We start from the raw sequence: 144,179 nt of genomic DNA, 5'->3' as shown, positions 1-144,179 counted from the left end.
GATAATATGTTTCCTTTTATTGCCCTAACTGGAATTCAGAGGCTGATCTAGGCCAGGCTCCCACTTCTTGTTCGTTTGAAATAATTTTCCAGGAACGGAGTGTTAGTTAAAAGCCTCTTGTAGTTGCCAAGTCTGCAGAAGAGTCACTGGAAATCCACATGCTTCTTTCTAGGCAGTGTAGACTGTTTAATTTACTCATTTTTTCTTTGGTAGAACTCTGAAGAGGATGTCTTGAAGCCTTTATACAGCAGAAACAGCAGGCACAAGAATAGTGATGCATTTGGTAAGGCAGCCTACGCTGACTGACAGCATTCCCCATCTTGGCACAGAATGGTTAAACCAGGCCCTTCCCCACCACGCTGGTATATTTGGGTGAAGAGGTGGTATTTTTAAAATCACAGCACATCTCAATGATGATGTTCTAAGTATGCCTTCACACCATCATACGCAGCAAAATCTAGAGATGTTTTTCACTGTTTTCACTGTTGTCTGTGGGGTACCACAGAGTACATGAAATTAAGTGTGAACAAAATGAACTGAGAGTCAAGCTTGCTTGGACTAGCAAGTGGGATGCAATAGCCTTCCTCCTGTGCAGTTTAGAAGCTTCTGTCTGTCTAAGATTGCTCTTTTGATGCTCTTATAAAGGATGAATCGAAAGGATCTCTCCAGCTGAAATGTGCAAGGTGAGAGAGAGAGGCCTGGGAACAGGGAGGCAGCAAAGCTACACAGTTTAATTTTTGAGAGTCTGGATTTAATTTGGGGCTGTGTTTTCTCTCTGCTGGGAAAGGCAAATTCAGTGTGAAGTATTTGCATCATCTACTTCATGCATCTGAACCAGGACACAGAGGAATAAAGCTGGGAGCCTACGTTGCCTGTAGAGCCACTGTTAAGAAGTAGGACTGTCTGCAAGGGACAGGGATGTTTAGTCTACCAAAGAAAGGTACCTCAGGTAGGAAGTGTAGAAATCCCATGTCTGCACGCTGTAGGAAACTTTGTCCTATCAACCCAATTATTGTGCACGTAGGTATGAATGTGGGATGCAGAAATACCACCCGCAACTGTGGGCAGAGCACAGCCAACAGTTGTATGAAAACCAAGAGAATATTAACACCACTGTGAGTGCAGGTGGTGTGTGTTTGTGGGAGATTTCTCTTGTTCTGAGTGGAATGTCCTAAAAGCTTTCTGAAAATTTTCAGAAAAAAAGTGATCTCTAGTTACCAGTTCCCAGTAATTCATGCCGTAAACAAAGGGGAGGAGAGACAACCAAATAGTAAAATCTGTTTATTTACAGTGTTATGTATTACAGGAAAATCAGTTTAAAAAGTCAATGCTTCTTTTTCTTCAGAGTTGCAGCATTTTGAAGATGTTAAGACAGATCTGAAGAATTTAAACCATACCTGCTTTGATTCTAGCCTGCCTACCTGGTCTGGATCTGAAAGGTGAGACCATCTTGTATTTTTGTTTCTTTTTTTTTTTTTTTTTTTTCCAAGCCCTTTGAGCTTCAAGTAAGGCATTCATTTATTTTTTAATGAGGTTTCAACAAAACACAATCAATATCTGTGGGTTTGGTTGCCATAGTAAACTTTAACACTTAGCATGCTGACATGGTCTGTGCTGGTAGTCAAACGCATGCTTTGCCATCAAAAAGTTAGGGACTCCACTCAGCCTAAAATCCATGCTTGGACACACAACCGTTTTGTTGTCTGCCTCAGCCAAATGGTTCAACTGGTTGCCTTGCATACTATCTTGTTGCTTCTTCTGATTCCCTCTACATTTATCCCTTCTGGAGGTGTTTCTTGGATCGAGCTGACATCTGCAGAGCTTTGAAGCTCTCCCTTGACTTGGGGCTACGTACAACACCCTCGGTCAAACCCAGTAATTTCTTACAGCTTGTGAGTTTTACTGTATTGACCAGAAAGATCTGCAATATCTCTGGAAGGGCTAGTGAGAACTAGTATATACACCGAGTCTGGGCTTTGTGTCTATTTTTTTGGTTGCTGCCTTCCCTCCTTATCAAATGTTAGATAAAGCGAAACGCTGACCTTCGCAGTGGTCAGCTGAACGAAGAGAGAGCAAATGTGACTGCAGCAGCTAGATGTATGTCTGTGGTGGCGTAAAAGTGTTTGGGTATTGCAGTAATTTTGGTTATCCAGTTCACAATGATGTAGTTTAATGGCCAGGTAGCTCAAGCGTACTGCCCATGCTGCAGCATAGTAAGGGCTTCAGTATTCTGCTGGTGACAAAGGGTTTTGTTCATGCCGTTATGGAGTAGGAACTACAACTGGCTTGAGATGGGTCATCCAATGGGACTTTCAAGCACAAATTCAAATTGCACTCTGACCTGTGCCACTTTTCTCTGTGCCACTTCCTCCTCTTGCTTTTGCAGTCTAGAAACTTCTCTTCTTACCCCTGTATCCATCCTGTACCTTTTCCTCTCTCCCTCTTCTCACTCTCTTTGCAGCTTCTCAGGGTGTTCCTAGCAAGGCTGGCTACCCTGCCTCTTGTCCCAGGACAAATCTCCCTGCCTTTGTGCCTACTGTCTCCAAGAGCCCCTGATGAAAGATCAGCTTGGGAGGTGGAGAAGGATTAGAGGAGCTGGATCTGGGACAGCTTTCTCTCCTCAGGGGTCCCCTGCTGCTGCTTGACCTCTGCTGGCTGTGTGCATGCGGTTCTTCTTCCTCCGTGGGACCCTGCAGGGCAAGGGGAGGGAAAGGACACGGTCCCTTTACAGGGCTGTGTTGGTCTCTCAGGCTTGCTGTGGGTTGGGGTGACTCCAAAGGTGGTTTCATTGAGAGAATACAAGACTGGAAGAGTCCAAAACTACTTCATGATGAAAAAGGCTGTGTTTGCTTTTAGCAGAGACTTTGAAATGGTCTAAGTGAGAAAAGGGAATGGAGTAGATTCCCAAAGCTAACCATGGGGATTCTTAATTTCTGCTTGTAAGTGGGAAGCAAAAGCTAACTGAAGCTGCAGAGATAATGACCGACTTTTGCGTGAGACGCACCATTACAACTACAGGCAGGAAATACCTCTTTGCTTTCCCTGTAGAAGACTGTGCCCCAGTCCCAGTCTCTCCTGTCAGACAGCAGTCTGAATAAGGCCCACCTAGTGCAGAAATCCCTCTATGATGTACTTGGCTTGTTGTGATGTTCACTTTTAAGACTTTCATCATCTTCCTATCTATTAATATTTGGCATGCCAGTTTCCTTCAGATTAACAGTGTTTGTATAGGGTTAACTTTTTGCACATTTACACTCAAAGGATTTATGTTCATTAAGTCGCTGAGCTCCTGTTTCTTCCAAAATCCATTTAGTTACATCTCTTTTAATTTAGGACATCCAAAGAAACTTGCTTTGCTCTGACTGGAGCTCAAAACTCCACATCACTGTGCGATGTCATGTATTCTAAATTTCATATCAGACAGCCTCCAGGTGCCACCTGTCCCAGCCCCCTGACGCAGCAAACTGCTGCCAACCTTTGTGGTGTTTGAGCCAGTTTGCCCACACATAAAGCAAGCAAGCATGGTACCTGTTTGTCTACAAACCCTGGGATTGTGCACCTGGTCTCTGCCTTCTGCTACATGCTTCCTCAGAGCTCCTGCAGGAACAGAGACCTCACTGGTGTCTATGGGAGGGAACATGCTTGGGGAGAATGGCCAGGAAGTGGCAGAGAGGGGTATGGTAATGGAAACAGTATTGTTCTCATCTCTCTTCTTCTGACCTTAACCACAGTTTAGCTGAATGTGCTGGATGCACTGCGAAGACTTGCCTCGAGACATCTCACGTGCATAGAAAGCACTCAGGGTGTTAAGTCTGAAGAGAGTCCTAACCTTTTGAAGGCTTTGAAGGATTTATCCATCAACCATTTTATAAGGCGTTTTTGTGTCAGCATTACTAATCAGAAAGATTTTCTTTTTCGTGTGAGAATGATGTTGGCCTTATTGTTCTGGTGGTGATCTTTGACAGGACAAATAAATCTACTCGTTTTGTTAAAACTTAAATAGCAGTACATTAAGAAGTGTCTGGTACAAAGAACTGATAAATGTAACCAAATAGGTTTTCAGCTAAAGCCTGTACTTCAGTCTTATTCTTTTTAGAAAAAAAAATCATGGGAAATACTATACTTATTGTGCTTTCTTATTCAGGAATCCATTGGCAGCAGTGAAGTAGTCCTTATGGAAACCATTCTTTACTTCTGTTGTGACAGGGGTCTCCTTCACAGCTGTTCTTGAAGGTGCTTTCCGGTATGTCTACAAAAGCAAAATGAAAAGTAACTACTTGGATTTAATTAGTGTTCCCCAAATGCTATTTACGGTTAACTGTAAAATGGTGATGTCTGGTGTTTGTTGATGCAGGTATATATTTGGTTTAGACTTTGTTCAGGGATTTGTATTATTTTTGCTGCTGTGGATGATATTGCCTCCCTAGTATTACTGTAATACTTCTTTGTGTCTAAAGGGGTCCTTTTCACTAGAAGCTGTATGTATGCAGGCAGGCTAGGGCATTCCTTGCTAAAAAAAAAAAAAAAAAAAAAAAAAAAAAAAAAGTTGAATGATGCAAAAACAGAACTGCTTGTTTTTTGCTCTTCCAGGAAGGGAGGAAAACTCAAAGTTGCTAAGCAGAGCAAGTTCAGACCTCCTAGGTCCTGCATGCAGTACCTGACAGGCTACATAAGTGCAGAATTGGGCCCTGGCACAAGAATGCACTTCAGTGCAGTATAGAAGAGCTCAGCTGCAGTGTCACTACTGACTGTATTTTGGAGACACTACTGCATCTATTAGTCTTACTTGACATGTCTATGTGAACACAAACATATTTAGGTACTGAGGTTTGTTGTATATGTTTTGTATGTGGTCTGTGTCAAGACCACTATGCAAAAAGCTTGCTTTCCCTCACCACCCACCATTTTGGATCACCAATCCTTTTGGATAGACTCCTTACCTTAATGTAAAAGTTTACAAAGAGAATGACCAGTGTGGCCATGTAGGAAGACTGGAACATGAGGCAGCCAAATGGAAATCCACATGGCTTCACAGCTGCACTGAGTGTATGCACAATAGTGAGCAGAAACTGGATCTGGAGAAGACAGATCATGCATAAATATTTACTGAGAAAAAAGGGTTGGTACTAGCTAAATCAAATATAACAATGCTACCTAGTTCTGCCCTTTTGAAATTTTGAGTATCCTTGAACACTCTCCCTTTCTGAACCATGTGAATGGAATGAACACTAGTATGTGAATGTGAATGAACACTAGTTTATGACAGCTGAGGGTCTGTTTACTGATTAAACCAGCCCCACTGGCTCTGATGCTCCTGTAATGAATTATAAAGGACAACACATAAAGAAACTCATGTTTCTCCTCTATTGAGTATGTTCAAAATTCTTACGCTCTTGCTAATAGATTTTCATCTCTGATTTATCCCAAGCTTTTTTTAATATGTTGGTGTCCTGGTGTTTGACAGTTTGTTTGACGCATCTCCTAAAAGCCTGTGGTCATTCTGGAACAGAGAAGTGACTTGCAATCTGTTACTACCTCTGCATCACTAGATAGTCTCAAAGAGCAGCATGGCAGCTGCCTTGGTTTCCAACTTGTTTAAACCCCAGAGCTACTTTCCTGAAGGCGGCAGCAAAACCCAATAACAGCAGTAAATAATCAATTAAGCTGGAACACTCTTACTACCTTGGAAAAGAAAAAGAAACAGAAAAATTAAACCTAGACAGTGAAAAGCTAATTTTTGGTAGTTTATCCCAGTGCAGGTGCAAACAGAAATGCCAGGACACTTGCATACATTTATCCAGCGCAAGCACTGGACTTACTAAATGCTGGTGGCCACTGACAGAAGTGATAAAGATTCAGTGTGTAATACAACTTGAATTAAATCTACTTCCTCTATACAAAATCAGACATACAAAAGATTATTTTTTTCTGCTCAGTCCCCCACATTGAAAGCTCTTCCTTCAATGAACAATGAAGTGAATGCATTGTGAGGGTAAGGTTAAAAAGGTGCTCCTGTGACATCTTAAAAAAAACAAACAAAAAACAACACACAAAGGGGTGGGATATTCCTATAAATAAGAGGTTCTAGGCAAATTGTTGGCAAAATGAAAGCTGTTTTAACAGGGGTTGTTACACCTTCTAGGCTGTGTCATGCCAGGTACAGTGTTGCCTCTGTTATTGGGCAGAAACCTGAGAAACTCTGAAGACTCGAGGCAATGGCTTTTCAAGTTTGAACAGAAAAATAGAAATCCCAGGAGTGAGGAGAAGTGTAGTAGGAGGGCACTAGCACTGACAGAGCTAAGATGGGGACAAATTAAGCAAAAAAATGGGGTGGAGAAAGAGGGTTGACAGTATTTTGGACTGCAATACCAGCCAATTCTGCTGTATCTGTCTCTTGCTCACCAGCTGAGGGTGCCCTCAGTCCAGCAAGCTCGGGTGCACTTACATGTAAACAGGGCAGCCTGTTCTAGCTGCAGGGGTGATCCCAGCTCAGATAAGAGGCATTACCTAAAAAACAATTCTGCAGAGGCATTTTTAAGCTCACTGCAAACTCCCAAATGAGATGCACAGGTTGTAAGATTAAAAAAGTGAAGAGAACGCTTTTTTTTTTTTTTCATATCAAGCCTTGCATTTTGTTGATAGCATTTGGCATGACTCTGTTCTTTGTATATGGAAGCTGCTGGAACAGACTTTTAGAAGTCTGCTCTGTCTTGTTGTCTAAGAGCTGTTTATATCATCTTGTGTTTCATAGTTGTACCACAGTTACACTTCTTGTTTGAAGTGACTTATTGATTTTCTTCACTGAACGAGTTTTTCAAACTGTACAGCCATTTAAGTGTGCAGTGTATCTTTTTAACGTTTTACATGGTCGATAGCTTTCACAGCTTTTTAATCAGTAGTCCATTTACCATGATTAAGCAGCATCCATTTTCTACACAGGAGATCAAAACTAATGGAGTTTTACGGACTGCAGAGTTTCTACTGCATTGTAGAAAATAGTTGCAAGCATTATTTCAGTTATTAAATTTTACTGGGCTGTACTAGTGAATTACTGTGCATGATAGCTTTGTTGTAACTGGATTCTAACTGGCTTAATTCTACAAATGACTGTTTGTCTATCGTTTGTTTTGCCCTCTCTGACGTTTCTGAAGGACTTCTGTCCGTTAAAAATGGGAGTAATGTAGATACGTACCAATTGTGCCTGAGTGAGGTATTTCTTCCACCACAAATACTTGCGCATAGAAGGGATGACTGACAGTCCATAATAAGAATACATGAGCACGTGGATAAAGCTATTCAAAGTGGGTCCAAAGAAACCTATGAACATTCAACACAGAAAACATTTTATATCACCAACTGCTAAAAAATTAGAAGATATTGCTGCTAGCAGTGCCTCCTGAATACATTAAGTTTTCACTCTGTGCTGTGGATTACTGCTGCTGCACCCTAGGTGGCACCTGGTCTCCTCTGATGTAGTAGTAAGAGCTTTAGTCAGCCTCTGAATGAAACTTGCTTCATGTGACTTTATTTGAGCATTGCTCTCGCCTTCTTCAGGGGCTCTTCTGCTAGATGCTGATTCACAGAATGATTTCCAGAATGTTGTCGCACCTTGCCGCTCTCATTAGCTGCACTTAGTAAATACTGGATTGAGAGTGAAAGAATTGCCCTCTGTACCTTACAGAGTACTGAGAAGCACCAGCACTAGTCTATCTGATGTATGACCATGTGTTTGATAGCAGTGCTTGACAACAATGAGATGGTCTCACGACTGGTTTTGATTTTTCCGCTGATTTATTACTGAATAATTATTGATTAATTACTGGACTACTGTTTTTCCACGCTGTTAATCATAGTAGCAAAAAATGAGTGCAAAGTGTGGGAATTATTTTCAGACACACAGGTTTGTGTGCTTTCTATTAACTTTGCTCCATTGAGTTTATCCCTCTACAGAAACAGCTTGTAGCTACTGTGAAATCCTTGATCTCTGCTTCTACCTAGAACAGTAATTTACTTGGACTTTGTGCTGGCCAAAACAAGTACGAACAAATGGCAATCCTGCTTTCTGATACCGAAAAATCCCTGCAACAAATTGCCTTACAAAATATTTCTGGGGACCGGGGTGATTCCATTTAACAGCTTAAAGTTAGGAAAACCAATTTTCTTCTCAACTCCGATAACAAAGCTGCGGAAAGCCTCCAGTTGTATGAAGCCCTGGAAAAGTATGTGTTATGAGATACATGAAATAGTTCTCTGCTCTTTCTTGGTATGCAGATACCAAGTGAGCAGCCTGTGGCACTTCCCCACCTCAGTGGGGAAGATGATGGCTATTTCAATAGCTTCTTAGACCCAAGACACTTAGAGATTACTGTTGTGAAACACGGCACCCAAAGTGTGATGAGCCAAGGAAGTCTGATGCTTCTACTACTTCAGTGTGAAAAATAAGATAGTACCCATTAGTTTTGGCTGTCCTGTTCAGAATTCAAGAAATAGTTTTGCTTTTTGCCACGTTTGCTTGAAGGAATGTTGATTTAGTTTGGCCTGCTGTGGGCCCTTAGGTTGATTCTATCACAAGCATAAATTTATGTAAGTTTTAAAGATTAAAGTAACTTTGTAACATAGATAACTTAAAATGTTGTTTGCTATGTAAAGATACGAACTAGTAATTGTTAAAAACAATCCCTGATGTGGGAGAAAACCCTTTTTGTTTACAACAGTTTACAACAGCTGTCTAATGGCACAGCAATCTCATTGGAAAAACAAAACAAAACCAAAATAAAACAATCCCAAAACGAAACTACTTGTATTTTAATTCATGGTTGTGTAAGTGGAGTATCTTGCCAAAGCAGAATATAACAGATTGATGCATATAGGCGTGAAATTTCCTGCTCCAGCAGGGGGATTGGATTAGATGATCTTTCAAGGTCCCTTTCACTCCCTAACATTCTGTGATTCTGTGTGAGATCTGTAAAAATGCTGTTCTGATTGACTTCACTAGGGTCATGATTTCATTCTACCTCTGCTTTTGACGTAGATTTTATATATGATCACTCTTCTGTACCAACCAGGAGCGTTACCCTGTCTAAAAGTGGTTTGAAGAAATGTAAATATAAGAGGTTGTGGCAGCTAAGTGGAAAATCCAGGGCCTAGTGCTCAGGACTTTTTTTCTGCCCTGTACTTCTAACTATGCTTTTAATTTCACTGAGATCTGCAACTGTGCTGCAATTCTGAAAGAGGCTGTGAACCTTAATGGTGCTGTGCTACAGCAGCACAGTGAAGCACTTGCTTTGCATGGTGGTGCAATTCCCCCCAAGCAGCAGGTGATTCACACCCCAGGTGATGAAGTGAACAGAGACTTACTTTGCCCGCAGGGTATCCAGTTCAGGACACACCACCAGATATTAAACATGGTGGCATGGTGATAAACATGGAGGAAGGTGATCTGGCTACTTTTCTTCCTCAGTACGAAGAAGATAGTGTCCATGAATTCAATTACTTTGGAAAAATAATACCACCACAGCACCTTGGCTACCTGTGTGAGCAAGAACAAAGCAGCAGGAGATCAATACCTGTCCATAACAGGGCTTAACTATCGTTACACTTCATTAGTCTTTAAGCACACAATTCCCCCAAAGGCATCAGTGTCCCACTGAAGGAGGAATACAAGCTCTGGCTTCAATTTTATTTCCTCTTTGAAGAGGCAGTGTATAGAAAATTCATCATGTTTTAAAATGGGATTGTCTAAATATATAATTAAATACAGTTTAAGAAAATATAAACTTGAGGATAGGTCTTCTAATTGTTCTGCTTTTTTGAATCAGGGATACAGTTTATTTTAAAGATGATATCATTTGTAGCTTCTTAACGCTGAATAGGTTACACAGGCAGCTTCTTTTTTTAAATAATCCAAGTTTGACACTCAGCTCACTGGAATGTAACTCCTCTAAGGCTGAAATGGTTTATCAGAGCTCAGGATATATCCCAGGGCAGTTAAAAACAGTTATTTAAAATGGAGGAGGGGGGGGAACCTTTTGTTGATGGGAAAAAGCACTTAACTGACCTCTTCTTTGCTAAAACACAGACAGAATTTGAAGGTTGGGGAAAATTGTGTGTTATCCAGTCTTTCAGCCCTTGAGCTCTATTGTTATCTGGAAAACAAGCCTGAAAGGGGGAACGATAAAGGGTTACTACATGGAATTGCTGTGATGCAATAAGGGTTGAAACTAGAGATGAGCCAAGGCAGCAGAATGGCTCTGAAGTTTTCCAACGTTTAGAGTTGAGCTCAAATATATTTCCAGCTAGAGCCCAACATTGCAGGTAATGGATTTTTCTCCTGAGTTCTTAATGGATCCATATTGTCTGTTTTAATAGTCAGGCACCACTCTTTTGACCACAGACCTTGAAATACGTCTTTTAAAAATGCTCCCTGTCACGCTTTCAATGATCAGAATGCCTCTGTACTAAATAAAAAGCCTAACTCTGCTTGTTTGCTACCAGCTATCAGGCCACTCTGATAACACCCTCATGCTAAAGCTGTCCCTGATGGCATCAGTGCACCCGCAGTGCATGTGGAAGTGCTGCACCGCAGCACAGGGAAGGAAGGCTGGCTGTAGGTGCTGGGGCTGAGCTGCTGCTGTGTCTCACCCGGATGTCGGCCGCCCCTGCACTGTGGAGGTTCTGGCACTGCAAGTTGTAGCCTCCTTCCCATGTGGCAAGGATGAGCTGGAACAGAAAACACAGCAATTACATTCATAAACAAAGTAGTTCTCCTTTAGCTGTGTCGTGGTTTAACCCGGCCAGCAGCTAAACACCACGCAGCCGTTTGCTCACCCTCCCCCTCCCTCTCTGGGACGGGGGAGAGAAATGGAAAGTGAAGCCCGTGAGTTGAGATAAAGACAGTTTAATAAGACAGGAAAATAATAATAATAATAATAATAATAATAATACAATGGTGATAATAGTACTACTACTAATAATATGTACAAACAAGTGATGCACAATGCAATTGCTCACCACCCGCTGACCGATGCCCAGCCTAACCCCGAGCAGTCCGGCCCCCTCCCCCCGGCTAGCCACCCCTATATATTGTTTAGCATGACATCAGATGGTATGGAATACCCCTTTGGCTAGTTTGGGTCACCTGTTCTGGGTCTGTCCCCTCCCAGCTCTTACTGCACCCCCAGCCTGCCTGTTGGCAGGACAGAGCGAAAGGCTGAGATGTCCTTGGCTTGGTATAAGCACTGCTCTGCAACAATTAAAACATCGGGGTGTTATCAGCACTCTTCTCATCCTAAGCCAAAGCACAGCATTACACCAGCTACTAGGAAGAAAATTCTGTTCTAACTGAAACCAGGACAAGCTGTTCTGATTTTTTTTTAAATAGCATGAGAACATTGTAGGTTCCCATTAGTTCCATGAACTGATGCTCTTAGACCAGACAACTTGCTAATATCTTCCCCTTTGCAATGGAAAAGGTTTCACATTCTATTGGAAATACACACTGACACGGTGCACCTTTTACATTCCTTTTGCTTTAGAGCCTTCAAGGCATCCACAAATATTTCTTGTTACTTAGTGCAGTGATCCTGCAGCAGAATGAACAGAGCTTCACAGCTCTACTAGTGCAAAACCCTTCCTATCCTTGAGAAAAATCCTCGGTACCAAACAAGCAAAAAAAAAACAAATGTAAATCTAAAGTAGTGCAAGAGGAGAAATATTTCTTTATGCCACATATAGATCACTTTATCCTTTATTTGTAAATGCAGGAAGAAAGAGAAGAGAGCGTGCGTGGTGCTGAGTGGAGAAAATGACAGACACAAAAGTAATTTCTGAGACTTTGTCCATGTCATACTGGGAAGCAGACAAAGCAATGAAATGTCAGTCTACCATGCTGTGATGAAGCAGAAGGTATCTGGAAAGCCATATGGGGGGCTTTTGATGTGGAATGTTTTTATAGTAATGATTACCTAAAGCAACTGGCAGCTCTTTCGGGCAGCATAGTATTTTGCCAATCAACAACACTATGAAGTAGAGTTGAGAGATTTTAAAAGTGACTTCCTTACTTGAATATGTGAAAAGTACTTCTGTGGCCAAGTGGCAGTTCATGTTCTGGGGTCTGCAGAGGGTGCAGCAAGGTATGGTGGGAGAAGTACACTGCAGAGTTACACTGTAAGCAGCATTGCAAGATGCTGTGAGGCATGTGTTGTTTTTGACTCTGGCACTACATTCAGGGGAAGGTGTGTATTGGTGTCTGTACAGACCTTCCCCTCCACTTGAGACTGAAAAAGTCTCCTGTGCTTAACAAAGTGTGACAGACTATATAAAGCAAAGTAGATTTATTCTCAGTGATCATATTGAATTAATTCCTAGAGTAAATACATATTAAGAGCAATAATTTCTTTGGATCTACAGAATTAGCAAATAAGTCAGAATGTATATTATAAATTCAAATTAAAATAACAAAAACCAAACAAACAAAACCAAAGACCTAGAAAGCCAAAGTTCTCTATTACTTTTTCTCTGAATCACATACAATTGTCCCTGTATTTCCAACATATTTAGTGTCTGTCTGCAGCCAAAATAATCAGTGGAGTATCTTTTAGATTGTGTGTGTATATATATATAGAGAGAGATGAAGAGACAATACGTAGGTGTTTTAGATGGCTGCTATCGGAGAACTGAAACAAAACCACTCCTCTGGAGCAGACCCTGTTTCAGTGCATTCATCTACAGAGTGTGTCAGAGGTCACAAAATCAAACAGGATGGGACTGCGGTCCGAAAACAGCGAAAATCCAACAGCAAAACCTGTCTGGAGGTCCCCAAGCAAATGCTCAGTGCAGCTGAGATCACAAAGTGTTTAGCCAAGCGTGTGCTGTGCTTGCAAGCATGCAGGGCTGGAGTTTGCGGACTCCTCTCCCTGCTTAACCTGCAGAGATGCTGAGGAGAAGGGGGTTAAAGCTCCTAGGTATGGCACTTTGTTTCCCTCCCATCTTTCAAAAATCAGCTGAGTGGGAAAGGGTACTTTCCAGTCCCAAATGCATGGGCTTTTTCTGTCCTCTGGGTAGAAGGAGGTGTACAGATCTGTGCCTGTGCTGCAGCTGGCAATATGCAGCAGCTTTAGGAGCAATGTTCAGGGAGATGTTACTGCACAGTTGTTTTTACAGATGGCTCCTCTTGGTGCCTTTCCTGTGTGCTCTCCTGCATTGGATATTCCCTCCAATCAGAAGTGACTAAGAGATCCCTGAGAGACTGCGACTTTTGGAATAGGCAGGTACAGCATTGTTGATGGGCTGTTATTGAAGATTTGCTCTCAACTCTGCCTTGTTGCTTGAGAAATGCTGAAGAAAATGGAGTTGTCATCTTGGCCTTGGCTAGGAGCCAAGCAGCAAGGTCAAGCAGCGTGGGGGTATCAGAAGCTCATTTGGAGTCAGCATTCTGAACTCCATCTGGGAGCTTTGGTAAGATATGGCCTCAAACACAAGCATTAACAGCTCTGCCAGAAACCTCTGTGGACAGTTCTGCAGAGGAAGTAAATGATATTACCTCTTGCTGTTTTGTTATCTGACAGCAACTATGATAGCCTCGCAGCTTTATTGGTGGGAAATGGTAGTAGTGGTACCATCTCTAGCCCTTGTGATTGTAGGGAGTTGAAGCTGTGCCCTCTAAAAATTCAAAATCCTGAAAACAAATAAAGGAGAAAAGATGACTGCCTTTCCCTTCTTGTAAAAAGCAACGTCATGGACTAGAAAGGAACTCTTCCCCTGCTTTTACTGAGGAACTGTAAATTATTATCATAAATGGAGTCTACTGCTTTGTTAAAGTAAGAACGTCCGCAATTTGTTGTGTTCTTATCTGACACAATCTTTTGTAATCTACATTTATGATATAATGTGCCTATATCTTTTATCTTAGGCTTTTAAACAATTCTACCTTGTGAGAGGTATGTAAGTTTAAACAGTACTTTCGATATCTCAGTTTCACTTGGTTCATTCTAATGCATTCTGTAACTGTAAATTTATACCTTTATTATGTTTAAATTGGTAGAATTTGTTCATTTTTCCTTTTCATGCATCTTTGGAAGTCTGTTATTGTGTAGGTTTTTGTTGTTGTTTTTTTCAGGTGGAAACTTTCATTGTGGAAACTTTTTTTTTTTCCCTTTTTTCAATCTTTTTTTTTTGGCATTCCTTAGTAGCTAATTCATTTTCCTCCCATGAAAATATCAAATCTCACAAAACCCTCTGGTATGGTAGCTGAAACATTAAATTACAAAAATTTAATAGAAAAAAAAAAAAGCCATTTGAAATCTTTTGATTTGTCTGCTTTACAAATTTTCTGACTTGTATATGATTACAATAGACTGCTTTTTCAAAAATCTTTTTTTTGTTGTTGTTACAGGTTTGGAAACTTTCCTGCTGGTGCTATATTGAACTGGCTTGCTCACAAGACTGTTTCAAGAATTCCATTCATAGCTCTCAAAAATGAGATGAGAACTCTTAAAGGCTCAGAAACTTAAACAATATATATAATTTCATTTCAGTATCATAGATTTTTAACTTGGCATTTCAAAAATCTGTAATTCATCACACCATGCAAACAGGGAGAAAAATCTGGGGTAAGAATATCACAACCTAGCTGCATTTTTTTTTTTCTTTAATTTGTTCTTCTGTTTGTTCTTCCATGGCCCTATATAAATGCCAGATTTGCAGATCATATCATGTGCCTATTCCCCAGTCATTTCACTTGGCAGAAAAATTCCCTCTGATTTGTATCTGTGTTTCAACAGCCAGCAGCTTAGTGTGAAAATCTATTTTGAGTGTCTTAACCTTGTTCTTTCATGTTGGCTTTTCTGACATGTCAGCTTTCCATAGTAGGTGACTTGTATGCTGTTCATCTCCTTTAGGGAAAACAGGAGAATCCACTTTGAGTTTTGACTACTCTGCTTTGTAAGATACTTTTTAAGATTTCTGGCTAACTCTGTAATAAAAAGTTGGTGGTGAAACTTGGAAGGCAGAGAATGCTTTTTGGCATCTTGGTGATCCCAGAACATGACTTTCATGTTGGCTATCTGTGATGTGGAATGAAAGCAGGTTACCTAATGGTATCAAATGAGCCAGCTGCATATCTGGAACAGAAACTGGTAACCTGACACAAGACATCCAGTTACTAGTGCTCTATTTCTATGATACCAAACTCATACATTACTTTTAGTGGTTCAGTTATGTTCCCTTCCACATGCTGAGCACTCTCATGATGCTACAGAACTTGTGCTATGTTTTATCATGCAGTGATTGTGTAAGTGCAGGATACAATAAAGAGATGAGAGATCCTCTTTCTCCCCCTTAAAAATACAAATTATCTTCCTAGAAAACATTCCTTTGGATGTTTTGCATTCTTGGCAACCTGGCTAATATTAACACATGCATTGTTTGATGCTATTTGGAAAAACGGATCAAAGAATCATAGAATCATAGAATATCCCGAGTTGGAAGGGACCCATAAGGATCATCAAGTCCAACTCTTGGCACCGCGCAGGTCTACCCAAAAGTTTAGACCATGTGACTAAGTGCACAGTCCAATCGCTTTCTAAATTCAGACAGGCTTGGTGCAGTAACTACGTCCCTGGGGAGCCTGTTCCAGTGTGCAACCACCCTCTCGGTGAAGAACCTCTTTCTGATGTCCAGCCTAAACTTCCCCTGCCTCTGCTTAAAACCATTCCCGCAGGTCCTATCACTGGTGTTTACAGAGAATAGGTCACCTGCCTCTCCACTCCCCCTCATAAGGAAGTTGTAGACCGCGATGAGGTCCCCCCTCAGCCTCCTCTTCTCCAGGCTGAACAGGCCCAGTGCCCTCAGCCGCTCCTCATATGTCTTCCCTTCTAGTCCCTTCACCATCTTCGTCGCCCTCCTCTGGACACTCTCCAACAGTTTCATGTCCTTTTTGTACTGTGGTGCCCAGAACTGCACACAGTACTCGAAGTGAGGCTGGACCAGCACAGAGTAGAGAGGGACAATCACCTCCCTTGATGGACTAGCAATGCCGTGCTTGATGCACCCCAGCATACGGATCATGTAAAGAAGAAAATGCTTCCCTGTGAAAAAATTCTGCTAAGTAGCAACATCCTATTCCCTAGCAGACGTTTCGTATTTTGCTGTTGCTCTAGTGTTCTCAATAGATTGCAATCAAATTAAATTAATATTAATTAAATTAATAAATTAATTAAATTAATAAATTATAATTAAATTAATAAATGCTTCTTTACAGAACTAAGAGAGGCTCGAGATTAACTCCCCTGTCCTTATGGGGGACTTCAACTTGCCGGACGTTAACTGGGAGTGCACACCAGCTGACACGAGCAAGTCCAGGAGGTTCATGAAGCACCTAGATGATAACTTCTTGGTGCAGGTGCTAACGGAGCCAACTAGGAAAGGTGCCCCTCCTAGACCTGTTGCTAGAAAACAGAGAGGGTCTGGTGGGAAGATTGTGGTGATTGGTGGCCGCCTCGGTCAGAGCGACCATGAAGTGGTTGAGTTCAAATTTATGGTGACAGAAGGAAAAGTGCCACCAAAACCTCATCCTAGATATGGGAAAGCGGACTTCAGGCTGCTCAGGGAACTAGTCAGCAAGGTCCCCTGGGAACTGCTCTTGAAGGCCTCGATGTCCACCAGTGCTGGTCACTCTTTAAGCGATGCCTCCTAGAAGCACAAGATAAGGCAAATTCCAAAATATCGCAAGTCAGGCAGGCGGGGCAGGGAGGCCGGCGTGGCTAACCAGGAATGTTCTAATGGAGATAGGCGGAAACAGAGAGTGTTTCGCTACTGGAAGGAGGGCCAGGCGTCATGGAAAGAATACAGGGATGCTGTTCGTGTTTGTAGGGAGAAAGTTCGAGTGGCCAAAGCACAGCTAGAGTTGAAGCTGGCTGTGTCTGTGAGAGAAAATAAAAAGGGTTTTTTTAGATATGTAAATGGAAAAAGGAGAACTAAAGAAAACATAGGGCCGCTCCTTGATAGGGAAGGTCTCCTCACAGACGATGACGTAGGCAAAGCAGAGACGCTTAACGCCTTCTTTGCCTCCTGTCTGCAATGCCGATGATGGGCTTCGGGACCCAGGGTGCCCTGAGCTGGAGGACCGGGATGGTGGGGATGACAAACTCCCAACTGACCCTGAACGTGTGCGGGATTTGCTACTCCACCTGGATCCCTACAAGTCCATGGGTCCGGATGGGATTCATCCCGGGTGCTGAAAGAGCTGGCGGATGTCATCGCGGAACCTCTATCAATTATTTTCAACGATCCTGGGAATTTGGAGAGGTCCCGGTAGACTGGAAGCTGGCAAATGTTGTGCCGATTTTCAAGAAGGGTCAGAAAGAAGACCCTAGCAATTACAGGCCTGTCAGTCTCACGTCAGTGCCTGGTAAAATCATGGAGAAGTTGGTTCTCGGACTTATTGAGGCGCACCTGGGGGACAAAGCAGTCATTGGTCCCAGCCAGCATGGGTTTGTGAAGGGTAGGTCCTGCCTAACTAACCTGATTTCCTTTTATGATAAGATCACCCGTATGGTGGACCAAGGGAAACCAGCTGATGTGATTTTTTTGGACTTCGGCAAGGCTTTTGACACGGTTTCCCATAGGATCCTACTGGACAAAATGTCCACCATACAGCTAAATAAAAACATCATACGATGGGTGAGCAATTGGCTAACGGGCAGGGCCCAAAGGGTTATGGTAAATGGGGCTGTGTCAGGCTGGCGGGCGGTCACCAGTGGGGTCCCTCAAGGCTCCATTTTAGGGCCGGTACTTTTCAATATTTTTATAAACGATCTGGATGTAGGAATAGAGGGTATTTTGAGCAAGTTTGCTGATGACACCCAAACTTGGAGGAGTTGTGGACTCAAATGAGGGTGTAAAGGCTTGCAGAGGGATCTGGACAGGTTGGAGAGCTGGGCGATCACCAACCGCATGAAGTTCAATAAGAGCAAGTGCCGGGTCCTGCACCTGGGACGGGGAAACCCTGGCTGCACGTACAGACTGGGCGATGAGACGCTGGAGAGCAGCCTAGAAGAGAGGGATCTGGGAGTCGTGATAGACAGCAAGTTGAATATGAGCCAGCAGTGTGCCCTGGCAGCCAGGAGGGCCAACCGTGTCCTGGGGTGCATCAAGCACGGCATCGCTAGTAGGTCAAGGGAGGTGATTGTCCCGCTCTACTCTGCGCTGGTGCGGCCTCACTTCGAGTACTGTGTGCAGTTCTGGGCACCACAGTATAAAAAGGACATGAAACTGTTGGAGAGTGTCCAGAGGAGGGCTACGAAGATGGTGAAAGGCCTTGAGGGGAAGACGTACGAGGAACGGCTGAGGTCACTGGGCCTGTTCAGCCTGGAGAAGAGGAGGCTGAGGGGGGACCTCATCACAGTCTACAACTTCCTCGCAAGGGGGTGTCAAGAGGCAGGAGACCTTTTCTCCATTAACACCAGTGACAGGACCCGCGGGAACGGGGTTAAGCTGAGGCAGGGGAAATTTAGGCTGGACGTCAGGAGGGGGTTCTTCACAGAGAGGGTGGTTGCACACTGGAACAGGCTCCCCAGGGAAGTGGTCACTGCACCGAGCCTGTCTGAATTTAAGAAAAGATTGGACTGTGAACTTAGGCACATGGTCTGAACTTTTGGGTAGACCTGTGCGGTGTCAAGAGTTGGACTTGATGATCCTTAAGGGTCCCTTCCAACTCAGAATATTCTATGATTCTATGATTCTATGATTGTTACACCAATGAATGACCTTTCCTTATCAAGTATAAAGAGAATGAAGATTCACAATGGTTGCTTCACTACAGCAGTCTAATGCATTTTTTTATTATTTTTACTTTTTTTTTTTTTTTCTTTTCTTTTCTTCTTAATGGGGAATCACATCATCCAGGAATGAGAGCTGGCTCCTCTATGAAATTCCAGGGCCAGCAAGTTCCAGAAGATGGTGCCAAAGCATCTCACCTTGCTCAGCAGCAAGCTAAGCACCAAGAGCCTGAACTTAGGGGCCTGTGTCCTGCTCATTTCAGGCTTTCAGCCTCAGAACCTCACAGCTGCAACCTGTTCCTGCTGTTGTCCTCTAGGCCAGGTAGGCCAGAAAGGAAAGCAGTGTGTTTTTCTGAATGGACATTTACATTTCTACTGAGTGCAATTTCTTTGTGGTCTTTGAGTTGTGGAAAAAGCACTGCGCATGTTGGGTTCTTTCACAGAGAAAATGCCTAGAACAACACGTTGCCCCTGGTCCCAGGCCACGAGAAAGATAGAGGATGAGGCACCAGCACCTCAGAGATGAGTAAGCCTTGTAAAACATTCAGAATATTTTGAGAGTATCCAGAAAGAGGGTTGGTGTTTGCAGACCTCCAGAAAGATCCCCTTTGATTTCTGGTTCATGACTGTAATCTGTAGCTTGATCTGCCTTGATTTTTCCATATCAGAGCTATCCCAAATAGGCACCTGAAACACCTCAATATCAGCGAAACAGTTCAGAAGGGGAAGATAAAACAAATACTTTGAATTACTCTCAAAAGTTCAGAGCAAGAGGATGAGCACTGGTGACAAATTGGAGCAGGTTAGCATTATTACTTATATGGTATTTTATTGTGTTTTTGCTTGCACGCCAGCTCTCAGACCAATGGAGGTCTTGCTAAACTAACTCAGGAGACAAATGTAATGGAAAGAAAGGTCTAACTTGCAGTGCCATGAATCACATATTTTCCTTGACTGTAGGACATTCTTGTTAGCCCTTGTAAATGGCATCTCCTCCCTAGTTTTTTCTACTTCGGCAAAAACAGTCCTAGAAGCAGTAAACTGCAGGTCAGATCCCAAGGAAGAGGAGTCAGAGCAAAGGCTCAGGTCAGTGACTCAGAAAGGCAGTAGGAATTATATTGGTTTTTTTTGCCATTTTTTGAATTTTTTTTTCTTTGTGAATTCACCTCAGAAAATTATTAGTGTCTAGATAGAGAGGCACCTCTCTTTTTAGATCCTGGTCTCACCTTACTTTCCTTTTTCAGGTTTTAAAGAGAGAATTGAGCTCCCTGACTGTAGCACGGCTCAGTTCCAAACATTTGCAAATCTGATTTGTTATCCCCAAGTGACAGAGGATGAAGGCATGCTGCAATGCTACTGGGGGCAATCGCACTTTTATACAATAAGCAAATAGTAGACGATACTATTAATCATTCTTGGTTTATCATTAACTCAATTGTAAAATCATTTATGAACAGTATTAATTGCAGAATATCTGTCTATGTAGGTTGCCCATTTTTAGACAAGCCTCCAAGAACTGTGGTATAATCCCAGATCTTGGATGGATAGCTGAGATGCAGAATAGCCCGTGTTTCCAGATAACTGCTGTTGCATCCTGAAGATCTCAAACTGTAGTCTGGCAACACTATAAACCCTACTGGGAAGCATCTTGAACTAGACTGTTCAGTTTAGGACTGAGGTATTCAAGGAGCCTGGTTGCAATCCTGCCCCTTGGTCAATGCCTCTGTTTTCCCAAATGTAGTGTTAGCTCACGACGTCATCCTGCCAAACAAGAAATGCATGCTGAGTGGGAAATAAGCCCACAAGATTTTTCACAATTATTTTTTTTTTGCTGACTCTCTTTAAGATGCAGCTGAGATTTTTCATAGAGACAGAAACATAAAGGGCCTGCTTTGGGCTATTCCTTGGAAAGGCTCTCTACTGGTCTAGTTAGAGGTCCAATAATTAAAAGTGTAATGGCCCAGAGAAAAGATTGGCTAACACTGTAATACAATGACGGGGTAAGATATCCTGACCTGCAGTGTGTACAGCTGGACTCCATGCAGGGGTTACCTGGGAATGTAACTCTAGCCAGAGTGAGTTCTTACTCAAATAAACTTTTACTTTTGTCCTTACATTTCACTGCTTTGCACTACATTCTCAGTGACCTTTTGCTGTTCAGTTTTTCTATTTCTCACTCCTCTCTTTCTTCAAATGATTGAAAAGTCTACCTGATTTCTTTGGTTTTCTCACTATGTTCCTTTCTTCTTACTCCCCAAGTTTGAGGTTGTACTGCTGTCCTAATTAAAGAAATACTTCAAAGGAAATCTTTGAAGCCACCAGTCCTTATGGGTCCAGAATCATTCCTTGCTTCTCTGGTAAATTTACTTAACTTCTAAACAACCATTTACTACATTTTTTTTTAATACAAAAACAAACAAACAAAACCACAACAACTACAAAAAAACAACAAAAAAACAACAAACAAAAAACAAAACAAAACAAAACAAAAAACAAAACCAAACAAACAAAAACAAACAAACAAACAAACAAAAACAACTCATGTTGAAGTTAATCTATAGATTTTGCTAGCAAAATTCCAGGACAGTGCAAAACTACGATTTTTTGTTTCACTTGCACTTTTAAAACCTTACTTGGACCTGCTGCTACTCAAGCTCTACTTGCTCTATCTTTTGCACTGTTAGGAATTAAATCTTTCTCATTTCAGCCATTATAATAAAATAGAATCAAACAGAATTTAAGTGTTCCTTCTATTTTTGTTTTGTTTCAGTTTCCCACTGTTATCGTAAATTCTGGCATCATATTGACCTTTCTAGTCATTTGTGAGATGTCATCTCAGTTATATCATATAGAGAGATAAAAACGGTGCCTTGTGGCTCTGATTGTACAAGTATTGTGCTTTTGCCCTTCCTTGCTCTATCAGAGGATACAGAGAAGGCAATCCTGGCACTCTTAGGAATCCTCACATCATGTTGGCACCTATGGATCTACTTCCATGTCATTACTGTACTTGAGAATCTTCAGACTTACTGTGGGTTTAAATTTTAGCTCCTAGAAACAGGAAAAGTGGAGGTAAACTTGATGTTTTTTGTTTGTTTGTTTGTTTTTGCACACTGTGCAAAGTATAAGAATTATCTTCTGACTTCAGTAAACAGCTTAATGCACTGGGCTTGCAATACCTGTACAGTTCTGCTCTTTCTCTTTGGCACCCAGCAGGAACCTCCGACTTTTGCTCTGGATTGATGGGTCACTCATGCAAGTCCTGCTTCCCCACATGGATATGGTTTCTTGTTTACAGTTCTCAAGTCATATGGATTTGTAATAATTCTGTGAAGCTAGCTGGGGATACAAACACTTGAGATACCATGCCACCTGTATACTAATGTATGCTAATGTATGCTAACACACATCTCTAGATCTCCTTTTTAATATGACTGTTGGTGCCGTTGTCCTGTTTTTCTTAGTGTCTGATCAACACAAGGACTTGGATGAGAGCTTGATGACTAGCTAAAATTTAATTTAAATAGGGCAGAGGTGATACTTACTGCTGGGGAAAGCAACTTAAGACCCTGGTAGAGATTATGTCTTTTCCTGTTAATGACAAAGAGTAGTATCACATGAGTAATTCCTTAATTCAGAGATCAGCATTGGTCTGCTTTGTTTCAAAGTTTAATTAAGTATGAAAGTTATGAGGATCTCATCCTGTGGTAAACTTCAATACCTTATCTGGGCCTCTGGTGCCTCACATTGGGTCTCTGGAGTGTGGTCTGAGAGTTGACTTGCTCATGAATTCATTTTAAAATATGCAAATACTTGATTGCTTTTCACATTAAGCTGGTTTTCTGTGCATAGCTGGCACTTTCACAATATTAAGCAGAGATTTGTGTAGAAGAAAAGCATATTTCTTTTCAGTGAAATTGAAAGAAGTTTTGATTTTTATTAAACAAAATGGTAGTGGTTGTTTTATGCACGGTTTTTGGCAATGTTTGTGGAAACTCTTGGATCTGTTTGACCTGAGTCTATTAACACTTAATGGTACAGAAGAGTACACATCCAATAACAAATGTCTGATGCAGCTTTCTCTTATAGTGACAAGATGGGAGGGAATTTGACCTTCTGACCCTCCTGCAGTGCACCTGCAGCCTGCCTAATTTAAGCACAGGAAATGTGTCTAAGTTTCAGGTACTTGGAAAAAGCTGCATTCCAAAAACAAGTGTTCCACTTCTCCATTACAATTAACAGGAAAAGGTAAGTGTCTTTGGTGGCTTCAGAAAAATCTGTTTGCCTAGCACAGGTTTCTAGATTAAGGTCTAATAAACTGTTCTTCAAGGAGGCCTTCAAAATGATTTGAAGAGGCCTTCAAAATTCTTGACACACGAGTTTTGAGATTCTGCTTTTTAGGGATCATAGGGATATCTGACCTTATGTTAATGGCATATCTTAAGTGCTTGAGAGATTGGTTGGACTCAAAGCTAATGGAGCTACAGTTTCATGTCCATGGAGCAATGCACAGAGCTCTGGCTCAAAAGGGAAGTCTGCCTTTGGAGGCATAAAAATCTAGCAATTTTGTTATGAGTCCTTGCTATAACCTTTGCCTTTTTGCCTTGAGGTTGCATGACTTGATTGTAGGGGACAGCTAAACTAGATCAGGCACAATGAGGAGGTAAGAATTGCAGTATAAGTTTCCCTATTGGTTGGTTTATCATGTTTCTTATTGAAGCTATCATATGGGACAGTCTGCATTTGGAGATGCACCTCTGACACAGAATAGGTCTTTTTCTCATGAATGTCTAAGAAGCACCCACTCCATTCTGGAGCTCTCTCAAGATGTGGCAACTTGTAAACAAGACCAAGAAGAGACAAGTAGAACAATGCCAATAACTGTTCTTTGTAGTTAATTTCTATAATAGGGCTTATTATTTCATGTTTATCTCTGTTACAGAGACCATAGCGTTGGAGGTGCAGTGGGACGATGAAGGAATAAGGCCATTGTTATAGATCTCTCTAATTAGGAATTAATCTTGAATCATACTCCTTGGAGAGATCAGCTGTGTTTACATAAGAAACCACTGTGTTTACATAAACCACTACGGAGAATGCTCTAAATATAGGTAACTCTTGCCTTAAAGAGCTTACCTTCTATTAAAGACAGAGGGAGCAGGGGTGAGAGACAGGCTTCAGGAATAAGACAATGTTGAGTCAGTGTAACCTTATTCACTGCTGAAGAAGATTTCTGCCTTCATCATTGCCTTTTTCCCTTCAGCAGGGATGTGCAAGCTCCTCAGGTAGGTCTGCAAGTCTCAACACCCACTCTGCTCCTTCACAGGAAAAATTGTGAATAGGAACCACACGAATCGGCTGTGAAAAAGTACAGAACCACTATTATGGAAGAGCGACTTGTGCAATGTACAACCAGCCTGGCTGACAGTCCACAGCTGTGCCATCTGCAATAAACCAGCTGTGATGTCCGATGGGTTCCTGACAAATGCAGAATGGGGAGCATGGAGGCGCTGCCAGCCATGCCTGGCTGTGGTCTTGGAGGTGTAAGCCAGCAGCCTCCAGCTACAGAGTCAAGGCCTGGAGGGACTTAGGGAGGACTCATGCAACTCCACGATTGTCAAAGTTAGCCTTGGGAAAGAAAGGGCAGTGAGGCAGCTGAATGGGAGCTGGCTCAACACAGTTCCTACAAAGGTATGAAGGTGGCAAAAAAACCTCAATTCATATTCTTGCTAAAATTCTGTTTGCTTGTTCATTTGCTTGTGGCAGGCCAAATCAAACTGCAAGGGAAAGGGAGTGGTATTTTTGTTTTCTATACAATTAATCGTTTCCATTGAGTCTTACTACCAAAGACAGCTATCCATATACCTTCAAGCAGAATGGAGATTTAAACATTGAAGTGCTGATTTAAATTCTGGAGGAAAATCAGTACAGCACCATAAAACCTTCCAGCAATTGTGCTTGTTTCTCCTTTGCTCTGAACCTCATCCTGCACTCTGAGACACCCAATGCAATTGTGGAAGCCAGCTGGGGCTTTGACCAGGAAAAAGCACTGTGTAGCACAATTGGTCCTTTGCACAAACTGCTGTTTGGCCTTCTGACCTGGCCACTCACCTGGTTGTTAGCTCAAATTAATTTAAAACTTGAAATCTTCAGAGTCCTGTTTGGCTTCTGGACAAAGCAAAGTTTCTTGTCCGGTTGATGGAACAGTCAGTCCTTGTTATTTTCATAGAAACTGCTGCTGTGGTTGAGAGCCCAGGAAGCAAGAAATGCTGTGAGAGGGCTGTGCAAGCAGAGCAGCAATGTCAGCAGTTGGAGATGCTACAGTTTTGGCAGAGGGGAGAAAATGATACTGGAATAATGGCAGGGCCTCGTTGGGAATTAGGATTATTCCACAAAAGCCTCCCTTGCAACGAAGAGCTGAATAAACCAGTATCTGAAATCAGTCAGGCAAATGTTGAAAGTTGGGAATGGAGCTGAAATGCAGTAATAAATGCATCCTCTCCATTACAGGAGAGGAGAATGAGTTGTGCTTGTGTTCCCTGCCTCAGCACACCAGGTCTTTGCCCTGTTATCAGTCAAGGCCTGTAGGTGTTGGGTGCTGGAGGCATGAGTCTCACCCTCAGAAGTCTTAAACTGACTCTCAGGCCAGCTCTGTTCGTACAGGAAGGTGAAAACACGTATCTTTGCAGAGGAATGCTGCTCAAATCCTTTGCTACTATAGAACTTGTCAGATGCATTCAAACCTCCCTTCTGGTTATGAATGGAACCTGATTTTATGTAAGCATGTTTCTTCCTGATAAGCACTCAGAAAATAATCTGTGAGACCATATTCAGCCTGCAAGTCCCCAAAGGACTTGCTCTTGGCTGAAGTGGCAGGTTTTTATCATGCCCGCTACTTAATGTTTCTACTCTCTGACTATATGATGGAAGCTTTGTACTCAGGAGAGCACAAAAAATAACATTGAATTGCCAACACCATAAATAAATCTGTACTTACTCTCATATGTGAATCTGTTCACATTTAAATATGGGCATTTGTACAAAGAACAATTACTTCACAGGCAGTCATACAAATAAAAGCCATTCTTGGGAATTTTTACACATGCTGAATAACGAGGTGTAGGCATATTTGAACTCAGCAACTGCTGCAGATTCATCTTCAAGCTTGTAAACACTGTCATAGTAGCAGCCAGCTGTCTTCAGGGGTGAACTGTAGCTCAGGAAGGACAGCTGAAACATGCTGAGACCAATGCAGGGAAGGTACTCTACAAGTCATTGCCCAAGTGCAAAGTGCTTTTAGGGACTGTTCTTGATGTTAAATTTACTTAAATTTACCGTTCATGTCAACTTTCCTAGCAAAACCATCTAAGGTATTTCTGCTAAAAAATGTACGTTGCTCACCTTTCTCAGCTGTGCTGTATTGAAGAACACTTACCTCTATGAGCATGTACATGGAGAGCAGTGTAATCCCAAGGTTATATACAATGAGGTGAGCCCTGAGGGAGAACGGAGGCCTGTTCTTCATGAACTTGTTGCCTAGCCATATGCACAGTAAGTATGCACAAGTAAGGAAAAATGTAGGAAGGTAAGAATCCAAAAGTAGCCATCCTCTAACCCTGGAATCTGAAAAGAAATGCATGCAGCAAGCAATTAAGAATGTTATAGTAAAGTACTGCTAAAATAAGGCAGGTTGTACAATTAAAAACATATGCAAAACATATGCAAAGGAAATCTGCTGTGCTCTGCTTTCATTAAGAGCTATTCATTGCTATCACCTCCCAAAAGTGGCATACTAATTCACAGAATGTGTGGTGAAAACTGCATAAAATTCCCTAATAATTTAAAGTCACTTACATCTCCTCATTTTCACAGGAAAGTGAAAATGAAAAGAGGAAAAAAAACCTGTATATATTTTCATTAATGTTTTAACTTAATTAAGCCTTATCTTGACTTGCTCAAGGAACAGACAACTTGAAGACAGTATTATACTATTTTGATTCTGCATTTGTTACGTATGTATGAAGGCTAGAAAACATTTATAAAAGGAGAGGATTTTTCAAAAACATTAAATATGAAAAACAAATAGCAAATGTTTACTTTGATGGTTATCGAAGATATTTGCTAACATACGGGCTTGCTTTCTCATAGTTTTTGTTCCATTTGTTTGATCCTGAAATGCAATATTAAGGTCAAATCCTGCTTGCCTTATTCACATAAGTAATCTCATTGGCGGTAATCAGATAGTTCAGTGTATATAAGCAAATCCTAATCCTGCATGCCAATCTGGAAGCACCATTTCATTGTCCTATGAGCAACTCTATGTCACGAGCAAATGTTTTTTTTCCCCTCCTTTTTTTATTTTTCCAAGATAGAGGAAGATTTAGAGTTAATTTTTTACAACAACAATCTTTGGACATTTATCAAAGAGAAAGGCAAGTGGCAACATGGCTAGTTTTTCAAAAAGACAAATCTGTCAAGAGTTATGGAGTATATGAAGAAATAAGTCAATGAGAAGCTATTGTGTAGGTTGCAGTAGTTCTTTCTGCTCTCAGAAACTGTTTTAAATTATTTAGATTTTTTTTTTTTTGAAGACTCTTTTAAAGAATTATGCTAAAAACTGTAACAGAAGAGAATATGTTCACACTGGATGAAAAAACATTTTACTACTTTTTCAACCTGTGGTGGAAAGGACTGGGCAATGGATATTGCACACATCAAATGTGCCTTAGTGTTTAAAAAACTGTTGCTTGTGACAATTTTGCTTTATCATATTCTTTCCAACTATTCTTTCCACAGAAATATGTAGAGAGATATAAGTAAAGTGAGATTTTAAGTGAGTTAGAATAATCTGCTAATGGAACTTTCTTTCTCACTAGCATTTCCCTCCACTTCCCACCTTGCTTCCATTGCAGTAGCTGTAACACATATCATGGATTTGGGCTCCACGTGGGAAGTAAGCTCTTTTGCAGGAAAGACTTTCAATAAGACCTGAGTTACTGTGGAAGTCCAGTGCTCTCCTGGCTTTGACTCTCCCTTCTGGACTCCTAAGAACCAGCTCCTCTCTCCAAAAGATGACAGGCATAGGATTAAAAGAGTTGTGAAAGCATGATTACCTACTGCAAAGCACAGCCCTTCCTTCAGGGCAGCTTTGCTTTGGTGTGCATTACCAAGCCAGAGTGCCTGTTTTCTGTCTTGATATCTCAGTGCCCAATTAAGATCACTTCAGTGTTAGACTAAATGCTTCCAACAACCCTCTCAAAGGTCACGAGACATTTGGGAAGCTGTGGAATGGGTGTTTTTGAGGTGATTCTGTTCCTATATGGGCTATAAACAGGACACGTGAGTCAGGACAGGTAAAGCTTGTGTGCACAAACGTTGATCTAGCATATGTTTTAGGAGCATAAGGTTTTAATTTATTTAATTGGTATTCTAAATGAAAGCAATTGTTTCAGCAAGACTGCTCTCTAAAAAGGATCCCCCCATCCAAGGACTGCAATATTTAATGCATAAAGGTTATTTGCACAAAGGCCAACTGGCATCAGATAACTAAATGGTATATTTGCTCAAAGAGGAAAAATAATTGGAAGAGATAAGAATACAAAATAAACTAAACAGCATTAAATGCTGCCCTAGTATGCCCTCAGAAAGCTTTGTCACTCGTGCTGTGAGTGGCCACAAGCATGTGGCCTGTTATACACAAAAGCAGAACTCCTTGTGCTCGTTCAGGTCAGCATATCAAATACTTTTAAGATCTGTACAATTTAATTTTCAAGTGTCTAGAGAAATTTTAAAACTTATTCCCGTACTGATTATTTTCCAACCTGACCTTGGTACCTTGAAGGGTAGGACAGTTATTAGCAGAAAATGGTTTATCAAAAGCAGCCAGAGGATCCTGACTGTTCTGTTTCCATGTTCACTTTTCCTTGAATGCCAAGAAGAGGGAGGTTTTTATGTGTTGGGAAAGCAGATGAAGGGGAGTGTATTTTTGAAAAAACAGGTTATCAGAAGAAGAAAAGAGACCGACAGTTACTCTGTGTTAGGTTACTCTGTGTTCTTGTAATATAAAGGTACAGTGTTAATGTAAGAAAGCATTATTTTTACTCTGCTGAACCCTCACAGCATCTAAATTTGAGACCAGGGCAGTGAATAAAGTCAGAGTGTGAAAGTACTGGACAACAACCACAGAAAGAAGCAGGCGCACCCAAGCTCTGGTTGCTCTGTGAATAAGCTCATTCACAGTCACTGGCCACGATGTGCTAGACCCCTGGGGTGAAATCTTGGCACCTTTGAAATGAGTGGCAAGCTTCACAGGCTCTTTAAATGTATCAGGCTTTTATCAGTGAGGTTTAGAAACATTTTGATTCAGGTTGCTGTATAGCTTTGGCTGATTGGTGTCTGAGAAAATTCAAATGTTGTATGAGTAGATTCATACCTTTTCAGATGCTGAGGGTAGGTGGCTTTGTACCAATGCTTTATTACTGTTTATATTCAATTGACTACAGAAGGAGTGATTATTACTTTAACATAACTTTGTTAAAATATATCTATTCTCAATCACTTCTGCTTCTTTGGCAGATTAAAAAAAAAAAAGCAACTCATTAACTAGATTTAGCTCCTGTAATTCAGTATTCCTTAATTTTGCATAATCATATAATATCCTGACTTGGATGGGACTCACAAGGATCATCAAGTCCAACTCCTGGGTCCACACATGACCACTCAAAAATCAAACCATAAGTCTGAGAGCATTGTCCAAGTGCTTCTTAAACTCCAGCAGGCCTGGTGTTGTCATCATTGTTCGGGGAGCCTGTCCCAGGGCCCAATCATCCTCTCCATGAAGAACCTTCTCCTAACATCCAGCCTGACCCTCCATTGACATAGCTTCATGCCCTAACACCAAACAATACTCTGTAGAACATGAAGGCCCTGTAAAAATGTTCTTTTTCAGAACAATATAGCTATTTCACTCTTTCTCATTTTGTCCTGAACCTAGATAAACTCCAATCCAGAACAATATGTACCAACATCACTTTGTAAGACCGCTTCTTATTAAGAGATGCAATCAATGGGCATGTATGTGGCTTCTGTTCCCTGAACCAAGGGACTTGGTCTGTTAGGTCAAAAGCAAATTTTAGGTAAATTCATTTACAAAGTCTATCTGGCAGCAGAGAACAAAGACACAAAATAGGCCTTTATCTAAATCAAATTAATATATTTGATAGCACACCCCTTTTTCTAGTACAGTAGTACTGCAGGTTGTGTAAACTACTAATGTGAGCAGAGAGAACCTCCAAGAATTAGTGCCTGGCTTTCTGTCTCCTGCTGTGGCCTCAGCCACACCAGGTAATAATAACTACAACCAGTATAATAGCAACACTATTTCAAGGGTTGCTACCTCAAATACAAACCACAAATGTAGGATTGATTTTGAAAGAATGCAGCATTGGTATCTCTCTTTTTAAGCCACCTTGCTGCTGAATTAAGTGGGTGTTGTGGATGAAAGTTGGGGGAGAGAAAGAATAGGAATGTTTTTTTGGTTTTATACAATTGGGGAAGCTCTCAAAAATTCATTAGATTATCATTTGTGGTGTCATTCTATCCAATTTAAAACTGTTTGCAGTCTACCATGAATTATTTATGTATACAAATATACTGGAGAGAGCTTTGCTACTTGTGAAATCACTATACCACCAATTACAAAGAAAAAAGCGTGGTGAAGAGGCATGGACAAATGCTATCTTCAGCACTAGTGTCTGGAGAGGCATGGTAATGTACTTGGCAAGTATTATAAATAATACTTAACTAAAGTGCTTTCTAAAAGTCCACAGGGATCTGTGTGAGATTCTGCATTGGATTAATTACAGCTGGTCCTTTCAAACAATGTGGTCAGGACCAAGGAGGAAGGAGGAATGAAAGAGAACATCATGTTGATTTAAAAATAAAATAGTAGTACTTATACACTTGTCATCATAGTTGTTTGTTAATAAAATGAATTACTGTAGAAACCATTAATTAGACGAACCTACTCTGTCTGTTTTAATCGCTTCTGCTGCAGTTCCCAAGCTATTCACTGTCTTTTCACTAGAAAACTTTCTTTCAAGCCTCACATCTACTGCAGAAATGATAGTAGATATTTTGTACTCAGCCAGACAGCTAAGAAAAATGAAAATTTCTTGGTTTTAAGAATGCTACTTATACTTTTCCTTGTCATCCTAATGAAGCATGAACTGTTTGTGGGACCAAGAGGATATTACTGCAACAAAATGAGAATACATAACCATATTTCCACAGACAGCAATATTGGCATTAAACACAGAGCAAAGTTTGCAGGGCTATTCCTGAAGTTGGACATGCTGAATAATGTTTAAACACAGGCTTACCAGCAACAAGATGGCCACACAAGGTGCTTCCCTGAGGACTGGGTCTACTCTCTAAGCTCCTCTCTTACTTTTTACTTCAGTTGCTTGGCCCTATCCCACCTTGCCATAGCCCTTCTCTTTTTTATGCAGTCCTACCTCATTTTTTTTTTGCCGCTGGCTCTAACTATTTGCACAACTATTAGGCCCCTTTCAGGCCTAACAGATCATGAAGCACGTCCAAGCTCTGCTAAACCAGCACTATAACAATTCAAGTTATTCTCATCCAAACTGTTTCAGAAAGCAAGAATAGGCAGTAGAAGGGTGTATGTGTTCTCTCATACTGTCTACCGGTTTACTGAAATTTTGGATGTCATCCTGCAGGGCGCTGAGAGCGCTTTCTTGCTATTGTGCTAAGTGTGCTTCTGAATTAGGCTATTTGCTACATAGCAGGACCAAACAAGGACTAGATTATTAATGAGCATCAATCCCCAAACAGAACTTCCAAACTTCCGCTTTCAGAAAAATCAAAGATTTTTTTTTTAAATTTCTCTAAGGACATAAAGTTGAAATCCTATGATATTTTAAGAATCAAAGGGCTCTATAACACAGAGATTTTTGTATATATTTTTTTTAAATCACCTTCATTTCTTCTTTCACCTTCAGTATAACTTGTGACTAGTTTTAATTTGTATTATAGATAATATGTCAAACAGTCAAAACAAAAAGCATTGTTTTTCTAAAAGCCTGGTGCTTTGACAAATTCCCTACGATAACGGTGTGTTCCTGCAAATATCACAATTCTGCCTAGTTCACAGTTTTCAATGAGAAATTATTCATAAACAAAATTTTGACTGCTTCTAATTACCAGAATATTTTTGAGTGGTAATCAGGATAGTCACTGTTTCCTAAAAGGGCTATAGGTGGAGCAACTTACCTCGAGGTCCAAACATATAGTCCACAAACTCATTTACTTCCTGGTCAAAAGCTTTCAGATGCTCCTAAAAAAAAAAAAAAAAAGAAAAAAAAAAACATATAACAACAATATTATCTCATAGCTCACATAGAAAATACAATAATAAGAATAGAGTAATGTGGCAAAGAGCATGTTGTGATGCTTAAGTATTTCCAGGGTATGACACATCAGGTCTTCTAAAAAAAAAAAAAAAAAACTCTAAAAGAGGCCTCACTACTGGAAACAGTGCCAAAACTCTAGAACTCTTTAGAAAGTGAACCAGGTCTGAAATGAAGTTTTATTAATGAAGTAAAAGCCATACAACAGTGTGGAAGTAGACAGTGAAGTAAACTGCACCGCAAATCCATCTGTGATGAATGTCATTTTCTCTCTGGTAAAGATATTTTTGTGTTTGTTTTTTTTTGTTCTGCTTCCTCAAATAAAATCACTTTTTGTAGAGAGGATCTGGCAATTGCTTTGGTAAGTTTCACAAAGCTGCATGGCTATCACCAGGCTAATAACTGCACATGAGCTGAATATATTGACACTTTGCTCTTAAAGAGGGAAACCTTTGGGGCGAGCCAGCTAAGATTTCACTAAATGAGGCACTGAGTTCTAAAGACAAGTCAGCAGGAGATTTCAGGCCTCCAGTAATGACGTTCAGGCCATGCAGGGAGGCAGGAAAAGGAGGAATTTTACAGAGACTTTGTGTTTTGAGGTCTAAGCCAATAAAGCTGCTAAGCTGGCAGGCTCAGTGCTTTTGTGACAATTGGTGACTGAGTTGGGAGCTAAGCCTTGACCGGCGCAGGCCTTCCCTCAGTCAGATGTGGTGGCCTCTCCAAAATAACCTCCTCTTAGACTCTGGTTCTGGGCAGCTGCTTCCTGCACGCTGGTGCATGAACAGCTCTTTGCCCCAAGTCTGGCTTCAGCCAGGTTCTTCCTCTGTGCTTTCCAACAATTCCTTCCTGTGCTTGATAAATCAATTTCAGCACTTAGCAAATGCAGCCAAACTGAGGAGAAAGACAGAGACAAAGAGCATCTCCATGTGGCAAGAGCTGCCAAGGGCTGTGTGCACCTTCAAATGCCAGATTGTCTTAATGACATCTTGGGCTGCAGCTTCCATTAGCAGATTTGCCTTTTGAAGAGCAACATTTGCACCCTGACAAGTACAGGGGCTGGGTTGTGGTGTGGGCAGGGAAAAGCTGCTGGCCCTCCCAAGCCCCATGTGTTTCTTCCCCTCTGAAGTTTTGGTCCTCAGGATGCTCAAAGTGAACAGCTTTTATGTGAATATATAGGTACAGCTGAGACCTCCTAGGGAGCAAGAGGTTTTGCAGTAACTGAGGCTGCAAAACTGCTTCTCCTAAATGCTGCTGTGTTCACATTATCGTAGAAAAATGCACCACCATCACCACCAAAAAAAAAAAAAAAAATTCTTTTATTCTTCTTAAAAAAAAAAAAAGAAGCAAACACTCAAAAAGTATAACAACAACAGAAAGGAATCAACAAACACCAGAAAGGAATTGCTCTGAAAACGGAGAGAAGGAAAGTGATTATTCATGATACTTCATACTTCACAGCACTGAAGAAACTGAACCAGACTTTAGCAAGTTGTCCTGCCTGCTGGCTCTGGGAAAGGGTGTTTTCTTGGCTGCAGACAACCCCCTTGGCAGCCAAAGGATGCCTTCAGTTGTAGGATGCCACATTGCTTCCAGGATGTGCAAAATATCTGCTTCCATTTCTACACCTTCAGCTATGCAGCTCATCAGCTAACATTTCATGGTGTAGGTATTGCCATTTGGGCAATGCCATTTTTTACTGTTCCTCTGTGACTTGCCCACTTCCTGCATTAATATGAAACTGAGGTACTCATGTATTTGGTGTTTTTTTTTTGTTTGTTTGTTTGTTTGTTTGTTTGTTTTGTGTGTGTGTGTGCATTTAGACTTAGGAGACTGCTTTGTAAAAAATACTTTAATGGAATCAAATGTCTTGTAGTAACGAGCATTCAAAGCTACTTGCTTTCATGGTTACTTTATATAAGCACATCTTACATCATGTCAGGAATAAAGTAAGAAACCATGTGTATTCCTTTTATATTTAAATTCTGTAGACAAATCTACTCTAGGCTGCATTTAAATGGAAATTCTAGGATGACTTCTACCAGTTAGATGGAGGAATAGAAATTGTTGAATAATCACTAAGAAGGAAGAGCAGAATGAAGATTAAAAAAAAAAAAAAAAAAAAAAAGCTTGTACCAGCTCCCAACTCTGCTCCACTCTACCTTAATTAGCAATTGACTGATTCAGTGTCTGGTTTGCTTTTCATAGGTCATCTGAGAGTAGAAATTTTTGTAAGAGGCACAGCAAAATAAATAAATATACTTTAAAATGACCCAACATTTGCCTCCCCTTTAACTCTTCTGCAACTTATTTTAGCTTACATGAAGAAAAAAAAAAAAAGTTTGGCTGTCTTACAGATTTACAGTGTTGTTAAAGATGATATATTTGTTTATATACTAAATGCTAGTAGTAATATTTTGGAAAAAAATATTCTTAGTTTTAAAAAGTTAGGTTGCTTTGAATGACTGCTCTGTCACCTTTCTTTGGTGCTTATTAAGAAAGCTCTATGGAGCTTTCTCTATGTCTTCAAAAGACTAGACTGTATTTCTGGACTTTAGAACATGTCCTTAATAGTTCCTGCCTCTGGACAGGTTAGATGAAAATGTCTTGCTCAACATGGTCAGTTGTATTTGTAAAGAAAAGCAAATAAAACCAGTCTGAACAAAAATACATGCTCTGAGAACTCAATGCTCTCTGGAAAATCACTGTAATAGCCTTTATCAATGAAAGTATTTCAGCTACAAGGCTAAAGATTAATGTGTGTTTCTTGATTTTCCAATTTTCCTTCTGTTGTACAGGACATTGCTCTTGTCATTGGGAATGCTAGCAGTTTGGCAGGACTAGGACAAATTAGTGGAAGATCTATTTACCTACACCTACAAAAACACATATTAGGTTATTCAAACAGATCAAAGCACCCAAGAGGAAAGATGGGGAGGGAGAATAAAGCCAGTGATGATAAAGCAACATAGAGATTTCTTATGAGTTTCAGTATTTTTAGAACAGAAATGGGAATAAGTGACTAACTTGTTTGATCTTTTGGGAGACACTGAAGAGGAATGACCACCAACAGGACAGGAAACCCACCTAAAGTGGATCTCTTGGCTGCTGTCACAAACCCTTTAGAATGAGAATTTGCTCCCAGGTATGGGGTCTCTGTAACCATGAGAAGTCTACGGACTGGTATTCTAAAATTAAAGGCTCCTTGAAATTCAGAGACAGCGATACTGGAGTTTCTGAGATGGGGTGAGGAACTTACACTCAAAACATTCTTTGTGTGCATAAAGTACTATTACAGAGAATAACTTTGACTGAAATACAAATAAAAGGTAATTCTTAAGTATATGCATTGTGAGGCTTTTTGTTTGATTATGTGGATTTTAAATCATTTTCTGAAATAAAGGTCCTACAGATGAGTAAACTGCATTTAATCTTTCTTACACTGTCTGGAAATCTTTTGCATGCAAATGCTTGGAATATCAGTTAGTATCTCAAAAATCCAAGACAATTTGTTGCTTGTTCTTACACAGCTATGCAGAAACTAATGCACTCTACATGCAAAGAGATCTCATTTCAGGCTTCAAACAAAAAACAGAAGTAGGTGTCAGCTTCTTCTTGCCCATACAGCTTCTGGAAGTAAATGTGATATTTGAAACAACCATGACAGAAAACATATATATTAAGTGTATGGTGATTTCTTTCTTATTATTTAGATGACATCTTTTCTTTGATTCCCTCAAGACTTCTGCTCCATAGTCAGCTACTGAGCACTAATGGAATTAATCAGAATTTATCAGCTTGTTTAAAGAAAACAATTTTAGATGTCTGCCCATATTTGAATGGCCAAGTATTAAACAAGTAGTGGAAAACTGTACTGTTGACTCCAGAATGGCTGCAATATGGGCTGAAATGAAGCAAAGAAAAGGCTAAAATAAGTCTCAGGACTGTGGTGTAACTACTCACAAAATGAATTATCTTTCTTATTGCTTGGAAGATTTAAAATTAATCTGGAACAAAGATGTGCAATGCAGGACAATTCTTCTTCAAAAGATTGTTTCAGACCACCTTTTAGGTTTTTGTCTTCATCTTTTAGGATTTCTGTGTTGTATCTGTAGGGGAAAGCTAGAGACAGATGAAGCTGAAGGCAGAAAGATGAGTCAGAGGCTGCTATAGGCTATGTCACTAGAACAAGGGGGAAGTTAAATGAAATTTGGTGACAAGACATCCAGAAGCTGACTGTTGCTATAAGCAATTTATAATTAGCATATGGAACTGACTGCTAGATAATTTCACTGAAAGTAAGAACAAGCTGGAGTGAGCTCAAGAGGCAGCAGGGTGGGGGAGGACTGCCACTTATCCCAATGGATAGACAGGAAGGGAGGCAGGGAGGGAAGGAACAAAATAGCTAGAAAGGAACCTATCTTAGATCTTCTTTAGCACTTCAGATGAATTGTTTAAAGAAGCAGAAACTGGACTCTTTATTTGATATGGTAATTTTGTAGCTCCATGTTCTGGGACATTCAGTCAACACTGATGACAGACTAAGATTAAGGGCTAGCTAGCATCACAGAAACTTAATCAGCCCAGAAATACTGCCATAGCTCCTAGGAGAAGCACAGTCCTCTGACTGTGATAAACTGTGCTGGCTGAAGGACTATTTTGTCAATGCAAGATGCATCCATGCAGGGTGTGTTTGCTAGTGCAGCAATCCTGCTGTTTGATTCCTTCCTAACAATTGGCTTTGCAAAGCCAGCAGAATTTTGTAACTGTATTGTCCTAAGAAGGAATGTACTTCAGTGCAACAGCAGTGACCCAAGACAAGCAGTACTGCAGGAAGGAAAGTTCTGCTGGTGATCCAGGTCCAGAGTGGTGCCCGTGTAATACATGAGCAATGTTTGGTAACACTCCAGTTTTGCAGAAGATAATAAAAAATGATTAATAGAGAGAACTATTGGTGACTTCATCTAAAGATATAGTTATTTTAGAGCTACAAGAAAAGAGAGATCTGTGTCTTTGTTACAGAAATGCAAGTTGTGTAATGCATTTTAATTTAATGCAAAAATTTATTTGAAAAATACAGTACGGTAGAGAAAAACAAACAAACAAAAGAAGGCTGTTCCAGCTTAGAACAGAAAATAAAAAACAGTCTTCAAATATTTCTTTTTTCTTTCTACCACCTTTCTTCTAAAAGCTTTTACAATAAATTGTTATTGCTCCAGGAAATAAAGATGCTATTTTTTTCTGGACATTAAATTATTTAAAGAATTTCAAGAGCATCCTAAAAGTTACAACAAATAATAACACCGCTTGAGAATATAAAGTATTTCTAAAGGATTTCTGTAGGGTACACATTTTATTTGAAAGCAGTTTATCTGAATTTCAGTATCCTTCAACCAGATTATATTTTATTCCTATTATTTTCTCACACTTCACATTATATGCTCCATTCTACTGGTAAAGCTTGCATGCTTACATGCAAATGCCTGGGCATTTTCCAGTCACTATTAACTAAGTTCAGCACTTTTTGTGAGAAAGAGGGTAGTATCTTTGCATCTGAGGGTTATTTTTTGCAAGTATTTGGAAATGGTTGAATGCATGTTAGCATCCTGCATGAACCTGGTAGCTTTCAGACATACCGGTTATCTGAGAGTAAGTTAGTAGGGGAGCTGAGTCATCAAATAGGCTGGCTTCTACTTTTTTTCTGGAGGAGATGGAGAACAGCTGTTTGAAAAGTGATTACAGCCAAAAGTACTGAGCACCTTCTCCTGGCTACTTTAGACACCACAGAAAAAGCTGAGCTGATGGTGGTGTTCCTGAGGTTATAAAGCTAACAGGAATGTGAGCCTCACACATTTTTGCTTTGGTAGCTGCTTGGGTTATGCTGCCTGCAATAAAGTGCTGTGCGTTCAGTGGCTTCCTCAATAAGCAGATCAGTTAATGGTTTGTTATGTGAAAAATGAATGTAATAATGCAAAGATTGGTAAGTGTGGAAAGACACAGCTGAATGTGTGATTGATTATAGGTACAGAGCTGTACAGTTTTGTCTAATTGTAGACAGAGGCTTTTATTTTCAGCACTTACTGCAATTGGGCTGTCCAGATGGCTAGATTTAGAATTATAGATTATTATTTTTTCTGAAACATTTTACTTATTTTCTTCTCTCTTCTCACAACTTTCAAGTGAGGGCACTTGTGTCTAACAGTTCTCTTATTTTATTGCACCTTGATGGCATTTACCACTTGGTTTAGCAGTGCCTTCAGGAAAGGAGTAGGCTAACAGCATCACCAAAGCAAAACATTTGGCTTGCCAAAGTTTCCAGGAGCATGCTAAAAGATGCAACTTACACAGCAAAATGGATTTCTTCATTACCACCTTGACTCTTAGTTCTGCATTTTTCTACTTGAACTCATCTTGCAAAGGAGGGTTAAATCTTCAAAAGAGTCTTGAGTGTAGTCTGTTCACTGATTACCTTTATTGTAAACTGTCTTCATTATGAGTGGGCTTGTGAGAAGAAAAAAAAAACAAAGCTTAAAATGAAAAGGAATCTCTCCATAAGACCAATAAAGAGGATTCAGAAAGTATGTTCCTTGCTCCAGTCTGGATTGAGGGCTGCAGTATTTGTGCCTGTTGGTGTCTGTGAATAAGGATGTGGTTTTGTATTGCAAAATTACATCCCCAGCATGCCTGTGCTCCATAGCAAACAGCAAGGAGTGGAGTTAGAGATCCAGAGAACCCCTCCTAGCCTTCTTTTCTTTTTTCCAGCTGTTCTTGGGGGTATTGCAGATTCTAAAGCATCTTGGACAGTGCCTATAATGGCACTGTGTCAGCAGGTGGTTTTGTGGCTTGAAGGTGGAGAAACTTCCACATCCACCTCTGTGGAGCATGTGTTTGGGTGGCATACATAAAAGACTAAGGACACAGCCCTTCTAACAAGCTCTTGCTTAGACATCTTACAGGGAATTACTCCCAGAGAGCATTAACAGAAAGTGGCCTACTAATGGCAGAGCTTTGCCATGCTGCTCACGAGGCACTTGCACTGAGCATGCTTTGCTCATTGTCCCCCCAAAACACATGCCATGTGAGGGGCTCCTGCCAGGCGCTGAGGGCAATGGTTAATCACAGAGAGGAGTGTTGCCATCCAAATCATATTACTTGGTCCTCCCTTTCTTCACGTGAACAAAAATCTGTGCCTAGTAAGGCTGTAGTTGGTAGCGATATACCTTCATCACTGCATTTGAAAAATATGGTGTTGCCTAACAAGAATAGATGGGGGTGTTAGGTGAGGAAGGGGTCTTGATAAATGGGGAAGGCAGCATGCTTCCCCATCTCCCTTGTTTGTCTGTGCATAGTGTCCAGTAGCAGGAAGTAAAACACCTCTTGGGCTTGGCTTTTCCTGCAGGCAGCAGGTTGTGCTGGAGCAAAAAGGGACAGCCATCTGCTTAAGGAGGTTTCTGTGCTTCAGACAAGACTTGAGCTTTCAGCTCAGGCTAGGAGATCTACCCAAGCAGGTAAATTATGCTGGGTATTTAATGCAGCACATCTGTGCTCCATCATGTTTGAAATGCAATGGGGGGGGGAGGAATAATTTACTTTTGGGCTTTCCCAACATTCACCTTCCTTAAAAAAATAAAAATTGTCACACAAAATGAAGATCAAATGCTAAATGTTTGTGTGCTTTCATTCTCGCTTCCTAATGAACAAAAGGTACTCTGCTTTATTTCTGCCAGGACTCGGATCTTCCAAAAGGTTTAATACCTTTTTTTTTTAAAGTAAAACAAGTAACACTTGCTTAGCACTGAGTTTTAGCACTTGTACTGTAAGTCTTCACAAACCGTCATAGTTCTTTTGTCTTTCTGGAAATGCTAAATTCTATCTGCAATGAAGTAGAATAATAAGTTCTACCTTGTACCGCTAGAATTATAATAATACAGGAAGAAAAACCAAGACCAGCGTGTACCACTTTAATGGGGTTATATTTGCAGAGTTGTGCCGCGTTGTACTTCACATAAAGTTCCTGAAACCAGATTCCCTGGCTTTGGGGTTGCCATCGGAAGTAGTCAGTTTATGAGCCCCTTGAGTCTGTGTGAAAGGCCTTTACAGCCAGGAGGCTCTAGAAAAGAAGGCTGTTTTCTCTGAGGAGTCTGAACTGTTTCCAGATAAGGAGCATCTGGAGAAATGGCACTAATTCTTAGGCTCATTCCACTTCGGGATTTTTATTTTTGTTTTAACAAGAAGTCTCTTTTCAGCAGGGTTTTGCAGTCCTGCTCAGTGCCACAGCTGCTCAGCCTACATCTGGGAGTACGGACACAGGTGGAGAAACATTTGCTTTATGGCTTCTGCCAGGACTCGGATCACCATCGTTGCCAACGGTGAGTAAGCCCTAAGAGGCAGAACAACTTATCATGAAAATACTGTAAGCAAGTAATAAGCTATTTCAGACATCAGTCTTTGCTTCTAGACTATTCAACCTGCTAGCTGTCATAAACAATACTGTATTAATTTATCACACATACTAAGGTAAGCCTGGCTTATTGACTGTATTAGCCATGCCACTGTCAGATTGTAATGTCATTGTGAGACAATTTTTAAAATAAAAATAATCATCTGTTTAGTTACTGTAAGCAATATTTATTGCTTAAAAATATTATTTTAAGGAAAAGGAACTTAGAATTTTTTTTCACCACACTTTCTTGGGTTAGCATGAAAGTGTTTTAAGAACCAATTAATAATTACTTGGTTTCCCAACATCAATTTGTAATTTCATTATTTGAAACCTATCATGCACTTTTCACTGTTATATCTTTTAAAATGCTGAGTGGTTGTATTCTCTCCAGCATGGGAAATCCCCTTTCTAGAATCACTGCTTGCAGGATATCCCTTCTACAACTTTCAAACTTTTTTTTTTCTCAATTCATTATAATCATGTTTAGTGATGATTAAAATACAGCAATCACAGTGCTCAAAATAGAGCATATCTTGTTTTAAAAGAAGAATGGAAAGAAAAGGTAACCGCTGTGGCCCAATTTGCTATATGTCAGTCATATACACTCCCCAAAACCACATCTGTATAATCCATCCACTTGCTTGTTATCAGAGTTTCAAAATGAAACTGTCACCAGAGCAGATTAGTACAATCCTTTTAAAAGTAATCCCACACAATTCTACCTACCACACAGGGGAACATCAGCTTAACTTGTAATTAAAGAAGATTTCTCTAGGGAGACCTTAGATGTGGCCTGTCAGTTCCTCAAAAAATGGCAGCAATTATTGACCTCATTTTTCCTTTGCTCTAACAATCAGATTTAAAAATGACAGCATGACCTGAGGTGGAGCATGATTCCTGACAGTGGTAAGGCTGTATGACTGTGAGGGAATAAACTAAAAGGAAATGAGTCAAAAATGAAAGCATAAAATAAATTCCACCTCCCCATTTATGCCGGAGTGAATAAGTCTCTTTCTTAGGCAAAGCACCAGCACTTTGGAACTGGTCCTGGCTTGAATAAGAGAAAGTTTCCCTTGGAGCAGGAAGGTCCTTAAGTTACAAGTAAAGAGCCACAAAGTGTTTTTTTACAGAGAGAATAATTCTATTACAGTTGCTTCCTTATTATTCTCTTTAGCTCTTGTTGACTATACAAGGGACTGAAGACAGATCAGTATCAGAATTCACATTATGTCAGCAATGTGAAAGCCTGCACAGTCCAGTGTATCTGCTTCCAAACAGCTGGACTTAATAAATGATGCCTAACCAAGCTACTCAATGAAGAGGTAGCAGATCACTTTGTGTTTTATAAGAGCAATCTAGATGGTTACACTTTAAGAAGCACAGGAAAATAATTTTAATTCTACCAGAGCAAGGAGGGCTTTGGATTAACCAGGTTGATTTTCTTTTTTAAGAACAGAGTATTTGTATGCATTTGCACCCAAAGCTTTGCACACATACACAGCTTCTGCTCCACATATGCCACATACATTATTATCAAGATTTAGCAGTGAAAAGCCAGCACCCCAAATTTAGAGCCATACGATGAATAAACACAGTGGGGATAGGTAGTAAGTGGAATGGTATGGAAAAATTATAGTAAAAAGCTTACAAGGCAGCTCATTTTTTGGGGGGGCATGCCATATCATGACAACTTTGTCCTCCTCACTAACTTCAGATTTTGTCACTGAGAAGATTATTTTGTACATTAGTATAATGCATGCAGGGCTTTTATTTTTTTGTACTTGGCATGTGTTTGGACCCTTCTCTGTAGAAAGCAAAAGTGACAACACATCCTTGCTAGCACTCTGAATATCTTTTTCACAGTTTTCCATTGTAATAAACTGTAAGATTGAGGATGAATAGCAGATCCTAAGCCTGTCTGCAGGATCTCATGGCTAGCTGGACAAGAAACCTTCTTTTAAAAATAAAAAAAAAAAAAAAAAAGCCAAAGCTTCAGTTTTCCCACAGTTCTGGCAGAACAGTGAGACAAAGGGTACTCTATGCCTGAAAAGTAGGTTTCTTGGTTGCTGTCCCAGATGTCTGCAATGTAACCCTGTGTCCCCATGACAGGGATTAATGTGCAAGGGACTGTGTGCCCCTTCTGTTGCAGGCAGGGAGGATCAAAAAAGGATTTTCTAAAATGTGTTCCCTGAGCAGGGTTCTCCCGTACTGGAGGGTTTTGCCTGGCTTCCTTCAGCAGCTCATTCCAGTGCTGCAGGGTATCTGTGTAGCAGAGGTGTGTGGGGGGGAAACACATCAGGAATACTTGAAATACCCTGTGGTTTGAAATTCTCATTCCTCAGTACAAGCTTAAAAGACAGCCTGTGGGGTTCTCTTTTTAAAATTGAAATGAAAAAAAAAATATATTTTTTTATATACCTTACCTTCCTTGACAGACAATTTTCATTAGCCCTTTAGAAAACCATGTCAGAAACTCAACTGGTAAAATGCTAACTATTAATTAATTGCTTAATTAAGACTTTTTTTTTTCCTGCAATACTAATTCCCTTTATAGGCACGCTTTTGGTATGGACAGCAGCAGAAGACTGAATACAGCCTGTGAAGCACATAACAAAAATGAAAGTCTGAGAGCTGCTGGAAAAACTAACAGCTATATGCATATATGTAAGTAATACCTGTTTCAACCTAAATCAGCAAGGAATTCACCTTGTTAAGATATAGAGGGTAAAACATACTTCTAATATATGTAATGCTAAAGATACTGTACATAAGAAAATGAATGAAAGGAAACACATTTTGTTTACAACATTTAATTCTGTACAGTATATACAGTCAATGTATTATGAATTTCTGGAGTTCACAACTATTTTTTCATGCTATTTGAGTAATTTAAAGCTTTTATTGCTACTGAATGTGTACAGAATACTATTTTAAGTATATAAACTTCTAGGAGCAAATAGACAATTATAGCATAGGATGCCTCAGACTTCTTGGCAGTGCTGGCTGTACAACTGCTATAACTGTTCAAGTGCAGCCAGTTAATTAAAACTGTCCAAATAGGATCTCTTTGGTAATTGGGCTCATCCTTAGTTAAATAAATTAAGCAAAACTCATGTGTGCAACCACACAGGACAGACCTGCAGCAAAGGGGCTGAGGGTAGTAGTCTTGTCTACTGGCACAGCTGGAATTGGATCAGATGTTCATATACTTGGTTGGCCTTTGTAGTAATTACTCCAGCTACAATGGATCTAAGTTCCTAAAGTTACATATTCTAGAGGTTAAAGTTAGGCTTTCAAACTTTTTACTGCCACAGTAAAACTAGAATTATATTTTTAAAAATACCTGTAAATCAAGATTATCACTGACCTCTGTATTGTAACCCACAAAAAACACATCTACAGTAATGCGTGTACACTTGCTTTATTTCTCAAACCCCTTAATAGCTTTATTGTGAGGATTAAATTAGACACAGAGATGAAATCTACTCAGTTTTATTTCCTTTGTGGAAAACTGTATGTATCAGCATACAGTCAGACTGGGCTAGCTTCTCAAAGGCAAAATGCATCAAAATTATTGAATTATACATTGTATTCACTCACATTTTCTTGCCATATAGGAGCAAACCTGAGAGAAGCAGGAGACCAAAGAGGAGGATGGCACACTGCCTAACTATGACCCATCAGTTTGGGGGTAAAATCTGTGCTGGCCACTGAGAGCCACCAAGACTGTCAGAGCTCCACGTGGGTGTATTGGTCCACTTGGCTGACTCACCAGGCCCACTGCCAGGAGTGCAGCCTTCATACTTTAATTTCTCTTCAAAACTTGTAATGAGGGAATCTGGCAGAATAGCTTAGTGCTGCAGGGCAACTTGTAGCAGTGTCTTTAGCTACAGGTGCTTTAATTGGTTGCCTTGGAGAAATGGCAGAGCTGTACCAGCTGTAAGAAGTCATCCAGTTTTCTTCCTTACTCAGAACGTGGTTATAAGAAGGGTAAGGTACTGAAATATGCTGGAGTGTGGGAGGCTACGAATAAAAGAGATTTGTTCTGTATGGGGATAAAAATGCCACAATGTGCTCTTTCCATTATTCTCAGAGGCTGGTAAGACAGGCCTTGTTTTAGCCTGTTTTAACCACATCGTTAGCAGTAACAACACTCAACTCACAAATTTGTTCTTACTTTGGTGAAGGAAATCTGATTTAGTTTATCTGCCCACTAGAGAAATGGGTAGTTGTTGTTCAGCAGTCATTTGCTAAGCCTTGAGGAGTTGCTGCCCATTAGCACAGACCCTCTCCTGAATGATTTATAGGGATGTAAGTGGAAGAAGGGGAAGGGAAAGAGTGGAGGAGGAGGTGTTTGTACTGTGATGCCATGGATTAGAGTCCAGATCCAAGCTTCTACAGTTTCAGCCTTAATCTTCCAACATGCACAAAGCCTTTCAATTTCACTTCTAGGTCATTACCCAAGTATGAAACCATCTAAATACTGCGTAAGGAATCCAGGTACATAACTGAGTACTGGAAACTTTACAGTTAGTTGTAAGTATAACTCATTCTGGAAGAGAAACCTGAGCTTTTAGGTCAAAGTGTCTGCTTATAAAACTAAAATCTGTACATTAAACTTAAAATCATACAGATTTTAAGCTTATGAGTTTAACAAACATCTTCTAATTTTGATCTTCTAATTGTTCCTTGTAACTTTGGTCCCTTAACTGTTAAGTATAGATGAGGTTCAGTGCTGCCCTGTTTTGGCAGGTAGCTGTCCAGAGGAAAAAGGAGTTGCTGGTCAGCTCAAAGTGAGACCTGATATACATCACAGGCACCAATCAAGTCTCTGGTACTAGTTTCCAGAAAATTAATATCCTCAGGAGCTCAACTTTCCAACATGTGAAGTAGATGCTCCAAAGGAGGAGACGCATCGCTCCTTATTTTGCATTAAATGTGGGTTGATGGGAATAACTTTTTGAAGAAATTACATGTTCTAAGAAGTAAATGTAATAAATGTATTCACTTTAGGTGACAAGTTAAAAGTAGCATTGATGTTATCTAGAGCTGTTGCAGATGATTTAAGTATCACTACACATATCACTACATCTATCCTTAAAGACGGAGAAAATGGGAAGTTGCCTACCCTAGAAGAAAAGGAGGTGGGGTATGGGAATGCAAACTAAACAAAGAAAAATAAGATAATGATGATAAATATAATTAAATATCACAGTATCAAAGGGTTACAGGAAAAAAAAAGGAAACAGAAGACATGCATTTTGCCTAGAAACAGACTAGCAAGAAACATACACCTCTGAAGTGTGTGGAATTTGTATGTGCAATGGGGTAGTAAATGTGCAATAACAGCATTAAGTAAGCAAGTAAAAAGGAATGGAAGTATTCCTAGTGTTTAAGATAATCCATCTGCCTGAAACAACGTATTTTAGCAAGATATAAAGAAATAAGCAAAGAAATTATGTCTGAAGGTTTCCTTCAGTACTTTTCCAGCTAGGTCTAAGCACTGTCATCTGAGGCTCTAACAGAATTTAACACTTCTTCCATCCTGGCTATATACATTTCTCCTTCATAATTAAGATTCAGTTATCTGTTACAATAACCTGAAGCTATGAACAACTGGATGTTGACCACAATATACCAAACTGGCTTATCAAGACAAATACAAGATAATTACAGGTAATTAATTCTCAAGCCTCTTCTAATTCCGGATTGATAAATGAATTACTCATGTGTGTTTAATGACATCACTTTGCTTTTTGGAACACAGAGGGTCATGTTGCAGTGAGTACCTTGTTATTTAGCTCAGTATTAATTTGCATGACCTCATTACTTCCACAATGTTGTCCTCTTCATCTCTTCATTTAAATAACCATCTTATTGCATTCAGTGAGAACTGCTGAGAATCATGTGTGCATCAATGTCTATCAATGCCATTTGTATCTGCAGGAGGACTTGTGAGTAGTGAGGGATCAGGACATCATAAAAGAAACTAGTACGAGCCCCATATTTGCTGAAGACTAGGAGAATGGTATGGGTTTCTTTTTTTTCTTTTTTTTTTTTTTTTCTTCTCAAGATATTCCAATTACTGAGTGTTCAGGACTTGAGTATTTTGGAGTGTGTGCCAAGTTTCAGCAAAGCTTAAAGTTTAATGAGCCAACATAATGAAATACTAACCTTCCTTTCAACTCATGAAAACACACCTGGAGGCAAAAATGGTATAGTGCTGTGTTGTTTCTTCCTTTCATACTTGTCTTACTGAAGTTGTTCTCTGGCTTGGGCTTCAGCTTCGCACTTTACAAGGAAAACATTTTCAGATTTGAACTCTGCCATCTCTCAAGGGTGTCACAGAAGGAGATGACTTCCTCTCACCCACAATAAGTGAAAAGGCTAATATTTTAAACCTTGTTCTTAGAGAAAAATATGATTAAGTTATTATTTTTAGAGCTCGGATACATTGTAATACTACCATGGATCACAGATTATGCTTGATGAAAAATAATCTATTTCATGAAAAAGAAGTTTATATGCAGTTTTATTATATCCTGAGGAGAAATTTCAATGATATCTGATTTGAAATAATGTGCTGGTAGTTCAGTAAATGCAAAGGGGAAAAAACTTGGTGCTTTACCCACAAAATAACTCTAATTTAGTGCTTTATCTTTCAAGGTTTCTTTTGCTGATACTATTAAAATGCAGGCTTACAAGATCTCCAGCAGTAAGGAAGAAATAGCTGCGTTAAATCCGAGAAGTCCTCTATTGCTTTTCAATGAAATGGAGAGCTACTGATGTTTTTTCAGAGCAATAAAACTAAATACTACCTTTTCTATCTATTATTATTATTATTATTATATTATATATTATATATATATATGTATAAAATACAAGTTGCCTATTTTTAAGCCAAGCTTCAAATGTGTTTTATCACAAGCTGTGTCTCAGCTTTCAAGAGGAGCATGAACATCCCATGATGCTTTTGACATGTGCCAGAAAAACAACAACAAAAAAATCTTAGGATATATAAGAACTAGCCTACTGCCAGAAAAGAGAGGTTCAGAAATTTCTGAGAGTAACATAAAACTAGGAAAGTGATATGCTTTGTCTTGTGTGGTTTTTAGCATAGACAGATTCATGATTCTTGATCATTAAGCTTCTGGATAGAGACACTTACTCCAGAATTTGGAGCTTACTGTTTGGAAGAGTGAAGATAACTGCTGAAATCAACATACCTGCACACTGACAGGTTAGAAGGCATCTTTCATATCTGCTTTCTAAAGCAGAAGGTAGCAAGAAGAAAGGAACTTATAGACACTTTGCCAATCTGAAGTGGTTTTGGATAGGGTTTGTTTCTTATGTCTTTTTCATCCAAATACTTGAAATTATGAAATTATGTTTGTTTTTTTGTTGTTGTTTTTGTTGTTTTTTTTTTTGTCTTGCTTCATGCATAGCTTCCTGTCAGTAGTAAGAGAGACATCTCAGAAAGAGCATAGGCCAAGTCTTACTATGTTCCAGTGGGATCCAGTACACACAACCTAGTTAAGACAGGCTGCTGCATTTTAAGACACAATGTCGTCTCCTATGTACAGCAGGGTGACTCTGGGATGCTACCCCAGGAGGCCCCACAATCCTAATGGCTGAGGGGAAAGATGCAGATGTTCCTACAAACATTGTACAAGGATGTTTTTTTTCAGACTAAAGAAAATTTTGCATTTGGAAAGAAATTTTGAGCAGACAGACAGTAATGCAAATTGATTAAACTATTTTGTCCATAAGGAGCTGTGAATAATAAATAAGCCTGTAGATAAGAAAATGGACTTCATGGCTTTCTCCTCAAAATTGTATGGACTATTGACAAACACTGAAAAAAAAAATTAAACCATGTATGTACTGAAACAGTGTTCTGCCGCAAATACCACCTTTTGGAAAAGGTGAAGAGCTCACATTACCTCATGTGACCTTTTAAACTACAATAGAAGTAACTTGGGTTGCTCTAGCCAGCAGAGGTGTGGATGGTATTATTCAGAGCTGCCTTACTAAAAGATGTGCCAATTCTTGAACATGGAAATCACCCTTCACAACTTTGCCAACCATTTATTCCCTGCCAATTTGAAAGCACATTGCTTTCTGGATTGGTTTCATCCGTGCTCAGAGTGAAATGCAAGAAACAAAGTATTTTTTACTTCATGCTGGCTGTGAAAATGCATGTGTAATATAGGGAAACGAAGAAACAGCATCTGATGAGTGTTTTCTGAAGTGTTACATAAGAACAAAAAACAATTAAAGAGGAAAATATCTTCTTGTTCTGTTAATCGGTCCTTACTTATGTTTTTCCTCCCTTTCTCCCTTAAATCCTACAGGGTAATAACTTGGATAACTTGGATTTCAAATGCTAATTCATGATTTTTACTTTAATCATAATTAAGATTGGGTGAGGAGAGGAAGGGAAATGACGGTTGGTTTTTCAGTTTAATAAAGAAGCCAAGAAGACTGTGGAAGTCCTTCCCCCACTATCCCCTCAAAAAAGTTCTAAATTTACCTCTTTTAAAGCCTTAAATCACTTTAATGAACTCCAAGAAGAACTTTTTAAAGGGTACAGAACCCCAAAACAGAGGACAGTCTGCTGACATGGGACAAAAAGGCGCACACGCTATCTCCCTTACTGCATTATCTCTAATCGTAGTTATCCTAGAGTTTAACCCGCATATAATGAGAATGTTAAATCCTAAACTTTTAAACCACGTACACCACGGAAACATCTAGACTGCTGCATCTCTCAAAACAAAATAAAAATGCTAATGACTGTGCTGCATGGTAAGGCCCTAACAATACCATGTGTCTGTAACTGCTTGAGTTATTGGCTCAGGGGAGATAAAAGCAACTGGGGACTTCTCTTCATGTCTATAGGTTTCTCTTACCATTAGATTGGTAAGAGAACATTGACAAGAGCACATTGACTTCACTAGCTGCAAAGTGTCATGAATGATAACTAGGGACTGGCATGTTGCAGGGAGCCTTTAAAAAACTGAGAAAAGAATGGTTTTGTTGAGCTTCCTTTTGCTTGGTATTAGGCTATTTCCTTGAAGCTTGGCCACCCTACTTCCAGCTTCCATTTCTTGCTGTGGTTGGCTTTCAAATAATGACAGAATATGAAGAACTTCTTTCATGTCCTTACCCGTCCTCCTGAGGGAAGGGGGGAGGGAGGAGGAGGCATGTAAAAGTCTCCCAGCAGTGATGAAAACAATTTTAATTTGTCGTCCCTTAATTACACATCTTCATGTAGCCATTTCTGCTGTGTGGGGTTTTATCTCCTTCAGTTTACCACATCTGACCTTGACCATTTTATTATGGTCAGTGTGGACTGAGGAAGACAAATTGCAATGAAGTTTAGAAGTCATTAGCTGGATGAACTTAACATTAAGAAAAAACACAGTTGTTAGATTGACATCTAATCAGAGTACCTTCAGTATTGATGCCAATATAATGCAAGAATTAAAGTGATCCCTCCTACTCTCCAAGATCTGCGCGTAACTAGCCCCCCAAAATGAGAATTTTTTTGCTTTTTGTTACTTAAGTAGATAAGAAGCCCCATAGAAGACAAAAATATTCACTTAATTTCACATTGAACTCTACCTGTCAGCTGTGCAGCAGTCCAATGGGTAAGGATGCAATCCTAGGTCCATGTATTTATCGCATGATGAGACATGGCATGTGGGCTACATGCAGATAATAGATTTATAAGCTCAGCTGTTGCCAGGCTCTTATAAATTGGCAAATTAATTTATATGTTTGAAGTCTGAAGTGTGTCATTTATAATGCAGCAGAATTGCAGGCCACTGTCTCACCAGGTGTTTCTTCTCCGCTGTAGCAAGGGAATGGTTCTTGTGCCCTTCCACAACTCTGTCACAAGGCAGACTCATCCCAAAAGCTTTCTGGCTCTGAACAACCAGTGGTACACTTCGTTTCAAACTCCTAATTTCCCTCCTTTCTTTAATTACAAGTCAATCTGCACTTGGGACATATTACCTTATCACTAAATATGTACTTCAACTCAAATTGTATGAGATTTATTTCTAAATGTCTTGGTGTCTAAATCAGTCTTACAGGCAGTGATTATATAGCATGGAATGAAAACATCAGGCAAAATTCCCACCTGATGTGGCTTACACTTGAAGCTGGCATAAACCACATAATAAACCAGGCCAACATATTGACATTATTCTTGAGTTTATTACTACCTAAAGAATTTACTACTGCTTTTTTTTTTTTTTCTTTTTTTCCCTATTTTTGAGTCAGAGGTTCATTTTTAAAGTGTTTGGATCTGATTAACTATTTTCTTTAATAAAATTGAGAGAAGCTATTGAACTAAATGAATGTAAAATGAAGTACCTGATGAACAGGTATCTGTTTCTTTTCACAGATCAGAGTACTTGTAATGAAGATTCAACAACCAGAATTAAAAAAAAATAAATAAATCAGAGGATATTCCTTAAGAAGAAAGGAAACAACACCAAGGGTAATATGCAAGTTTTTGTAAGTGGGTATCTGTTAGCTTTGCCAATTAAACATTGGACTCAAGCTTAAGGACCTAGAGGACTTCTTAATTAATCCCTTGTCACTTCATCATGTGCTAAAGACTTCAGCACATCCCATTCAGTTTCTGTGCAAGTACTTGTGTCCATTTGTCTGTTCTATATGTAGTTTCTGAACATAGTTTCTCCAGCTTCATTAATTCTGTTCACCTAGCACAACCCTGGCTTGCTGCCTTGGTTCTTGATGTCGGGGGTACTGAAGTCTGTTACCTTTTCACTCTGATGGAGCTGAAGAGATCATGTTGGCAGTGGATGGTGTAGGTCCCATGTCAGCCATGAATTTGTGGTGGATTGATCACTATTTACAGAAATTTTTCTCCTCCAGTTTCTGTTTTCCTGTTGGAGTTCAGGGACTCCAGAAGAAAGGGCTGGAACATTGTCTTTGCTTTTCAGAAAAGCAACTCTTTCAACTTTTTCAACTCTTTCAACTCTTTTTCAGAAGGTGCTCAGGGCATTTAACAAATACCAGTGGACAATAAGGCAGGGCTTTCATTTGGCTACTGCCAACAAGAGAGTTGCTTCTGTCTAGGGACCTTTTCTGTATATCCTATAATGACCGTATGCCCTTATCAGGCATCATACCCTGACATGGTGGTCATGGCACTTGGAAGAGTTAGGTATCTTTCTTCATTGATTTCAAATTACATTGGTTATCTGTGTTCCTTAGGGAATTAAAAAATAAAATAAAATAAAATAAAATAAAATAAAATAAAATAAAATAAAATAAAATAAAATAAAATAAAATAAAATAAAATAAAATAAAATAAAATAAAATAAATCTAGCTTCTGCCTGTATAACTTCTCTGCAACTGGATTATTGTAGAGGTTCAAGATACTTGAACCTATTAAATACAGCTTCGTACAGTCCTCGTGTTTATGCTTACCTTAGTGTTACCTAGCCTCTTCGTAAGCATTAGTTGGCATGCACTGTGCAAGGTTATGTACTCTCTTACTCTGTAAAAATGGGATTTGACCCCATGGAAAATATACTGACAAATCAAAACTTATAATCGGTTTAAAGTTCAAGGGTGCAGCCAAATCCTGAGCCAGTGTAATTTGACCTAGATCCACTCAAGTAAGTAGAGCTGTAATGAACCACATAAACAGAAATGTCCCACTGTGGTTATCTTCATACTGTGAGAATGATATGGAAACACTCAAAGCCTCATGAAGACTGTGGTTTGCTGCGTTCTAGAAATAATAGTGATTTAACACCCACGATGGTGATAAACTCTCTTCTTTGAATTGAAGTAACATACACCTGATCACTCCTATGCCACTATAGAAGGGAATGCTAAAATACTGTTCCTATTACTTGTCCTAAAATCTAAGTTCATCATTCATTTACTCCTGGTACCATCAATAGCGTCCTTCCCTCTTCCCTCCAGTCAGCTCTAGGTCAATTTAAGGATCTATGTGTTGCAACTTCTAACCCTGCATTAGTATCATTACAGCAGTTTTCAGAAAAACTTCAGGTTTCATCTTAGGTAGCTAATTCTCCAAGGACATTCTTTCAAACGTTTAGAACCAAAGCAACCTCCAGCTTCTACACCTCTTAGAGGATTTCCCCAAACTGGCCATTCTCTCCCCAGGATGCCTCTATTTATGAGTAACAAGGCATAAGAAATCTAAGCAACTTTTCAACTCTCACAGATTGCTGGAGATACAGAAGAGCAAAAACTTGCTACAAGAAAACCCTGTGCAGCTCTGAATAGCCATTTCTGGATATTGCAACCAGCTGTTCCAAGAATAATTCCAAGGTTAATGAAACAGCTCTAAGATCCAGAAATAACAGATTAAGGAAAAGTCTCCACTATCGCTTTTATTAGCAGAAATACAAAGTTGTCAATGCATACATTACCAATATTATTATTTTTTTTTGATTTGCACCTATGTGACTGATCTCATATCTGTCCTATAAGGAGTCCAAGTGAAATATTTTAACTGTTATTCTAACTTTCTTTCAAGTTGACTCTGCAGTTCTGAGCACCTGATTGTTATCTGTAACAGTTATTGATAAATAATGCAAGTTACCTTCTGGTTTCTTTGTAGCTGCCATCACTGTATCATAAGAAAGACATTACCAATTTAGGCTTCATGCAGTAATAGTAACTTGGTCATATAATTCGGTTTTATGTCTTACCCAGTTCTATAAGAAATAGCTGTTCATTTATGCAGTGGAAAGTCATTCTGGAGCTACAAGGCAGCATCAACTAGGGCACCACTCCTGGTCTTTTTTGAGAGGGTCTTTTCCCATCTATCATCCTATGCCTGAATTTATTGCAGACACACTGGATAGCAGAAATAGATTCAGACTTACAGCAACTGACTGTAGGGAGACTCCCGTTAATTCGTGTAAAGGCTATCTGAACATTATTCATGTCTCAGTCACTTGATTTCAAAATGATTTTTATGCATGAAAGGCAAAAATTACAGCATATGTTGCAAAGACATTTGGAAAAAGTGTTTTTGCTGTTAAAGAAGAATTAGGTACCATTCTTAATCATGTCACAACTTCTGATACAACAAGCTTGGAAGATACTGCATTCAGCCCCATCTTAGCTCAGATTTCAAGGCACAAATATTGGCATGATCCTCTCCTCCTTTATAAGGCCAGCGTTACACTTAATACATTACTGTTCATAAACAGGATGAGATCCTTTGGGGAAGTCACCATGACTGCAAAGACACAATATGCGTTGGGGAAATGGTCCTCCTTGATAAACAGATGATGGCATTGTTCCACTGTAACTCTCTTAAATGCTAAACTGGAGTCTAAAACTCTATTGTTCATTCATTACAGGAAAAAAAAAAAAAAAAGGAAAGCGTTCCAGTATGGTTTTTACGCTTAACACAAGAAGAGCTTCTCTTAACACACCAATAATCTGTTTGTGTAACGTGCTTGGAGCAGAGCAAAATGCACCTGCGAGGAGCAAGGGATCGGGCTGCATCTTGTGGGAGCCGCCTCCCGCCCGCTGCCGAGTGCCAACGGGGGAACCGCACCACGGCATCCGCGCACCCCGCTTCGTCCCTGGCTCCTCTCAGTCCCTGGCTCCGCTCCCCCGGCCTCCCGCTCCCCGCCGGGCCCCCTCCATTCATCCCTCCCTCGCCCTGCCGCCGCCAGGGGCTCGCCATTTTGGGGGCCGCCCGGTCAGGGGGCCGCCATGTTGGGGGCCACCGGGGCGGGGGTCCGCCATAACGGGGTGCCGCGCACTCACCATGGCGCTGTCCAGGGTAGCGGCCCGGCTCTGCCAGCCTGGCCGCCGCCGCGCCCCGCTTTAAGGTACCGCCTCCGGCTCCGCCGTGCCCGCCTCCCAGCCCGGGGCCCTGGGCCTGCCCCGGGGAAGGAGGGAGCGGGAGGGCAATGGCAGCCGCTGAGGGCGAAGGGGACGGAGGCGGCAGGGAGCCCTTAGCCAGCTGCGGGTTTTGTTCCGAGTGCAAACAAAGCATTACATCTCCTATAAAAAACATTTATTCAGGCTATCGAAGCTTACTGAAAATGTCCTTCTTCTTTCCTCCTGTTTTTAATAAAGCAGACTTTAGTGTGTGAAATAAAAACAATCTTTCTTAAAATATTGGCATTCTCCATTTTGCTTTTAAAGTGAAAATTTGTCAAATATTACGTGCTAAAAGTGTCGAAGCTGTCCCAGTCCTGCCCTCTCAGTTCTGGCTGCTCAGGGTTTCCTCGACCTGAGCTCAGAGAACAGACTGTCCCCATGCTGGTGGCACAAGCAGTGGAAATGAGCCAAGGAGACCAGCATGGCGCAGAACAGGTAAAGCCTTGAGCCGGCAGTGTGCCCAGGTGGCCAAGAAGGCCAACGGCATCCTGGCTTGTATCAGGAATAGTGTGGCCAGCAGGACCAGGGAGGTGATTGCCCCCCTGTGCTCTGGTGAGGCTGCACCTTGAGCACTGTGTGCAGTTTTGGGCCCCTCAGTACAGGAAGGATGTCAAGACCCTGGAGTATGTCCAGAGAAGGGCAACGAAGCTGGTGAGGGGCCTGGAATGCAAGTCCTGTGAGGAGCAGCTGAGGGAACTGGGGTCATTCAGTCTGGAGAAGAGGAGGCTCAGGGGAGACCTTATTGCTCTCTACAGCTACCTGAAAGGAAGGTGCAGGGAGCTGGTGGTTGGCCTCTTCTCACAGGTAACTAGTGATAGGACTAGAGGGAACGGCCTCAAGTTGCACCAGGGGAGGTTCAGATTGGAAATGAGGAGACATTTCTTCTCAGAAAGAGCAGTCAGGCATTGGGACAGGATGCCAGGGAAGTGGTAGAGTCACCATCCCTCAGGGTGTTTCAGGAAAGGTTGGACATGGTGCTTAGGGACATGATGTTGTAAACCTCAGGTCTTTCCTGGTGGGTTCCTTGTTCACGTACTACTTTACATCTTTTACATCCAGACACAGAGATGCTCCAAACGTGTTGACAAAGTCTGCCATCCCAGTGCTGCTTGACTGCCTAGCAATGATGTGCCAGAAGCCTCACGTGAAAGCATGTCCTCAAATAACTTTTAGCCCATTTTTTGCAGACACAAGTTTGTTTGCTTGCACTTCCAAATTCCGTTGTGTTAGTCTGTACTGAACTGCTATAATTCCTGAGGGTGATCTGCTGGCCTTTCCTCTCATTAATGTTCTTGATCAGTTAATTCATTTGATTCTTTTGTTGTTACTACAGAACATCTTGGAATATTGAAAAGAAGTGCTTTTTGATATCCATTCCGTCCCCCAGAGAAGTTGCTACCTAAGCAGAAAGTTGTCCTCTTTGAAATTAGTATTTAGGTGCTGTTGAGCAATGAGCAGTTCAGAAGGTGACTGGCAAAGAACCATGGTAATGACTCAATAAATTTGAATATTTCTTTATTGACCAAACAGGCTGGATTCAGTGTGTCAAGCCAAATCCAGCCCTAAGGATGGTAATACAAAACATTTTTTCTTTATTCCCACTTTTCTTTGTCTAAAACAGAAAGGAAATGGGTGTTCAGGTTTGGTAAAGATGATCCATTCCTAATTTCTTGAGCTTCTTGTAACTGAAACATCATAATATCAATATAGTTTATTTCTATAGTAGCAACTTGCTTTGTTTGTTTGTTTGTTTCAAATCACAACAATTATTTCTCCAATGAAATCACAAATAGGGAGCAAACAGGATTTTGATGGCATTTAGAAGAATGTGTAATAGTACTATGGATATTTTAAAACCTATTTAATGTGCTGAATTTTGAGGCTTAAGGGTTGTGTCAGGATTTTGAATCATCTGTTTAGTATGGAAGGTGATGCTGCACATGTTGTTGGATCCCAGGCACTGAGCAAAGCAGACTTCTGCCAGGCATGTTAGCTTTGAGTGGTTGCTGAACATCATGTTCTGCTGAGAGGAGAGGCAGGAAAATAAGTCAACATGTGGAGAACCAGACTTGCTTAGTTCAGCCTGACATTCCTCAGAAACAGGGAGAATAAGTAGAAACAATTTAAGCAGCACTTCACTCTGGGACAATGCACGCAACTGATGGTGAAATACCACAGGGCATTAGCTTGAGTCCTGCTGGTGCATGGATTGCTGCAGATTTGACCTTATCACAAGCTACCTAAGAATGGTTAAGGTGGGAAGGGGCCTTTGAAGATCATCTGGTCCAACTCCTCTGCTCAAGCAGAGTCACCTAGAGCCAGTTACTCAGGGCTGTGTCCAGACAGGCTTTGAATTTGTCTGGGAAAGAAAAGTGAACTCAGACATGTCTCCCATTGCTAATCACTGCTCTTGCTCACAGTCTCCTCCAAAACTTGGAATTTAAACTTATGACTTGCCTGTTTCACAAAATTGTCTTCTCAGTAGTATCTGTACAATTCACTGGCTAAACGTCTTCTTTTCCTGAGAAGCTAACTGGAATGAAAGAGGTTCACTTCCTTATATTGTCAGTTTGTCATTGTTGTTCTTTTTTTTTATTATTTATTTTTAAATATTTTATTCTTTTTTTTTTTTTCTTTTCTGATTTTATTAACATGGGGCAATGGTTACATACCTAAAGATCTCAATTCTGCTACCGATGTTATGGGGAGTTACAAGGTTAATGTGATAGACTTTTGTTAACTCTCAGTGAATGCTTAATATCTGTTGGTAATAAAGCTGCATTGAATCAAATTTGAGTAATCACTCCTCTAAAGCTAACATTTTGTAATTTCTTTGTATAATGTCATTTTCTCTGCTTTTAATTTTGAAACTATAGCTGTTGTAGTATGACTAAGTATAAAACGAAACGTTGTCTTAAATTTCCAGCTGTGGGCATGTAAAATAAAAAAACTAAGCCACAGTAAACTTGTGACTGCAGAAAATATTAATTTGAGCGATTGTGTAGCAGTGCTGATTTTATAATATTATGTTTTAGCACCCCCTTTCGGCACAAAGGGATACTTGCAGGTATTTACTCAAACGCTTTGCTAAAGCTAAAGAAATGCAATAGCAACACATCCAGGAAAAGTCCTTGGCTGCACTCATAGTTTACATACTTTACATAGCTTAGTTTGGCATTTTATAAATTTCTGTAAATAGAATATTCTCGTCCCTCTTATCATATTCATATTAATTGTCCATTTTGATCATTTAAATCAGCCAAGAACTTGACGAAGATTGATGGACCTGACCCAAAACTGAGGCTAAATAGAAAAGACCATATTTAGATGCTCTGTCTATTGTCTACGTGTCTCCTGTGAGGAGTCTGATGGTGGTAACATGCTCTGAGTTGTGACTGGAACTGAATTATTTCTCCTGCACATGCTAGCATTAGCATTATGGTAGTGTATAGAGGTCCCAGTTTGGGATTGTGGTCTTGCTATGTTGAGACCTACTCCAGAAGGCAGGTCCTTCCTCAAAGAGCTTACAACATAAAGCATCACATTATCAAGGATAACCACCACCAGGGAAAGGAGTGGATGCAATCTCTTCTCTGTACTCCTTCCCTGGGAGATAGTAATGCATTAATTCCAAAAGAGAGGCAGCGGGGGGAAGGTCATCAAGTGTAGTCTGGAGAGAAGAAAGGGCTACATTTTGCACCTTCTGCATGAACTATCATTACTTGGCCAGCTTCTTGGGTATTAGCAGTTGGCAGTCAAGCTTGTTTTGGTGACAGTACTTGGCATGGTTGCCAGTTACTTTCAAAGATATTGTATGTGCCAAGACAAGGATTAAAAAATTAGGACATGGCTGAACAAAAACTGCTGGATTACTTTAATTTGCTCTTCTCGTGCACACTCATTTTAATAAGTCTTATTTACATTAATAGCCTTTGGCAAGACTTCCACTTCATCAATGCACTGTGTACGATAATAAACAAAAAGGAGGCCATGGATGATGCAAGGGTGTTAAAAACGAGAAAAGAGAATCTTGTTAAAGTGGTTAAAATTCTTTGGGAGGACTAGAACACACTGCTTATATAACACAATTTCCATGTGATTATGGGTAGATCGTTTAAATATTTTTTCTACAGCTAGTCAAAGATTTTATTCTTTCTTCTGCTGTTGCCTTAGGGTAATTGAATGTAGATTTGTCACAATGCTGAGCTCTGACAGCAGCTACTAACATAAATGAAAGTTCTGCTGTGCTACACAGTTATGAATCTGTGCTACAAATACATTAAATACAAGAGAAACATTACATTTTCCACATGTACCAGCTGGAAAGGAAACCAAAAAGGGCAGGTCCAAAAGCAGTTGATACTTTGAACACCTGTTTCAGCCTCAGTCCTCTCCCTGGCTCATGGAGGATTAAAACATCCCTTCTCATTTTGCTACACAAACATGACCACCAGTTAACTGACTGCTGTGAAACAACTGGTTAGTCTAGATGCATCAGCTCTCACACCCTTTAAATAAGGCTTGTACCTTCAGAATCTGGATTACTCTTCACTGCTACTGGTCTTTAGCTCTCTTATTTGCAACATTGCATGTCCGTGCTGCTCTGTGAAATTGCATCAAATACTCCTGCTTTGGCCTGCCGCATGGTCTGGTGTACTAATTAGCAGAAGCACTCTAAGAGGTCTGCTCATCGGTCTTGTGCTGCAGTCCCTTTGCTGCGTGATGACCTTGACCAACCTTTTTTTTCTAACCCACAAAACATACATCAATGCATAGATGGTCATGTGCACTGACAGAAAAGATATAAGAAGTTTGATCAGTGTTGAGCATCATAGGAAAAAGTATTGAATGTACAATATTGATAGTGCGCAGTGACCAAATGTTGCAAGGTGATGGATAAAAGATGGCAATGACTTTAATAAGTCACAAAGCTCATTGTCAATATTTTTTTTTCCATCCTCTTCAGGGAACAGATGAGACACGTTCAATTCTGCAACTCCATGTTGCAAATACACATGTAAGAAACTAGGTAGATCAAGCTTAGATTTGCATAAACAACCTTATTTCTCAAACTTCAGAAATTAGAAACTTTAGTGATTAGAAAAAATCATCACTTTCTTTTAATATACTTTCTTGTATTTGATTCCACAGACTTCTGAAACAAACAAATATCCATATTGTAGCTCACTTATCCCAAACGCATCATCATCGGTATTGATACAAACTTCTGGCACATTAATATATGAACTGATACAGAATCATAGAATCATTTAGGTTGGAAAAGAGCTCTGAAATCATCTAGTCCAACCTTTAACCTAGTACAGACAAGTCCACCATTAAATCATGTTACTACGCTCCACATCTACACATTTCTTTAAGACCTCCAGGGATGGTGACTCAACCACTTCACTGGGCAGCCCATTCCAGTTTCGCACAACCCTTTCAGTAAAGTAATTTCTCCTAATATCCAACCTAAACTTCCCCTTGCACAACTTGAGGCCATCTCCCCTCATCTTATCATTTGCTGCTTGAGATAAGAGCCCGAGCCTCACCTTGCTACAACCTCCTTTAAGGTAATTGTACAGTGTGACAAGGTCTCCCTTGAGCCTTCTTTTCTCAAAGCTAAACAACCTCATCTCCTTGTAAGATGTAGCAGGGAAGATGCATGCTTATTTAATTTAATTTTGTTCTGAAGAAAAGTCTAAGATAAAGTATATATAATGTTTCCATTTTAATTATTATTTAGATGGAATCTGCATATATGTTTCATTTTACACAATGTGTTCCACATGATCCACATGAAAGGTTTTATTTATTAGGAAACACGGGATAACAAAGACTATATTCACCAAATGGTTAGAGGAGGAAGTGTTTCTCCTATTATCTCACAACTTGGTTAAAGTGTAACATCCACAGTGTTACCCCTTGACTGTGCCTGTGAGGATGTGAACTTGAACTTAACTGCTTCAACAATTATGCTACACGGTCTTTTTTATGTGCTTGTTGATGGCAATTTCAGTACTGCATTCATACTGGTCTCCAGCAATCCCAGGCCACTGAGACCAGAGGGGAAGTGTGGAACATGGAAGACTTGCTGTCAGTAAAGGAGGACCATCTTAGGGAGCACTTCAACAAATTGGATATACGTAGGTCCGTGGGGCCTGATAGGTTGTACCTATGAGTGCTGAGAGAGCTGGATGATGTCATTGTGAGGTAATTCTTAGTTGCCTTTGAAATGGACTGGGAGTGGTTCCGGCAGACTGGGAGAGAGCATATGTCACTCCTATCTTCAGGAAGGAAGACCTAGAGAAATACAGGCCAGGCAGTCTTATCTCAAACCTTGGGAAGGCAATGGAGAAAATCTTTGTGGAAGTGTCTCCACATACACGAAGGACAAGATGATCGTGAGTAGTTAGCATGGATTTAAGAACAGAGAATCATGCCTAATTGACCTGATAGCCTTCTACAATGAGGTGGTTAGCCCAGTTGAGTAGAGGAGAGTGGTATCCTGGGCTGCATTAGGTAGAACATTGCTGGTAGGTCAGAGGAGGTAATGAGGTAATCCTGCTCAGCTAACCCTGTGGTTAGGACATCTGTGTACTGCGTGAGAAATCTTGTTGAAATTAAGCAGAAGGTGAAATGCTTCAGCTTCAATCATGATATTCTGAAAATTTTTGGATTGTATGTTTGCCTCAGATTTAAGCCAGTTATGATTCATGAAGCTTATTTATTCTATTTACTTCATTTGCTTTGTGGGATAAAAAAAGGTTTTAAGTACGTCACTTTTTTTTTTTTTTTTTTTTTTTTTTTTACTAAAAATGTAACAGCTGCTAGATTGGACATTTCTCTCCTTTTGGTGGTTACTGTTCAACCTGGGAAGTCTTGTGGTTGAGAAGCTTTTCATGTCAAGTTTTTCCTTTCTATTTCTATAAGAGAATTAAATTTCTTGTAGTATAATTTGAGAGCACTTTAATTAACAGAAGATAGGTGATTTAGAACAGTTAGTATGAGCAACCAAAATATGGTATCTGGATTTTGAGCTAGTTCTTTTAAACTATCTAAGAGCATTTACCATTTCAAGATGCCTTAAATTCAAGCCTGAAGACCCATCAAATTTAAATTTAACATTCTGAAGAAACGCACACTTAAACAAATAAAATTAAGGATTTCCAAACTGAACATACGTTGATTAAAAGACCCTCTTCCTGTGCAGTGTAATATGAGAAATGTAGTTGCTTCCTGTTTTCATTTTTATTGTGTAATATACTGCTTTGGATGGTATCACTGTTATATGTATTTATCACTCCAAAATGACTTCATTCCAAAATAGTTTTCCAAGATAATTTTTTCTTCAGTAATGGTTGCTGATGTGTTTCGGGGATGCAAATTAATTAACTACTATTACTAAACCGGTTTGGAACTGTAGGATAATGTATATGAATTTTTTTAATAGACCCCAGATATGACAGCTACTTTACAGGAATGTGGCAGTTCCATACCCAGAGAACGTACTCTCTGTGAAAACTAAAAAAAAAATAGAGAAACACAGCACTGTAGCTAGGAGGGAACTTACTTATTTCTCAAAAGCTAATATAGTATCTGTTATTGCTCTGCTGTTTGTTTGCAATACAGAAGAAACCTTGCATCAGTATGCATGTAACAACTGCTTAGGTTAGTATTAGAGTGACATTTAAAGATGTGGAGGCATTAACAAAGTACAAAGTTATTGAGAAATATCAGAGAAGATGCTTAAAGTGGAATTAAACTTGCAAGACATGATGAGTGAGTTAGGCAGAGTATTCAACAGGGCTTGGAATGATAGGAGAATAGTCTAAAACAAGAAGATGGAACTCTGGTCTGATTTGGTGAAGTGACAGCAAATTTCAGAATGTGAATGGAAGATTGCAAGTGCAGGTAATTTTAGGTTACAGGTTTCCTGAAAGGAGGAGGTACATGACATACTCAACGAGCAGGAAAAGAAAGAACTTTAGCTTCACTTAGAAGGGGAGATTTTAAAATCAACCATGTAAGAAACACAAAGGATAAGTGGATTAGCCTTCGACATCTCCCTGCAATGGTGGCATCTTCATGGGCAGTCACAGCTCTGCTCTTGTGGATTTAAGCACACGTTTTCAGTAGTTTTAGGAACATCAGCCGGTGTCTCCCATGCTACAAGGGAAAAGTCACAACCTTTTCTTTTCCAGTGCTAAAGGTGAAAGTGCTAAAGTCTGCATCAGTGGGGCTGTATCGGTGAGGAGCGTAGCCTTTATCTCATGGTTCCTGGCAGTTATGATTTCCTCGGATTTCCCTTGCGAGAGCAGGGCAGCTGCAGTGTTATCACCACCGTGTCACCACAGGTCCCGTGGAATTTGCACCACCGCTGTAACGCGCGCATCAAACAGCGGGAAGCCAGCACAGCGATGATAAAGTGAAGAAAAACGACGGGCTCCCTCAGCGCAGAGGAAGAACTCCTCGGAGCTACTGAGGCGGCTGACCCTCCTCAGGCGGCCATTACAGGCGCTGGCGCAGCGACACCATCCCGCGGCGGGGACAGGCGGCGCGGCGCGGGGCGCGCTGGGACTTGTAGTCCGCGCCGCGCAGAGGCCTGCGCGTTCCTGCGGGAGCCGAACTCGGACTCCCGGTGAGCCCCGCGCGCCCCTCAGGGCCCGCCCCGCCTCGGCTCCGCGGAGCGGCGGGGGGCGACGCTGCCGCCGCCAGCTCGCTTGGGCCCCCCCCCGGCTCCGCCAGACCTGGGAGCTGCCCTCCGCGCGGGGGGCGAGCGGGCAGCATGTGGCAGAGCATCGGGCTGACCCTGCTGGTGATCGTGGCCACCCTGGCCTGCGTGCTGCTCTTCATGCTGTGCGGTGAGTGGCCGCGGGGCGCCTTGCCCGGCGGTGTGGGGCGGGGGGAGGAAGACCCCTCCCGGACCTGTGCTGAGTGAGGGGGCCGGGGTGTCGGGCTAGGGGGTCAAAAAGCCAGCCCCAACATGCGAGGTAAGCACCACCGAGCCCAGCTGTGGTGCAGACCTGTGAGATGTGAATCCACCCGGCGTTCGCTGCTCGAGGGGTTTATTTTTTTGAAAACCAAGGGGGGTGACCTGAAGGCTCAGCTGGCATCTAATACTTTTTCAAAAAGTTGTGCTCAAAACTGCATTGCGAAAAGAGGTAGTAATATCAAGGGGCTCGACAGTGAAATGGCAGGTGAAATCCAGTATTAACATCTATGGAATTACACCCCTAAGAACTGAGAGGTATATGCATACGTAAATCATGTGGAGAAGCTTAAGGGGTTCAAACTGAACTGTTACTATCCTGAACAGAGGATTAAATCAAGGCACTCAAATTTTCTAAAATACATTTAATTCATTGTAGAAACGACATAGACAAATCAAATGTTAAGACATTTAATATAAAATAGAAAATGCCACTATATTGCTACAAGGATCTATCACGTGCCTGTATCTCAGTGTATTTCCATTACCTTATTTATAGAGAAAAAGATCTCCCAGCTTATTTTTTTTTTTAAAGCATAGAACGGTGAGAGCTATGCAGTGATTTCTGCATAAAGAGATTCTAACTAGGTTAGAGCTGTCTAGCCTGGAAAACGGTTGAATGGTGGAAGGTGATATTTTATAAAACTGAGTAGAGTGAAAAAGGTGAACAGGGAATGGTTGTTCCATTTCCTTGTTACAGAGGAATTGGAGTATATAAAGGGAAATGATCAGGCTTTTTTAAAAAAAAAAAAAAAAAAAAAAGAGGAAGTATTCTTTTACACAAAGGGGAAAATGGTAAGCTCATGGAAGAATATTTTGGATTCTAAAACTTATCTTTCTTCTATGAACTTTAAATGGTCCATCAATGTATTTAAGCCCTAGTACTAATGTTAAAAGGTAAGGGAACATCTGAAATACAGATTATTGGGGGTAGGTGAGGCACCTTGTAAGCTTTCCCTGCTCGTTTGCTCTTTTCTCCTGTATCCCTTCTTGTCCATTGTCACAGACTGAATAGTGACACAAGTGAGTATCTGTTCTGAGATGGGTTTCTTGTCTTCAGTGGATATTGTCTGGCCATCTTCTGTCTTTTGGAGGTGCAGTGTATTTACTAGGCTTTCCATGCTGTCAGAGTACACGTGAGAGATCATTAATGCTGAAGGCTAAGAATAACTTTACACCATACTGTTCAAAATCAGAAACATTTTCTCTAGGTGTTTCTGCTTTTGTCTCTGTATGACAAATGGTGTGAAGTGCTGAGGGATCTCTTTAACTTTGCCTGGTAACTTCTCTTTAGTACTTCCTTGCTTAAAAATAGCAAAAGTAGTTAATAACTTTATTTTTAAATGGCTTATAAATACTTATCAGTTTGGACTTCTGTATTCTACACTAAGATTTAATGAACACTGTGCTTCATCTGTCCTCTGTATCTTGTTTTTAACAGTATCAGAGCTTATAAATTGATTGCTAAAATGTGCCTAGAAAAAAGGTAGTAAATGCAGGAAGCTGCTGTTTATATAGGGTGCAGGTGTAACTGTTACCCTGACAGAAATGGCTGCTAGGTAAAGTTTGGTATGATTTATATAGCATTGGTAATGGTATTTTCCCAGTTCTACACAGCATTTACTAATCAGTTAGTACGAGGATACTTCTAGTTCTTGTGCCAAGACTAGCAACTATTTCAGGAAAAGTGGTATCAAGACCACTATTAGGAGAAATGAGTATAAACTACCTCCAATCAAATTATTTGTGCCTGTGGTAGGCAGCATCTTATCAACTTTTGTACTGAGGGGGTCTCTATTTGTAAATAGAGAGCCTGTCAGTCTCCCAAGGAGATGAGTGCTGTATGTATACCAGGATACAAGTAAATGCTAGCCAATGAGGCACACAAGTTAATGGACAAACTTGAGACAAGGATGACGGGATATAAGCTTGAGTAAGCTTAAGCTGATAAGAATATTTTATAGCCATCTGATGAGAGGTATTTAACAGCCTCAGAAGAAGACTGCCAGGGTCAAAAGACTGATGAGCTGTTACTTGCATTTTGAGTGGCTTGTAAAAGGACTCATGGTGTGAATGCTTGCAGAGAACAATCTACTAAAATATCCAGGAGATGTCCTAGGATTGCCTGAATTTATGTTGCTCATCACAGATGTGATGGGCTAAGCGCTATGAAAGCCTCCTATAAGGTTAAATTTCCTTCCAGTTATTTTTTTTTCTGAAGTGAAAAGATAAAATTCAATGCACAAACTGTCAGAAGTTATTAGGACCAGTTCGTCAGCAATGTGAAAAGCAAATTATTATACCTGAATTTTGCATTTATGTCTATACAAATACACCGAGTTAGTGACCTGAGTTCTTTTTCTGTTTAATGCTTCCGTGGGAATATCGCCATGGGGGTCGACAAGCCCCATGGTTGGTGATGTGATAACATGGGATTCCTGACGATGAAGCCGTGAGGAATGTAAACAAGCTAGAAAGAACAAAGAAAAGTGAGTCACGAAACCCTTGCTGTCTCACACAGCCTGTTCTCCAACCGTTAAGACATGGAAGTGGCTAAATGTTTGCTGTTACGGGGCAAAGTTGTTAACTAATGAGTAGCTAGTGGGAAAGTACTGCTTGTAGAGTTAATGGTATAAGAAGGAAGCCTGTCCTCAATAAAAGTTACTGAAGTTATTGATCCCTAAAGAAACGCTGGTGTCTGTGTGGTCATTACGCCACACTTCTGGATGCTTGCAATTGCCGTTTCCAATCCTAATCTGGAATTGTTAGGAAGCACTGAAGGCTTGCAGCTAGTGAAATCTATTTGTAAAACTGAGCACATCTGACATAAAAACCATTGAGAGACTACAAACATGTCTAGTTTTCAATTGCTCTTCTAAAAGTGGATCTAAGGTAACTTCCTTCCACTTTATAGCCATCTTTCCAGAGTTCCTTTCTCTGCTTTCTCTCGTGATCTCATTGCTTTTGTGTGTTCCTTGTTGCTGGTAGGAATTTATGCACAGTGAAGGAGATAGATTGAGTTGAGACCTCATTTATAACACCTGAGTTTTTTAGTATTTATAAAACAAATATTTCTAAAAGGTATAAAAGGCAAGTAAACAGTGCTGGGTGCGCGGGGAGTCTATGCTCTACCAACACGCACACGCAAACATCAAACATTCTAAACATATAGAACATGGCTTTACATACTAAACTCGAGTATGCCTATACATACGTACAATCAGGAAAGATAACAAACAGTCCTTTAACTTCCGTGACTTAATAAACTCGAGTACACCTAAACATATCAGAAAAGGTAACAAATCAGAAAGAAATCAGAAAAGGTAACAAACAATCCTTTAAGTTTCTCAATTTTCCATTCATTTTCTTGATTACAAACAAGTCTCCATTTTCCATTCCTTTTGAACAATATGTCTCGCTTTAAGTTGTCAAGCAACTCGGTCTTCAGGCCTTATGTATCCCGTTCTTCCCAGATCGAAGTAAAGCATATCCATCTCCTTTTCAAGGCCAATGAGGCCTGGGTCAAAAGGCACGTTCAGGTCAACAGGGGGCGAAACAGCAAAGGCCTTCGATGGCTGTGGCAGCAGAGGGGCCCATGGCGTAGCAGTCGGATCAGTAAAGGAGCCCACAGCTCCCTCACTGTCTGGCAAACCACACGTTTCTGACTGTGGTCCCACACGGCTCTTTAAGGCCTCAGAGATTGCTCGCCAGGTGCCGAGGTTAGTCCCACTGCAACCTTGTCGTTTTTAGTTGCAGAGTCCCGCACCGTGACCCCACTTTGGTCCCATATTTCAGGATCATAAACCGTTCGATAGTTAATAAGGAGAATAAGCTGTAAGGTTACCAGGACAGTCTTTGTTCCTAAGGACCTATGATTCCCCATAATGTGCAGCTGCTTACCAGCAAGGGGCAGCTGTGTGCGAGGCTCCGCTTCTCTCAGCTCCAGCTTCTCTCCAGCTCCAGTGCGCCTATTTCCAGCAACTTTCTGTACGAGCTTCTCTGAGCAGTTTGCTGAGTTTGGCCCAACTTCATGAGGCAATCAGTGTGTCTGTTCCCGTCTTTGTCTCTGTTCCGCTAGCCTGTTCCTCTTCACTCTTTTTTCCTGTTTCTTTATTGATCATAACTTCATCACATCGCATTGCCTTCCTTTTTTATCTTGAGGGCAGGCTCCCCTCTTATACCCTTCTCCCCACAGCAGTTCTTTTCAAAACAACTTTTCATTGGCAAAACAACTTTGAATATAACAGCAACAGCAAATACCCAGAAACTTCCACGCCTTAACGGCTGGAGAACAAGAAACCCGAGAATTCACGAAGTCTCCTGAATCACCCTTCTTTGTTCCCTCTAAACTCTTCTATATCCCTGATGGCCTCATCCTTAAGAGTCTAATGTTATCTCAACCAGGGGGCTTTCCAACCCCCATGGCCACACTCCCAAATCTCCCCCTTCTTTATCAACCATTTTCTCGACACGAATTACCACTCCATATGTAACATAGGTAAGCAATACATGAGTTCAACTTGGCTGGTGTTCTATTCTCTGTGTATTTGTTTTATTTTGTTTTATTTTCCCAATGTACTAATGCACATAGTCCGATGAAGGTGCACAAGTGCCTTCAGGGGAACAGATAGGCTTGTTATTCTCATTCAGCTGGTGAGGCTGATGAGATGGGGTTTGAGACATAAACTTATAACAAAAGTCATGTAACTTTGATTGCTGAACCAAGTGTGTGTGGTTTGCTTCACAAGTCTGAATTCATTTGCAAATGGGAAAACATTTGAGCCTTAAATTCTGCCTGAATAACTCTTCTATAATGCTTTGTTTAAACAGTTTTGTAACTATCGTAAATGACATAATCTTGTGACATACTTCAAAAGATGAGGAAAGCCATGCCTGAGTAGGCTAGCAATAAAGAGAAAATACTTTTTCATTTGAAACTGAAATTTACAACTGTTAAAAATGGAAGACTGGAAAAGAGCAAGCTTCCTTGCATCAGTCAGCAAGTGATGTGGTGCGAAATAAGGAGCAGGCTTAGGGAGCGGCACAGACCCAAGCAGCGTGTCACTGACAGCAGACATCAGGAGACAGCAAAGGTGTTCTCTGGGGTAGTGTATTACATACCTCTTCAAAAGGCACAGCATTAAAGTGATTTGCCTGTGGTAGAACCTTGTTCTCCCAAATCTCAGTTTAGCCTCTAGAGCTGTGTGTCTCCCCCACCTCTCCCCCCCCCCCCCATCTGTAGCTGTTAAGATTTTCTCTGGTGGGCACTTCAGTGTTTGAATACAAGCAAGTAACTCTTGCACTGTTACCGCATCATCTTCCTTCCTTTCTTGGACCAATGTGTGTTTTGCATAAGAAAATTCAGGTTATTTTACACCAGCATTCCACATTATCCCTCTTTTGGCTTTTTATGCTTATCTTTGTGATTCAAATGGAAGAGGAAAATATGTTCCAGTAAATAAAATCCTCCCCCTCTTTATGTTTACACGCTAACATAAGGTGAATGAAAGTTATGGACCTGAGACTTGTGCCCATGAGCAAGTGAGGGTGAGTAATATAGGATCAGATTGCTTTGCTTCTTTCCCCTTTACAAAGAACTAGGAGTCAGTATGGGAGGTAACAGAAAAGGTAGCTTTATTGAAACTTGGTCAAATTAAAGTTGTCATGACAGCTTTATTGCAAAGATGATACATGCTTTTGAGTCAGTAAATGAGCCTTGAGTCACGGTCCCGTCTTTGCAAACACGTTGCCTCACGATTTGTAGGAGGGGTGACATACTGATGGCACGATGCCAAGCGTGGCTTAAATGTCTCTGGCTGGCACGTAGCTGTGGCGTTTTAAGTGGCTCCCAGCTTACAATTCTGTGGAGGTTGGAAGCTGCTACTTGGCCTAAATGCAGAATAATGGTTGCAGCAGACTTTCCAGGCTCTCTGGATTTGGGTATCTGCTTTACAGAGAGCTGGAGCCCCTGCTGTGTGTTGCAGTGGTGTATGTACTTGCCCTAGCTCACTTCTTGGAGAGCAGCTTCTTTCACCGGTTAGGGTAAAATATTACATGTTGGTGTGGCATGTCATCCCTGCTAGTTGGCTGAAGATGTATTGTGCCAGGGCTGTTTTACTGTCACAGATTCAACTAAGCTGAGAACGACTCAAAAAGTCAAATCAAATGGCTAAAGAAGACAAGACTGATTCCAATCAAATATCTTGTGTGTGGAGGTGAACCAGTAGGACTTCTTTCAGTGGCCTGAACAGACTGGAAACTTCTTAGATGCAAACTGGTGGTGCCTGCTACCTGCCTGGCATCAGCTCTATAGCAGAATAGTGGCAAAGCTGAGATGCATAATAGGAGAGTGGCCTTTCTGTCCATTCTAGTTTAAGAAATAAAAAAATACACTAAATGCACTCTGTAGTTGACATTTAAAAAGTGTGGGGTTACAATTTTGCAGTGTTCTTAAGAGGCTGAAAAATTGATAAAAGATACTTTCAAATGAGATGGCAATGCAACTTGGTACTTTGAATCTGCCTCCAGGCTTCGTCTTTTTTTTTGTTTGTTTTGTTTTTGTTGTTGTTTAATGGTGTATTTACTCAATACCATTGCTGGAGAGAGTCTCTTTTGCCCTGAGCAACTTGCTTCAATTCTTTACTAGTCTGGTTATTTCTGAGAAGTTTTATTGGAGTGTTTGGTAACTGCGAGGCGACAGGGAGTCTCAGCTGAAGAGGCATCTTTAACTGGATTCAGATGAGCGGGTGTGTTTGGGGGATGCTGTAAAAAAAACAACTTTCCATCCAAGTTGGCACTGTGATGAGAACAAGTATAAGAAAGGAATCCTTCTACCTTGATTACCTTATACCATGGAGTCTGTGGTATAGTTCGGCAGATCTGGGGAGTCTTTCATGTGGAGCCAGCAGGGATGCATGTGGGGAGGGACGTGCCTGCAGGGGAGCACTGTACCAGGAGGAAAATCAGAGAAGAAGACCAGGAGGCAGCAATGGATGGTGATGTGGCAGAGACAGGGTGAACCTGAACTTATTTTTACAACTCTTGAGCCTGGTTGTCCCTCCCACTATCAGTGGGTAAGCCTCTTGTAATTCTGTTTTCAGTGTACTGCATCCTGGCTCGCATCTGCCTGGTCCTGCTGGTCAGGTTGGTTGTAATGGCCTTCAGTGTTTGCTTTTGTCCAGGTTGTAATTCTGTGTAAGTGGCCAGTTTGCACTGATAAGGGAAGAATATGAAGCTCTTTACCCAGCCAAAGTTAAATACCTCACTTACTGGCCTGTTTGTTTATATCAAATATACCCCGGTGCTTCTGTCAAGTGTCCTACAACTTTATTTGGGGGGAGGCCCTGAATATTTTGGCTTTTTCTTCCTTGGGGTGTTCTCTGGAAGTAGCGTATGTATCTGACATGAATTCACTTGAAGGCATTTTAGGGAGGACCTTTTGAAAAAGGCAAGTTGTGGCTGAGAGCTTCATGCACCCCCCAATCTCCTTAAGTGAATGTGATAAAACACTCTGCATGCTTTTCATGCACTTCTCGGTTCAGTCTCACAAATTTCATCTCTCAGCAAACTGTGGAGTTGAAGACACTTATAACAGTTTGTAATATTCTGCTCAGGTCTCACTTTCACCTTTCCTGTATGCATTGGGAACGCTTTTTCTTTCCCATGCAGACTGGAAGTGAGCGTGCCTTTGGAGATTTGATTACTTTTTTTAATGAGTTTTAGAGCTGTGAGAAAAATGGATCGATTTATGGTCTTCGAAGTTGACAAAACATTGTAGATCCCAAAGACCTTAAATACCACTCAATGGGAACAATTTTCAAAAGTAGAGGTAATTTTTACCTCTAGCTATGCAAAAACACAATAAACGAGCCATTTTCATTTTTCTTTTCTAGATACAGGGGTTTTAAAGTATTTGTGAATAAATTGAATCTGATGTCACGCAAATCATTTAAAGTTTCAGATGTTAATGGAAGAGGAAATACTTGGAGTAGGCCTTGGGAATTAAGTTGGATCTTAAAAGGTTGTCATGCCTTCCTCTAGCTGACCCTGGTAGCAGAGAAGTTCTAGGAATTAGAAGTCTACAGGATGAGAAGAGTATTCTAGGGCAGAGGGGAAGGGTGGGGTCTTGCTTTGTCCTAAGTGATGGCTTTCACCTTGTCCTGACTCCAGTGACAAAAGAGGGAGAAAAATAAAGGTGCTGTGGTTACACAAGTGCCACCTGTTAGTGTTTCACCTTGCTTTATATACCCATTGCCCAGCCTCAGAAATCCATTTCTGCTGACAGCTCTGTTGCTGGGGGGACAGCTTTCCCTAGTTGTGCAAAATAGGGCTGCTAATATTTGCAGGTGTCAGCAGTACAGGCTTGAATGGCAAAACCTTCAGATTGAGAAAAGGACTGTTAATTTATAGCTCTGACTGAGATAAATGGTTTTGATATTGCAGCTTGTATTATAGCATATGCCTTTGGATCACAGCTCCAATTTTATCCTGCTTATCTGTGAAATACGCAGCTAAGTGACACTTTTAAGCTATAGATAATGAAACTTGACTGGCCAGCTAAAGGGAATGGGATAACTAGTTCTCAGCTTGGTACAGCTCCAGCCTTTCTTTATCAAAGTGCTTAGATAAATGAGAATTTTATAAAGAATGTTCTGGGTTAGGTTTAGATAAAAATACATCTGCTTTTGTAAGTGTTGTCTATCTGTTCTGGAAATGCTGACTTAAGAGCAAGGAGGTGGTGGATCTTAAATATTTTTAGAGATTCTAGAAATGTGACTCTCTCAGCTGTAAAACTCACTTGTGTGGTTTTGAGACCAAGAACATTCCTGCATTGGGGTGGAACTAAATGTTATACAAATTTACCTGATAATTTTACTTTAATGGGACTTTGGTGTGGTGAGAAAACACTGAATTTGGAGGATGTTGCCTTTTAGTGAATTATGATAAGGAAGTTATGTATTTAATGTAAAACATGGCATTAATTTAAAAATCTCCAAGTGTGTCTAATGTAATGCAGCTTTTAGAAGGTGGTTTGTCCTGAGTGTGATGTGTTTGCTGAGGGAGCATAGGAACCCCACTGCTACCTTTTTACAGTGCCTATGTATTGAATTCTGTGGCCTTGCTTTAGGTGTAACCACAGAAGTTCCTTTTCTTCTGCCAGCTAAGGTCCATGCCTTTGCACAGGTGTAATCGCCTGCTTATTGTTTGCTGTGGCACTGCAATTAAGAATATGTTCAGGTTCTTGCCTGGAGCTTAGAATATTTGCTTCTGGATGAGGGCAAACTTGATCAAGCTGAATAGTTGCCTACAGGACTGTGAAAAGGGGTGGGTGGGTGTGCAGGGGGAGGGAGGGATGCTGGGGTTAAGAGTAATCAAGGTGGCACTTGATTATTTTTTTTCTCCCTTTTCTGCTGTGCTTTGCCTGAGAGCTGCCTATCGATCGATGTGTGTGAATTAACTAAGTGGTACCTTTTTTCTTTGTCTCCTGCAGGCTGGTATGTGGTCTGGCAATTGTTTTTGTCTAAGTTCAAATTCCTGAGAGAATTGATAGGTGATACAGGGTCCCAGCAGGGGGACAACGAGCCTGCAGAGACAGAAGCTGAACAAGAGACTCCACCCTCACCACAGAGAAGTAGACAGAAATCTGCTCGACAACGAAGGGCACCTGCAGAAGAAACAACTTAAAATACTACATTGAACTTCTGGCTAATGGTTAAGCACCTCTGCACTGTGTTGTTCAATGGCTTGACCTTACTGAAAAACTGACCCAAGAGGTAATATTAATACTTGTGGACCTTTGCTTCGGAACTGTCAATACTTGCTACTTCAGTAAAGGTTCAGGGAGGGCTTCGGCAGCAAGTCATAGAGTACTGTAAGAAACGAGGGGTGGAGAGCATTTTTCTCCATCAGAAAAATGCTGAGCTGCTGTAGCTCCTGTCCCTGTGCACAGATGAAAAACAGGTCCAGGACCATAGGCTTAGCCTTTGCATTTGTCTGAACATAATAAATGTTTCAGAGTTGACATGGTTTCTAAATTATTTTTTTTTCTTTACAGCACTGCAACTACATGTAGTGAAATTGAGTTTTATTTCTTTAGCTATATATGAATATATATTTTTTTCAACCTTGAGAATGCATGTGAACTTGAAAAACAGTTGGAAGAATATCCTGCTTTAGAAAGTATTCTAAAGTGAAACTTTGTTATTTTCTTATCTCTATGTAAGTATAAATGAATTATGAAAAACCAACATTAGATGAACATGGGAAGTTTTAATTGTTTCCTTAAAATAAGGCAGAAACTGAATCTGGTCATAAGATTTGTTTTCTTGCTTTTGGCATAAGAATGGTTACAGGTAGAACAATCATGATAGATTTCTGTATGTTCTTCCTGAACCTCTTACTCCAAGTCCAATTTATGTTAGAGAGGGGAAGATGCCTAGGTTATGTACCTACGGTTTAGTAATCTGAAGTGTCATCTTTGGCTCTTGAATACTAAGTACTTTTCTAGCTCACCTTGAACACTCTTACATCAGGTATTTGGTACCAGACCTAACTTTTTCTCTGGAACCAGTGAAGGCATTCTGACCAGTTTGGTAGACATCACTCTAACACTTTGATAGTGTTACAGCAATGAATTTAATGAATTTGGTACCTCATGTTTGGTGGGAAACTTGCTGATCTTTACCAGTAATGAGCTCCTGGTTTTTGAGAATGAGTTATGCAGCTATTCTGACACTGCAGTTCTGAATTAAGAGCTCCAGTTCTGTTTATCTAGCCAATCTGAAGATTGATGCGTGAGATCTTTGGGAAAAAGAGGACCATGCATGTTCCACCTCCGTGTGCATGGCAGGGGGAGCAATCAAAAGTCTATTTCATGAACAGCCTCAGTTTTCTCTCAGAACCTAGATACGCGGTATTGTTTGGATCACTGTTCATTGTATTAAGACAAACAAAAACAATAACAACAAAAACTGTTAAACAGGACTACAAAATTGATCTTGTACTTGCAGCTGTTAATGAAGTTTAAACCTGTAACTTCCAAACTTGTGGTTTTGGTTCACTTATGCAGCTAAAAGCAGCAATGTTTAGGTTTTTCATTAAGTAGACCTACTTCTGGGAAAAGAGCACTTCTTTGGTGCCTTTGTTTTAATTTGTCATCTGTGAATACTGTTTAAAAGTTACTGAGAGTATTCACCTTATAAATGACTTGGATGCTTGAGCATTAAGATATGTAAGAGCCTGGACCTTCCTTTGGAACCTGAAAGTCATTGTTTTAGTTACTAGCATGTATGTATAAGCATGCTTTGTATCACAGGGCTGCACTTCAAAGCATGACTAGACAGTGCGCATATCGTTGAAACACATGCACAAATATAGTAAGTCTCCTTCCTCTATCCTGACTGCTGACCAGGAATTCCTAATAATATTTTCTTCGCTAGTAAAATTTCCGTTTACTCAAACTGAGCAAAAGCAATCAGGTTCTTTTCCTTGCTGCTTTCAGTTGATTTTATTGCACAACTTAATGTCACAATATTCTTGTGTCTGTATGTCTTTTTCACATGATGAGACTTTCAGCTCAGCAGTACTAGCCAAATCCTGGAGCAGTTTTCTGAAGAAAAATGTTTAGCATCTCTGTCTTGGAGCTTTGCTAATATGGGCTTACAAATAGATATTTTTTTTTGGTCCTGATGTAGAATATTGACACTCCACTGCACTTTACTTTTGCCTAGACCTAAATCCACTGAAGATGGCAAAATGCTTACGCTTGTAATATCTCCATCTGAGATAAGGAACAGTTAACTCAGTCTCTGCTTCTGGTAGCTGTGAAGAAATGCAAAGTTATAATGATATTTGTAGCTATCCAGAGTAGTTCTAAAGGTGCAAGAATCAAGACTCCGGAGCAAGTTAATGAAGGAAGACCCATGCAGGCTTGAATGCTGACACAGATTAAATATGCAATTAGATGGTAGTTTAAAGCTAATAGGTGTAGAATCTCTGGGTAGTTCATCTGCTCTAGCCAAACGGTTCCCTTATTTGCATATTGTAAGTGTACAGTTCTCTCCCCCAAATTATTTTCAGTCTCTTTTAAACAGCTGATGCTATTTTTTTTAAAGTTGCTGTGACATAGCTGCCAATAACACTATTTGCTTAATGTATAACATTTGTGATCTTACTAGTAGCAGGTCAGAGGCTTATATTACGAGGTTAGGAAGAATTTTATAATACTGGTATCTTCAGTCAATATATAGTTTTTCCTGAGAGTCTGTAGTAAAATCTCTGTGCAGGGCACTTCATGTAAACCTGTAAAAATGAAGCTGTGTGTGTGCAAGCATACTCATGCTAAGACCTGGGTTGTGATTGCTGGCAGTCCAATATACTCATGTCTTTGAATATTTTTACCAGTGTACTTCTGAACTGTTACTGGTGGATAAGCACTTAACTTTGAAATGACCTATTCAAGTCTGAAACCTTATGAAGACAATATGTTATGTGGTTGGTCTTGTTTTGTTTGGTAGGATCTATTTTCGAAACTGTTCATTGCCTTATTGTTGCAGCCATTCTATTGAATGTACTTTGGGTTGGTTATTTTAAATGTATTCATATCACTTCTGTTGCAGGGCCTGTGTAACTTTTGAATAAGCAGTGATTACTTGCATTGTATAATTAGTTAAGTGAAAACAGTTGCTGCCGGGAAAGCTGGAACAAATATAGTACAGAGCGGTGAAAGAATATAGAAAACCTATTGTTAAAATACCAGAGTATAGACAATTGTTGCTGAATTGCATAATTCAGACCTGTTAAGGAGCCACTAAGGTTGTTATTGTGGTGGTCCATCTAATGTTTGCCCGTAAGGTTAATTCTATGCAGTTCGTCCACTGAGCACTGCTGCTGTAGCTGTTTGCAGTAAATGCCATATACCGTGCTGCAACTCTTGAGCAACTTGCTGCTTAACATCAGGTTTTACACTGAACTAGACCTGTGTATGTAATTCTGTCTTGTGTGGAAATGACCAGCATAAAAAAAAAAAAAAGTGTTTAATGTGGTCATTTGCTTATTCAGTGTTAAGATACTGTACCTAAAGCTTCTGTGGTTGTCTGTTTTCATCTGTTTAGCTGTTGTTTTAGCTGACTGCACACGTAAAAAATAAAATAACCAGACTTGTTACAAATACTTGATCTGAGTGTGTTTCTGTCTCTCTTTGGAATGGGATTTTTTTCTTTAGAATAAGACTTCATATGAGTGTACAACAGTACAAAAGAGGACTTCTCAAAAGTCAGATTCTAGCTGGCGTAGTACCTACAGATGATTTCATCCTAAAAGCCAGGTTAGTACATGTCTTTTAGGTCAATTGTTATTACAGATGATTTTTCTGCATTGCTCTTGAAAGCTGTCATTTGGTTTTAGCAATTAAATAAAACAACTCTTTCCTTTGTTCTTGGTATTTGTAAGATTGGTTACTGATTTAAAGTAGGAAGTTCTAATAGTTTGGAATTGAGGATGTTGTACAGGAGAAGAAAATGTGTGTGTGCTTTCTCCCTGATTGCTTCTGTTAAGTAAAATGCATGTGTTGAGTCCTGAGTGTTTGTTGCCCTAAAATCCCTTTAATATTGAGAGAATGAGATGGTCTGCTGTTGTCCTACTGTTCTCATTTGCAGAAAGGGGCTACTAACGAAGTACGCTAAAAAGCTATGGCATTAGGTAACTTGAGCACTTGAGGGTTTTTTGACTTCAAAAAGTCTGAGTTGTAGATAGAGGTGTGTTTGGGAAGGGGGGTTAGACATAGGTGGGAGTGATGTGTGATTGGTTACAAGTATCAGATGCTCATAAAGCACCTGCTTGCTGTTCTGCTTGGTGCTGACCACAAGGAAACACATCACCGTCTGCTCCAGGAAGATGACGAAAGCTGCTGCTGTGTAACTCTGCTCTGCCCCGAGCTCCCTAGCAGGCCATCATACATCATAGCCAGCAGTGCTCCTTCCACACGGGTACTCGTGTGCGGTCCTTGAGGTTCTTGTGGCCTTTATCCAACACAAGGAGATCAGGTAGCCTTTGTAAAACAAGCTGGGTTTCATCTTGCCTTGGTTATACCTATGTGAAGACTTACCTAGGATTTTAGACTGTGAGTTGGTCGTGTAAGGATGCTGGGTTTCATATCCAAACTTAAAGACATGTGTATTGCTGTACTCTTCATGTAGACCATAAATCTGTGTGTTTTGAGCATCTGTACTGTACGTGTACACTGTTTGTGATGTACTTCCATCTAGTGTGGCTTGGGTGCTTTGCCACCAGGACTCTGCCAATGCCCCTGAACTTGGAAGGGTGAGAAGATGTGTCCTGTATTAGGGGCTGTGGCCTGGTAACTATTTAGCTGCAAATCCTTCCCAGCTGGGGCTGTGTGTGTGCAGTACGATGCAGGCAGCTGATTGTTGTTCCCTCCATTAAAACTTCCAGCCTTCTATGCAGAAATCTGTGCTGTGAAACCTGTGATTGGAGCTTCAGTTGCCTTGCCTTCACTGGAGTAATTTAGCAAATGAGGAGGTGTGTGCACCCTACATCCTCCTCAAAACTGCTGCAGTGGAGGGTAGCCTGTTATATGTGGATATTAATATCTTCTCCTCTGTGCTGGAGAATTTGAATGGCTCAGTAGGACTTGAAAGTCTGGTATCAGAAAATACAAATTTCACTTTCTGGATCTTGTTCTCAGTTCTTCTGTTGAATTTCTGTATTAGCTTCTTAATTTGCCAAAATCACAAGGTTTATTTGACATTTGCAGTATTTAATGACCAGCAATTACGTTTACAAAATGGCATTAGTTTTTACACTTTCTAAAGGATTCACTGAGGGGAGACTTGACTTTTTCCTTATCTCTAGTTCCAAGATGTCCTCGTGTTCCTCCTAAGTGCTGCAGTAATAGTGTGGCTATCAGGAAAGCGTTTACCTCTGGACTGGCTTCTCAGACAGATGAATTGTGCTTGTCTCGTCTGAAACTTGGAGGATTTTGTTGCCAAAGGTAGGTGAAAAGGGAGCTTGGGGCCCAGTTGTTCACCACTAGATGGCGTGGGCCTTCAAGCTTTGCAGGTAAGAGGGCACAGTGCAGGATACGTGTTGAGCACCCACCCATCAGTGCACCCAGTGCAGTCAAGCGCCTTTGCTGTCCCTATTTTTAGCGATCCCGGTGGAAATCCTGGTGGATCTTGGCTGGGAGGGACAGGGGCATTCCTGCATGCCTCGTGCCAAGAAAGCTGTGAGCTGTATGTAGAATCCTGTGCTTGGGGGAATTGCATGTTGTTCTGCAGTAGAGGGTCACTGGATTATTTTTTTTTTTGTCAAAGTGACCTCAAAAATGATCTGCCTCAAAGGAAACCCCAAAAGTACCAAGAGGGATCTGCTTTTCTTACTGCTTGCCATGAAATAGAAGCAGCATTTCTTTACCTCTCAGGGTTATGAACATACTGTAACGTTGTAAAGACCAGCTTAAAGAAATGTGTTAGTTTTCCATGTTTATTTTTTTCTGGACTAGTCATAGGAGCAAACTGTCTGCTGTCCAGATCTCTTCAGAAACAACCTGCTGTTGCATTTCTCACACTTCTTATGGTTTCACTGTAGGGATGTGAGGTGAAATGACAGCCCACCAGAGCTGGTCAAAATCTTCCTGGTTATGGAGCAGCTGTTTTCTGGCCGTAAAACCAAGACTCATGATGAGCTCACTTAATATTAGACTTGCAGGGAAGGTTTTAATACTAGGCTTGGAGGTAGAGAGCCTGTGTCACGTTTTCTTTGTAATAAAGACAGAAATCCTTGAGAAGAGCAATGAGATACAGATGTAGTGGGAGCCTTGCTAGCTTGTGAGTCATCCTGATGATTCAGGCAAAGGGAGAAGCAGGGAGCATTTTGTTGGTGTCCCTTTGAACCCTTGTTTGTTAGCTGGGAGTAATAGCAAGTCCCCTTTATCAAATCTAACACTTAGAGCTGCTGGCATATTATTATTATTATTATTATCTTTCAGGCTGTATACCTTGCCAGGGAAACAGGGCTTATTGCAGCTGTGTCTGTGTTCAGGCTACATGCATTTCTCCTTCAAACTATCGCTTAGAGACTGAGCTCAAAGACACTATGTCCCTGCAGGTTTTCTGTAAGTAAGGAGTGGATGGAAAGACAGGAAGGATTCAGGTCAGCTGTGCACAGGAGTTTGTGTATAAAGGTAGGGTTAATGCAGGGCTTCCCTTGCCCTTCTGCATCAGAGCCATTCATGTGCTGCTTGGGTCTGGAGGGCTGCTGCTCTTTTTAACAGTTCTAAGCACTTGGCAAGACAGCCTCTTAACAAAAGTAAATGCATTGGGAATAAACTGGGTTGTTTGCAGTCACCTAGCAGGTCAGCGTCTTGCAGGATCCATCCACCACATCAGTGGAAGCTCCTTTGATGCTGTATAGGAGAGACATCTCCCTGTGATCACATTCCACGCCTATCTTCAACAATGGCACTAGATTTTCTCCTCTGTCCCATGGCCTTCCTGAGAGGAACTGAGAGTTCATGTTAGATGAGCCGCACTTGTCCTCAGTACTTCAAACGGGACTGGAGGATGCTTCGTAAGTAATTCTGGGAGATTGGGTGAGCTTGTCCCATCCTAGCAAAAGGAAGAAATTGTGCTGAGAGAAGGAGAGGGTGCAGTGGTAGGGTTTGGTGTGTGCTTCCTGCACCGGGAAGAAGCCGCAATAGACTGAGTTTCATTAATAGCCATCATGGTTACTGCTACTAATGACAGCCTTTTACTGTCATTAGTAGCAGTAACCTACTGCTACTGCAGTGTCAGTATCTGGTGCAGTGCGAGTGGCAGCCTTCCCATTCCCATTCTGCATGCTGAGGAGCTGGTGTGTTTCGGAGCCAGGCTTTGCTTTCAGGCTTTGTGCTGCTGCCAGCAGGTGTGAGACTGTCCCACCTGGGCAAGGAAGCTGTGGAAAGCTCATCAGTCTTCCTACTTGTGCAAAAGGTAGGGCTTGGAAAGCCTTTTGGTTTTCTGTTGTGTTTTGGTTTGTTTTGTTTGTGTTTTTTTTTTTTTTTTTTTGTTGTTGTTGTTGTTTTTTTTTTTTTCATTCTCTCTGCCTGCAGTGCAAGGGCAAGAGATGAATCAAGTCTGGAGGACTTCATGCTGTGAGTATGAAATAGGTTTTTAAAGATATATACACTTCTCAGCTGGTGAGGGGGCACAGCTGTGGCTGCTCTGGTAATGAGGCTGGTACCTTTGTCTTCATGGCTGTGGACAAGTAGCCCTGCTGGGGAAAGGAAGGCTGCTGCTGCAGTCTGTGCCTGTTGTACAGTTTTCTCCTGGGAAGGCATGGGTGCTTTCTGGTACAAAACATTGTATTTCACTTTTCTATTTACACTTTTTTTTTTTTTTTTTTTTTTTTTTTTCCAAGAAGAAGAATGGAAGTGAACAATTGTGGGGCACAGAGATCTGTCTCTGGTGCCTTGCCTGGGTGCAGAGATTTACAAGGAATGACTTCTGTAGAAAATGGCAAAGGGTCAGAATTGTTGCTCCAAAGGCTTTGGCTTGCTGTATAAGATACCACAGATAGCCTTGAGCTCCTGTGCTGCTGCCCTGTCATGGAACCCTGACCAGAAAGTTAGATGTAATGGCTCCATATGAAAAATGTGAAACGTGGGATTTCACTCCCTTCGCTAGCACATCTGGAGGAAGATCTGTCTGCTGGAAAACCAGTGAGCTGCAGTGATTTGGGTTGTGGTAAGGGTCTGGTAACAAGTGCTGGCCTGTCTGTGCTTCTGTCTTCCCAGATAGTAGTACCATGGGTTTGTGGTATAGGAGCAGTTTGTGTGTCCTGATGCTCCCATCTTAAGTGTGCTCTGGTTAGCTGTTGATGAGCACAGTGCTGCAGTACCTTACTTGTTATTAATGTGCTACCAGCTGCGCCTGCAATTTGTTGCATGGGCAGTTTCTTTGCCCGTGCAACAAATCTTTGCCCAGATAAAGCATGGAGAATAAGCTGAGACTGTTTCCAAATATCGTGCACTGTAGAAGACTCATTTAATTGAATGTGTGTACTCACTTAGGTACATATTGTATGCCAAATAATTGTCGTGCTCATGCTGATATGGGTCAAAAATGAGATGGAGGCCTATATGCTGGCAGTTGGGAAACAGTAAATGACAATCTTTCATAACATGTTTCTAACTAGTAAAAGAAAGCAAAATCACTGTCAGAAAGTCATTTTGAAACCCACACTTTGAAATTGTATGCTATAATGTAAGTAATTGTATGCTGTAATGTATGTAAAATAGAAGTTCTTTCAGCCGCCTTATTTTTTTGTGATTCAGCCATTGTCATGCTTGCAGGCTGGCAGCTGTGGGCTCCTACCAGAACCCCTGGTGACTGCCTGGGCTCAGCCCTGCTTCAAGCAGGGAGCTGTCAAGAGAAGAGATTTGATGAAGCCTCAGCACCAAAGCTTGAATTTACTGACGCTAGGCTCCCTAGTCCTGGGGAAACCCACAAGCTTCTAAAGTGTTTTAGCTTGTGACCTCAGTTAAACTCCATATGTAGCCGCACCAAGTTATGGGAGACAGATGTGGGACTTGTTATGTTAGGATTCCACAATGTGATTGTTTGTTGATGAGCCACTTACCCAAGCTGCCTGTAGAGGCTTGAGGAGATGTAAACAATGGAGCCTGGAGAGAGTTTATCTCATGCTAAAGTATACTTAGTCATACGGATCAGACTTTACTGAGCCTATTTCTCTCTATTCTATAGTTTAAGGAGAGCCCTGGTGATTGCTCCTGTGCAAATGTCTAGATAAGCAAGTGAAGTCACACCTGGGGTGTCTTACATTAGGAGAAGAGATGAACTGACCCAAACTGGGGCACTTCTGAGTACACCACCCCTAGGGAGAAGAAAAGAGGGAACAAGGAGTAGGCTCTCATTTGTATCACTGCCTTCAAGCAGTGATACAAACTTGGGTGGAGCTGGGTGATTCATACTGCTCACAGCTGCAGGATTTGTCAGTGTGCATAGCATGGAGAAAAGACCTCCAAGATCATCTAGCCCAGCCACCACTGTCACCCACTAAACTGTGTACCTAAGCACCATGTCCAACCTTTCCTTGAGATGGTGACTCTGCCACATCCTGAAGCAACCTATTCCAATGCCCAACCACTCTTTCTGAGAAGAAATGTCTCCTCATTTCCAACCTAAACCTCCCCCTGTGCAATTTGAGGCCATTCCCTCTAGGCCTATCACTAGTTACCTGTGAGAAGAGGCCAACCCCCAGCTCCCCACAGCTTCCTTTCAGGTAGCTGTAGAGAGCAATAAGGTCTCCCCTGAGCCTCCTCCAGACTGAACAACCCCAGTTCCCTCGGCTGCTCCTCACAGGACTTGTGTTTCAGGCCCTTCACCAGCTTTGTAGCCCTTCTCTGGACATGTTTCAGGGCATTTGATTAGCTTTCAACAGGGAAAATAAATAAATATATCTTTACCAGAGTATTTGGGGCTACAAATCAAGAATAAAAACATTTTAGAAAACAGTAGAGAAGCATATCTAGAGAACAGTATTTAAGCTACCATTTTGTACAAAATTTCTCCTATAGGTGAGCCATCCACAAAGCAGGACATTTGTTTCTAAACTACACAGGAACAAAGACCACCACAGTGTTCAAGACTCCACTCAGGAGACTAGGTAATTCATAATTATTTTTAGTTTAAATAAAGTTCCTCCTGCTGCTGCTGCAGGGTGAAAATGCTGGATCCTGTGTCCACCGCCTGCATATGTGCATAGGGCCATGACATGTCCTGTAAAGCACAGCCCTGCTCTAGGAATGTCCTTTCACTCATCGTACTAGTTCCTATAAAAGCAATGCGAATTGCCAGCAGGGCTGTGCTCATTCCTGAAGTAAATCTGTTAGCAGCGTCTCAAGCAGGGACAAAAGCTGCAGGTCGAGCAGTGCAAAATACATGTGATTGTTCTCATTTATCAAAAATAAATTTCTCTTTGAAATGCAGCACACACACACACAAAAAAAAGCCCAGTTAAGTTAATTTCTCCCCTACTGGAATGCAAGTTAATTACAGGTACTGGTTTCTAGCTTAAATTGCCTCCTGAGATAATGGTTTTTGGCTGAGCTGCTTTCACCATCCTTCATAAAATCAAAGCACAGGGTGGAAAAACAAAACAGTGTAAGTCCGTTTTTCTTTTTTGTGTTCACAGCCAGTCACTCTTGTGGCTTTTTATCTTTGAGTTTAGCTGGGAATTAAGCCAAGCTTGAACCAGTGTATGGGGGAAATGCCCCAGAGCCTTCTACCTGCACAAAGAGGTTAAAGATTGATTCATTTCTGCAAGGCTGCTTGAAGTCAGAGCAAGCTGCTGTTTTTTCTTTTCTCTCTGCTCTCCTCTTGCAGACCTTTCTGCTTGTCCTTCACTGCAACCTTCATTTTAAAATGAAGCCTGTTTCTGCCTCTGCATAAACAGCAGATGCTTCTGGGAATTTTTCTCCTTCACTTTCCTGGCTGGAAATGGTTCAGGTAGCCCTGGCTGCAGGGCTGAATGGGGTGAAGTTAGTTAAATGGGAAGCTACAAATGGCTTCTTGCATTTGGGATCCTGCAGCTTGGCCTTAAAGAGCTCCAATCGCTTTTCCTGTAATTAAGGGAAATTACAGGGAAGCAGAAAAATCACTCTGATCTCATAGGACAAACCCCCAGTGCTGCAGCAAGGTTTTAAATCCTTCCTTCGGCCAGCAGCACGTGGCTGTGAGCGTGTGTGGAGCCAGGGAATCATGATGATGGTGGGGTTTTTCTATCAGTGACCTTCTGGGAGGCTGTGGCCTGCAGATGCAGCTGCTGCTCATGACACAAGGCTGGGGCAACATGCTTCAGGTGGGGTGAGCTTTATATATCTCCTGTGGACCTGATGCGCAGTGTTCTCCCCTATTCTGTTCTCGCCGTAGTCAGCCTGATCTATCAAGTTGGTGCTTGTACAGAAAAAGATAGCATGCCCCTTCATGTTCAGCAGAGAAACAGAAGCCTTTGACAGGGAGATGGGAGGTGTGCTGTATTTGTTGCAGTTGCAGTGTGTAGGCTTTCATGGTATGGGGCTCTTCCCCCAGCAGTGACTCAGGGAAGCCATGGAGATGGCAATGAAACAACACAGACTTACACAAGGAATGTGGATTTGATGAATTTTGCTTGTGGGAGTGCAGGGGCAGAAGTTAAAACCAGAGGGAGAGGCAGAAGAAAGCAGGCTGCAAATCCGTTCAGGGCTGTGTTTAGCCTGACAGTGCCTGTTGGAAGGAGAAATGAGGCACTCATTTCTTGATGAAAACTTGTGTGTGGAGATGACTATTGCAAAGTAAAGCCCAGGAGAGGCAGGAAAGTCTTGTTCTGTTCAGCACTGTTCTGCCTTCTGAAACGTTTCAGCTTTTCCTCCTGATAAACCCACGGCAAATGTAGATGTGAGTTTATCAGGAGGAAAAAGCAGTTTTTGTCTCTTTGTTTCTTGCCACAGCATTGGCAACTCCCGATGCTCTGCTGCCATGCGAGGCTGAAGTGAAGCCTGTGTGCATGCCTGGACCATGCCCTAACATTTTTACCTAAAACAGTCTTTGCTGTTCCTCTGCTTTGGGGCACCAGCGCTAAGCTGCTGAGCTGGGAGGTAGTGGGATGACAAGCACACCGCTCTGAACTCGGAAGAGCTTCTCAGATGAGGAGCGGTGGGGAGATACCTGCTCCAAGGTTTGGCTGCTGTTTCATTCCCTCTGAAACTTGCAAGCACTGAAGACTAAGAGAATGATGTACTGATTTCCAAAGTAAGTCCAGCAGTGTGTCCAGCATGCTCAGACATCGCTAAAGATGTGAGCTGCATTCAAAATTTGCCTCTAATTTAATCAAAGGAAGGCTGTCTCAGAGCGGTTCGTTGGGTGAAGCTGAGGTGGTACCAGCTACAGAGGGAGCCCATGCAGTCCCCCCTCAACCCAGGAGGTTCCTGTTGTTCCTGCTCGCTTTCAGGTCAGCAGCCCTGCTGTAAGGCTGGGCTAGGTGTTCTGCTGCCTGTCACTTCATCCAGGCACTGTTCAACACCCAGTTGAGTCAGAAGCACTTGTAGGAATTCTTGAAGAGCTAGGTGTGACTGTAGGCTAGCTGTGGTGCTGAAGAGCCACACAGCTGTTTCTGGGACTCAGACAGGGAAAGCTGCTGTCCTTATTGGAATTCAGATGCAAATAGAAAAATGCTTCAAAACAAAATCTATATTATCTGGATAGTCTATCTCTGAGGTCTTCTAGATCTTATTTTGGACAGAAAAATTGCTCAGTTGATTTAAGAGCGGTGCATATATCTTTTGAAACTGTCAGCGTATGCTGTGAGGAAGAGCGGATGTGTTTCAGAGTTAGGAGGAGCACTGAGACTAACTACTATACTTTGCCCTGGAAACCTTCCTGCATGAACGTGGACTAATGTGAGAGGAGAAGGAGGCATGGGAAAGTTAAGAACTGACTTTGGAGTAAGCATGACAGGTTTCTAAAGGCTTTAGCTTGAGACTGAGGCATGTTAAGATGGAGTAGACAGTCTGGAGGAAGGGTTTGTCAGGGAGAAACTGGCAGAAGAATGGGCTTTGGATACTTTGTAGAAGGATGGTGTTACCAGCCTAGGAATGCCCTGAGGAGTGCCAGCAGGAGATGTGGGAGGGACAGATCTGAAATGTATCCCAGATATACCTATTGGAGAGTGCTAGAAGCTCTAGGGTATAGAAGTTACAGGGGATGTGAAGATACTGGGGTGTAATCTGGTGGCAGAGTGGGAGCTTGACTGACTTTACCTGCATTGCTTTAGCTGGAAAGGCAGACAGCAGATCTCCTGAAGTCCCAGCAATACCCAGGGAGCGCAACTGCAGCAGCTGTGCAGCCCTGGCTTGCAAGAAACTTCAGAGGTGCAGCAGAGCTGTTGCGTTGTATGGGGTGTAGTAAAGTATAGTTCCTGTGGGCTCTGCGGAAACAGATTATACAATGAGACTGACAATTTCTCTGAAACTTGCCAAGTTCTAGAGTGGCTTTTCTCTACTCTTTTTCCCTTTGTCATCTTTCTGGGAGAGAAAGGAAGTGTTTGTCTAATTAATATGAATTAATATTTACTTCCTTGTCTGGAGTAAGGAGCCAAGCGTGTTCTGTGTTTGCCATTAGGGTGAGGCAGACATTTTTCCCATTTTTCCCTGCTGGACATCAGACTCATTTCACATGGGCCATCCACTCAGTTGCCAAACAGCAGTGGTTTGTTGACAACTGACTGGGGATGCTGCAGCTCAGGGAGGAGAGAGAAGTGGCTCTGCTTTCTATTCTCAACTGTTTTGGTTATCCAGTCTCTCCTTTATTGTTGGGCTTTTCTAAATTTAGCAGAACAAAATGGAGTACTCCCAGGGAGCACTTCAGGAATCCTTGGCTGTCCCCTTGCAAAGACAGAAGGAGCCAGGCAAGGCACTTTGTTCTCAAGGCTTTCATTTGTATTTTCTCTGAAGGAACTTTCTTTGTTGGCAGCTAAACTGCTGTAAGTGTGGAGCCAGTCCCAGCCAGCGACAGGCTTTTTCTCTCTTTCTTGCACATCCAGGGTGTTTGACAGCAGGGAGGGCAACACCTCAGCAGCAGTGAAATGGGAAAATAACTTTCAGAAAACACTGATCTGTCAAGCCATATGGTTGTTTCAGGTGGCATCGAAGCCCAGATACACTTAACTTGGCACACATTAGAAGAGGGAGGCTCTCACTGTTGGTTGAAGGGAGGGGATGGCTGCACTGAGCAAAGCTGCTCTTCTGGTTCTCATGTGGATCTTTTACAGTCCTCTAAGCATCTTACAAACAAGAAGAAATAAGGCCAAATATCATCTTTTATTAAAAAAAAAAAAAATAATAAATCCCTAGTCATTTAACGATTTAAAAATGACTCCCTACGAAATCTGTATACAGGCTCATGATTAAGGTTCTTTTGAAAGCGCAAACTATCAGCATAACAGCTAAGCTTCAGAATGCTTTTTCACTTCCTAAGAATATACAGTGGAAAAAATGAACAAGGAAAACCAAACGAATCCCAAACGGCGTAAGTACAAAACAGGTTCACGCTTCGGCTATTGGTTACAATAGGATAAGTACCCTTATTCTCAAGCTAATTTGAGCTTTGAATGTTAAGCCTGAGCCAAGCACCGTGGCTGATCCTGATGCTTCTGAGGTTGGGCTGGGACTTCCTGGGGACCTTCTGGAGCCTTAAAGTGATGTTATGGATGTTAAGAGCAGTCTTTACTCTGAGATGATATAAGACAGCAACATTTCATACACTGCTGAAACTGTTTTGTTTCAAGACAGTGAATCCCATTGCAATAAGGCAGATATTTAGATACAAGCAGGGGAACAGAAAAAGTTAAGCAGAAATATCTGTTTTCTGGGTGCTACTGATCTTGTCATGGTGTATTTACCAGCAATTTGCACTCTCCTGCAGTCAGAATACATCAATGTGGCACTACCCTGATTTATCTGAGGACAGTAGTGTTTCTGCTTTTAAAATGCCAGAATCACCTGGAATTTATGAGCTCAGCTGCTCCTATTACCCACTTTGAGGAGTAGCTTCTAATCTGAGGACCATGCACGACTGGTGTTCTGTGACTTAATTTTAGGGGGTACGCAAAAGGCAGCTAATAAAAACAAGTTTATACATGTTTTGGAGCAGCTGGCATACATTAAGTTTCTAAAGGTCCCTGCAACCCTTTACTTTTAAGGGTCCAAGTTGAAAATTACTGTGTAAGATTGTGTCTACTGCTGATGTAATTGCCCTATTAAAACAGTAGGTAATTTCTGGTAATGTTGTAGTGCAGAAGGACCAGTAGCTATGGAACAGAATTTAGGGAAAAAAAAGGCCAGTACTTGAATGGAAGTCAAAATTGAAGTAGATGAAATTTATTTCCACGAATTTTTCCTAGAAAAAAAATAAGTGCCATTTCTTCATCAAATTGTGTATAATGTATACATATGTTTAATTATCCAATATTTCAAATTCTGTTGTTTTTCCTGTATGAATTACAATCCTTACCTTAATCCTTCTGGAGGGACTAATATTTTGAGACATTGGTCATCTGCAGCCTCAAAGATGAGCCCAACGGATTTTCTCAGGATAACTCTGAGTCCATAAACAAGGTTTTTCAGTATGACTTTAATTGCTGATGCAAGGATATACAAAGTAAACATAAATCTATGTTGCTGAGACTCCAGGTTTTAAAATCTGATATTGTATGGTTATTAGAAACAGCAAAATTTGAATGCCATAAAATATTAAATATGTACAGTTCTTTCCTTCTTAGAAGGTTGTTTCTTATATGGCCTAAAAATGCTTTTCTCCCCAAAAAACATACTTTGTTGCTTGTTGCAGTTGTGCATATATCCTACTCAGAATGATTGAATCATATATATAACAAAACAGTGAGAGGGTAGTTAAAGTTCTTGGAAATTACTAGGTTAATTCCATTAAGGGAATGGGGTTCTATGAGAACCATTACACTTGCTTCATGGATCGCTACAAGTAGATTTCACAACCAGTCTATGTGCCAAAATTAAGATGGAATGAATCAAAAAGAGTGTAGCATCCAGTTAAATATACTGAAGAAATAGCAGTATATACAAATGATACGCACTGCTTACCCGACGCATACTTTAAGGTGCTTAATGATGTCTTAGGGAATGTAGCAACATATACAGAGTGTATACATGTCTAAATGTATATTAGAAACACAATATAGAGCCAGATATATTCCCAGCTCAGTGATTTCTTTAGATTTTTTAACTTGTAAGACCATATTTAAAACATTTCATATAAAATATCTTCAAAAAATAAATGATAACATTTACATAAAAATAGTTCCAGTTTGCTTTTCTGTTTCACTGTTCATGGGTCATGTTGTGCTTTGTTTCATAAGGATGCCATCTGGACTAGTGAGAGTTTAAACAACTGTGCCTGATGAGACAGCTCTGTTACTCGGTCCACCATCTCCTGTAGCGCAGCGGTGTTAGGGTAATGCAAGGCAGCCATCTTCGTAGCCATCACAATGCTCTTCAGCAGTTCACACAACTGGTCGCTGGAGTTCCTCACTCTGTTGCGTATGTCCTGAGCTGTCACTTGCCGTGTGAGCGTGTCTCCAATAAACACAAGTTTGTGAGCACTCAAAATGACGAGTTTGCTGTGGGCAACAAAGATTCGGGGGGGCTGAGAACTGTTGACGCAACTGAAAAAGGCATCGATGGTGTTTAGGAGGTAATTGAAATGAGTCTCATATTGGTCAGAGTAGAATAAAAGCGGCTTTCTGTCATGAGAGGCAGCAGTGCTGTTTGCAATCTGGAGAGCTTGAGGTGGCTTCCATTTCGAAATGTCGTTCTCTACAGGCTTTGTGATCTCTTGCTCCAGCTGTTGAAACTGATTGATCTGAAAGACAAATAAAAAGTTTCTCTTCAAATAATGTTCCTATAAAGAGGTTAAGAATTACAATTATACCTTATGCCTCAGAACAGTAAAACAGGTATCCTAGATTAGTGTCACACTGTATAAAAACTAGTGTACGTGTTCTTAACAATATCTTACGTTGGAGAGTGAGGGTGGAGAGTGAGGGAGAGCTTTTTGTTAACATAAAGCCAAACAGAGTTCAGAAGAAAAAAAAAATGTTAAAAACATTCCATTTGCATTCAGAAGCCTACTGAATTTGCAGGCTGTTTCTCATTTAGAATATGCTGAAATCGTAACTGAGGGATGGATCCAACTGGCAATGACAGTTATGCAATCTTTAAAAACCTGCCATTTCTGTGGGGTTTTGAGATGACAAACCTTCAATTCTTGGCTCCTAATTGCTTTTAAAGAAAACAGAAAGAAATGGGAAAATAAAGACAGGCACTTCAGTTTAAGTGCTGATGAAGCAAAAGTTTAATATGCTCAGCATGAAATGCAGAACATGAGGTGTCTTACTGTTGTCCTCCCCACCAAAAGTGGGGGAAACAGGAATGTTCTGAGCTCTTTTGTTTCTTTAATGTAAAATTTGCTGCCATATCACGTGGCAGCAATCTACTGAAGGATTAATGGCACAATGACAGTCATCAGTTTTACATTGCCTATTTGTTTTTCTTTAGCTTTAAAGTGATGTTAAGCAGTATTAATGGTATTGTTGTTCACTGAATGTATGTGCAGGCAGCATGTGTATTCAGTGTGGTTCAGTGACTAAGACACTGGATTATGGGTCGTGAAAATTGAGTTCTCAGGTTGGCTTTGTGACTGACCCACTATATGATGCTACAGAAGTCTGCTTCTCTTTTGGAGGAGAACTTTTGGAGATAGGGACTGCTTTCTATTACATGTACACAGTGAGCCTGCCACAGTGGTATGCTGTAATAAAAAGATAACTGATCTCTTAAACTGAGATGGGTGGAAATTGTTTTCAAGGGAAAAGCTTATTTGTGTCACAAGAGATGTCATTCCAAACACCAAGAGCTGTGGCTTTACTTCCACACAGTTACTGAGTGGCAGCAAGGAAACAAAGTGGGCAGAGATGCTGACTTTCAGAACAGCTAATCTGCAGTAAATACTTGAGCTTTCTTTGGCATAAGCAACGGCTGACATGCCAAGGGCAAGGAAAGTGCTGCAATCCTGATGCTCACCATTTCTCATTTGGATCATGACAGTATGTGTCTTTGTCCTTTGCATTCCTAAATCTGTTCATGGTGGAGCTTGACTGGCACAAATCTGGCTTGGAAAGAAGCTAACCTGGGTCCACTGTCTAGCCAAGATACAGTCCCAGCCATCTGGGACTTCCTAGCTGTGTGTTCTGGCACTCAGGCATGTCTCACTGCCAAGGTACTAGCAGTTGCACAGTGCTAAGGCAAGGGCCTCTCCTGTTGTATTTGACCAGTACTCCATATATGCAAGAACACTACATTTCAGTGTGATTATTGCACCTCAGCAAACATACCTGATGATGTTCTAGCTCCATTTTGCTCTGCTTGATGATATTTTCTTTTTCCAGCAGCTCCTTCTGTTGCCTCTCAAACTCTTCTTTCCCCTGTTTCGCATAATGTAAGAAGACACTGCGTTAAATCAAAACTGCTCCTGAGCTAAACGACAACTTACAGGCCAAACAGCAGGCTTCTTTGTATTGACTTTATCAGTGACAGTAGATCCCTGAGAGCAGGGAGAAGAAAAGGATAGCATAGCTGAAGTAAAAGGCTATTGCTGTTGCCTGTGTGACAGTCTTATTTGAGAGCAAGTAATCACCCTGGTGAAATTACTCCTGAACATGTCTTAGTGTGACAATCTACTTACTATTTTTCTGCATACAGCTTTTGCAAAAAGAAGCACCAACAACCTTTACCTAGTCTTGCACAGAACAAGGTGTTGGGTTTACCTACCTGAAGATGAACGTAATCGTAGTCATCCATCCAGCTCTTTTCTAAGCTCTCGCTGGTGGTATTGTGAGGGTGATGACCTTTACTCAGGAGCGGAGGGAGGGAACCACAGCAATTCTGTGTTTTTTTTCCATGATGTAGCATATGAGGATTGTTATATACGTAGTCAGGAGCGTTCATATTCTCTGGTATGTTCCTGAAATGGGAGCTGCTCAACACCTGTTTGAAGAGCACCTCAGCATTGACGCTGATGGTGGTGGTCAGCTGCTTGGCATCGTCTGGGACTGTCTTTGCCACCATAACAAACCGGTCTAGGTCGTCACACTTGTTCTGCAGTCTGTTGACAGCTAGAACATTCAAAGACCAGTTGTAGCTGTTCAAGTCGTGGCTGGTTTGGGTAAGGATCTGGTGAGAGTCCTCCAGCCTTTGCACCTCCCTCTTCATTTTGTTGTAGAGGCTGAACTCAGACAGACAGGAAGCATTGGCTGCCGACCCTTTTGCAAACTGAAGGTATTCCAGCAGTGACTGCTCTACCTTATCCACAGCAGCATGAATTTCATTGATGTGTTTCTCCATATGTCCGTAAGACCGCCAGTCTGCTGTAGTGAAGGCCATGAGGTTATTGACAGCTGTCTCCACCATCTGCTGAAGGTGATAAAGTCTCTCTATAGCAGTGTCTGGATCAAGGATTAGTCTTTTGTCCTGTGCAGTTGATGCTGACAAAGAAGAGTCTTTTGACACTGTTGAAGATGTGGACATGTTACTCCTTGTGCTTCCTGTGCTGGAGAAAGACAACCTATTTATCCCATCAGTCACATCCAGTAAGCCTTTAGTGTCTTGGAAAATTGGTGGTGGCACATCATATACACCTTCTCTTCCTTCTGAGACCAGACTTTCAATGAGTCCTGTCTGTTGTCCTGGGAATGCAATTCCCCTTGGGGTATCATAAACATCTTTCTGAGGTGCAATTTGCTGTCCAAGAAAATGGTTTTGATGGTTCACAGGGATGTCATAAACATTCTGTTTGTGTGTTACTCCATCAGTGAGTAAAAGGCCCTCAGAAGAAAATTTCTTGTTAAGTTCTTTCCCAGCTGCTTTGGTGATAGGAGGAGGAATATCATACACTCCTTCTGGTCTTGCACTGTGCCCCATTGGAGATGAAAAATCCTGCAAATTTTCCCTCAGGCCTGTATCATCTCGGCATGCAGATGGAGGTATAGCATAGATCTGAAACAGAAAGCAAACCATGAAACCTTTGGCTAGAATAGCAAAATAATTTACATCTTCCATATGGCAAATTGAATGTTTGGTTGGAAGATCTGCTATTGAATTCCGTGGAGTCAGACATTCTGAGTTTGATGGAGCATCAGTTTTAATATCTCACTTTTTAATCTTTGTCTTGATGCAAATTCTCATGGGCAGCAAAATCCAAGAAGGCCGCATGCTGCCACAAGGAAAATCTAGGTCTAATGACCAGTTCACACTCCATAACGTTAACAGTTTTGATACAGTGCTTCACTTCATCAGTTTTAACAAAAACCTTAAAAGCTTAAGGAAACCTTTAAAGTACTGAATCTCATTTTCCTTCAGAATCATATGTGAACTCATTTAAACATGATCTTGTGGAAACTCTAGCACTTACCCCTTTGGCAGGTGGTATATCATAGACTCCTAAAGCTTTCGCTTCTCCCATGGGACCTGAATGTGCAGTCCCCTTAGCCAATGTGGGGGGAATATCATATACCTAAAGAAAGAATAAATTGGTTATAGAAGTAAGTTACTTCACAAAAACTCAGGTCTTGGGTAAGTTTTCTTGGTTTCCATGTTTCCTCTCAGACTGAAGATGACCAGAGCTGTGCACCTCTGTTTCATGTGGGACAGCTACTTGGATTTGGCTGGTATTTTGGACAGTTAGGAGGAATTATGCTCTGCTAGGACCCCTTTGGGGAAATGTGTGGATGACAGACTGGAGTGATGAAGTCACGGCTAACTTCCATCCCAAAGGTTAAATCAAGGCCAGTCTATTACAGATGTCTGTTGGGGTGAACAGGGGAGCACTACATTCATGTGTCTAGAACTGATGACACCCTCACCAACAGAGATTAGAGGGATGGAGAAATAAGCTTGTGCAAGAACATGCTACTAAACCCTCTGAGATTAAGGCTGCTCCTCAGTATCATGTATCTGCTTTATCAGGTGTAGTGTGGGCTGTCTTACTAGCAGGGAGTAAAGCTGTCTGCTGTTTCAAGCAATCCATTTGGTGTCACGTCCTATGGTACAGTGGGTTCTGCATGTGCTCTAAAGCTAGTGTTTGAATGTCTCTTACCCCAGATTTCCCAACAGTTCCATCCACTCAGTGTTAGTCTGTTACGTACTATTGACTGTCAACGTTGTTCCCTAGAGGAGCTACACTACTAAAGAGCCACAGAGAGATGTAGGGCTGTTGAGTTAGAAGTCCTCTAAGCATCCATTCTAGATGCCTGTGGTCTTGGAGATCATGTGCCAAAGGTGTTCCCCAGCAAAGATATATTTCAAGTTCAGTGGCATGGTGCGGTAGACATACGGTGAAAACAATTCCCTGTGTGGTAGCTGTTTGTCTGGGAGATAATTTTACCCTTACTGAATGAATTACTGTCAACTTTCCAAAAACAACGTAAAGGAAAAAAAATGTTCCCAGGCAGCAAGTTTATTCTGTTTAGATATTCTATTTGATCAAAATACAAAAAACAAATGGGAATTTTGTGTTTGGTGTGCTGCCAAGAGCTTAGTAAACTTCAAATACAACTCTGAAATACTTCTGCACTCTGTGAAAAAGTAATTGCATTTAATTAAAACATGTTTTCTCTCTGAAATGAGAGAACTCATTTTGCTCTTAAACTTCTGGTAGAAATTAATAATCTTTTGTGCCCTTTCAGTGCTGTTGGCAGTTTTATTGGTACTTACCCCTTGGAGAGGGCGAACAGGGGGGATGTCGTAGGTATCCTTCTGGTATTTGGAAGGGAATTCATAAACATAACCTTGGCCTGACCTGACTGGAGTTATTACCTGTGGGTTAGAAGAATAGGAAACTTAAGTCTTTGAAGATTTTGGCATGTACTCTCTGTAAATGCATAGGTTTTTCAATATAAGCATTCTAGTATTATTAACATTCACATTTTAGGTGACAATGTCAGTAACACAAGTCTACATATATTTCTGACGGTTGAACTCAGCAAAGTGACCATCAGTAGCTATAAATGTACCATCTATTTCTTCCAGACCACTTCTGACATGGCTGCTTGTTTATCTCCTATTTGTCAAGCAAAGTTTCTCTTTCAGAGAAATAAGAGGACTTTGTCCCTTCCTCTTGTTGACAGCCAGTTAGCATAGACCACACGATGTGATGGTCATACCACCATCTCACTGAGATCAAGGCTATACACACCTTGCTAATCCTACTGACGTGTTGAGTGTTCCCACTTACTGACAGAGGCTCCAAATATAATGGGAGTCTTCCTCCTTTGTTCATGGAAGTATTTTCTACCTACTCCAGCAGAATGTCCCATGTTACTGTGCCCCACAGGACAACATCCTGAATAACTGAGTGTGAGCTGTGGCTTTGAAAATTCTTTACCTAGAAAAGCTATGCTTAAACCTACCAAAGTGGGTTATTTAATTATGCTGTCTCCATTTGGTTTGTCTATATTAGTGGCTAAGAGATAGGAAATGTTAAGCCATTCTTTAAGTACGCAACGTGAGAGCAATCTCTGAAAAAAGCTTAGAATTTACATTTTTGGCATTTTTACACCATTAACTGCCACAATGACTTCAAATAAATTTTGGTGAAAAATAAATGCCTTACATCTTGGAAGGCATATGAATGCCAGAATTTCAGTATAGTGTGGTATAAAAGAAATGTTACCTAACCCCCAGAAGAGCTAACTTTATAGTAGAAATACAGCTTAACCTCTGCCGCTGCTGCTTAGCTCCAACAACAATAAATAGAATACTGTAACCTGAAGGCATAAAATAACAAATTACATAGGCCCATATGAGATGTGGTTTTGTGCTCAGCAGGGGAGAATTGTTTACCAGAGCTACTTAACTATCTTTAGAAATGTATGCAAGATGTGAAAGAGAATTTCCAACCACGTGCTCAGTAAAGATCCCACAGCAGTTTTGGCTATAAGAAATCCTCACGTCTTGGCCAAATTTCACTGTGAGTGTTGCTTGGCTGAGGTCTGCAGGGAAACTCCCTGATGTTAACCTGCTACCTCCTCTTTGCTGCATTAACAATGCAGGCTTTTCTTCTTTTTATTTGTTGCATAAATATTGCTGTGTAGTTTTTTTTCAGGGCAACATACTGTGAAAAAAACACTGGATTCCATCCCCCTTCCCCCCCCCCCCCCCCCCCGCAGTGACTGTCCTATCACCTATCACTTTCAAATACAGGTGTGTGATTCTGCTGTGCGTAGCCCAAGGCAATGTGCCCTGTAGTATGTACACTGTGCTGACTGTGTGTGCCTAAGGTAAGGGAGGAATGTCATGGTTTTTTTTTGTTTGTTTGTTTGTTTTTGCAGCTGCTTTTCCCTGAATTAGCATCAGAGGACAGGGAAGACGGAACTGGAAGCAATACAATCTCTGCAGTGCTGTATCGGTTCACTGTCCATCAGAGAGCTCTTGCTGAAGTGGATGTAGGATTAATAGGATTTAAATACTCATGAGTTTTTAAAAAGGAATCTAAAAATGTAAATTTATTACAGACCGTTTCTTTTCCCCCAGAGTCACCTACTACACTGTAAAAGAGGTTACAGGCAAAACTCTAAAGACAATTCTCCCTTCAGTTACTGGAAGTTTCCCATAATGGCTCACTCCAGACATCACTCCTCCTAGGCCATTCTCATATACTACTGGGATTATGTTGTTTGCCTGAGAAACTTTTAACTTATGTCAACATCGCTTCCCTGTGCTTTTTCTGACCATGAGGGCTAGAGATCTGACTAGCATACTTTTTTAACTTTTTTTTTTTCCCCTTAAGTTGGGTGCTGCCAGTCAAATGCCTTCCACCCAAGTCAGGAACAGAAGGATTTGATTTGAAGCAGTGTTTACTCAGACGATCCTTCCAGCAGTTCAAAAATCAGTCACAGCCTTGCTTCAATAATGAGTCACCGGGATTTTAAAAATCATCCTTCAGGAGAACAGAAAATGCAAAGTAAAAATCCAAAGGGCTTCTTGTGTTGCCCATCTCTATGAATACTTTTGCCAGCGTTAACACTGTGGCATCAGGCTGCTTGTTATGCCAGGGCAGTGCTTGACCATGACAGAAAAAAACAGACTGTTGTTGAGATGCAGGCAGAGGCCCCACTCCAGCTCTGGGAGCAGGGAGAAGTGGTGCACCACTGCAGGTCAGCTCTGCTTTACCGGCTGAGTGGTGCCTCGCAGGACAAGGCTGCGAGGCTCCAAATAGATGGGCATCATTCCTCAGGCTGAAATCTTTATAAATCTTTGCTCAGTTGTGATCTATTCCAGAAGCTGAACTCCATCCTAAATCTAGATTAGGAGTAAAATTTGACCAGATCTCCTCCAGGCCTCAGATGTAAGATGCTTCTTCCAGTCCTACCCAAGGAGACAGCACACAGCGCCTCAGTAGGACCTTTCTGGCACCTCAAGTTCTTCAGCATTCGCACAGCAGTAGTATCATTCAGCTGTGGTTATTCTTGTTGCTCATTCTTAGAGACTCTTCCCATTTTTCAGAAAAGGCTGGCATACCAGATGCCATATGAAAGGCTTAAACAAGTACAAGGCCGCTGTTTTATTTATGGCTGCAATTTGATCCTAAATAACTACACTAAAGTTAGGCTTGCCAGATGAAGGAAGCCAACTGCACTCATCTTTCTGACACTTTTGCATTCGCATAGACTCGACTAAGCTGAAGTGGTCAAGCAACATCACTCCTTTATCTGGGAGCTTCTGGCTGTCATCAAAGGCAGCGTGAGGTTAAAACACCCCCTGATTTGGGGGATTCATGAGTACAACCTGTCTACATGACTGACTGTGGACATGAGACCTGACCTGTCTGAAGGCTGTGCTTAGCAGTGCACTGTGTTTAATGTGGCATTTATTTTCCATGTAAAAATGCCTGAGGCTTTTATGCCTGCTCCTTTTCAGGCTTCTGAAATAGCTATAAGAAAAAACAGAAAATACAGTTCTAAAACAAGCCCAACAAAACAGCAACACCCAGCAACAACCAAGGTTTGTTGATAATTTAAAAGTCAACTTTGTTCTCCCAGTGACTCAGGTGTATTTTCCTGTATGAAGGATTATTATCCAGTAACAACATGTTCTGAGTGATTTCATAAAATTCCCCACAAACACTGATAATGCTCTGCACTGAGTACAAGAACATTTCCTGTTGTACCTCTGCTCCTCTTCCCTTCCATCACTTTTTGCTACGTTAAACATGCCTTCTGCTGGGCTTGTTCCTAGTCAATTCAGAACAGAAGCTGCTCATCACCAAAACATACCTTGAGCGAATGTTGTGTAACAGCAATTTAAAAGAATATTCATGCTGCTCAATGAAATGAAAATGTGGAACACTGCTTTTTCTGAATGAGGAAGAGGGAGGTAGCTGGATAGATGAAGAAAGCCACCAAACCCAGTACTTTCAGAAGAAAATTCTGATTTGGGGTATTCACCCACAAATCTATTAAATGAACTTTGTTCTTCTGAATGGAGTGCTCAGCCCTTTCAATGCATTGTTGAACCAGTTTTTATGGTTCTGCATGTTTGCTATCTGTTTAGTTTTGAAGACAGACTTCAAAAGGAAGGAGGTGGCTGCAAAAGAAAAGTTCCTCTTCTCTCACTTGTGGAATGGGGATAGCAGCCCTGTTTGATACTTAAGGATTTATTTTCCAGCAAATGTCACTGATCCTCAGACTACAAGAGGATTCTTTTTCCATTTACCTCTTCTCTTTTAAGAATGTCTGTGGTTATCTGAGTTTAAATAATGCTGTATTTCAAACCAGCAATTTTCCTTGTTTACACACTGAAGGAAACAGATGGTGTTCCCACAAACTAGTTAGTCCAACATTCTCAAAACATCGTTAACCACTTAATCCATGCAGGGCAACTAACAGGGACCAGGTTTGGCTCCAGTGAAACATGTAATGAGCCTACTTTGAACTTTCAGTACTGAAAAACAAAGACAACTGAACAGAAAGTTTGTTCTTGCTGAATACCACACTCTTCCAAAAGTAATTACTTGCGTCTTCTCCATGCCAATGGCATATTTATGACCATGAAAAAGAGCTCAATATGCATGTACTTTGCAAAATACCCAGCCTTGTGGTTCATTAAAACTCTCTTCCTTAAACATAAGGAAAAAAGATATTCTGTTTCTTCCAGGATTAAAATGGAAGTTAGGCTAAAACAGAGAACATTCCAAACTAAGGCAGCCGCAAGACAATTCCTGCGCTTCCTGCACATGCACAAAATTGTAGTTTACATTGTTTAAAGAGGATGCAGGGTGAATAAATGTACGGAAGCCGACAGAATTACTCTGGATTTACAGCAATACTGTGGAGGGCAGAATTCAGCCTCTTCCTCTGAACTGCAGTACCTGATATGCAGAATGATGGAAAATACACTTTACTGAGTCTTATAAGGTGAGAAAGCTAAAGCATGGGTATGTTGAACAACTTGCCCCAAATCACTGCAGTTTCTCAGTACAGCCTCTTAATCCCAAGAACCTTCTGAACTGGCCCCTGCTGACTGCTTTTGAAACAGATAGGTGTTTTTAGAGGTGAAGAAGAGGAGGCATATGCATTAGATCTTGTATATGTATTTTTTAAATCTGGAGGAATAGTTGCATTGAAATATGTTTCCTCCCAAGATGCTCTCCTCTTCAGCCCATGGGTAACACTCAGCAGAGGGCATGAGCTGCAGCCAGAAGCTGCTGCTAATGTCAGCTGTCAGTCCTGGCTCTGTTAAATCAGCTGTGGCTTGCGCTGGAAGGAGTCCTGTCCTGGAGAAGACCAAGTGGTAGTGCATAAAATGGAGCCATTATAAAGCTTGGACATAGGAAAAAATAATCAAAATATAATTAAAGGAAAAGTAACATATTTGTACTGTTGTAGGGTATTTCTGTACGTTTGTTTAATGTAAAACTCTATAGTTATTGAAAATCTGTTCCCAAGACTCTTAAGTAGATATATAACAGCTACCTGGACTATCTTAGGTTTGTAAGGAAAATGAAACAGCCAAAGGGATATGGGAAAACTGTAAGAGAGTGAGAATTTATTTTTTGGGGGAAAAGTGGTCCCTTCTCTCTTAGACTCTTTGAACCACTGAACTGTGCTGGATCAGACAGTGAGCGACCTCTCAGCCCGTCTTTCTGTTTTGCTTCATGTGCTTAGGAAACCAGGTGTCTATTTAATTTTTTTTTTTATTTTTTTATTGAGGGTGGTGGTTATATGACTAAGTAGAACAGCAAGAAGGTTCTGTTAAGAAGAGTGCTCATAAGATAAGATGAGTATTTGAAAAAACTTGGCTAGCTGGCTGAACTCTGTCCTTTTTACAAAAAAAAAAAAAAAAAAAAAAAAAGTTAGGTGTTTCCTCTCCTGTCTTTTACAAGCTGTATCAAGATTTCCAGTGACTGATAATGCATTTCCTAACAATAATACCTATCAAATCACTCAGGATTGTCTGCTGCAAAAAATGAGCATAAATGATGCAGTAATCTTATTTGCTATACATGACGATATCCAATGTGTTTTCCAGCTGTCAGTAAATAAAGGTTGTGGTTTCATTATCACATGTGCTAAGTATGCTTGCGCTTACTAATGTTTGTTTTTGTGAGTTGCCATAGGTCTTAGGATAATCAAATCATAACACTTTATTTCAATCTAAATAATGAATAACCACCAGGCCACTATAAAATATTCAGGTAGAGTACTTTCTGTCATCACTGAAATGTTGGGAGAGCTTTTGATCAAGGCTCACAAGCTGAAAGAGGGGGGGAAGCCTGTAGAGGCAGTTCTAATGAACCAGGTTTAGAGCTGCAACTGTGAGCTGATTTCTAGTGCTATGAGGCCAACTGTTTCTGGAGGACAGAAGGAAATTCATAGAAATGACTGCTTTCTCTTTCCCAGGCTGACTGAGTTATTCTGCTAGAAAGAAGCATGGTATCAACACACGTGGTGACACTGCTGTTTTTGTGTAGGCTGTCTTTAACCGGGTGTTCCCCATTAAATTTGCTGAGAAGTAATATTCAGATGTGTGAAGATAAAGTTGTGTCAAATGCTACCCTGACGCAGAACTGATTTGTTCCTTGACGTTGCATGCATCTTTAAAATGCCTGCTTATTTTCCCCCTATGCTTTATGTCTGCTTGTTGTCTGGGACCATTGCTTATGACAATCTGCTTTCCTGCTGTCACTGTATGTGCTCTCAGGGCTGAGGCATGTCCAGATATCATTGACTCACCCAGTGTGTTAAATTAAAAATGCTTTGTTTTGCAGGCTTAGGGCTTTAAACGGAAACTTTATGATGTGGCTATGAAGTGCCTCACCAGTAGATGCCCAGTCTATTTTTAAAAAAAGCAAAATGAAGCAAAACATGATGCTGTAATACAAATAATGAGAAGTAACAAAAATCTGTTACTTTTTTCTTCTTTTGACGTCATATTATTTCAACCAGATTTATGCAAGTTCTGGGTCGCGATTCTCAAAGATGTAAAATAGAAGGTGTGAAAGTGATTTAAAATAAAAAAAGTGAAATCACATGCTGGCCTTGATCCAAACCATGAACCCATGGAGGGGAAGAGTTTTTTATTTTTTTGTATTGTTTTGTTTTGTTTTTTAAGTTATAGAGTTACACAGATGACCTAAGCTTCCACTAGCATAGAATGACAGTGCTGTATTATGTGCAGTGGAATGGTGCTGATTTGCATCAGCTGTAGTTTTGGATTATGGTGTTGAATTTTTGCTTGCTGCTGGTGTTCATGATCGAAAAAACAAACAAGGGTCCATCTTTGCATAGACTGCTGAATGAGCAGTACAAGGTGGAAAAAGGATCAGTACATTTGTCATTAACAAAATTTTACTTTTTTTTTTCTTAATTTAATGTTGCTTTCTTGACTTGGTCCTGCTCTCACTTGCATCAGCTTGAGGGTTTTCTGCCAGTTTTGTTATGAGCAACATTTCTGCTTGCTTCAGTGGAACAGGCTTAGTGCTGGCTGGCCTTGAATCGCAAGGCTGACTGGGAAGGGGTATTCCTAGCTTCTGATATCATTCTTCCTTACAAAATGTGATTAAAAAGAAAGAGCCAAATCAATATTTCTGAAGACGTGTCACTTTTGAGGAGAGGAAGAGAAGAACTGCAAAGAGCAGCTCTTTATAGTTAAAAATTATCAGCATTTTCAAGGGAAGTGGAAAAAGTGATACTTGTCCAATATACTTGTGAAGGGTTTTACCAGTGCCATCCCCATGACAATTACTCATTTAAGACAGGCTGATTTCATCATTTCTGTGTGTGTTGGCCAGCAGGACTAAAGAGCTGATGTGTTACAGTACTGGTGATAGAAGAGTCATGCACTCTAGAGTGCCGAAATAAATGGTTGTGGTGAAAAAAAAACTACCAGAATTATTGTCTGCTCAGTTCTTCTGGTGGAGAAGTATGTGTATTTGCTAAAGCATTATCTGGAAGTCTGTGATCAAATTTCAGCACAAGCTTTGATTAATGAAAAGCCCATGGTAAAACTTGGTACTTCAGTGTTTTGGAAGCAGCTTCCTGCTTTGGCCATCCCAGTCTATTTAGTCTTCCCATTTTAAAAACGTTCCAACATGAAGAACCATTCAACACGTGCACTTGTTTCCTATGCTGGTAATAGCATGACTGTCTGCTCTCAAAAACAGAAGCCTAATGATAGGGCATTTGGAAGATGAGAGGAAATGAAGAACAAAGATGAGAAGAAAAGGTTCTGGGACAGGTAGGGCAGAGAATGGTCTTACTTTTGTGAGTGATAGGAAATCCTGAAGGCTCACAAACAATAAATCAGTTTGGTTCAGTCAAATTATTTGTTTTAATTCTTTTGAGGACTTTCATCTTATTTTTGTTATTTCTTCCTTCCTATATTAAGTTTCTAGATTTAATGTTAGAGGAGAATAAAAAGGGGGAAGAGGGGTAAGAAATCTTCATTTGGAAAATGTTTAAGTTGGATGTTTCAATAACTTTTTGTTTCCCTTCAAATATTTTATTTCTTTATTTGAGACATTTCTCAGAAATGACTCTTCCCTGTCAACAGTTTCCGTTTGGGTAAATTGGCATTTCCAAGTGAGGGGAAAAATGGTTGCAATGTAACACTGCCAGTTTCAATTTCAAGTGAGTGTTCTCATGGGTGCACACATGCAGAAGTAGGGGAAGTGTCCCTCAGTCACTTAAGTTGAGAATCATGGTGCTCTGAGAGAAGTAGGCAGAGGAAAGCTTCCAGCAGGAAGAAGTTCAATGTAATTTGATTTCTAGAGGTTCTTGGGCTTAGAAGCTATATTCTGGTTCTATTTTTATATGGGTTTCTCAAGGCAAGTGTTCAGACAAGTTCTGCTAACTGTTTACTTTTACACGGCTTGTTTTGGCAAGTTTATGGGAGGTGTAGACTCCTCTTAAACAGGCATTAATGCAACAGGCAATTAAGGATGCAGTTAATATAATAATTAGACTAGACTTCAGACAGGTCTGACTGTGTATATAAAAAAAGTTGTAACGATAAGATCCAATAGGAATATGTCAGTGTTCTTTAGGGATTACAGATGTACTGTCTCATGGAAGATTTTTGTCTCCTAAGAAATTAATTGCATTAATTTCACTTTGATTCCATTTGGATGATCTGTTTTGGTAGAAAGGTTCATTTAAGCTTAGGGTTTTCTAAAGATAAAAAAAAAAAAAAACAAACACACACACACAAAATATTAAAACTGCTATTAACAACAACAACAAAAAAATCATAACAGATGTGAAATTATGACAATCTGATGCTAATAAGTTTTCTGCCAAAACAACGGTCTACAAAATCATCCAGCACCTGCAAAGCCTCTATATCAATAGCACTATATTTCCTGACAGTCAAACACCAGTCTACATCCATCCATTTCCCATCTCAGAAATTGCACTTCCTCCTATGATGAGGCTCGCTTTTTAAATAATCAGGTTTGCACTCAAGTTTTTCTAAAATGCTTGACTGCTGTAGTTCTTCAGTCTGGGTACTTGCAGGGAAATTTAAATCACCCAAACCTATTGTTTGGCTAGTGGGTTTTCAGATGTAACCAAAGATGCAGTTAGGTCTAACCACCAAGGAAGAGACCAAAAGTTTTTTTTTTTTTTTCTTATTTATTTATTTAAACTATTTTTATTATTATTTTTAAAGCTAAGGTTTAATCCTGCACTTGTGCCTGTGCAGGCAGATTTGTGTTCCTGGGGAGCTCATCTGTTGAATGAGGTTGCAGGACTGGCCCCTTTTCTGATATTACAAGGAAAAAATGCATGCCTTTGGTCTACAAATAGAACTTATTAAAAAGAGAGCTACACATAGGGAGAAACAAAGAGTAATGGTGAGCTCATATGTTTACTCAGCCTAATAAAATGCAGTCTTTTTCTTAAAATAGCTGTCTACAAATCACATCAGTGACTAAGTACTGCTTACTCTGCCTTATGGATGAGGGTTTCTTCACTCAGTGGTTTTCTGGGAAGCTACTGAGGATAGATTACTGATATGAAGCCCATGAAGTTAAATGGCATTTCTCTTATTAATTTCACATGAAGTTACAAGAGAAACACCCAAATCTAAGGATATCTCTGTGTGCTGCTTTTACCATTCAGTTTGCACTTGATTTGAGAGACTTTTATCCTTCAGAGCACACGTCATGAAACAGAGCACTGAGTGTTGAGGTACGTGTTACAATTCCTGGTGCACTCAGCAAATTTGTTGTGTGTTCAACACTTTAACACTGAAGCAGGAGCTTGTTACAAAGGATACAAATCCCCGAAGTAGAGTTTGTAATGTGAAAGTAAAAGAAAAGATGGACTGCTTGGGCCATTTAAGTAAACTGTATCACAGGAAGCTGTTACTTGAGGGTAAATGGGGACATTATTCTATTTTGGAATGTAAATACATTTTTTAATAAAAAAAAGAAAGGGAGCATATGCACTATTTTGTTGCTTGTTGACACAAGTATCTACCATGCTAACCACAGCTTTTCACTATGCTAGGTATATGTATTTTCATACTTCATAAATGTGAAGCTAGGCAAGAAAAAAGATGATAAAGAGAGGGCAGGCTCATTCCTGGAACAAACGTTACATTGCAGTCATTTGTTTCCTCCCCACTAAGACAGTATTTGTTTAATTGGAAGGAAAAACGTCACAATGTGGCTCACTTGTTACTGAAGCCTATGCCGGAACAGTCAGGGTGGTGCTGCTTGTGGGGTGGTGGTGCCACTTTCGCGTAGATTGAACCAACTTGACTCTAGTGCAAATAAAGACCATTAGGGAATAAGGTCTGTTCTCTCAACCACAGCTTGCCTAAACCTCCTGCTGAAGGCAGTGAACTTGTGAAAAAGCTGGAGATCACAGGATGGTGAGGTGTTAAAGTCTTGATCCATGTCAAGGGCGTGTTTACACTTGGAAATAGGCCAGGGATGTTCACGTGCAAATATGAGTTCCTTTTGTGTTCTGCTTCATCCCCTTTTAAAAGGTGGGGAAGTCTAAGTGTTTCCTAAGCTGTGGAGTTTTACTTTAAAACAACAACAACAACAAAAAGCTGATGTATTCCTAGTTGGCATTAATCTCTATTTGGCTGTTACTCCACGCCTTGTGGGAGTTGTACTTCAGGGCTGATATCCACTGCAAAGCAGTTGCTTCCCTCCTTGAACAGCTGTGGTGCATCCACCTCATATTCTGTTTTGTGCCGATTTCTCTTGATCAAAAGTTCTCCCTCAAGCTACTGATTCCTACAGAAAGCTTTCAGGTGTCATTGTAATGGCTTTCCAACACGGAAAAATTTCCTTTAAACTTTTGGCCAAAACTATTTGCTGGATGGCAGGGACAGTGGAGCAGGTCAGTTAGGGAAACACTGAACCAGAAAAAAAAAAAAAGACTTAAATTATATCGGTGATGTCCTTTAATCATTATTTTCCACAAAAGCTTTAAATTAGAGAAAGCTATGGGTAACCACAGATGCAGAAGACACTTCGTGCTTTGATGGTGCCTTTCCCAAAGGATGTTCCCCCAGCAGTCTTCACAGAATGAGTTCCCTTATAATCACCCCCACATGTTTTGCAGATGAGACCACTGAGGTGCTGAGACTCCACTCAAGACTATGCAGAACTCTGTGGCAAGGATAAAACCCAGGTTTCCTGAATACCAGATTTGACTGAAGATTCCTTCTCTTTGCTGGTTGCAGTGAAAGTAAGGCTGAGCACAGAAGGGAGGAATAAATCATAAGATACAGCTTTTGTACTTTTACGCTCCTCTGATGCTCTTCACACTTGGAGGTGTAACTGTTTTGTGACTGAACTTGCAGCACAGCTGTAAAAGCTTACTGCTGAGCAAGGCTAATTTTAAACCACCCCTCATTATCTCTGTCATTTGTAGGGTAAGTTTTAGAAGGTGGTATTTTTATTTGACAGAAGAAACTGGTAGAGCTCTGTCGTCAACAACTTGCCTAGCCAGAATCAATTCATCATAATTACCTGCCTCAGGACTCCTTTTTGGTTTGCTTTGCCTCTCTGGCTAACTAGATGTATTACCTCAACACAGCTTTATAACATGCCTGCTGTTGATTTACTGTTACTTGAGGCTAGACTATTCCTGCCTGACAGCAGTCAGAGCTTTGCCTGTAAAACTTGTATGGCAGCCAAACCACACATTTGCACAAAGAAAACAGGCAAACGTGCATGGAAATGCATAGGATAGGAACTGCTGCTGGACCTCCTTAGGATGGTATTTAGGACACAGCCTTCTTGAGCTACTGCTACGAGAAGGGAGAAGGCTTACACATACGATGAGTGTATAGTAATAAACCTTTAACTTCCATAGCCCCACAAAGTCACACAGCTTGCTAACCAGCTCCTTCTGCTGATGGAAGAAAGCAGAATGGCTCACTTAAGTCATTGTGGCAGGTGTCACAACTCTGAGAAAATATATTCATAGTTTTGGTAGTCAAGGCAAAGATTCCCAAAATCAAACACTCAAGATTTGTTTTACTGATCCCTAGAGAAGGAAGATTTGGGGACAGGCTGTTTCCCCTGACAAAGGAAGCAAGCACTAAAGTCTTCCCCTTAATTATTTTTTTTTCTTTCATGAAGGCATTAGCAGGGAGTTGCAGCAGCTGTTTTTGTTGAGCATAGCAGTAAACACTGGTTTGCAAGTTTAGACTGATAAAGAATGGAGTATTTTCTTCTTTACTTTTTTTTTTTTTTTTTTTTGCCTTAGACTCTTCTGTTACTAATAAACCTACAGTTCTCTCTTGTCTATCATCATTTCAACCCCAAAGCACTCTTCTTAGTCTGAAACAGAGAATTCCAAGGGGCTAAACATGTGTCTGCCTCTAATCAAAGCAAGACACTGGAATGAAGTTTGCCATCCAGCAAGTTTGCCACTAATACTGAATAGTGAAACTCGGGGCTTTTAGGACAAATAAATTCAAAGTTGGGCTTAAAACAATCCCATCCTAAGTAACAAGAATTGGCCAGTGCTAAGTAGGTTGACAGCTACTTGGCTAAGGGTAAACCACTTTATAAATGCACATTTAGTTTATTCTACAGTGGACAGTGTAGCCACTTGTTTTTATGCTGCACAGCTGACTTTTCATAACTTGCAAAGAATTAAATGAAACAAGTTATAAGTCAGCCAAATAAATGGTCTTAGTTTTCTACAGAAGGTGCCTTGAATTCAGAAAAAAGCATATTCAAATTTTCTGAAAAATTTCCAGGCTGAAACTTAGTGAAAACAGATGTTTTAGTGTCTCTGATTTTTGCACCTCAACAAGAAGTTTGCATTTAACTGAAATCTCTGTTTCAATTACTTCGATGTACCTGGAGTTTTATCACACTCCATTCAGTGTTCAAGTTTATGCAGAATGTCCTATTAGTTTCAGCGGAGCTGGAGAAGGCATGTGGGAAGGTTAAGAGATTTTGCATGCAGTTGGAGGGCTTTGCCTTTCAGGTTTGTACTTCTGCGTTTCAGAGTACACACACACACACTCATTACACTGCATAAACTACGCTAGTCATCATTTAGACAGGCCAGGTTTCCTAAAACCAAAGAAGCTGGTCAGTAAATAGAACTTAATCTGAGCTAACATCCTTCTCAACAGGCTTTGGTGCAGCTCTGCAGTATGGTGCATCTTCTGTGGCCTGAGCCAGCTGGCTGAAGCATCTCCACATGGTTCTGGAAGATACAGACCATACAGACCTACACTAAAATGTGATCTTTTCTTTGCTGTCTGTTCAAGAAGAGGTTTTTTGCCAGGTGTTTGCTCACTACCTGGGAAGGTGCCTGAATGTTATCTTGGATAGGTAAACTACACTGCCCCAGAAAATGTTTAACTGTATCTAGCCTGTAGGCACAGGAGAAAAGGAGATAGAAGATGTGAGATTACCCAAGAAAACCCACATGATTGCTCCAACAAAGATCCTACTTCTACTTATGCAGCAAGTGCAGTTTATCTTCCTGCTCATTTTATCTTTTTGCATGCCCTACAAAGCATAATTGTGGAAAAGCTGAGCAAACAAACCTCTCCTATAATTTGACTTGGAATGATTTCACATATCTTTTGCTCTTGCACAGAAGCAAAGAAGTCCGTTTATACCTATCAATGAAAATGAAATTATAACAAGGAAATAAAATCATGAGAAGAACTCTTCTAAAGGCCTGATATGAAAAAATGTGAGTTTAGCGTCTAAAAACAAACAAACAAACAGAACAACCCAAAACAGACTGTCTTGCCAATATAAATCATGAGATGAAAGTTTGAACTAGTCAGGAACTTCCTGACGGAAACACCATCTGCTCATATAACTTGGATATAAATACCATGCTTTACGCTCTCAAGGTAAGGAAGATGCTAAGTGCCAGAGCTGCTGAGCTGGGAATTGAAGGACTGCAGGGCAACTTCTTTTTGGCTTGGCAATTAGCAGTCTGGAAGGCCAGGAGAATCTCCTCCCTCACTTGTACACACTTTCCCTAATCTTTTCAGTCACCAAGACCCTGCTGCCACATGTACAGGTGGTACTGTGCACCATTTCACCTGCAAATGTAAAATGAGGCAATGATAAGAGATAAGGAGAGCCTGAGATGGACAACAGGAGGAGGGAGGGATTCACATAATGCACTGTCACTCATTCTCACTGGAGACTTCGGAGCTCTTCAGCTTTGGAGATCCCACTTTCAATCAATAAATCTGCATAATCATCAGGTGCATTCTTAGAAACTTTAGGTTCATTATTAACCCCTTGTTATCATCATCCTCTTGCTCCTTCACTCTTCCAAGTATCTCTTGTCTCATCAATCATTGCTCTCTTTGTAATTTAGAACCACTGAGGCAATACATATTTAATTAAACAAAAATTATTTGGGCAGATGATGTAACTGCTCATTAACTTGTGGGAGAGTTAATCTCACTGCAGCAGCTATCTTTTGAGCATATAATGCAAAAACGCCGTAGGCCAGATGTGCTCCAGGCTCCTCAGGGAGCCTGTGAGGACACAAGACCACATACTTCCCTCACCTTTAGCAGCTGCTAAATGCTCTACCGAGTTACACATTAAGCAAGCCATCAATAACTGGGCCTTTCTTTTCTTTCCATAGCAGTAAAATTACAAGCAGGGAGTGGGTAAGTAGCTCAGCAATCGGTAGTTGACTTACTTATTTACCCGTCCTTAAGCCCACAGGCTATTACTACATACTGACTACTTCACTGGCAGTCGGCACAAGTGACCTGCTTTGGAGCTATGATATGAAAGTAAATGCATGTACCTTGTTAATCAGAGGTGGACCATCAAGGCATCTCTGCATGGAAGGTGGCACTTGGTAAATATCGTGCTCCACTAGACCATGACCAGTGGGTATTTGATAAATTCCCTGATTCAGATGTGAAGGCGGCACCTGGTAGACAGGGTCCTGTGCTGAAGCATGCGAGCTTGGCACTTGATAGATTTTTTGTTGGTTGAAGGACTGATGCGTCAGTCCTGAACTGGATGTATCCTGGCCAGATGGACCATCCTGTACCACTGGACCTATCAGAAGTTTCACACGGTTGCCTGGAACAATGCCTTGCCGACCATGTAAGGAACAGAGCCACCATCCTTCAAGACCTTCAGTGTTCTGTTCTATCACTGTCAAAATGTCTCCTTTACGGAAGGCCAACTCTTCTGCACATTCAGGGACATTATCATACAGGGCTCTTGCCATAAGATTCTGTGGAGAAAGAAAGAGAAGAAAAACAAATGAACAAACAAGCAAGAATTTTTCTAAAACTTCAAGGACATTCTAGGTGGAGAGGAAGAAGAACTGAATTTGACAAAGTGTGCAGAAAACCAAAATAACCCAGAAAATGATGCAACATAACATGGGATTCCTCTTTTCCAAGTTGGAGAAATTAGGTACTTATGTATTAGCAACACTGCAAGTGAGAGCTTTTCCAGTAATACCAGGTCCAGTAGAAGCTCTTTAAATGGTCTGTTTGCCTATAAGGACAGTAAGCCAGGAGAGTTCTGCTCTCAGCTCCAGGATGCTCTTCCTGTTCCTTGAGGCTTGTAAACTCATCATCTCCTGGCATCAATTTCTCTATAAACATGTGTATACTCTGTGCAGAGCTACAGCTAGCTAGCTGATAATTTAAATAAATTTTGAACACCACTCCAAGCAACATAAACCAGAACAACTGCAGGGTCCCAAAAGGCTTTCCAGTAGAGGTGAAGATTCCATTAGCATAAAGACAGTGGGACAGTTTTTCTTAGCTAACACCTGCAGACTTCTTAAAGTTAGGGATCTAGGGATGACAGGGTGAGGAAAACCCACGCTAAAATACAAACTGACAAAATGTCACTGTTTCTGAACTACAACACTCGTATTATGTAGCTCTGTGCCTTCTCATTCTTTCTGTAAACTTCCTTGGTGGAACAGCATAAAAGCAGCTTAATAGGTTAAAAAGCTTTCCCATCCACCCACCACCACCCTAAAGCCCCAAACAACAACAAAAAAATAATACAAAGGACAAGGTTCCTTAGAGCCCTGCTCTCTGTAGACAGACCTTGAAGAGAACATTATTTCAGAAACAATGTGCTCAGCGACCCCAGCAGGAGTCATAGCTTTGCCACAGGGAAAGCTGTACCAGTCTATGTGGGCATGTCCTTTTGTCAAAGAGAATTAAGAACCAAACATTACCGCATAGCACATCAATGTGCAACTTGGGAGGACTCCAAGGGCAGCCAAGGAGCGTCAGTTTAACAGTTCAAGCGTTCTTATATGCATCTTGCTTGATTATTGCTACTTCTCCACTTGAAATAACACAAAACCTCACATGGGTCTACTCCCAAGCATCTGTCTAGCGTTTCAGGCAGGTTTTGCAGTTTGCCCAGAGATCCATTTTGCTGTGGCTATGCTACCAGCAGTACCTCTGCTAAGAAGTTTTAAGCCACCTCTGAGTCTTTGTAGACCTGTGATTTGTGAGGTGCAGATGTCCTCCTGAAAAGTGCTATCTCCTCTCATAGATTGAACCAGCTCCTTTCCCTCTGTCTCTGCAGGCCTGTGTGGCACATTCAATTCTGAATTAACAGTCAAGCTTAGGTATTCAATAGAAAGTAGGCAGGCTGTATGTACTGACATTCTTGGAGCCCTCACAAAGGCCATGGACATTTCATTTTTTGGCTCTGGTGATGTTTCCAGATACATTGGCAGTGACTGCTCCATGCCTGCCTGCTTTTTGGTGAAGGCAGTCAGCAGAGACAGTTATAAATTAATTGTAAGCACCTGAAAAAACACAGGGAACCCTGTATCTGGAGTGTTCTAAGTATGTGGATGCAGTACACAGACTGAAATGGTGCTAATCCCCTATAAGATAGGATATGCAGCTGCCCTTAAGGTTTATCTTCCCTCTATTAAAGGGACAGTGGCAAGTACAGTTTACTGTTTTTATCTGTCGTTATTTATTCTCCCTCTTGGACATACTAAAACTTTTTTTTTAGTCCCCCATTAATTATATATTTTCCCATTGAAAATTACTGCATTTCTCCATCATCTCTGTTATTCATCAAGACAGCAGACTTCATTTGATCTTGCTCGGGTCGATGTTTCCAAGCACATCACACAACCAGGAGGTTGTATGAAGGAGTAACCGGTGGACGGAGAGGGGGGAAGCTCAAATGTCACATAAAAGGTAGATGAATATGTTTTTTCTCAGACATGTGCTATTGAAACAGGGTGCATGAGATCAGTTTTCTCTTCTCTGAATGGGGGATCAGCTTTCAAATGTATGAGAAACATCGGCTTTGCCTTTCATCAGCGTCATTAGGGAGGTCATTATAAATTAGGCTCTGGCTTGGAAAAGCAGGACTGCCATTTTGAGCTCCCATGTGAATGAAGAGCAGCACTGGGGGCCCACCGTTCCCTCTGACTGAAATCTATTCTGTTCATCAGTCAACAATGCTGAGAAATGTGAATAGAGATACAGCACAAAGCAATTTTGTCCATGCCTTGGCAGAACTTTAAAACTATTCCTTAGCACCATTAAACACAATGGTCTCTTCTCAAATACTACATCTGTGCTATTGCTGTGTTGACTTTGCTGCTCAGCTGAGCCCAAGAAGCTCAGAAAAGAAAAGCTCCTGCCTAGTGTGAATATTCAAGTTAATCTCATTTTTTTACATTTATTTCAAATGTGTCTTTCACAGGAGAAATCTACTAATGTGACTAGCTCAGCCTGTATAACTAAACAGGGCTTTTGCAGAGGATGGTGTTTGAAGAGGACAATGATCACACGGGGTCCACAAAATGAGCAGGCTAAACCAATGATAAATGCTTATTCTTCTATACTTCATTGGTTTAAGGTATTTAAAAAAACATGATTAGGTTCTACAGCAAAGCAGTTCTCAGAACAAAGCCTGGAATGGTGGCAGAATTAGAGCAGATAAAAATTCCCATGTGAATTTTGTTTCCAGTTGCTCATTATCTCTGTCCCAGTGACCTTCTCACCACCTGGCGTGCAGCATGTTAATACTTTCTGGATATGCTTCAAGAACTTCCTTGCTGCAAATAACATCAGATTCTTGTTGTCAGCGTTAACTTGGGCACCAGTATGTGAATTATACTAATTGGTTGCCACTTGTCTCAAAGCAATTTTCCCAAGGCCTTTTGAATAGCCCATAGTCATGCCACCAGCATCCCTCACTGATGGAGCAGTAAAGTCATAACATATTCCTCCAAACAAGCACTGGAATGAGAAATAAAAATCCTGTTGCTTGGTTGCCAACAAGTGTTCATGCTAAGCAAACCTCCTGTGTTCGGAGTTTCCCTGACTCCATTCTTCCTTCACAGGACTTCTCAGTGTGAGCTTCAGGAACAGTATCACAGATGCTGCTATTAGTCAGCATAGTTAGCCTTGAGAATAATCAAAATAGTCACCACAGAAGCTAATCAGGAAAGCTTTTGAAAACCACACAGCAATCTTTAACAGGCTGTGGTGATCAGGCTGGTAGTCTCTACTCTTCCACATGCAGAAAGAAGTCCTGATCGAAGATACCTCTCAATACTTTATCTGGATTGATTTGACAAATTTGAATATTATTTTGGCAACTGGGAAGTTGCACAAAAGTCTTTTTATATTTCCAATACAATAAGGGGGAAAAAGGAGGGCAACAGATTCAGAACTACAAATTCATGTTCTGTAATGGCAGGGAAGAAATTATTTGATCCTAGATAGGGACAAATGTTAGTTTGCCATGGAAATCAGCTACACTTCATAAAATGGACTTTTACGAAAAGAAGGCTCTTATGGCCTTCTTTTAATAAGATTAAGGATGGATGTCTCTGTTGCTCTCCATCAATCCAGTTAAATGATATTTATCATATATATGTGTCATAATATATGATATAATTCAGTTGCATGATAGTTGCAATTGTGCTCGCTTAAAACTGAAAGTACCCATGGTCTGTAAACAACTCTGTTCTCCTGATCTCCTGTGTTATAGCAGCACAGCAGCCATGCTTCAGTTAATAAGAGCTTTGACTTTTTTGACTGGAAAGTCTCTGGACTCTCTGGACTTGACTGGATACTCTCTAGATGATATGCAGATTCCAGTGCCCACAGTCCCAAATTTCAACATCAATTGAGACAGAAGTAAAGTTTTCAAGGGTTCACTACATAAAGTGAACCTGGTATTTCATGTTTTTTCAATGCCAGCTCTAAATCCATTCATATTCTCTGTAAACTTTAGATTTTTCTCTTTTGAGTCCAGGATGCATGTCCCAGTAAAACCTGGCTGAGAACAAAAGATGCTGCCCTGAAAGCTGTCACATGTCCTACATGTAGTACCTGAAGTAAAAAAAATAAAAATAAAAAATCTCTCCGTAAACTATTTTTCCTCTCAGATGCAAAAGAGATTACAGGCCAGATTCAGATGCATAAAGACTGCATGAAGTCCATCTCAGACAAGTCAAAGTTGTCTCCTGTCTCCTAAACCTACAGTGATCAATGGCTAGCATGCCTGCAGCTGAACAAAGACACACAAAAATATTTTGAAAAATACGAACTATTTTTGTTAGCCTTCCCTAAAGCAAAGGGAACTGATAAAATTCTGTTATTTTTAATTTGAAGAATGAAAGGTTGCTTGTTGATGAGACTGAATGGCAGAAGAGGGAACTGAGAGAGGGGTGGAAACATCTATTCCTGCTGTTAGAGTAAACACAGACAGTGACGTGGGTAACAAGAGCGTGTGAGGTGCATGCAGCCATGCAAGTAAACACAGGAATGATAAATGACATGCTATGAGATTAAATACAAAAGGCTCCTTAAGCGCCAAGGGCTGTGGTGCCAAGCTCCTGGTGCAGAGCTGCTGACCTGAGTGCTTAGCCAGTGCTGCCGTGAATGAACACTGAAGGAAAAGGGTCAGCCAAATGTAAGCTCACTGAAGTGCAGTCACTTCCCTCAGAGGTGCAATCTGATGATGTTCCAGAGAACACAGGTCTGTGCATACTACACCCCACAAACCAGAGTAGGGGGCATTGTGTTTTTTTGTGTGTTTTATTTTCTTCTTTGTTTTGTTTTTAAATATTGCTTCCTATCTGTGGAGTTTATGCAAAAATAGAACCAGGGAAATCACTTCTGTTCTTATCTGAAGAAGGGTGGGATTCCTATTATTGGACAAATTGTTTCTTAAAAGCCCAAATGGCTTCTTTTCTAAGTTTTGATAGCTTAGGAAAAGGAAGAGAGCAGCAAAGGAAGGAAAGGTAGGGAAGACACCCCAAATAAGTGCCTGTGCACAAACCAGAAGCTTCATCTTGGTTGGATTGCTTTTAACTCTCCATCACAGAATACTTTCGTAAATATTCTCCTGTCTCCTTGTGGTTTTCATTATCTCTTGTTTCTGCTTTAGGTTTAAGATGAATCACTGCTGCTCCACAGTAAGCTTAAACATTTATGTACTCTTGTATGGTTGCAGTAGGCCTAATAGTAATGATTTGCCTTTGAGAATGAAGAACTGATCTGAAAATCCAGTACGTTTTATTCTGACAGAAAAAGTTTGACAATAAGCACTAGGCAAGGGTGATGTTCATGCTCTACTACACCTTCTGACAGAAGAGCTATAGTGAAAGAGTCATTGGATGTGTTAAATTGGTGCTTTTTAGCTCCCATCTCCCTTTCTACTTCTCCCTGTCACTGCCCCTGAAATAAAGAATCTACTGTGCTGCATTGGCAAAGAGAGAATCTATTGAGGCACAGTAGGTTACAGTTGTAGCTACAATAAGCAACTTTTCACAATGGCTATTTAATACAAGTTGTCTAAGGTGACAGGCTAAGACATTCAGCCTTGGAAAATGTCTGTTGCTGTCCTCCTCTAATGTGGAAGAAGGCAGTGATTTGCATGGGTTATGGACTGCAAAATGGTCCCTTAGTGCTTGGTGGTAGCAGCCTGTGTGTGTGCAGACCCATAGTAGCTGGGTGCCAGCAGCAAGCTGTGTGCAGGTACTTAACCTTTTATCTTAAGTCAATAGCTCCACAGCGGAAGCAGGAAATGCTACCACAACATATATGAAACAGCTTGCTGCACCACCAGGGCAGTGCTGTTACCGCAGCTTCAGCAGGACAAGCAGAGGGACTTTGAGAAGCCCTTAGCACCCAGATCAGACTGGTGGTCTGTCCACTGGCTCTGGGAAACATAGGCAAAAGCCATAGTTACCTTCTTTAGGCTCTCCTTTGCTTTCTTCCACAAAAAAAAAACAAAAAAAAAACAAACAAACAAACAAAAAAAACCCTCTGTTTTAGAGAAGACGCTTTTCTGGTTAAATGTTACTAGCCAAAATAATTGCAAGTCCCGCCATCTGGAAAAAAAAAAGGCAGTTTTCCATGCACATATTTGGAAGGTTGACTTTACAGCTAATGAGAGAGCAAGCTACGAGGTGACAGCCTGCGCAGAGCCCTAACAAGAACAGATCTTCTGCCCTGAGTATCCTCAGTCTGGTCCTGTGTATCTCTGGAACACAGGCTGCCAGTCATGCTGAAGCGTGCCAAGCTGTCTGGAAGTTGTGATGTGGAAAATCTTGGGTCTGCAGAGAGGAAAGGCAAGTGTCTAATTTCAGTGTTCCACTGAGCTGTCCCAGCTCTCGTCTGGCCTGAGAGGCCTAAATTGAGGAGTTTGCTCTGAGCTGCTTGTGGTAGTGAGACCAGTTATGCAGTAAGTAAGGCTGATAAGTCCATATGTACCCTCCTTACTGGTTCATGCTGGGGTAAGCCACAGGAGGGCATGATACCTGTCATGCTCTGGATATATTCACAGTCGGCTTTTACAGGCACGATATTCCACCCAGGAGGGGTGGCAGGCAATCAGCTAGCAGATCAGCTAGGGCTCAGGCACTTCACACTCCTGCTTGCTGATGTGGCCCATCAGTTCTTCCACAACTGGGATTCAGGCATGAAGTGAACACATGAGAGACCACATGCTCTCAGCTCTGAGGACATTTTTGTTTCACCACAGCTATCCCTTTTTAAGCATATAAGAGAGACTCATGTATCCAGACTTTTTGCAGGCAGTCAGCAAAGTATTTTACGAAACTGAGGCAGCGCAGTGAACCTGCAATTTGGGAAGGAATCCAAGTGCATGAATCCTAAAGAAGATAATATAAGAGCAGCTGCTTAGTGATGAAAGGGAGATGGGGGTAAGGAAAAATGTGAAAATTAAGATTATTAGCAGACAAGATCCTTCATTGTTCTTCACTGAGTGCATCTGCTTTTTGCTGTGCCTGACATTTCACACTGGGCAAGTGAGTTGAAAACACAGTTCCCTTGCTCAGAATCTATTAAGAGCAATAAAATGATAATTCTATATTGCACAGCAAGCTATGCTTTTGCCTCTTCTGGTTGTGTTTCTTTTGCTTTTTTTTTTTTTTCCTTGTTTGGCTGTTCATTTGGTTTTAGTTAGAGGGGATGTGAGGTCTCAGGGGGCTGCCCTGCTTTCCTGGGCATTACACAGATCATCACAGAAATATAATTTTAGATCAGACATTGCATAAGGTGTTGATTTATCAACTCTTATCTTTGATGTAGAGATGGGTGGTTGTACCATTAATGCCTTTTGCATCACATTAGACCTCTGAGGTGCTTGGTTAGCATGCAGAAGAGGCTGCTCCCTCCCACACATAGTAAACTCCTGCTTGAGCTCTTGATGCTGGGACTGAACAGGCCATAGCTGGGCTAGAAAAGGGCCTGGCTGAGGCAATGCGCTTTAGCTCAGTGTTGGGGGACACCCATGAGATTAATGCACTCTGCTGGTATGTTGTCAGACCACACAGCCTGGTTTGGAGCTATCACACAAGGCAGATATGTTTAGAGACAGCACAATCAACAGCGAGGCAGAGCAACAATCCCCTGATCACATATCCTGATCTTATTCCACCGCCCCCTGAGTTTCTAAAGTGTTGAAATCTTTTCTTTGCTCTTTCTGGGAACACAAACCACATCCCCTAACTTCTTACTTTCAAGACCCATTGATATTTTGGGAAATTCCACCACACCTAACTCACAGAGTTTTCTGTACGTATTTTACCCTTGTAACCAGTTTCCTTTCCCCCCACCCAAGGAAGGGTGTGATCTAGCTCCATGACTTTTAAAGGCCTTTTCAAATCTGTCTGAGGACTGTGTGCCTCCTGTGATATCAACAGGAAAAAAAAAAAAAAAAAAGGAAAAAATAAAGTGTGCAAACAATAGCACTAGAGTAAATATTATCTCACTGTGATTAAACCGCAGTACCTCAAAATCAAAGAGCATGTGGAAAACCTAACCTCTTTCCCTGAGGCAAGCAATTAAAACTTAATGAAAGGAGATTGGATGATGAATGTGTAAAAATTGAAGGAGCAGAAGGGAAAAAAAAAAAAAAAAAAGGAAGGATGGAAAGAAAGAATCCAGAAACTTGTGTTTTGAGTTCTCAGTTTTCCATTTTCTGGCATTAGCGAGCAGCCTTCTTCCAGAGAAATTTTCCTTAAAAGAACCTCTTGCTCCCAAATTTAACCCTTCCATATGCAACTCTTTGGGGATACAATCACAGCTTGACTGTCAAGAAACCATAGCTGTGTAGGCATAAGACTTCGGTATTGTCACAGACCTTTGTGTGATGTCTTCAGCTTTGGAAAGTATGACTAATTGATTTTAACATTTAAAACTTAGCTGAACTGGGATGTGTTTTTCTTCTCCCAGCTCTTTCCAAAAACTCTTCACAGAGGGGAAAGCCATCCTTTCCCATAACTTCATCACCCACCTGAGTTACTAAACAGCAGCCACAACTTGCGATGATGCCCCAAGAGTTCAGGTTACTGGGGGAAAACAAGCCTGGGAACTTGTGTCCCCAGGCACCCTCCTGCAGCCTGGCAGGGGGACAAGAAGCCGCAGCTGCCTGGAGATCACACGCCTGCAGGGTAGGCAGGCCTGGCTGTCAGATGAGGCTTGGCAGGTCCCATCAGGGTCTTCTCCAGACCACTGGGCACTCACCAGAAGTCAGCAGAAAGTCACCAAAGTACCAGCACAGCTCATTTTTTGGCAAGCTGACATTTTCTAGGGAAGCATTCTCATGGAGATGCAAGAAGGGAGTGTGTTTTAGCCGGCTGTCATTACCATGCTTGTTCTCAAATTGAAATAAAACTTTAACTGTATTCTCGATTGCATGAGAGACTGGTTTGTGGAGCTTAAGGGCTGTAAATGAAGTAAACCAAGATAAGACAGAGAGAGAAAAAAAAAGAAGATATCTGCTTGTAAACTAGGCTCTTCTGTAACAGCCTTCTGTAACAGTAAAAGATGATTTATTACCCTAAGCTTTTTATCTGGATGTAAAGTCCTTAGGAGAAAGGTATTCATGAACATACCTACTGTAAACTGCATGTCAAACAAACAGTGTACACTTCCAGATGGATTTTATATATATAACATATATATATTATATAATATATATATATATGTTTCAAAGACAATCACAGAATCTTCAGTCTGTGCTTCCCTCCCTCCTGACCTCAACTAAGCAAAATATTCACTGGAGGAATTGAGATAAAGTCCTAGGATGGGACAGCATTTTCTGAGATTTGTTGTGACCAAATGATTCACATTATTGCTCCTGCTAAATTTTTCAACCTTGCTGTGAGTGAGGCCTGTTTAAGAAAGGACCTCTGATGTGCTGACTGCATTTCTATAGAGTAAACCCCTTCTTATTACTCTTCCTTTCTCAGGCAGCCTAATTCACTTGGACTGTGAATGAAGCACCCTTGAAATAAACACAGAAACATAAAGGCAGGAATAGGCTTCATCCCTACAAAGGAAAAAAAAAAAAAAAAAAAAAAAAAAAGTTTTTGTCATGCTAAGCACTTGGGTTTCTCAGACTGCATACTATAGCTTTAGCAGTCCTGTTTCTTGTCAAACACAAACTATGTCCAAATCCGCTATGGAAAAATGAACTCCTTAAAATTAAGACAGTTTCCACTACTGTAACGTCTAGACCAACAGGCAAATGAAAAAGGTCACTTGCCAAGAGTAGCCTGTGATAGACAGGTAGCAAAACTCAAGGGCTGTACTCTTTATTGCTGTAAAGAGACAAAGCTTCACTGATACTGAGAGCTGCAGCCATTTACAGGCAGCAAGGAGTACCTTTAAATGCAGATTTACTTAGCAGTAGCCTGACTTACAAATATTTATGGCATGTATTCAGCAATATTTTTAGCAGTACAGACCCAGAGGACTGTCTGATTAATCCTACTGCAGACCAACTATAAAGCATATTTTGGCAGTTGGAGTACTGTTGTTGATGAACGTCCACTGCTTTCATGAGTGTTCAGAGAGCATGTATTACATAAAGAAGTGTCTTGAAAAGTGACTTCCAAATTTATGATTCCAAACACCGCTGAATGTAGGCTTTTAGAGGTATCTGCTCTCTCAAAAAGTTCAGCAATTTCTCTTCATCAAGGGCAGGCAGAAGTAGGAACACTCAAAGACGCAGGTTCTCCAGCTTTGTCACAGCTAAAGCGGACACCTGTGTATACTGATCTTTGTGCTCCAGACTTTAGGGACAAAAACATGCTTACCTCCTATTGGTATCAATAGGACTTACACACCTAAGTGTTTGGGATAAGCTAATCTAAATAAATTAGGCAAAACAAAAGTGACTTTTGCTACCTCAAGTTGTTGTGTACTGAAGTCCTCCCATGGCTTCTCCCATCTTTGGTAATGGCATTGAGACACGGAGGGAACTCTGTGTTTCAATTGTTTCTCCTAGTCTTTGCATGTAGAGAGACACCACGCTGTTTGCTATTTCCAGACACTAAAGATTCCAGATTCCTCTTTGCCTGCACTCCTGTGCAAGAGCAGGACTGTAGGCTTGCTTCTCTCAGAGCACTGCCATGAGTACATGTCCTTTGCAAGACGATGAATATAAGATTATTGTTTCTTACTGTGTTTAAAGTTGGCCAAAGAAGCCAACCAGGGACACCCCTTCCAGTAGTGGAGCAGGGAGGTTGTGAGTGACTCAGAATTTCCTCCTCTCAACTTTTACTTGGGTCACTAGTCAAGCCTGACCCTACTGCAATGACTCTAGTATTTGTAATGTTGTAGAGCAACAGGTACTAGGCAATTCAATCACAAACTCCTGAGACACCACACGTAGGAGTTCAATGTTCAGCGATAAGTTATCAGTGCAAGTATAATCTTTTCTAACCCTGACTGTTGCCATGCTTGAGATTGAGATTCCAAAGGTGATTCCATACAGTGTTACAAACTGATCCCAGAGTTAATGCTGAATTCGCAATAACACTTCATATGACTTCTCCAAACGCTAGCCTGTGTCCTGCAGAGTGGTGATCATTGGCTTAGAAGGGCTGCAAAACTTTTTTCCTGTGCTTGAAGTTTTTCCTTTGCAGAAAATGTTTCCATGAAGCCTTATTATTAGGCAGCTCTACTCTCTAATCTGGTAAGGCCCCATCTGATCATCTCATTAGATAGTACGGCATTGTTTTAGACAACTAGCTCTTGATGAACAAGCTTACAGCTACATTACTAATGAGCAGCTGTTAGCATGAAAACACAGAAGTTTAGAGAACATGCAAAAAACTGTATGCTGTTAGCTGTAACACTTTGTCCTGGCTCCTCCCTCTGAAATAAGTTCTGTAACATCTAAGACCCGGCACCTCCACCTGCAAAATGAGACTAACAGTACCTTGCTATCTTAGGACGTCTCTGGGAGGCTAAACAAATTCTGTCACAAGTTTCTCAGATACCTGGATGTACTGAGGCAAATACTGCCATTAGGTGTATAAATACAAACTTGAGACTTAGAAGCTGTATGTAAGTCTACCGGAGGGCAGGGGCAGCATGCAGAGGCCAGAGTGGGGAAGAGCAGAAATCTGAGAACTATGGTGGCTCTCCAAGTTTTGTGAAGGAGCCAGTCCTGCTGCTACTTCTCACTAGTGCTGCTGCTGATAAATGCCATTAGGCCTGATCCTGCTGGGATTCTGCCATCTCCCTCCATATGCGTACAGAGGAGAGAAAAATCATGAAACTTTTACTCTAAACTCATGACCATAACAGAGACAGCACAAACTTGTACAGTTTTCATTTTGTTGGTTTGTTGCTCTAATATGTTTCTCTAATATGACCTTCTCCAAGGTTTTACAGCTCCTACTTACTTCTAGGTTTGATTGTCACACTGTGATGGCTGAGATTAAAGAAAAAAAAAAAGAGGAAAACAAAGAGTGTGAGGAATAAACAAGACAAAGAGGATTGGTTAGTAAAGTACAGGCAGTTCTTTTCCCTTTACATGGCCTAATGCTTGAAGTCTTTCATTGCCAGGGTTACAAGCAGCTTTTCACAAGCATTTCTGGTTGGGAATATAGTATTTCTTCCCAGCGACACTATTTTGTTTGTCTTGGCACGCAGGCATTGTAATCAAGTCTATATATTACAGCACTGTGCCTTAGCACCAATGGCAGGCATTTCAAACCCTATTTACTTAGGTTTCTTCCTTGCCCAACATATTATCTAAAAATAGATAATCAAGACCTCATACTTTACATCTACGTCATTCCTTTTGGCTTAAGTGAGGTAAGGAATGTACTTCTTTTTCTCTTCTCTTTCATCAACTGTATGAATCTTTTAGTAAACAGCTAAGTCCCCTTTCTCCTTCCCCCTCTTTTTTGTCTTGCTTGTGAACAGCCAACAACACAACAGCCTTGTTATGACAATACCCTGCTTCTTTTGCTTGTGTCACACTTGCAGTGCCAGAGATAGGGCACTGGAATTACTGGCCAGAGATAACCTCTCCCACCCATGTTCTTTTCTGTTCACGGTAACCCACAGATATTTCTGTTCCGACATACTGCATTTCAGACGTAACTGCTTCATCCTTGGAGTCACAATCAGTCTGTGTTTGGTTCCAGAAAGAGTGGATTCCACCTTCTGATTTCAAGAGTACTGGAATAGCATCCTTCGAGAACTTGAGGGGATACAATTTTGTGGAACATGGGGATTTAGCACAAAAAGATGCTGTTGCCATCAAATGAGGAAGAACTGGGGCATTACCATAATACAACTGCACCCTACAGGAATTAGTTTCTGAAAGTAGCTTTCAGACAATTCAGACTAAGAAATACTAGCAACCAGCACAGATGTATTTGTTATGCTCAGTGCTTCCTATCTTCCCATGGCTCAACTAAAATAACTTTTGTATTCTCCAGTATTTAACTTGTACATGAACGGTAGAAGAATACCTGACCTGAGGTCAAATCTGTCCTTGGTTTACAGTCACATCTTCACCGAATTTCACACAGTAAATAAAATATAGAAATATACAGACATCTAAGGTTAAGTTCTAAAATTGCTGAAATCCACATGAATTTCCTCCCTGGCATTCGGGGGACTTGGGTATTAGAAGAATGTTTGAAGAGTGGAATGAAGAATAAAAGAAACTTGGGTGAAAGAACAAAGAGAGGGAGTAAGTTTTCAAAATGCTTATGAGTAAAAAAAAGGGAGAAGATAACAGACTGAGTAGCAGAAATTAACTCTAGACCAGAAACAACCTTGGGTTTAGTCACACTGAAAGTGAAGTCAGGAGTGATGAAGAGATGTACTTGGGGTCTCCCACACAAGTCAGTTCCTGTTCCGTTAACACCCTAAGTAGTAATATGGACCTCAATCACTTCAGTAGATGAAGCCTTATCTGACAGACTATCACAACAAAAGTAAAGAGTGACAACCCCCAAAATAACACCACCGGGATAATACCATGAGCAAAGAAGCAGACCCAACTCTGCACCTGGAAGCTATGCCACCTCTGAAGAGCTGTCACATTCCCAGGCAGAACATAAGTATGTTCTGTTTCTTTATTTTCTGTAAACAATAAAAAGCACAGGACTTTTGTGTTTCCCTATACAAAAAGAAAGAAAGAAAATATCTGAGACTGAATAAGCAGGTAATTTCTTTGTATGTTAATCCAGGGATATGAAGTATACCTAAGGATGTTTGTCCTAGTTAAACAGTGCAAGTAACTACTTCACATTACCTAAAGAAAGCAAACATCGTAGCCTGACAAGAAGATTTCTGAGGTCAAAACCCCTCTTTAAAAAAAAAAAAAAAACTTTTTAAAAGGCTTGCTCTTTCTTTGTCTAGCATGCTCCGTCTAGAATTACGTAATCACCTCCTCAAACCAAAGTGTTCATTCCAACCAAACCGGGGGCACAGGAAGCATTATGGAACAGGGCGGACTTCCCCCTTTTCAACTACCTTATTAATTCCTATTCTTGCAGTGCCACTGGGTTACATAGGAAGTGTGATCGTAAAGCACAGGAAGGATGGACGGTTACAAGAAAAGTCAGGGAGTTGTCATAACCATGCAGGACCACTATTTTGCTACTGGGATAAAAGTGCTGCTTAGTTGTGGACAACTGGAAAGCATTTCAGGAGGTCTAACAATGACACTGTGCTCTTTTATTCCCAATTGCCTGATATTTCCTGAGGAGAGGCACAGCTTTCCTAAGCAGGTACAAAGTCCGCCTGAACTGGTCTGAAGGGGGAGTGGAAAGGAGCATGAGAGGAATTTGACCTCAGACTTTAAAGCAGTTATTTGAGAGACAATAATAATTGAAGAAAAAAAAAAAAGCCACCAGATGCAGATCAAAGTTTCCAAAGTCACAGGGTATCTTGGTCAGTCTGTATCTCAAACAAGCTCCCTTTCCTGGTTACTCTTACTGCCACGAGATAAACTGACAACAGCTTTGAAAATGAAGTCTAAACTTTCCCAAGTTTGGGTATGAGAGATCTTCAAACCCTGGGCTGAGCTCAGACATCGGAAAGGCATAAGAATGAGTGTAGACTTGCCTAGACATCCCTCAGACGTCTCACATTAAGCTTTATCCACCACTGCAGGATGTGGGCTCCTTTACACTGAACTCTGCCCATCTTCGGTCCAAAGTCTCCAAGCACGTACCATGCATGACATTTCTAAATCACCTCCCCGTTGCACTGATGCTGCAGTCACTTTTGGCAGAGAAGGTGAAGTTTTTCCTTCCCTCCCCCCCCCTTTTTTTTTTCCTAATCGCACAACATTACAGTATGTCGGTATGCTAATCTACAGCCCCATGAGTGAAGCTGTGCCTTGCCCAGACATTTTATAGCAGGATCAAGTGGAATTAAGTGGAGTAATATTAATACAAAAGCCTGCAAATTTGTGTCTCCCGAATAAAACTCTAATAAAGGGTCTTGAAGGTCCAAGTCCTTCTTTTTATTTAATGGGGAAGAGCAGGGAGGGCTGCCTATCTTTGCAAATGTAGTTGCTTTTTTATTATTATTATTATTTTAAATATAAAGTTGCTTTTTATTATTATTATTGTTTTGGATAAGAAAAATGTTTGGCTGGTTTTTTTTTGTTTGTTTTTTTTGACAGCACAACCCCTTCACCCCCCAAAAAATGCGACTCCCCAAAGCTCCAACCCCGCTAACCCGAGCCCGAGCAGCGGGCACTGGGGTTCCCCGGCAACTCACCTTGTACTTCATGGCTGCGGAGGGGCGGCCAGGCAGGGCTCAGTGCCGCATCGCCGCCATCGCCATCCCCATCCCCATCATCATCATCATCCTCGCCGCCGCCGCCGCGTCTCCCCGCTGCGCCGCCAGCCCCGCCGCCAGGCTCCCACGCTCATTTGCATAGCGCCTCTCCCATTGGCCGCCCGCTCATGCGGAGGCCACGCCCCGCCCGCCCATCCCCTTCCCACCGCCTTTCTCCTCCCGCTCCTGCCGTCGCGCGGCGGGGCTGAGGGCGGGGCGGCTGCCATTAGGGCTGGGGGTGGGTGGGGGTGCTTGGCTTGAGGGCAGGGACCGTCAGGGGGAATAAACGCGCAGCGGCCTCTCCACGCTCCCTACGTCGTGTCCCTTCATCAGCCATGATTACTGTAATGCCCATAATAGAAATCTTTGTGGGGGGGGGGGGGGGGGGGGGGGGCGTACACGAGCTTGCTGAGATAAAAGGGAAATAAAGTCTCTGCTTTTTGCCCAAGTTGGCCCTTACCCAGCATTTCTAGGTCACAGATGGACTCAAGACTATTTCTAGTGGCCTAAGGAAAAACAGCAAAGAATACACTTGTACTACCAGTCTGCAAACATAGCTTCATTTCACAGTACAGTGATAGTCTTAAATTCTCATGTGGCTTGTCCTCTAAGAGAGAGATCCTATTGCTGAAATGGCTTCATAGCCTCTAAAGAATGCAATACTTTTATCTGTAATCTCCCCCATTCCCTAGTTCTAGGCTAAAATAAGTGTTGGTACTGTACATATTTACCAAATGAGTGCAGAAATGTATATTTTTTTCAGTACTCTGCCTTGCCTGCACATGCCCTGGTAGTTCATGGCGTAGGAGTCCTTGCCAATACAAAAGATAGCTCAGTCAGTGAGAAAAGAAACCTTCTGCTTCTGCAGTGCAGAACGTGACTCTGCAACTGTGCTCCCTATTCAGTGCCATAGAGCACTCATGGGGATTTTTTTCTGTTATTTTTTTTCTTTTTGTTTTCTTCTTCTCACCCCGTTTTTCCAAGAAGATACTCAAAGTAGGTACTATTTTATAGTGCTGAGTTTTGGGCAACACTGTTCTGAGTGTACCATCAAAATAAATTTGAGTAGCTTCGAAAAAATACAGCTCATTTGTATGCTGTATCCTTAAGACACTTTATTTAAGGAAAGAATTGTTTCAGTGATTATGCATGACCAGGTTACTGTTAGGAAACTGCAAATCTCCTTGGTGTGTTTCTACAAGTAGAGAGTTTGACCTTTGATATTTATTTATTTATTTATTTAGTGCATGTTTTTGCCTTTCATACTGCAGGGATAAAAATTTCTCCTATGGTATGTTTCCCAAGGACAGAGGATGCAACGGCCAAGGTGTGGTGCTGGACTAACAACCAAATCCTGTTCCCTGAATGAACCCTGTACAATCTCTTGATGCAAAAGCCTCAATTTCTGGCACCATTATCATGAAGATTAATGCATTAGAGATTGTAAAACTACATTAATAAGGACCAGATAACTATCAGAGACAAAAATAAGAAAAGCAGAATCATACTTCTGACTCCACCTATGTATAAATGTAGAGTGTGTCTGTTTTCCAGTCATCCCACCAGTACTTATATTTTTCATGTAAAAGGTGTTTTTCCTTTTTCAGAGGGCTTTACAATCAAAAAATTATGGAAAACAAAAAATTATGAAGCCTAAGCGCATTTGAGAAGCTGTGCCTCTTGCTTTTGTTTTAGCTTGCATTGCCTCTGATGCATTTAAAATGTCCCTGACTGAGTTTAATCTGAGGTAACAGATGTTTTAATGTGAAATTCTAGACGGGTTATTGCCTAGTATGTATTGCCATTTATCCCTCTCCATAACTCATGCTAAAAATCTTTAATTAAACACCACCAGAATGAAATTTTTGACATCAAACCCCAAAGCTTATCAGTGTTGATAGCTGTATGTTACAATTGTAAGGAAACAGATACAAGAATCAGTATTTTACAGGGAGTAAAACAGATTGCCATCTTTCACCACCTCCTCAATAAAGTCCCACTGCTCATTTGATTCATTCACCCGCCTACCCCCTCTCACCTGCTCTATTTACAATCTTAGCTTTTCTGTGCAGTTTGGAGGGGGAGGGGGAGGTTAATTTCCCGAAGGGTGAAATACTCCTGCTTAGTGTGACACCTCTAACAGAACTAGCAGTGTGGCGGAGCTCCCCAGTCTATCATGAATATCAGGCATTAGGTATACCTTGAAAGATATTTGTAAATACAATACTTTAACCTTGACACGGTACCATAAGAAGTGACAGTTGTGAAAAGCACATATTTGTGCACAAGCAGTTTGCTTTTCTCAATGACCTTGTAAAGGGCGATGTCTTTACTATGTAATACCGTATTTCACATTTAGTCTTGTGAAGTTTTAAATTGGTTTTCTTGGATAATCAGCTAAATTATACAATGGAACACGCTGTTGAGGAAGCCAAGGTCTGGCTTCACTGATGTCTGTGTTGTAGAGGCAACTTGAGATGTTCTGGCAGGATTTATAATGACAGGGCCCTATTGAAGTCCTCAGGAGGGTAATTCATGTAATGTGTCTTTTTGCTTCACAGCCCAGCAATGACTTGAATCACTGTCTCATATTTTATGCTGCTGCAGTTCTAGTGAAGTAGCAAGTGGATTCTGACTTCACCTTGTGCCTGCATTGATGCCCTTTGTTTTTTTGCTTTTGCTGAGGACAAATTAATATTACTCTCTGCTTATTTGCGCAACCCTTCTCCTGCTCTTACACATCACTCTGGTGAGCTTATTGCTTGCTTTATCTCTCAGTGTGCCACTGGCTGGTGCCCTCCCTGTGCTCTCCTGATTACCAGCCAGTGCTCTGAGGTATTTAGGGGCCAGCAGCAGGTGAGATAGTCCTGCCACCAAAGGGGGACTTGCTAGCCAGGCTCCGCAGCTTATCCACCGCAACCCTCAGTGTGCACCATGAAACAAAGCCATCAGTCAGGCTGGGAGGGAAACAACCATGGAAGCAAATCAGCCAGCTATCGCCCTGTGACAACTGATAGGATACAAGCACAAGACAGATACCCTACTCTGAAAGGTTACTGAAACAGAAACCCCTTGTTCTGCTTTCCCCATGACACAACCTGGGAAAAGAGAGGCACAGCAGAGTGTCTCCTTCACACTTGAGAGATCCTTTTCAGGAGGAGTCTGTGAGCTTGGTGTTTTAGAAGCACTGAAAGACTTTTTTTTTTTTTTTTTTTTTTTTTTTCCCCACACAAATCCCTGGCTATCCTTTGGATAACATTGTGCAACATCTGCATCACTTCTTGCTGTGATACTTGGCCAGGGGATTGGGATTAAAATTAGTTTAGTTATAGTGCCACTGCACTTTAAGAGCAAAGGAGGGTACTGCTGATCAACCTCCATCCTGCCACCTACATAATGCTATGCAGACTGGTTCAGCTGATATTCAGTGGCCAGAATTTCTTCACTATAGAATGGTTTTGTACACAGTGTGGTGGAATTTCACAGAATGGTGGAATTTGCTTGCTTGGAGAAATCTATGAAAAGAAGATGAAATGCTGCTGTCTCCTGAAAAGAGCATGAACAAAAATTCACCACTGACGTGGGCTGGCTCTTATGTCTGTCTGGACAGAAAGGCCCTCTCTCCCACCTCACTAGGAGATAACGAGAAAAAGATTTCATTCTCACCCAAAGAAGGGAATATTTTTCATTTCATTAAATCAAAACAAAATCTGCTCCATTTTTCTCCGACCAGTGCAGGAAATCTTTTCAAGCTAGGAGTTTATTCCATGTGACAGTAACAGAAGTCTGAAATGCTAGTCAGGATAGTGGTCCAGGGTGGATATCCACCCTATCCAGGGTGGATAGTCATCCCTGTCATGGTCAGGTTTAAATGGAAAGGTCAAGTTGTGAAAGAAAAATTGTTAATTGAAATATCTTTTAAAATTTGACTATCCTTTGCTGTTCTACCTAAGATGCCTGTGGCTAAAGCCACAGAGAATGTTCACTTGCCTTGGTCAAGAATACTACATTTCCTTTAGCATGTATGAACTAATCTTACAGGCATCCCACATCCTTTCCTAAGAAAGCACAAAGGCAGTTTCTCATTCTCAAGAAGGGCATTTTACACAGCTTTACACAGTTTCTTCAGGAATCACCCATTTAACTTTCCAAGTCAACCATCAAAGTCCTGTTTAGTGGCCCTCTTAAGGGGTAAATGTAGGAGTAAATAAAAGGAGTAAATGTAGCTCCCTCTGTCCTCTCTGTTTTGCTTCAAATGCCAGCCAGAAAGAAACATATTGGTGTCCTCCCACCTAAAAAGTTTTGAAAGTGAATCCAGACTTTGTTAGGTTGGGAAATCATGGAAAGCAATTGCAGTTTAGTTATTCTGGCACTGGGATCTCTCTGAGCAACCAGCCTGATCCAGTGATTAAAAACTGCAAAATCTGTTCAGATTTAAATAAAGGATGAAAATAAATACCACTACAATTTCCACTTGTTATTCAAAGCAGGCAGTCAGGTTCTCAGGAGGAAATGAGCATGGGAAAGGGAAACAGTATTAAAAGAGCATGAGGGACCCATCTCACCACGGGAAAAGGAAATGAGAGAACATCAAATGAGAACAAAGTGAATTTCTCTCTGGTCCAAGGCTGAGTACTGACTGCAGATGATGATGCAGAAGAAGCAGCTGCCCTGGTGGAGCAGAGCATCTGGGTCAGCCAAGGGTACTTCTCATCCTGGGCAGCATGGGGAGGACTTTGTCAATTGCAGTTGCACTGACACCTGTAGTGCAGGCAGCCAAGGCAAGCCAGAGACCTGGGCACCTGGATATCATGTGTGTGCTGGGTAGGAGAGACAGCAGAAGCTGGTGTTGTTGCAGGCAATTTCTGGCCTTTGAAATAGCTGCAGCACTGGGGCAGACTGGGTCCCCAGTGCTTGCCTGCCCACGAGCTGATGGTGGTGAGAGGGCAAGAGTAATTTATGGTATGTGAGGAAGGCTGGAGACAGAAAAGAAGACCAGGATGCAGCATGCACTGGCCTATTCCTTCCAGAGATACTGTAAAAGGGTTATTCATTTCCCAAACAAATAAAACAGTCTAACAGTCATGATGGTAGAATACATTCCTTTATTTTCTGCTCTGGCACCAAATGTTTTTAATACATGGGTTAAAAAATACAAGCTTGCTTCCAGACATGTGGTGTGCATGCCATTTGACCTGCTGATGCCAAAAGTTTTTGTTTTGTTTAGTTTTTCTTAAGAAAAGATGAGAAATAGCACTGCAAAAGGCTTCTTTCTAGTTTACAGATGTGTGGATGAAATATGATAGATATACAGGGAGGTTGCTCAAGAGAAAAGATATGCTTAGGCATCATAGCTAGTTTAAGATGAAAGGAATCCAGAACTGGAACTAGAATTACCTCAGATGAGAAGCTTCCCTGTAGCTTAGGCATGTTAAGCTTTTCGTGCAGTGAATTTTTGGTCAAAGCCAAGCAGCCCACCACAGCACTGTTATCCCACTTTGGAATCAGGCTCTTTGAATACGTGTGTTTGGCATAGCGGATTTGTAAGGATGAAGGATGACTCAAATAGCACACAGCTCACCCAAGAAAGAGGGTCTCTTCTGTGGACTGTGGCAAGTTCCACCTGCAAAGGAGCCCTTCACGAAGGAAGGGGCGTGAGCATGGACAATTAAACAGGAAACAGGTCTGGAATAAAGAGGTTCACTTTCCTGTGTCAAAAGTGCCACACTAGTATTTAATATCTAGGAAGGTGAGATTTGCTAGAGAAGCATCAGTAAGTTTTTTCTCAGCAGGTGCACACGGACATATGCAGCAATACGCAGCAATTCCCATCCCCAGAAGTTTTATCTTGAAGAGTTTTTCCCCTGAATTTATGTGGAGGGAGGCTGTACAGAAACCTGGAGCTACAAAATGGCATATGAAGTGGGGTGTACATTGACATCCTTAAAAGCCTATTTTACATAGATTTAAAACTACATCAAATTCCTTGAAATCACATTAATACTCTTTGCAGAGGATTTCTACATTGTAGCCCCATTTCATGGGCACAGGACCAAAGAAGCCCTTGCCTAAATACCCTCCTTCTTCCTGATTTGCAAAATGCATGCTACTTCAGTATGTCAAAAAAAATCAAAACTGCCCCTAAAGTGCAATTTCTCCTGATTTTGTTCATCAGTTTTACACATTGTTCAAGTAATCATCCCATGACTAGACTAGGCAACTGTGTCCATTTTGTTTGCAAAGCCTGTGTTTTTTAATTGTTTTTTTTTTTTGTTTGTTTGTTTATTATTTTTATTTTTATTGTTCTCTGCTTTTAGGAACCTCTTATTGAATATCTCCCGTTTCTTTTAGTGTAAGCGATCTGCTGTTGTATTTTATATCCTCATGTTTTTCCTCTCCCCATCTCCCATCACCCTTGATTTCAAAGCATGAAAGCATTTACCCCTGGTAGGGCCAGCAGCTCCATTGTTGTCCACTAGCAGCAACCACTCCATTCCAGTGGGAGGAGGGAAATCAAAAAAGAAAATTTAATGAAATGTAGATTAGGGATTAAAAAAAAAAAAATCAATCCAAAGGGGAAGCACCTGTTTTGCCTTTACCACTAAGCTGCCCATGAAGTCACAGCTTAGAGTTGAGTTGAGGTTTGAGGATTTTCAGGGGAATTTGCTCCATTTGGTTGTGTTTGGAGGGAGAATATGCAATTAGAAAGAGAGTATATTTTCTCTCTTTTGCCTCCACCAGATCTGTGAAGACCCATTGATACCCCTAACAATTGAGAAAAGCACGTGAAATGTCTCACACTTCTTTTTCTCTTCTCTGGGCCTTAGTGTTTAAACTCTCATCTCATACTCAGTGTTAATTTGCATCTTCACAAAACTACCAAAAATGGTTATCTTTGCTGCCATCTAAATCTGCTTATGGTCTGCTCTCCCAAAATCATTCTTTAAAGGAAAATGACTTATTTCCAAACCCCTCCTCCTCTTCTGTTATTTTCAATGAGCAATTCAGTCCAACGTCATTTAAAGAAAAAATCATTGCATTACTGCCTGCTGCAAGACTCTTGGGAAACAATAGTAGAAGAGAAGGAACATGGGAACTCTGCTCCTTCTCTTTTCCATTGCTATCGTTTGTGAACTCTGAATGCTTCCAGCAGTAGGGTAGCCAAACATGGGGTGAAAAGGACAGAGCGTGTTCCCATTGGCAAAGCTTCCCTTGACTTCACTGGGATCAGAATTTGGCCCACACCGTGTAGCATCATGAGCCTTGGCTTTGACTTAATTGGCTCCTCTAAGCAGATTGTCTCAGTGAGGGATGTAGCACTGCAGATAACTCAGCTGTCATGTGTATCCACCACTGTTATTCTTCTACTTGCTTCAGACTGGATACATAGCTGATAGAAGCACCAGTCGTGGGACTATGTGAAGGGCAGGCTGCACACAACAATCTGTTGATCTCTCATTCAATACCTACATCCTCTTTTCCATCTTTACCCCCAGGCTCTGTCTTTTCCCACACATCCCAATTGACTTATCGTCTTTGCTCCTGGAATCTGATGTGGGCTTGAGTCATAGGGTTGACATGAAGATTTGACTCCTCACCTCCTCAGACTTCCCTTGTCTGGGAGCTGTAAAGATCTGTCTCCTTGTGTGTTCATGGCTTTTATGAAACTACTTTTCAAAACAGGGCAAAGCTCATTTTTTGTGCCATGAAGTACTGCCAGATGTACCTCTGGAAGCCATTGATAAAAACCTGTGGGTACATTAGGGGTATTAGTGACACTGTCCTCTAATTTCAGAGTTTTGAGATAATGCATGAGTGCTGCCCCTCCAAGCAATAAGTAGGCACGGTAAAAGGACCTCAGTCTTGCTTTCAAAAGTAGGGCACTGCAGTGTACCACAGTGAGATGAGCTACCATGGAATTGTTCCACAATGGTGCTCCAGAAGCTGTTGTTCCAGTGAAAGGTTGTGGTATCGACGAGTGTTTGCTCAAAAAGAAGATCAAGAAGGTCTGAAGAAGATCAAGAAGATCTGTCTGTGACATGTCGGGCTGTATGTATGCAAACCCCTCTCCCCAGAACAGGCATGGTTAGACATGACTATCTAGTGGTTTAAATGCTGGCTTAGAAACACAAGAGTTGAAGATGTACTGGGAAAGCAGTTTTCAGGCATATATATGCAGATAGGATCACCAGGCTTTGACTAAAGCAGGTGGAATAGACTCCTCAGACTGGCCTTATCATTTAATTTTCCTCTTTTCCCAGAGATGGGCCTTCTGGTGCAGAGATCAAAAGTGAGGAAGCAGGAGGAAACACAAGGTCTCAGATGCTGACTCCTGACCTAAGCAAATGAGTGAAAAAAGTCAGTTGGACCAAGCTGTAACCACTGTGGGGAAGAGTGAAAGGAAAAAGTTTCTTTGAATTGTGGGAGAAGGGAAAGAGCAAGAAAAGGAAGATGGATAGAGGAACAGACTACTATTAATCAACATAATGAGAGAGAAACAGGGCCATTAGGGATCCAAAGTACCCACACCTTGTGAGGATCAGTATAGATTATACCCTTTTCTGTCTTTGAAAATCTATTCCCCTCCTTACTTTGCTATTTAAAGCATTCTGCACTTGATAAATAACAAAAAATATGGCTCTTAAAGATTAAACCACATTTTGGTAGCAGCCAAGATAACTTTATGAAGACAGACAAACTTTTGTTAAATTAAGTATATATACATCACACTAGAAAGTTATGTAAGATTCTATTTTAAAATCACCTGGTCCTAATTTACTAAATTTACTGCCTCAGAGCTAATGCCAAACTGCTACATTTGATTTATAGAAATACTTTAGCACATTTTTCCATCAGGCTGTTGTAGAATATATCTATTGCCTTTTTACTATTGTAAAAAATGCAGACTTCTTTAAAGAAAAGGAACATTTTTGAAGAGCTTATTGGTAGTTGCTCACAGGATGCCAGGAGACATGCAGATAGTAAACAATGCTGTGTGCTTAGGAACATTCCACTCGATTTTCAACTCCTTTACCATATTTCTTCTTTGTAATTGAACAAAGTGATCCATCTGGCAAATGGACGTTTGAGAATGTTCAGTTTGTGCCAAACCACTTTTCTTAAGTACAGACTACATTTTTTTCAGGCAAATATTTAAACAGCAGCCATACTGTGATGCATTGCTAACCATTAAAAACACACATACAAAACCCAGACAGCAGGCAGGGGAGAGTTGGGGTGGAAGAAAGCTTAACAAATATTCCATTAAAAATCTATCTAAAAATATCATGCTATACAACCCTCTTTCTTCCTCTCTCTTTCCGTGAAAAGGGTATACAAACAGGAAATGGCTGCTAGGGATGAAAACCTATGTCCCGTGTTCAACAAAGCAATTGAACATGTGCTTAACTTTATGCATGTTGTTCTTAAGGCCCTTCATACTCAGCAGTGCTTTTACTTCTGCATGTGTTTCACTGAACTGGATCCATGGTGAGTCTTTGTCCACTTGTACAACAAAGCTGTGGACCCAGGAAGTTATCTTTTTGAAGGTTTTGAGAAGTTAGCTTTTTTTTCTACCTGCATCCATCTCCCATGCAACTCGCCCACAAAGTTTGCAACAGATGCAATATGTTCTCAAATTTATGATGATTGGATGGAGATCTGCTTCAGGATTTTCCCTAGTTTTTATTTACCACTGTATATTGAACCCAGAAGAGCCAAAATACTACAAGCAGAGGGAATTTTTCTGGCATTTCCAGCTTGAGCAGAAGTAGTTAGTATTTTACATCTGTTCTCCCATGCTAACTCAGACTAATTCAGATCTAGGTTAGTACCTAGTCATACCGATACCTGTTCTCCAAAAGTCCCCATATAGCTAAAGTACCTGGAACTGTTATTGTCTGTTTCCAAATTCATGCCTCTCTTTTCTCATCCATCTCTACAACTCTTCTCAGCTGATCTCAGATTTGAAATTTGAAGTCAGATAACCAACTAACCAACTTCATGGACTTTACCTTCAGCCATGTTTTGAATCCATAAAATAACTCCCATTTTAAAGCCCAAACCTCTGAATAATTCTGAAGCTCAAGGGATTGATATTTCTTGTGTTGACACAGCAAAGCATCACACTCTGAAATTCAGCTTATTGATGAGTTGGCTTTGCACAGCTGAAAAGGCTGTTGTTTTTTTTCAGTGGACAATCAAGGAGGTATAATTAATCCTGATCCTAGCAAAACTGACTCAGGTGTGGCTGTGGCTCTGAGATTTCATCTGTTTAGCCTCAAGATGGAAAAGACTCAGCCAGATATTCCAGTCTTAGAGTGCCAAGGCAAAACTGTTGTCTAGTTGATATCCATGACTGCATTGCGCATGTGTTTGTTTGTGATATCCCAAGATTTCAAGGTATTTCAGTTTGAAAAAATCTTGAAATGTTTCCTGGGAAACAGGATACTCAGATGTTGTAGTTTGTTACAGTTGAAGAAACACTGTCAGAAAATGGGAGCTATGTTTGTTGCCCACCATGAAAAGCTCCTGGCTGAGAAAACTTCCCTGTAGCTCAACTACAAATCTACCAAATATTCTCAAATGCTTCTGTGATATAGATGCTTGAGAGCCACTCATGAAGAAATGGACAGACATGAAAGGGAAAGGGGGTAGAAAGGTCACAGCTGGGAAAAGAAATGATTCAGCACTATTTTTTTGTGGGCTGGTGTTTGTGTTTGCAGGTCAAAATCAGTGTAAGGTTTAAATGTTCTTCTGCGTTTTGCTCTGTAACAGCACAACACAAGCAAAGCACTAAAGGCTAAATTTAATCTGACACACCACGAAAATGAGACAATTGTCTGCTATCTGGTTGAGGTCCAGGGATGCCACCTCCCATTACTATCATTTATTGAGCGGTTGCCAACATTTGTACATTTTCATAGCCTCATCAGTGCTACAGAAGAGTATTTCTGGGAGTCCTTGGGAGTATGAGGAAGAGTGGAGCTTTGTTTTTCTGGAGCTAATCCCCTTAAACCACTTCCTCTTCCTACTGGAGTGAGGTTGTCTTAATGCCTTTTTGTGTGTTTTGGTTTGTTTTAATGACCAGTGCTCTCAGGGCTGTTTCCAGGTCTCCCTGAAAGGTCAGGTCTGCTTTTCTCTTTGCTTGCCATTCATATGGTGAGCGGCAATTGCTCCTTCTGCCCTGTTCCCTCAGGCTTTGAGGCTGCTCTGTTTGCTGACTTCAATCTTGCTCTTTGAGAACGACACAGATTATTTCATTATTTCACTCTTTAGAGAAAAAAATAAAAAAGAGTTGAGTTCCTTAAAAACTTGTGAGTTTTCATCTGTTCTTGCTTTTAGCGCTACTTTACTCAAATATCTGGGTAAATAAAAAGTGTGTCTATATTTTTCAGCTTTTTCTGTGCAGTGATACAATGAAAGATGCCTGATGCAGAGGCATTTTTCCACTTGTGGCCCTGGGCAGCTTTCAGCTCTGCTTTAGTGTTTTTAGTGCAGAGCTTGCTCTGCATTTCAGAAAACAAAAGCAAACCCACATGTGACATGTTTATACAGTTGTGGTTCTAGACTTTGGATGTATTGTAAGTAAGTATGCATTTACGTAAGTAGATGCCCCCATATCTAAAATATGTCAGGCATGCCATTTTAATAGATACATATGATATAACAACTCATTAAAGTAGTCATACATGCTAAAGACTGCATCTGTCTTTGATTTATGCAAAATCTTGGTGGTGTTGGGAATGCACATGCTGTACTAAAGCTGCTCAGTTTTATGGGTCATTACTGCCTCTTGGGACCAGTCCAGCTGATAAAGCTTATGTTGAAGTAGGTGACAGTTGTGTTCGCATGTGTAGGGTAATAATTCTGACTTACTACGTGTAGATGAATTCATATAGACGAATTCCAAATGCTTGCCGTGAATGATGTAGTTAGATATGGAAAAATCTGTCAGAATATGAGAAGTTTTAACTTAGAAGTGAGTCTAGCCTTCAAAGCAGCAACTTCCTCCTCTCTATTCAAGGGCCTGTCTTTCTGTAACACTGTTAAGTTCCAAAGATGAGAACTGACTGACTAATTTGTAGTAAATATGATCTTGATGAATTTTGCTTCCTTCTGTCTTCATTACTTGCAAACAATTTCTGATTTTTCTCAGGTTGGCTGATTTCTGTTCAAATTCATTTGGAGGTTTTTGTTTGTTTGTTTGTTTGTCTGTTTGCTTTCCTTCATATGGTTCCATTTTATTAGAGAACTTTTTCTGAAATTCTTTGCTGCTAGTTATGGCCCTATCATTCATTCCCCTTCAAGGTTTCAGGAATGAGGTAAGTGCAGAGTGTGGCACTTTTGTACCAGGTGAGGTTAGAAAACAAGTGCTGAGATGTTAATATGAACCCACTTCTGGAGCACAACCATGACAGACATGAGAAATGAAGTACTAGAGAAAAAGGTGTTTCATTTAGCTGTGTGCAGACAAAAATAAGGGAAAGCTTGTATACATTAGTCTGTCAGTGGTTTACTGTCCACACTGTGGTTAAACTGGGTAAAAGAAAATCCTGCAGAGGTTAAATATTTATTGCCATAGAACTATATATAGCAGAGATGTAATACACCTATTTGATCATGTAATCACGTGCATTTAAGAAAAATTACTGCATACTCAGCTACCAGGTTTTTCTCTGGTGTACGTTGTAGGTCAGCAGTCTCTGAACTGCTTGTTGTTCTTTGAGGTGGAATAGTAACATCAGCAGCAGCATCTTTCAGGTAGGAAAATGCAGGCACTTAGTGATTTGTGGATGATGACACAAGAAGAGCACAGCAGCTGTGGTACAGGCAGCCATGAGCTGAGGGGCAGGGAGAGCTGGCAAGCTGCAGCAGGATGCCTCAATAGGGAGGCATGTGTGTTGCTCAAAGGGGTTGCTGTCTTTGCTGAATCTCCCCAAGCATATCCTTGGCTGTGTTGTGACAATACAAACAGCGCCAAGCTGTATTTCCCCTGTTCTTGGCACTGTGTTCTCCTTCTCTAAAAGCAAAGTCATTTGGAGGTTTAGTTAGCTTAGGCATGTGAACATTTGAGGTCTGGATTTTCAAAAGTGGGTCTAGCAGGGATGGGACTGGGTTTTGTAAGCATGGAGTCTATGGACAGGTATCTTAGGGCATCCCAGGTACTCCAGAAGGGCAGGGGTATCCAATAGGTCCTATCTCATTATGCCCACCCTTGTGCAGCTGGCTGAGAGCTGAGTGCCCAAACCTTTTGAATCTAACCCTTGAATATTTGTTGGGATCACAGACAAGATATCTGAACACCCTGGTTCAGCAAAACTGAGTTGGAGTCTGAGACCTGCATCTTCCCTGCCCATAAATGCATTTCATCGGGCAGAAACCAGACATGGAGGAGAAAATGTATAAAATAATAATCACCACATCTTCCAAATACATTTGAGCTGTTTCCAGGTAAATTTTTGGTCCAGGAATTCAGGGAATGGAAGAAATTTGGTTGTCAGAATAATAGTAGTACAAAAATCCAGGCCAGTTGCTGGTCCCAAGGGTTCAGCCAATAAAAATTCATCCATTGTAAAATTGTCACAGCCTGTTCGCTTAGGCTGCCATGACCTCTGTCACTTCTATCCTGTAAACAGAGAATGGCCTCTTCCCTGGTCCAGCAAGGAACAGAAAATGATTCATTGCAGACAAGCATCTCCGTGCTCAAAGTAGCCTGTATGTGTTTTTTTTTCCCAAGACTTCTGAAAAGCCTGTTCATTTGATGGAAGATGCACAGAAGACAAGGATATAGTAGAGGGAAATCAGTCCTTTTGGCTGTTTTCTGGTTCTACTAATTTGTAATGTGCTTAAAAACAAGACCTCTGCATCCATTACTTATTCAGTAACCTCTCTGCATCAGCAGTCTATCTTGCTAGCTGCAGTTTCAAAATGTCTTTCTGTCTTTTCCAGTGAAATCACACCTCATGCTGAGAATTTCTAGGTCATATGCTCGCTATTCAGAAAGGATGTGGTTTTCCTGTTCTGCAGGCTGTGAAGCAGAGCTGCATCAAAATGGACTCTGAGAAAATTTGCTGTGTAGTGCCAGTGGTGACAAGTGTTGACATTTTGTGGGTGCTGCTAGGCACGATACTATTGAGAGCACTTAACTTTGCCTTTCTTTCTAAATCTTGTTCACGCTGACTGTGTGTGCAGTTTTAACCACATTGCCAAGTGGAGACATGCACAGCAATGATTCTCACTCCAGTGCTTAGTACAACTGGTCCTTGCTTACTCTGCTTTGGCTTCCTCTCATATTGAATGTGCTACTGTGATAAATCTTGACTCTTTCCTCCTCTGTGGCAGGTACCTAACTATGCATCCTGGCTGGAGTTCACATCCACAAAGCTGCAGCATAAAAGGAATACTTATATGGCACCTGTTTGCTTGCCAAACATCTGCTAACTCCATGCCAGTGCTTAGGAGGTCTACTCTGAGCCCTCCAGCTTTGGAGTTTGCAAAGGGCCTCACTGTGCTTGTGGGAGCTAGTTTCTGTAAGCAGTTCTCATTGAGTTACAAGATGCTTAGCAGACTCCTCATATGGAGGAGTCATGTGGAAGAAATGTAGTGGGGGACACCTGCTCCTTGCACTGAATGATGGGAGGGAATCAGATGCAGTAGCTTCTTCCAAAAGGACTACACATTTTGAAGTCCATGTGTCTTTATGCATGAGGACCAGAGGCTCTCTGTCCTCCTTCCTGATAGATTTTGATAGATTTGCTAATAAATTGAGAAGAAAAAAGTGTCACCATGTTTGTGACATTCTACCGTGCAGTGGCAAGCACTTGATGTCTCTTGTGCCAGGCACCAGGGTTAGCCCTGACATGACAAGGAGATGTGCACAGCTGTGCAATTAAAACATCCACCTGTGCCCTAGGAGCATCTGCCATATTCACTGCTGTCAGCCAGAGGGTTAATGCCTGCTAATGCTTCTTGGTCAATCTGCAAGGGCACCACACCTGACAGAAATGGAACTGCTGAATGTAGCCAGCAATGCATTCTTTACTGCTAGGACTGAAATCATGTCTCCATCTTTCTTTAGAGAATGAAAAATTAGCTATATGATGTAGAATCCCTCAAGATAATGGTTTGAAAATGCTACCAAAGAGAAGTTCTAAGGAAATGTTTGGCCAACCAATTAGTAAACTGATCTTTAATGACAAGCTCTTGAGATTATTGCATAATTCCCAATCTCAGGCCCCATTATGAAAAAAGTTACCCTTCCCTAAAACCACCACCTAGCTACAAATCATGATTTCATTTCAAGAAAAAGATTACTAGAGCGATAATATGTATTACATTTTAATAATGACCCAGACCATACTATTTATGAAATGTTTAAAGAATAATTATCATCCATAGGGTTAGGTTCTTTTCCTAATAAATCTGGTTTGAGTGTGAAGCAAAGGCTTCACAATGATTTGCTTTTGGGCTTGACTTCATGTGGGTTTTTAATGGGGTGCACAACTGTGTCAAAATGGCTTCTGACCTGACCAGCCCATCATTCTGCAGGTAGGGCAGGAGACATGACTTGAGAGACAGTAGTTGCTGATGGATCTCAGGTATTTTCTCAACATTCAAACAGAAGGCAGCATTTTACATAAGGAAGATATTACTGCAAAATTTTGGCCCATATGGGGGGAAAAAAGAAAAAAAAAGTTGAGTAAGTTGAGTAAAGGCAGACACAGTATTGTGCGACTGCAAAAGGGCTAGTTCAGGGAGTGTTTGCACTAACCTACTTAAAGGAACTAGATACTTTTTTCAGCTCTTTCTTTATTCAAACATAGCCTCAGGTCTGCTGGAATGTTCATAACATTCAACAAGGGAAAGTTTCTAAAAGCTAGCATTATTTGAATTTTCACAGTGCATCTTCCAAAACTACCCATGGCTGTACACGATATTTGTATCTAATACGATATCTGCAGCCCTGTTCTTTAACCGTGCAACTTCTTCCTGCAACAGTGAAAGACCTTCAAATGTGCTCACACTAATGGTCTTGTGGTTAATGTGCCAGCTCCCCCATTTAACAGCAAGGCAATCTGATGCACGAGCATGTGATTGTCATTTTTCTCTGTAGAGTAACTATCTAAGTTCAAAGAATACCAAATACAGATGAAGATGTCCCTGACCTTTTCACCAAGCCGGCAGTGGTTTTGCTGCTGCTCCGCATCTTTCACTCCAGTAAGCTATTTTAATGGTTTGGAGCCCACCTGATTCTACAAGCATTTAGCTATGTTTCATTACACTGACAGTCTAACTTGCTTAATGTGGAACAAAGGCTACTGGGGGACCTGGATGCTCATAAAGCATTTAAACATTTAGGTGGCAATAACTGCAGCAGCTATCGCTCTTATGGAAGTCCTTAGGCCAGATTATTAAAACTCTCTCTTGTGAGGACTTCTATTTCATTTGTGAAGTGCCATCACTGATTTCAATGGTGCTACTCAGCAGCCAACATGTTTCCAGTAAGAACAGCAAAATATTGGATTATGTAACTTCTAAAAAAGATTCCTGCTTTTGGTAATCTATTTGCTAATTGATAATGAATGCTAAAATGTCTGCATGTGTGCAAATTATATCCACGTGTAAAGATACTCATTTTATAGTTTTCCTGTTTACAACTAATATGGTAAAATATTCCTCTGTTTTTAAATGCAGTGAATGCACCTTAGCAGAGTCAGTAAGTACTGACTGCATGCTTCAAAAACATTGGTCTTTCTTTACTGATGTTGGGTAATCTCATTCATCTTAAATTTGCTGTCTCCTTTTGTAAGTCCAACAGAGAAGTAAATATTCTGGTAGAGAAAGAGTAACCAAGTCTGACCTGAGTGCCTGTGTTGATCAACATGGTATGTAATTTTGCAGCAAACACCTTAAAGGAAAAGGACTGTGAAATGTATTTGACATGTTTATTTCCTATTTTATGCCATGTAATATTGATTATGGAAAGGCTAAATTGGAGATTCGAATTTAAAAAGTATTCTTTTGAGTGAGGAATAAAAATTATTGCTGTTTTTCAATAATAGCCCCTAAAACTTTTTTGATCTGAAATATAAATAAAGCCCCATTTGATGTCAACTGCAGACTTGAAGGGTGAATATAAAATGTTTGAGTTTGTCCTGAAAGGCAAGAACTAAACAACTAAAATAACTTTAGTTTAGAAATGGCAAAATTTCATTTATTCTGGAAATGAACCACTCACATCCAAGCAGCATATAGTTTTGGGAATATATCTGTATGGTGCTCTTTCTTTTTGTGGATTGACAAATAGGTTCTACTTTAGGACATAAAACTGTTTAATCTCAAATATCTTATGTTACTTTTACACGAGCCAAACTAACCTTACAGAAATTAACTGTTTCCTACTTCATTATTGAAGGAGGCCCTTAAGACAATAAGACAATGTTTTCTCTTTTCCTTTTGGTTCATGCTGTAAGTACTGTCTGCCCTACTGATGTTGTCCTGGTATTAAAAATGTAGGCAGGTAGGATAGTATTCACATATTTCCTAATGACTGCCTAGCTGTTGACTGTACTGTGTCAGATTTTTGGTCTGTGGAATCAAATGAACACAGTATTTTGAGGATTATTGTACATCAGCAATAAGTTCTGTGTATTCAAAACCATCTGTGTACCACAGATAATGATACTGAGGCAGATTGAAAAACAAAACAAAGAAACAAACCAAATTTTTATGTGAAATTGTTTAAGTTTTGCTGGCAGATTTTAAAATAAAGCCAGAGGACCTTCATTTCTATGTAACTATTTAGTTTCTGGGGAAAGAAATAACATGCTTGTATTTTGGGGGATTTCCACCCCATTTCAATTTTCCCTCATACACAAAAAGAGGGGGAAAATGTGGGGTTTCTAAAGTCTCAGGATGTTTCCCATTTCCAGTTGTGATAAGAATACAGATGTTATTTGAAAGTGTTTTATTCTGTTCTCCTTCTAAGCTTTTAAAAGTATTTTCTGCCACTTTTAAGTGAGAGAGTATAAAATCTCTATAACAGAGAAGTGTTTCTCTTTCTTCTTTCTCTCTCTCTCTCTATATATATATATTTAATGTTTTACACCCCTTCAGGAATATGATCTCTTGAAGATTACTCCCTCTTCCAGGGAGTGTTTAGACTGCTAGCATCATTCATTCCTCTAGGCCATCCTTTAGATGAGTGTCCATCACTGCAAACACCATCCTCTAGAAGACTGAGACATCACATTTATTACTCACCATAGCTTTGGTTACAGGTGAAGCAGTTTATTAATGCAGCTTAGTGAAACAAAATTAAGGCTCTCTCCCACAACCTATCAAAACAGTTCTCGAGCTGTTTCAGATAGCGCTGTAAAGGACATACCCTTGTTATTG

At 40.9% G+C, this 144,179-nt stretch overlaps 3 protein-coding genes across 3 annotated transcripts; 1 reads left to right on the top strand and 2 right to left on the bottom strand.

The window, feature by feature from the left end:
- Nucleotides 1-1,465: 1,465 nt before the first annotated feature.
- ELOVL2 (ELOVL fatty acid elongase 2) lies at nucleotides 1,466-54,515 on the bottom strand. Its single transcript, XM_032180825.1, has 8 exons — nucleotides 54,451-54,515; nucleotides 32,070-32,133; nucleotides 26,212-26,399; nucleotides 10,642-10,719; nucleotides 9,358-9,529; nucleotides 7,193-7,317; nucleotides 4,941-5,075; nucleotides 1,466-4,249 (listed from the first exon to the last, which is right to left on the bottom strand). The coding sequence occupies exons 1-8, from the start codon at nucleotides 54,451-54,453 to the stop codon at nucleotides 4,124-4,126; spliced, it is 891 nt and encodes a 296-aa protein (XP_032036716.1). The 5' UTR covers nucleotides 54,454-54,515; the 3' UTR covers nucleotides 1,466-4,123.
- Nucleotides 54,516-63,250: 8,735 nt separating this feature from the next.
- SMIM13 (small integral membrane protein 13) lies at nucleotides 63,251-76,737 on the top strand. The gene is made up of 2 exons (XM_032181609.1): nucleotides 63,251-63,434; nucleotides 73,053-76,737. Exons 1-2 carry the CDS (start codon nucleotides 63,359-63,361, stop codon nucleotides 73,244-73,246), a joined length of 270 nt encoding a protein of 89 aa, XP_032037500.1. The 5' UTR covers nucleotides 63,251-63,358; the 3' UTR covers nucleotides 73,247-76,737.
- A 12,691-nt stretch (nucleotides 76,738-89,428) lies between these two features.
- NEDD9 (neural precursor cell expressed, developmentally down-regulated 9) lies at nucleotides 89,429-125,799 on the bottom strand. The gene is made up of 7 exons (XM_032182687.1): nucleotides 125,721-125,799; nucleotides 109,979-110,419; nucleotides 94,917-95,018; nucleotides 93,616-93,717; nucleotides 91,977-93,200; nucleotides 91,541-91,630; nucleotides 89,429-90,009 (listed from the first exon to the last, which is right to left on the bottom strand). The coding sequence occupies exons 1-7, from the start codon at nucleotides 125,730-125,732 to the stop codon at nucleotides 89,500-89,502; spliced, it is 2,481 nt and encodes an 826-aa protein (XP_032038578.1). The 5' UTR covers nucleotides 125,733-125,799; the 3' UTR covers nucleotides 89,429-89,499.
- Between the last annotated feature and the right edge of the window lie 18,380 nt (nucleotides 125,800-144,179).

This window comes from Aythya fuligula, chromosome 2 (assembly GCF_009819795.1).
Source record: "Aythya fuligula isolate bAytFul2 chromosome 2, bAytFul2.pri, whole genome shotgun sequence".
NCBI lineage: Eukaryota > Metazoa > Chordata > Aves > Anseriformes > Anatidae > Aythya > Aythya fuligula.
The sequence above is the reverse complement of the archived record's forward strand: the minus strand, read 5'-3'. Positions and strand labels throughout refer to the sequence as shown.

Excerpts from the sequence above, each read along its gene's own strand:
- ELOVL2 (XM_032180825.1), bottom strand. Across the intron at positions 26,400-32,069 it reads CTATATGTTTGGACCTCGAG|ATTCCAGGGTTAGAGGATGG; the intron begins GTAAGTTGCTCC and ends ATTTCTTTTCAG. Across the intron at positions 10,720-26,211 it reads CCATGTACATGCTCATAGAG|CTCATCCTTGCCACATGGGA; the intron begins GTAAGTGTTCTT and ends TTTCTGTTCCAG.
- SMIM13 (XM_032181609.1), top strand. The coding sequence starts at position 63,359 with ATGTGGCAGAGCATCGGGCTGACCCTGCTGGTGATCGTGGCCACCCTG. Across the intron at positions 63,435-73,052 it reads GCTGCTCTTCATGCTGTGCG|GCTGGTATGTGGTCTGGCAA; the intron begins GTGAGTGGCCGC and ends TGTCTCCTGCAG.
- NEDD9 (XM_032182687.1), bottom strand. Across the intron at positions 95,019-109,978 it reads GTCCACCTCTGATTAACAAG|GTAATAACTCCAGTCAGGTC; the intron begins GTACATGCATTT and ends TCTAACCCACAG. Across the intron at positions 91,631-91,976 it reads ACGATTACGTTCATCTTCAG|GGGAAAGAAGAGTTTGAGAG; the intron begins GTAGGTAAACCC and ends TATGCGAAACAG.